Consider the following 144,179-nt stretch of genomic DNA (forward strand, 5'->3'; position numbering starts at 1 on the left):
TCCACCCGGTAGAGGGGAATGTGTCAATGAAATACAGTTCTAAATAACAACATTTTAGAGTCATTGGTGGCCCTCGGCGGTCTTGCTGTCAGGGTCAGGCGTGTCACTAAAAAATTGAACTGCTGAAATTTAAAAGCTGGGTTGTTCTTTGGGCTTGCTCAGTTGTTGTTTTGTTTAAAAAAAAAAAAAAGAGGGGTATTTTGTGTCTGTGGCCCATTTGTTTGGCAGGTTATCCGGAAGAAAAGCATTCCTGGTAGGTGACCTGGTTGATCCTTGTCTTTGACGCTGTTGTGTTTGCATTCTTTTCAGGTTCATCAAAAAAAAAAAAAAGAGACAGGGGTTATACTAGCGTTTAAGCGGTTATACTAGCGGTTAATCAGCCTTAGCAGCTTCACTCAGGTTAGAACCCCCGCCCCTGTAGTCCAGCATGCCACCAACAAAGGCGAGCACTCAGAAATTGATTCTTCTCTCCTCTCCCCAGTCAGTTTAGAAGCGGTACGCCCTTGGTTGAAGGCTTACCCTTCTTTGGACGCAGCTTCAGTACTTCTTAACGGTTTTTACTTTGGCTTCAGGATTCCCGCCCCTAACGTTTCTCCAGTAAATCACTGTAAGAACTTAATATCTGCCTTACAGAACACTTCGGTGGTTGCCAAGAAAATAGAGAAAGAGAGGTCCCTGGGCAGGATGGCCGGTCCTTATAGGCGCCCTCCACTAGCTGGTTTTGTGTGTTCCCCGTTGGGGGTGGTTCCAAAAAAGGAAGCAGGTCAGTTCAGATTGATCCACAATCTTTCAGCCCCTCGGGGGTCATCAGTTAACGATGCCATCGATCCGCAGCTATGTTCAGTTCGTTACGCGTCAGTGGACAATGCGGTAGAGAAAGTTAGGGTGCTGGGCCGGGGGTCTATGTTAGCAAAAACCGACATTGAGTCTGCCTTCCGTCTGCTTCCCGTGCACCCCGAGGACTACCATTTGCTGGGTTTTCAATTCAGGTGGGTGTATTACTTCGACCAATGCATGCCCATGGGTTGCAGCATATCTTGCAGTTATTTCAAGAAATTCAGCTCCTTTCTTCAGTGGATTTTCTCACAACGTACAGGACACCGGGAGGTCATACATTACCTAGACGACTTCTTGATTCTGGGACCCCCTAATTCTGATAGATGCAGGTGGGCCCTTCAAGCTTTAATCGCATTGTTCAAAGAATTTGGGGTTTCTTTGGCCCCCGAAAAAACGGTCGGCCCTTCTACTTGCATCACTTTCCTGGGGATTGAAATCGACTCCATGGCCGGGGAGTGCCGCTTGCCGTTGGAAAAACTGTTGGCTTTCAAGGAGTCCATTAAGGCTATATTGTCTCAAGAAAAGGTGACCCTGCACCAGCTTCAGGTACTGGTGGGTCAGCTGAACTTTGCACTAAGAATCATTCCCATGGGTCGCCCCTTTTCTAGGTCAATAGCTCACTCAATGGCAGGGCTAAAAAAAAAACACCACCACACTCGGCTGTCTAGAGAGGTTAAGGACGATCTGAGGTTGTGGGATCTGTTCCTCAGGACATTCAACAGGTCGGTCATTTGGCCGCATAAAGCAATATCCAGCCCTACGCTGGGTCTTTTCACTGACTCCGCGGATAGCATAGGTTTTGGTGCAATTTTGGGCCCTTTATGGTGTAGGGCAGACTGGCCTAGAGATTGGGTCAGGCAGGGCTGGACTAAGAATATAGCGTTCTTAGAATTATTTCCGATTGTGGTCGCTGTGAAAATCTGGGCAAAGGAGTTCAGGAACAGGGTGGTAATTTTCTGGTCAGATAACATGGCGGTGGTAGAAGTTATCATCCGTCAAGGGGCTTCCTGCCCCTTGGTTTTGCGCCTTTTGAAGCACCTGATTCTGGCTTGTCTTCAGCACAACATCACGTTCAAGGCAAAGCACGTACCTGGGGTGCATAACAACGCAGCTGACACATTGTCTCGTTCATTAATGTAGGATTTTTTGTGGTATCACCCCCAGGCGAAGGAGAAGATGACGGAGTTCCCAGAATCTCTGTGGAAGATTGGTGCCCCTCCCTCCCAGACTTAGTAGCTTCATCCTTGGCCCCACGCACAAAAACAGCTTACGAGAACAGTTTTTTACTTTACAGGCGATTCTTGCATGCCCGGCATATTGCAGACACATTTTCTGAACCAGCAATGGGGGCGCTTCTTCAACATCTGCGTAGCCTAGATCGACCTGTGTCATGCGCCAAGGCCCACTTGGCAGCGATACGTTTCTTCGCGAATATAGTTAATTTGAAGAGGCCTCTGAATACTTTCATCGTAAAACAGGCTTTGCGGGATTGGGCCAAGGGATCCCCGGGTTGCTCTGATGCCAGACGTCCCGTCACCCCTCCTTTGCTAGAAAGTATTTTAAGGGCGCTCCACACCATCTACTCTTCACCCGCTGAGGCAGCGCTTTTCGCCGCAGCCTTCACTTTGGCCTTTTATGGGGCTTTCCGCATCAGCGAGTTAGTAGGCTCTTCCAAGGGTGACCACTTGGGGGGCCTAAAGCAGAAAGACGTAACGGTTTGCAATGGGGCTCTATACATTATGTTGCGTAAATCAAAGACCGACCAGCTGAAGAAAGGAACACACATCACACTCTGTGAGGCGCCTGGTTCCCCCTTATTCCCTGTGTTAATCACAAACAATTATATGGCAGTACGCCCTATGGCGGAGTCTCCGGCCTTCTTTATTCACCCCTGGGGAGACTGCCTGTCACGCTACCAATTCACGGAAGTCTTTAAATTGGCCCTGAAGTCAATCGGAGTGGATCAGCAAGGATACTCATCCCATTCCTTTAGAATTGGCGCAGCCACGGTAGCGGCGGCACCAGGCCTTCCAGCGTCCGCTGTAAAAAATATAGGTCGTTGGTCTTCGGAATGTTACAAACGTTACATCAGGCCAGAGTTGGTGTAACAGGGACTGGGTTGCTCAGTGGTGATGTCTCACGCGCATGTTTCTTTTCTTTCAGTCAGATGCCTCAGCGAGTAGTCTGGGTATTGGGGCATTCATTTGTCCGTCGGGCGGCATACCGGTTGCAACTGCTCCGTGGGTCGAAACCGGCAGACTTGCACAACGTGGCTTTTCGTTGGTGCGGCATCGGCAGAGGAGGCATCACCCAGCTGCAACATTTGGTCAAATTGGCGAGTAGTCGAGGGGGGCTGCAGTCTCCGGACCTAATCATCATTCACTTGGGGAGCAATGATCTTGTGCGTTTAGGCTGGAAGACCCTTAGGGAGACGGTATTCCTTGAAATCACAAGAGTGGCAAAGCAATTCCCGGGGGCAGCATTCACCTGGTCACACATGGTTCCACGTCGTAAGTGGGGGGCAGGGATAGGATCTCGAACCATCAATGTGTCAGTTCGCCGGCTGAATGCCGAGATGGCAAAACTCTGCCCAGGCCCTGGGCGCCTATGGAATATCCCCCACAAACTGCTGAAAGGCATGCACATGTTTCACAACGACCAGGTGCATTTGTCTGACGAGGGAACCGATCAATTTATCCGTGACATGTGGGGTTTTGCCCGCAGCCTCTTTTTGGGTGGGGAGGGCGAAGGACCTTTGGGGCCCTGGTCGCCCTTGTGGCGGAAATTGAGATAAAAATGTGACTAGAAACAATAGGAGGGGGTCCCCAAGGTGGGGCCCCCAAGAGGACATCTGGGATAGGATCCGGAAGTTCTGAGCCAACCAGCGGATGTACACACCAGATCAGGGGGTAAGAGACCTCAGATCGCTGGGGGAGAACATGGGGCTCCAGCTCTTGGCTCCCCCCATTACACCCCAGGGATGATTGGTGTTTGGAGGGGGGCAGAACCCTAAACTGGAGGACAAGGCACCGGGTTGTCAGGGTAACCGTCCCTCCTACGGATATAGGTGAGACACGGGTCACCTGTGTGGCCCAAATGGTGGTTCAGGACAGGAAGGGATCCTGTCAGATTGGTTATGGTCACAAGTAATTTCTCAGTAACATGTAAATAAAAATGTTTTCTTTATTGACTAACCTTGCTATACTTGCTATTTGATGTTTGGCTTGTTGAAGTTATGAGTTATTTCATATGATGTCTTTAAAAAAAATAAAAGATACTTCTTCCAACGAATAAAGCTTGTCGTCTCGTGCATTCCTGGTGGGGGGAGTGTGGGCCGACTGGAGGCCTCCGGATCCTAGGGTAGAGCGCCCACCCCGCAGTGGGGGGGCGCGGCCCGTTAGTGGATGGGGCCTCCGAGGCCCTGGGGCACTCCACCCCCTTTTTCCCCTCTGCCGGGGGTGCGGGAGTCGGACGGATTTCCGCCCTGACGCCTCGCGAGGCGTTGGGGCGGAAGCCATGCCACAGGGGGCATGTCGTGGGGCCGACGTTGGCCGCCCGCCGGTTCCGGCCGCCGCGCACTGGTGGGGGGCTATTTAAAGGCCCCCCCAAGAAGGGAAACCCCTTCTTTACCTGTGCGCGGCGGCGGGACCTGGCATGCGGCCCGCGTTTATCCCACCCACCCTCTCCTTTATGTTAGTAGTTTGGAAGGAAGTTGGGAAATTAAGATAAAAATGTGACTAGAAACAATAGGAGGGGGTCCCCAAGGTGGGGCCCCCAGGAGGACATCTGGGATAGGATCCTGAAGTTCTGAGCCAACCAGCGGATGTACACACCAGATCAGGGGGTAAGAGACCTCAGATCGCTGGTGGAGAACATGGGGCTCCAGCTCTTGGCTCCCCCCATTACACCCCAGGGCTGATTGGTGTTTGGATCGGGGGCGGAACCCTAAACTGGAGGACAAGGCACCGGGTAGTCAGGGTAACTGTCCCTCCTACGGATACAGGTGAGACACGGGTCACCTGTGTGGTCCAAATGGTGGTTCAGGACAGGAAGGGATCCTGTCAGATTGGTTATGGTCACAAGTAATTTCTCAGTAACATGTAAATAAAAATGTCTTTATTGACTAACCTTGCTATACTTGCTATTTGATGTTTGGCTTGTTGAAGTTATGAGTTATTTCATATGATGTCTTTTTAAAAAATAAAAGATACTTCTTCCAACGAATAAAGCTTGTCGTCTCGTGCATTCCTGGTGGGGGGAGTGTGGGCCGACTGGAGGCCTCTGGATCCTAATGACAGCAGCTATGTCCGCCAGAGGCTGCTGGACTCCATGTAGCTGAGAGTGGGTGCCTCTGATGGCAGCTGAGTTGTCCTTATTTTGACTGAGGCTCATCCACACTCCCTCTAGGCTGCCTGCCATGGTCTCCATCCGCACCCGACTATGCTTTGTCAGTTCCCGATGGACTCCTAATACTGTCCTCTGAAAGCTGATCTCTGGGTCCTCGGAGTTCAGGGCTGTGTGAGTACTGGTTGGGTGGTTAATGAGAAGACCCCGCAACACTGTGTATCCTCTCTGCAACTGGAGGTGATGTATGGAGTGCTCCTAGGACATCCTGGAGGGTCTGTTCATTAAGGCTTGGCAGCTGGTCATCCATTTCATCAGGGAAATCCAGGACAGGCATGTTGGCAGGAAGTCCGCCATCATACTCTGCAATGAGATAGTGTAAAATCAATATTGGATTGCATCGGCTGTTGACATGGGACATCATGTATTTACCACTGGAGGCTCACTGACATATCACTGACCCAAAGTTGTGGTTGTACTTATATGTAGCATTGGCATTGTGCATCACACATGGGTCAAGCTCACTAGCAATGGAATATGACGGAGCACAACGCTGCACTAAGAGTGGCAGCACACCTCTGCATCAACTTCACAATGCTGGGATGCGCTGTATTCGTTTGCATATGGCGCACCCCTCTGATGTCCCCTGGGCTGGCACTACATTGAGCTGCCTAGTGCCAATGCAAGCATCCTTGCACCATTGCACAAGGATGTCTGCATTGAAGGTTTGATTGTTGATGTGTGGGAAGGTGCCCATTCCTGCACATACACAATCACTTGTGGCGATTTGGCTCTTCTGTGTGTGCTGCAGAATGCAGCACACATAGAAACAAACATACAAGGGGGAATACATGTATGCCTTCTCAATGAGCCTTGATGACACCACCCCTGGAATGACCTTAGATTTTTGTGCTGCCACAGGTTCACTGATACTCGTAAATCTGAGGCAGCATCAAATGCAATGGGTGTTGCTCTGGCACACCCACGCCAACACCCATTGCACGCCCCTTCCACACAAAGTGATGGGTGTGAAAGGGCCATTTTTACAGGGTGGCATTAATGCATAAAATGTGGCCTAACACCACCTTATAATTACGGCACAGGGCATTGTGCCACCGGAGCATCACAAAAAGTGATGCTCTGGTGGCACTTGGGGCTCATGAATATGCCCCTGGGTATTTTTTGCCATAGGTATGTGCCCCAAATGCCACCTGACTGTAACTTTTGGTGAGGCTCAGGTGGCATAATGCCCTGCCCCATATGTACTAGGTGGCATGAAGCCACTTTATGTGCTTTGATGCCATCTTGTACATATATACCCTTCCCACCCAACACTTTGCATGGAAGGTGTGTGCAATGGGTGTTGCAGTGGGCGTACCACCAATCCATCAATTGATTGTTAAAGGAAGCTGAGAAGGGAATTCTGCTCCTTTTGAACGATATTTGAGGCTGAGAGCCAGTAAGGTGGCACAGTACTCATTTTAATAATCTTATTAACCTGATGAGCTATCAGAATAAACAAAATACAAAATATTATATGGAAACAAGACAAGTAAGAAACTCTTTGGATGTGGATAGGATTTGACTATAATTGCACTAAGGTGTTGTATGACTCATTATGGATGCAGACATGAACTAATGGAGATTATATTATCGTCTTGAGGAAGGTGGCGCAAAAATTGTGAAAGACCACTGACATGCGTCGCTGCAAGTTGGAAAACTGGACCCATTGGAATTGGCCAATAATAGACTATGAACTTTGTGTATCAGTCAATTGGCTCGTGGATACCTTAGACGGGACAGTGACTAATTGTAGACTAGGGAGGGTGTCTTGTGTACTGTCTCCCACTGGTGTTATTGATCTGTTTATAAACCGTACAGAGGTCCTTTGTGGATACCATTGGATTTCCTTTAATGTGGTCTTACATGTTTTTTTATTTTTTGTATGGGATTATTTACTAAAAAAAATATTTTGATATTCCTTTATTATTAGGATCATTGGGGTATATGAGTGAATGATGAAAGAATAGTGTTTTGTGTAGTATGAATTCTCCTTCCAAGGGGAAATATTTGTAATATCATAGTTCTTGTTTTATGCAAGGAGTAGAGGGAAGCAGAATTAAGGCGCATGATACCTTTCTGTTTTTTTAATTTATTCCGTTACACAAGAGGCAATTCTGCCACACTCTTACCTTTCCGGGATGTGTAATATCACCTCTCAGTTTCAGAAATTCGTAATAGGTGTATACTTGAAAGAGAGAGGTCCGTTTCCAACTGCTGAGAGAAATAACATCGCTCATAGTGAGAAAGCAGCCCCCACGCCTTATCAGCAGCTGAGGCAATCTGGCTGCACTGACATGGGCCATCCATCATGCCATCAGTCCCAGTGACGGGTACACCCTACACCTCATCTCCGTATGACTACAGAGAGGCCTGTGTACCCAGCCAGGAGGCAGATAACACTTAACCCTTGCAAGCGGCCTCTTCCTGCTGGGCTTTAGACAATCTCTGTTATGTAGGAAAGGCCCAGAGAGTGACAGCAAATCTATACAAACCTGCAAATTCCGTCAGGACAACTACCCACCGTTTAGCCTTATAACTCTATCAAACTGCATCAAGACAGGCAGAAACACAAACTCCCCTCACCACCCACCCGCCTTTTTCTGCGCGCCTGCGCGACTCAAACATCTAGGAACATACCTTTTATTCGTAATACAACGGCTTTTCTACTGATTTCAACAGCACGAACACTGCTACAGGCTTTCCTTCTCTAGATTTAAAAAAATCTAGTATCGTTGAATATGCAGTGCAATACAACACCACTGTTTAGAGTACACTAACATTTCAAAATTGTTCTGTATTTCAGTAATATGTTTGGAACCATAAAAAATGCCGAAAGGTTTTCCCTTTAGATGATCTAAGACTCTTTAAAGTTAAAATACACTGCAAAAATAGTAGTTTACACGGATTTGATAAATGAGCGACCCAGGCAGTGACTTTATACAGTGCTCTTTTGAATAGAGAAGGCCATTTCAAAATGTAAAACTTCGAAGGAAAACAAATTAAAAGATAAATAATGCCAACCTCTCTTGCCTGCTTATGCAGTTATGCGCAGCTTTAATCAAAAACCATTTTCTTAAGGTTAGCATTTGTTTCTAGTAAACCTGGAAACGAAGGTTCCAGTCCTGTGCTTTAAGAATTCGGTGCATTCTGGTAGCTGTAGTCATGATCGGTTACCGAGGAATGAAACAAATAATAATAATTTATATTTTTGCACAGAAGTTCACAGAAGTTCGCAACATCATTTTTTCGGTTGAAATAGCTACAAAAAGACGGTGTTCGAGTGTCAGAGCCTAATGACTCCATGAAATAGCTCCGGTTAAATGAAAGGCCGGATTGGCGTAGGCAGATTCACACCAGGGGTTAACAAAGACTGCTTACCTTGCTGAGCAGCATTGACCATTAATACATTTCAAACGGGACACCTGGGCAGTATACTCTGCCCGTCTGACATGGATATGCTTTGCTTGATTCTGGGGTATCTGCAATATTATCAATTTTAGGATTAATTTGAGGCAGCGAATAACACCTATACCTGCAGGCCTCCTCTGTTAAACACGTTCCCAGTATGACTTCCGAAGCCCTCACGCATGGCTGATAACCGTGTGGTGCGTTTACTGCACAACACCAATTATGACAATGGATTTAACGCAACAAAACACTTACTGAAAGGCTGTGCTCTGAGTCTGTGGGTGACTGCCCGCCATTATATCCAACTGAGGCGCAGTAGTGTTTACATACTACCCTTTTCCATATCAAGTTGAAAACTATTAAAGGAACAGAGCTAAGATAGGAAGCAGCCATCGCAGTCGCCAAGCATATTGCTTGTTTATGTAAATGTTGTGTAAAGGGCTAAATTAAGGCGGTAGACATTTCGATGCGCTAAAATAAATGGGTGGACAGCCAATACTGTCATGAATTGCATTTAGCTTAACCGAAGTCTCATTGTAAACGAACAACACCTTGCAATGCATTTAATGAGGTTTTCTAAATGGTGACTTTTTGTAAGCAGCTGCAGCCTTTAATTGTCATTCAATGCAAATGATTACAAAGTAACCTGTGCAGAGATAAAGGGTGCTATATTGTTTTGTGGTGTTTTCTTCTCTGCACCATTACGGTTCTTGCAGTGGTGTGTACTGCTCGGCCTGAAAACACTTGTTGGGTAAACGGCATAGCTTTTCTGATGCATGCATTTACATGCTGCAAGAAATAGGGCAGTGGCCATTGGAACTTTAAATGTCTTCACTCAGTCGACCCACGAGGGGGTAACAACTCAATACAAAAGAAAATGATGGACTTGTGTCTAATGACTTTACAACACCCCTCCTCTTTTTTCGGACATACACTCCAGTAGTGTTTTTCTCCTCCCCTTATTGACATGCAATCAGCTACTGGAGAGATACTAAGCTAGTTAAATGGTAATGCAATTAGCTCATGTATATGCAAGAAAATATCTTTTCACACCTTGATCTCATTAACATACATTTCAATGCTAATGGCTTGCCGTCCAGCTGCATTGAGGCCCTGCTTCTTCCCAGGGGGAAGCGATTTAAATTCCAAGACAAATGCCAATCCTATGAAATGGATGCCCTTCACACCCCAATTTTTATTTTTAAAGAATCACCAGTATCTGAAACGTATTTGCCAATAGCCTGACAGGGATGTCTAAAGCATGGCATACCCCCTCAAATATAACATTTAGAAATATGTACAGGGAGTGCAGAATTATTAGGCAAATGAGTATTTTGACCACATCATCCTCTTTATGCATGTTGTCTTACTCCAAGCTGTATAGGCTCGAAAGCCTACTACCAATTAAGCATATTAGGTGATGTGCATCTCTGTAATGAGAAGGGGTGTGGTCTAATGACATCAACACCCTATATCAGGTGTGCATAATTATTAGGCAACTTAACAAAAAACAAATATATACCCATTTCAATTATTTATTAATACCAGTGAAACCAATATAACATCTCAACATTCACAAATATACATTTCTGACATTCAAAAACAAAACAAAAACAAATCAGTGACCAATATAGCCACCTTTCTTTGCAAGGACACTCAAAAGCCTGCCATCCATGGATTCTATCAGTGTTTTGATCTGTTCACCATCAACATTGCGTGCAGCAGCAACCACAGCCTCCCAGACACTGTTCAGAGAGGTGTACTGTTTTCCCTCCTTGTAAATCTCACATTTGATGATGGACCACAGGTTCTCAATGGGGTTCAGATCAGGTGAACAAGGAGGCCATGTCATTAGATTTCCTTCTTTTATACCCTTTCTTGCCAGCCACGCTGTGGAGTACTTGGACGCGTGTGATGGAGCATTGTCCTGCATGAAAATCATGTTTTTCTTGAAGGATGCAGACTTCTTCCTGTACCACTGCTTGAAGAAGGTGTCTTCCAGGAACTGGCAGTAGGACTGGGAGTTGAGCTTGACTCCATCCTCAACCCGAAAAGGCCCCACAAGCTCATCTTTGATGATACCAGCCCAAACCAGTACTCCACCTCCACCTTGCTGGCGTCTGAGTCGGACTGGAGCTCTCTGCCCTTTACCAATCCAGCCACGGGCCCATCCATCTGGCCCATCAAGACTCACTCTCATTTCATCAGTCCATAAAACCTTAGAAAAATCAGTCTTGAGATATTTCTTGGCCCAGTCTTGACGTTTCAGCTTGTGTGTCTTGTTCAGTGGTGGTCGTCTTTCAGCCTTTCTTACCTTGGCCATGTCTCTGAGTATTGCACACCTTGTGCTTTTGGGCACTCCAGTGATGTTGCAGCTCTGAAATATGGCCAAACTGGTGGCAAGTGGCATCGTGGCAGCTGCACGCTTGACTTTTCTCAGTTCATGGGCAGTTATTTTGCGCCTTGGTTTTTCCACACGCTTCTTGCGACCCTGTTGACTATTTTGAATGAAACGCTTGATTGTTCGATGATCACGATTCAGAAGTTTTGCAATTTTAAGAGTGCTGCATCCCTCTGCAAGATATCTCACTATTTTTGACTTTTCTGAGCCTGTCAAGTCCTTCTTTTGACCCATTTTGCCAAAGGAAAGGAAGTTGCCTAATAATTATGCACACCTGATATAGGGTGTTGATGTCATTAGACCACACCCCTTCTCATTACAGAGATGCACATCACCTAATATGCTTAATTGGTAGTAGGCTTTCGAGCCTATACAGCTTGGAGTAAGACAACATGCATAAAGAGGATGATGTGGTCAAAATACTCATTTGCCTAATAATTCTGCACTCCCTGTATGTCCAACCCTTTGAAACAGTGTCTCTTGGAATCTCCAGACCTGACTTCTAATCCCAGCTTCGGCAATTGACCAAACGTTGTGCGATTTAGGCAAATCACTGCATTACGTTGTGCCTACAATTGTAAAAACGCATGCATTAAGAAACAATGAGAATAAAATATGCGTAATGCAATCTGTTCGTTTTCCCCAAATGAGTGATGCGAAAATTATTGCATCATTACACAGATAAAGCAAAAGTGTTTTGCTTCTTTTTGTGGCATGCATAATAAGGAATGTGGCAAATGTGTGTCCTCTTCCAATCAATATTATGACACAAGAGCAAGTAAACGGAGCAAACTATTTGACACTGTATTTGTCAAGTTTATACGTAAAAGTTGGATCGAAATCGTTTTCTCAATTTTGTGATACCGTTGAGACAAAATCAGTTTGTTACATTTCATATTTTAGCAAGGAGCAAACATGATGACCAACTAGTTTGCCTTATTTAAAAAAAAAGTTTATTGAGGCATTACGATTTGTGGAAAGTGTGGAACCTGCTTTACAGATGTAATAAGATCCATAAACAATAGACACATCACATTTTGTTTGAATTGCTCTGCAATATGTTTCCTCTGATAAAAGTATCTTTATGTAATGTGTACCGCAGCAAAGGTTTCTCTTTACACAAGAAGAAGATATTTAACACTTTTAATTTGAGAAGGGTGAAATGTTGTTTAGGCCACACTTACTTTACCTTCTGGGTTTTAAGAGGAAATATAGTGTAATACAGTGTACTTCGAAAAAAAAGTTACAAAATACTTTTTAAAAAACGCTGTATTACTGTATATTTACCATTAAAACCCAGAATGCAGACTAAGTGCAGTTCAAAAATATGGTAGGACCAAGGTACTCTGCAAATTAAAAAAAATATATACTTTCCTTTTCACACTTGTCTACACTGACTTATCTCTTCCTATACACTTATAAAACAGTAGAACGCTATACTTACACTTAAAAGCCAGAACACGACCAATGTGTGGTTTACACAATATGGCACCTAAATACCCCTTTGTGGATGTGGCGTCGGTGGGCAGAAGTGACACGCCTCTTGCGCGACTCTCGGCTTCCTTCTGCTCCCTCATCTCACAAGGCGAGAGGGTGGAAGGAACACAGCCGGCCAACTCTAGAATGGTGCACAGGGCCTGGGCCCAGGTCCTAAGCGCCATGCCACCCCAATTGGGGTGGCGCTCTGTCATTGTCGTCAGCATGTGCCATGGTATACAGATAAATTGCTGCGGTATACAGCAGCCTAATACATCACTAAAGTTCTTGTGCCTCAAGGGCCTGATTCTCAATGGTAAACTTACACCTTTTTGTAAATTTACCATCGTTTGCTATTCACCAAGTCATTTTAATAGTAGTATATTTACACCAGCAGAGTCTCAACACATAAAAAGACAGGACTACCCTGTCTTACTTTCTTAAGGGACCCGGGGGGGTTATTACGTTTAGAATACCTTGGTGAATAGCAAACAATCAGAAACTTTCACAAAATGTAAGTTTACCTTTGTGAATCATGTCCTATAACTTTAAAACTACACAAACAACTTAGATCTACTACCAAAAAGGACCCTTTACACCACATAAGCTATATTTCTGAAACATTTTGTCTACATCCACTCAGCCATTTTCACACTCTGGCCCTGATTAATAGATCTCGGAGACCACCCCAACACCGGTCATACTCAGACCAACACTTTATTTTGTTGGAAGAAGTTTTTATTTTATTTTCCTTGGTAATAACAAAACACACATATTTATCATAATTCACTTCAAGAAACTTTTCACAGCAAATCTAACATAGTATCACTGAATTTGTACATTTTCATCTGTAACCATAAATCAATTGTGACAGGATCCCTCCCTGTCCTGAACCTCCATTGGACCACACAGGTGAACTGAACCTCACCTGTAGCCATAGGGGGTGGTACCCCTGCTTTCACCGTTCCTTGCCCACATGCTCAGGGTTCTGCCCCCTCTCCAAACACCAATCTGCCAAGGGGTGTAACGGGGTGGCCAGGAGCAGGAGCCCCGTGGCCAACCCAGTGATCTGGGCTCCCTACCCCCAATCTGGTGTGTACATCCGCAGGTTGGTCCAGGACTTCAGGATCCTATCTCTGGTGTTATACCGGAGCCCCAGCCTTGGGTACCCCTCTGTTGCTTCAGGTTACTTTAGTACTTCTTCTCCCGCCATGAGGGTGACCAGGGCCCCAAAGGTCCTTCGCCCTCCCAACCTGCAAACAAACTGCGAGAGAAGAACCACATATCAGACATAAATTGGTCTGTACCCGCATCTGACAAGTGTACCATGTCCTTATGGAATATCTCGGGACCCTTCAAAAATTTATGAGGAATGTTCCATAATCGACCAGGACCTGGGCAGAGTTTGGCCATATCCGCGTTGAGTCTCCTAACTGACACGTTGATTGTCCGTGATTTAATGCCTGGACCCCAATTTCGGCGGGGCACCAAATGAGACCAAGCGATGGCTGCATTCGGGAATTGCTTAGCTAGTTTAGTAATTTCCAGAAAGATAGTTTCCCTGAGTGCCTTCTGTCCCATGAGCAACAGGTCATTGCCACCAAGGTGAATAATGATGAGATCCGGGAACTGGAGTTCCACGTATCCTCGAGCCAATGTGAGGACTTGCTGCAGCTGTGCGATTCCCTTTCTGCCAATCCCGCACCAACGAAAGGCCACGTCTTGGCTTGCTGCCGGATTAGGTTTATGGAGCTGATGCAATCTGTAGGCCGCCCGCCGAACAAACGAATGCCCCAGGACCCAAACCACATGAGGTGCCATCGACTGTAATGAAAGAAAATTGCGTGAGAAATCAATACTGAAATTGCAGATGTAGCAAAAGGACCACTGATCATGCCAATTGCGGTCTAATGTACCGCTTGTAACAGTTAGATTCCCATCTCCCAATGGATTTTACATCCGCCACAGGCAACCCCACACCGGCTGCTAATGTAGCTGCATCAATCCTAAATGAATGGGGGGAGTAACTCAGTGGGTCAACTCCCGCTGCCCTTAGTGTAACTTTCAGCACCTCTGCGAATTGGTAGCGCAATAGGCAGTCCCCATTTGCATGTACGAAAAGCACAGGGGACCTAGCAAGCGGGCGAACAGACAAGTAAGTTGTTAAGTGACCCACTGGACATAAAGGGGATCCACGAGCCGCACGGAGTGCAATGCGTGTCCCCCTACCTAACTGATCAATTTTTTACTTACGCAGCTGTATTGTTACAAAATCTGAACCGAGTTGCACATCGGCCCGCTGGAGTCCGCCTAAATGGTCACCCTTGGAAGCTCCTGTGCAAGGGGGCAAGGCAGTAGCTCGCAGACCCCGGAGACAGGTGTGGGCCGGATCGGGCCGGCCAGGGGCAGTAAGTTAACGGCGGCCTTTGTTGGAGTTTGGGCGGTCACCCAGGGTCAGCAGCCATTGGCTGCTAGGTGATGGGCGGGGGCGTCCGGACAGGCATCAGGGGCAGCCACACCTGTTAAATAATGAGCAGGGCTGCCTGTTCGCCCTCTTTTTGCTGCTGGCTGCCCCTGGTGACTGCGGACGCAACACCCACCCCTTTTTCCAGACCAGCGCCATCCTGCATCACACAGAAAGCACAAGTGCCGTAGTGCAGCTGCCCTGCAGGGCTACATTAAAGCCATCGCTAGAGGTGCCGTTATCCTTTCCTGGGATTTCTTTTGCCAGCCAACTGCTTCTCCAGAATTTGGGAAGGAGCTAAATTTCCAGCAAATCACTATGCCATAGACCATTTGAAGCAACGGAGATTGTCAGTAGACTTTGGGTGTGCAGATAAGATTCTTATAATGAGGAGATTGGTCTCTTACTACATTCAGGCTTTAAAAGTGTCAACTACATTTCCAGATTTCAGCCTTGGGCCAATTGGCAATGGGGAAGGTTGAGGTTTGCAGGAATAACCCGTGAGGCTCCCTAAGAGTGTAGGCAGGAGAAGGAAGGGATGTCTGCTTATTATGGGCATCTTTAACGGATGACCGGGAGAGTCTCTGGTAACTTCTGTCTTGAAAAAGGGTCTCAGGCATGTACCTATGTAACACTCCCTGGCTCAACCTGAGCAAGGGCATAGTCACTGGAATGGAGTTTACAGCCTTATACAAATTGGCCTAGAAGAATGTTGAGGTTCACAGGTTAATGTCCCTTGAGGGCCCCCGAAAATGTAGGAAGGAGAGAGGAAGGGACGCCAGCTTATTATGGACCTCCTTAATGGATGATCAATAGGGAGCCTAGCAGTATCAATCAGCAGAAGGCTCTCAAGAAGTGAGCGCATGGGCACTCTGGAATGTACAGTGGACTATTTTATATATTACAAGTGTTGGTTTATGAATGTTTGTATATATATATATATATATGTGTGTGTATATGTATGTATATATGAATGTGGGTATGTATATATGGGTATGTATTTTTATGTGTGTGTATGTATATGTATATATATATATATATATATGTGTGTGCTATATCAGGCACACTTTGGAAGAAGGTTTGTAATAATGAAGGATTCCATCACTGTTCTTTTTTTTTTTTGCAGTGGGTCAAGTCGGATACCTTTCTTAACTCTGTGTTTGTTGACTTCAAGTGTTGTCAATGACTTTGAATAGGTGTGTGGTAAACGTTTGCAACACAGCAAGTGTAATTTGGTAACTACAGTGTCATGCTCCTACCATGTGACAGACTTTCCTTCCAAAACATTGTCCGGTCAGAGTGACCAGTTGCTCAAAGTACTTCAGTGGGATGTTGGTTCCCTGTCTCATTTATTCTGTTCATGACAACATGTTATCCTTTAACCCGCCCTTCGATGGGCTTTATGGTATGAAGGAATTCAAAACAATATTGCTATCCTATTAATTAGAGGGAATGGGGGGGACACGCCAAAAGGAGGCTATTATAAATGGTGAGTTCCATGGGTGTCACATTGCAAAACCCTGCAGATATGTCGGGCAGCATCCCCCCTGACCCCATATAAGTCAACACCACAGGCAGGCTGCTCACCAAATAACTTTCCACCTTTCCTTAATATTGGCTGGCAATAACCCAGATAGACAGAGAGGAGGGTCAGTAAAGGAAAAAATGGCTTTGAAGGGCACTAGGTGCGCCTTAACATAAAGTGGATACAATCGATGCACATCAGTAATGACTTGTATTCTGTCTCTATCAGTTTTTTCCATGAGGTCACATGGCTTACACCAGTGCTTGGATCCTCGGTCTTTCCTTCGTTGGGAGTGCAAGGTCAACATGCTCAGCACCAGTTTACCACACAGGCATGTTATCAGGAGAATATTAGTTGAAGCTTCAAGGAGAATGCCACTGTGGGCTGAAAGGTGTCTGGGTTTGGTTTTGTTTGTGGGTACCCGTGTCAGCCTGAAGGATAGTCTGGAAGCGGGACTGATTGTAATCAAGCATCTTGACCAAGCAACAGTTGCTAAAACACAGGTTGTAAAAGTTGGTTTAGTGTGGTGCCTCCAGGTGAGTTGTCCTTCAGATACATAGGGCGACAAGCGGTCCATGAAGAAATCGGTGTCACTGGTTATGTTTGACATTGTTTTACAATATGCAGCAACATACAGGACTTTGGGGGAGGCCTGGCTGGTCGGGAAACCATCTAGGCCTGTGGCGGAGGAGGAGTCATGTTTGGCCACAAAAACAGGTAGACAACCTTGGCATCAAGGATATAAGTGCAGGCGAATTCAGGATGGAATCAGTTTTTAAGCCTTTAACTGAAGCCGGGGCAGGGGTACTGCGGTCTCTATTGAAAGGCTGAGGACGTCCGCTACTGCGATTGTCCATAGCTGGCCAGGGTACTCCATTACACGGCCCTGGGAGTACTGGGGGATGATGGGCTGCGTCAGGGGACCGAGGTATAGCCCGGTTGACAAGGCCCATCTCCCAATGGGTGCCAGGGGGAGTCCCATTTATTGGGTTGCTCTGGCATGATTGTTTGGGGGACCAGCTGTCATGCTGGCCCAAGCTCCCTCTGTCTTGTCTTGAGGGGACACGTGAGTTTGCCTTGTAAAGGACAACTTATTGAGGGACCAGCAGGGTTTCATCCCGGGTCCAAGTCAATGCAATCAGTCAATGCCACAAGGGGCCTGGGGAGTGGTCAACCATGATTCCTCATGTATTTGGTATTCGCTAAAATTGTTCATTTATTAGTATTGAATATTTGTTAGGAATTTCATGTATTAGTTATGTACATGTGATAATTATGATGCTATTCTATACATACTGTACCTTAACATGAGAAAAGAAAATTTGTCGTGTTTATGGGATGTAATAAATACGGCCGGAGAATGATATATTCTCTAACGCAATAATGGCATCTTGTATTGTGTCCTTACAGAATTAGTCATGGGTGTGTAGATGTATAATGTTTGAATGGTTGAGATATGACCGGTCTCGGTGTGGTCCCCCACCTGTGGGCAAGGGGGCAAGGCAGTAGCTCGCAGGCCCCGGAGACAGGTGTGGGCCAGATCGGGCCGGTCAGGGGCAGTAAGTTAACGGTGGCCTTTGTTGGAGTTTGGGCGGTCACCCAGGGTCAGCAGCCATTGGCTGCTAGGTGATGGGCGGGGGCGTCCAGACAGGCATCAGGGGCAGCCACACCTGTTAAATAATGAGCAGGGCTGCCTGTTTGCCCTCTTTTTGCTGCTGGCTGCCCCTGGTGACTGCGGACGCAACCCCCACCCCTTTTTCCAGACCAGATTTCTTCTTTTCCCACCCTCCCATCCCTGTATTAAGTCCACTGGTGGAGGCGGAGGAGGAGTCATGTTTGGCCACAAAAACAGGTAGACAACCTTGGCATCAAGGATATAAGTGCAGGCGAATTCAGGATGGAATCAGTTTTTAAGCCTTTAACTGAAGCCGGGGCAGGGGTACTGCGGTCTTTATTGAAAGGCTGAGGACGTCCGCTACCGCGATTGTCCATAGCTGGCCAGGGTACTCCATTACACAGCCCTGAGGATACTGGGGGATGATGGGCTGCGTCAGGGGACCGAGGTATAGCCGGTTGACAAAGCCCATCTCCCAATGGGTGCCAGGGGGAGTCCCATTTATTGGGTTGCTCTGTCATGGTTGTTTGGGGGACCAGCTGTCATGCTGGCCCAAGCTCCCTCTGTCTTGAGGGGACAAGTGAGTTTTCCTTGTAAAGGACAACTTATTGAGGGACCAGCAGGGTTTCATCCCGGGTCCAAGTCAATGCAATCAGTCAATGCCACAAGGGGCCTGGGGAGTGGTCAACCATGATTCCTCATGTATTTGGTATTTGCTAAAATTGTTCATTTATTAGTATTAAATATTTGTTAGGAATTTCATGTATTAGTTATGTACATGTGATAATTATGATGCTATTCTATACATACTGTACCTTAACATGAGAAAAGAAAATTTGTCGTGTTTATGGGATGTAATAAATACGGCCGGATAATGATTTATTCTCTAACGCAAAAATGGCATCTTGTATTGTGTCCTTACAGAATTAGTCATGGGTGTGTAGATGTATAATGTTTGAATGGTTGAGATATGACCGGTCTCGGTGTGGTCCCCCACCTGTATTAGTTTGCGAATGCGAAAGGCCCCATAAAAGGCCAAAGAGAAAGCAGCTGCGAATAATGTAGCCTCAAAAGGCGAGGACGTCACCGCAGTGACTGTGTTCAATAACTTCTCCAGTAAGGTGGCTGTTATGGGATGCCTAGTGTCTGACTTAGGACTGTCTGTTCTAGAAAGCCACCAACTGCTTAATGACAAATTTGTTTAGCTGGGAATCTTGATTCCTGAGTTTGGCGAAAAAATGAATGGCGGACAGGTTAGCTTTGGCGCAAGAAACTGGTTTACCCCGTCCCTAAATGTTGTAAGAATGCGCAGATTGCTTCAGCAGAAAAACAATCTGAATTATTCTGAGACTTCAAGTAATGTCTGTAATGCTGGAAAGCCTTCTCGTATGCCCCCCCTTGTGGGGGAGGCTAAGGATGTCGCTGCAAGAGCTGAGAGAGCGGGACACCAATCTTCCAGAGAGATGCTGGGAACTCCGTCCTCTTCTCCGCCGCCTGTGGGTGGAACCTCAGAAAATCCTGCATCAATGATCGAGATAAAGCGTCAGCAGCATTGTTATTCACCCCCGGCACATGTTTCGCACAAAAGGTAATGTTCAGCTTTAAGCACAACAACACCAGGTCTTTAAGGAGACAGAGTACCATTCTACAAGTAGCCTTCTGTCCATTGATCGCCTCTACCACAGCCATGTTATCTGACCAAAAGACCACTGGCCTGTCCTTCAATTTTTGGTCCCAGACAGAGACAGCGACAATGATGGGGAATAGTTCCAGGAAAGCTATATTTTTGGTTACTCTCATGTTCACCCACTCAGCTGGCCAATCAGCTCTGCACCAGGAGGGTCCCAGAATGGAACCAAAACCTATGCTACCTGCTGCGTCTGTGAATAATCCCAAGGTGGGGCTAGAAACCGGAGGATGAGGCCAAATAACTGCCCCATTAAAGCTCTGTAAAAATACATCCCAAACCCTTAAGTCCTCTCTCACCTCTAGGGACAGCCTAGTGTGATGGTGTTTCTCGGTCAAACCCGCCATGGCCCTAGCAATGGATCTGGAGAAAGGGCGAGCCATGGGAATAATCCACAGAGCGAAATTCAGCTGACCCACCATGGCCTAAATCTGGTGAAGGGTGACTTTATTTTGAGACAACAAAGATCTGATGGACTCTTTAAAAGCCTGTAGTTTGTCTATGGGTAAGCGACACTCCCCAGCCACAGAATCAATCGCAATCCCTAGGAATGTAATGCAAGTGGAAGGGCCCTCAGTCTTGTCAGGGGCCAGAGGGACCCAAAATTCCCTGAAATAGCTATCAGGGCTTGAAGAGCCTATAAGCACTTTGCAGACCGCGGGGGCCTAGTACTAGAAAATCGTCTAGGTAATGAATCACATCCTTGTGGCCGGTGATAGCCTCATTCACAGAGGAACCCAGAGGAGCAGACAGATTATGAATTAACCTGAACTGTCATGGTTCCTTCTTGGGGACCACCCCTAAGGGAGAACAGACAAAGGCCCTCATTACGGCTTCAGCCGCCCGCCAAGATCGGACCGCCGGGCGGTCGCCAATGAAGCCGCACTCCCGCCGCGGCCATCAGGAGATCCCCGCTGGGCCGGCGGGCGGAAACCTGGTTTTTCTCGGCTGCAACACAGGAGCCGGCTCCAAATGGAGCCGGCGGTGTTTTGCGGCTGTGCGACGGGTATAGCAGACAGTGAAAAGCTGCACGGGGCCGTGTCAGGGGGCCCCTGCAATGCCCATGCCAGTGGCATGGGCAGTGCAGGGGCCCCCAGGGGCCCCACAACTCCACATACCGCCAGCCTTTTCCTGGCGGTTTGAAGGCTGGCAGTAGGGGGACTCGTAATCCCCTGGGCAGCGCTGCTAGCAGCGCTGACCGCCGGGACCAATGTGACGGGAAACTGCCATTCCCGGCAGTGCGACCGCAGCGATTTCGCTGCGGTCGTACTACTGTGGATTTCACCGCCAGCTTGCTGGTGGTGAAATCCACCACAACAACCCTGGCGGTCCAAGACCGCCAGGGTTGTAATGAGGGCCAAAATCTTTTGTGGGGGGGAAAGGGAAAGGGCCCGCCAATCTACCCAGAGCTCACTCTTTGACAATCTTTTTTGCTACCACTCCAGGGTTCCTTAAAGCCGATACAAGGTTCTTGCAATGTTCTAAAGGGGGAATGCTGGCTGCAGGAATCCTAAAACCCTGCAAGAAACCCTTTACTAGTAATTCTGCCAATTCTTTTACTGGATAATCCTGCAACCATGGGAATAGTGTGTCAATTTTTATGGGGGAAGGCAAAGTTAAATTAGTTACTGGGCTTACTCCCATCCTTAACTTTTTCCCTTGATTTCTTAAGGCACTTGATTTCGGGGTGTGAGGGATGTCCGCAAAAGGAGCAGGTGTGCCTGAATTTGCAAGACCCCAGGGGGCGCGAGTATAATTTTCTATTAAATGCCCAGCATGATCCTTTTTTGTCACTAGATATTGCGAACGAAAGGGCTGCTTCCCAGGTAACTTGTTATTCACACATTCCAACCAAACATTCACTTCAGTCTGATCCCCTCCAATTGCTGGGCCTCCACCTTAGCCCACCTGAAATCCCTATCATACTCCAACCAGGTGTTCTCACCATACATGTGGTGCTCTCTTAATGTTTTGTTTGCATAACATATCATAGAAATACCTAATTCTGGTTTCTTCTCATGCATGACAGACATAAATACATTGAAACCAAACAACCAATTAGTAATACTCTCTTCTACCTTGGGTTTTTTGTCACCAGATGAAGAAGCCTTTGCCTCTTTATCTTTGATTTCTACCTCCCTTCTCTTTGCCCTGATCAGAGGGAAAATATCCACGAATTCCCCCTTCCAAATTTTTTCCTTAACGTCAGCAGCCAAATGTGCAACAAGCTTACCCGGTCTTGACAATAGTGTGTCCAGCCCCGCCCTTTCTGCTGATGAGCTATTTTTAGAAGAATCGTTGCACAGTTCAGTGACCTTACCCTCTTCTTTTTCCAAAGGAGCAGCAGAAGTCAGAGAACCCGGTGCCAGAGTGACACTAGGGCCCACAGCCGTCACTTGTAATGGGGAAACACTACGCTCCGCTGCTAATGCCGCCACCTGGCACTTAAGTTCTAACACGGAATTCTGCAGCGAATCGTTAGACCAAGGAGTCGTGGGGGGGGAGTTGCTGAGGTATTAAAATTAGATAACAACTGGTACACCGCCATCAGTGCTTGCGCAGTTGGGTCTTGTGAGGTTACCTGCTGGGAGGGGTGGCCTGCACCCACTCAGCGGATGAAAAAGTTGATGGCGCTACAACCTGAGTCTGGGGTGATGGTTGAACTGCTGGCACCACAGAATGTGCTGACAGATTTGACAATGACCTCCGCATGTCGGATAACAAAGATTCTACCCCTTAGCGTCGATGCGGGCACTGCATCATCTCCCCCTGAGAGAGGCACGGCATAGGTGCTCTCAGTTGTTGGTGCAGTGACATGAACAGGGGCCTGTTCTGGTAGTATAATGGCCGACGTGGATGATAATGGTTGCTGAGCGACTGCAACCTGTCTTTTATTTCTCTGCTTCACTGGGGGAAAGGCTGTGTGCAGAGCTACAGGTGTTCGCCGCGGGTGGGTAAGACCCACGTCATTGTCCTCAACCTCAGATGCTGCGTCCCCGCTATCTGAATCCCCTACGCCTAGCTTTGCCAAAACCATTTTCAATAGCTGAGTCAATTCTGGGTCGCTCCCTTTCCGCTTACCCACCCTTACGCGGTTGGATGCCATTACGTAAAGATTCTTACAAAATTCAATAAATTTTACTTGGTAAATTTTATTACTCCCCACAACCAAGTTTCCTGCGTCAAGAATTCCTGCATTAAATATAAAAGGCTCTGGGCAACAATTCGAATTAATCAATAATCAAACTATTATCTCAACAGTGCCTCCACACTGCATGCAAGAGTTCATATACACATTAAAAAACAATATGACCGTATCCTCGACGTTGGTGCTAAAACACAGGGGAAATTGTACACAAATGCATAAATTAATATTGCCACGCTACTTGCTTTCACACAACCGTCCTGTTAAGAAAAACATATAACATGACAAAAAGTGAGTACATCAATTGACCAAGCAGACCCAACAAACAAGCTGCCTTCGTGTGTAGCAATGAAACCGGTGCGCAATGCTCCGGTTACTTATTTTAACAATGTGTGTGCGCGCTAATGGATTTTAACTGCAGGAGTGCGGAGCAAAAAGCCTGATTAAATCCTCTGCTTTACTGAAGACGTGGAGGACGCTGTGTTACACCACGAAAAAAGGATTTAAAGTGCCCGAGCGCGGAGATAGTGCGGGTGCAATTTGTTTACTATCAAATAAATCCTCCGCTATGCGGAGTACGAGGAGCGTGCCGGGTTACCTCCCTGAAAACATGGAATCGCCCGCCGACCCACGTGCACACACTCACCTCGGGCACTTTAAATTGGTGACACGCCCAACTGCGGCCGAAGCGCAAGCAGAGAAGGCGTCAAAAGGAAACCCTGCACCCTTCCCTCCGCGCGCTACGCCTAGGCCAGCCGGCACGAGCGGGTGGGCTAAAAAACCTGTTCCTTGCCGCGAAGTAAACGGGTCTCGCGCACCCGGGCCGACAGCTATTCCTGGAACAAGGATCCCTCCTGCGCAGCCTGGAGATAGCTTCTTCCTGGAACAAGGATCCCTCTGTCAACACGCAGCCGTCCGGTCAAACACTCCGTCTCACCACAAAGAAGGCCGAGCCTTTCTGGGGGGCGCTTATGTAGCCCATCACTGGGGCGCGGCGGTTCTGACCGGATCGGCTAATGTAGCCCCAACTGTTTATTCCTCATGAGCTACTTCCGCCCCCAGGAAGTACCTGGCCAGCCCGACGCACAACTAGTGCAGAGGGTCCGGCCCACTGCGGCCCTTACCTCTAAGGGGCCGCACTCCCCCCATATTGGGGGGGTGCCTTTCCAGAGTTTACCGGACAGGAACACCCGTCCACCAAATTTCCAACAGTGTGGCTGCCACTGTAGTGGCGACCTCCCCCCTGGCCCCACAATGACTTTCCCACTGGGCTGACTGGCGGAAACCAAGGTTTCCGCTGGTCAGCCCAGCAGGAAAGTGGTGGTAGCATTGTCGCTGGCTCATAGTAAGAGCCAGCGGCAATGCTGCCACCTGCAAGGGGCACCAGCACCCTCGCAATGCACACTGTCAACACAGGAGAAAGTGCCCATTACAAGGGTCCTGGGCATGGGCCCCCATGTTGCCCCTTCACTTGTTCTCCACCTGCCTTTTTATGGCAGTAAAACTGCCATGAAAAGTCTGTCAGAGAACCAGGTTGTAATCAGCAGGGCGAAGCTGGGGTCAGTGCTGCCCTGGCTGATTGCAACCTGCACTGCCGTCAGCTCGTCAAGATCCGAAGATCCTTGGCAGGAAGAGCAGTAGGTTGGCGGGCTGCCCGCCAACCTCTTAATGTGGCAGTCGGACCACCACAACTGCAGCCGTCAAACAACCACCACGAGGACTGCCACACTCATAATCAGGCCCTATGTCTCTTTAAACAATGCTCTACTACACGACACAATGTGCAACTCCACTTCAGTCCACTGTATGACAACCCTCTCCAGTTCACTCTTTGACACATCACTTCACTTTATGACACCTCTTGGCACTCTACAACAGTCCAGTCCACTCTATGACACACAACTCCACTGTATGATACGTCACTCAAGCCTACCACATGCCACTCCATTTGATGAATTGCAACTTCACTTTATAACACTCCACTCCACTTCCAAACACACCAATCAACTCTACGATACACCACTCCACTCTACCACACTCTACTCTACGACATGCCAGTCCACTCTATGCCACTCCATTCTATGACATCCCAGTTCACTCTATGCCACTCCACTCTGCGCCTCTCCATTCTAAGCCACTGTACCACCCGGCCCTCTATGACATGCCACTCTACTCTGCCAATCCACTGTACAACATGCCACTCCACTCTATGACAGTCCACTTTACTGTATCACACTCCATGCCACTCCACCCTATGACACACCACTCCACTCTATGACATGCCACTTCATGCCACTCCATGCCACTACACTCTATGTCATACCACTCCATTCCACTCTGCTGTATGCTATTCTACTCTATAGAACTCCACTCTATGCCACTGCACACTATGCGTCTGCACTCTATGGCACTGCACTCTACACCACTCCACTCTACTCCACTCCTCTCCTCTCTGTCACATCTCTGCCCCAGGAAGAACACAAGGAGCCAGGTAGGCCTGGGCAACTCTTTTATTCTCTTTTCCGACAGCCAGCTCGAGTATGAGATGGCCCCGTCCATCCCCATGCGTGTTGTGTGTGTGTGTTTCCTTTTCCTCCCTCCCACTGACTGGAAGTGGTGTCCAGCTGTCCAGTGTTCAGGGCCCTATGGCCCTGCCACCCTGCCACCTCTGTAACACACTGTACCCTATTCCACTATATGCAACTCCACTCAATGCCACTCTACTGTATGACACTCCACTCTACAACACTCCACTCTATGCAGCTCAAATCTGTGCCACTCCACTCTATGCCACTCCACTTTTCACCATTCCACTCTACTCTATTCCACTCAATGCCACTCCACTACGCAAGTCCACTCTACATCACTACCCTGTATGCTACTCTACTGTATGTCACTGCACTATACAGCACTCCACTCTATGACATTCCACTCTACTCTATTCCCTTTTATGCCACTCAACTCTGTCACTATATGCCACTCCACTCTATGCCATTCCACTCTACATCACTCCACTCTACCCCACACCACTGAATGCTATTCCACTTTACACAAAGCCACTCTACACCCCTCCATTCTATGATATTCAATAGGTCTCGGAAGGCGCCAGCAGGCCTTTACCCCAACACAGGTCATACACCACCGACAAGACAATTAATTTGTTGGAAGAAGTATTTATTTATATACTTTGTTTATGATCAAAATACCATTAATCAAAATTATGCAAATCATCTTATGCAAATTACTCTATTAAACAGTTCCCTGCAAATCCTCAATATACCCGGATATATGTAAATTTTTACATTTTTGTAACCATACATTTTGACAGGATCCCTTCCTGTCCTGAACCTCCTTTGGACCACACATGGACTGGTCGTCACCTGTATTCCTAGGGGGGGCGGTACCCCTGCTTCCTCTGTTCCTTGCGCCCATGCTCAGGGTTCCGCCCCCTCTCCAAACACCAATCAGCCAACGGGTGTACCGGGGCGGCCCAGGGCATGAGCCCCATGACCACCCCAGTGATCTGGGCTCCCTACCCCCAATCTGGTGTGTCCATCCGCAGGTTGGTCCAGGACTTCAGGATCCTATCTCTGTTGTTATACCGGAGCCCCACCATTGGGGTCCCCTCTGTTGCTTCAGGTTACTTTAGTCTCCCTTCTTCCGCCTAATATAAGGAGAGGGTGGGTGGGTCGAGATGAAGCCCGAACGTCCGGGCTGCCGCGCCAAAGAGAAGAAGGCCGAGCCTTCTGTGGGGGCGCTTTTAAGCCCCCCACTGGCTTGGGGGAGGCTCAGACCGGTTCGGCCCGCACGTCGCCCGATGTTACCCTCACTGGAGGTACTTCCGCTCCCACGCCTCGCGAGGCGTGCAAGCGGAAGCCTCGGCCAGCCCGCGCACAACTAGTGCGAGGGTTCGGCCCCGGCGTCCCCGACCTCTAAGTGGCCGTGCTCCCCCCATGTTGGGGGGGTGCTTTTCCATAGGATTCAGAAGGCGTCAACAAGCCTTTACCCCAACACAGGTCATACACCACCGACAAGACAATTAATTAGTTGGAAGAAGTATTTATTTATATACTTTTGTTTAAGATCAAAATACCATTAATCAAAATTATGCAAATCATCTTATGCAAATTACTCTATTAAACAGTTCACTGCAAATCCTCAATATACACGGATATATGTACATTTTTACATTTTTGTAACCATACATTTTGACAGGATCCTATCTCTTTTGTTATACTGGGGCCCCACCCTTGGGGTCCCCTCTGTTGCTTCAGGTTTCTTAGTCTCTCTTCTTCCGCCACAAGGGCAACCAGGGCCCCAAAGGTCCTTCGCCCTCCCCGCCAGAAAAGAAACACCTAGCAAAGAACCACATATCAGCTATGAATTGGTCAGTACCAGCATCGGACAAATGAACCAGGTCCCTGTGAAACATTTCCGGTCCTTTTAATTGTCTATGAGGAATGTTCCACAAACGGCCTGGACCAGGGCAGAGTTTTGTCATCTCGGCATTGAGTCTCCTAACTGACACATTGATGGTCCTTGGCTTTATTCCTGGGCCCCATTTCTTCCGTGGCACCATGTGGGACCAAGCGATGGCTGCGTGTGGGAATTGTTTAGCTAACTGTGTAATTTCTAGAAATATGGCCTCCCTGAGGGCCTTTCGTCCTAAGCGTACCAGGTCGTTGCCCCCGAGGTGAATGATGATGAGGTTCGGGGACTGGAGCCCTGCACATCCACGAGCCAGGTCTACCAACTGCTGCAGCTGTTTAATTCTTGTGCCGCCAAACCCGCACCACCTGAAGGCCATGTCTAAGCTTGCCGCCGGATTCGGTTTACGGAGCTGCTGCAACCGGTATGCCGCCCGACGAACGAATGAATGCCCCAATACCCAAACCACAAGAGGAGCCATCTACTGTAATAAAGGAAAAATTGCGTGAGAAAAAAGAATAACTGCGAAGACATGACAAATAACCACTGCTTATGCCAATTCTGGCCTAACGTAACGTTTATAGCAACTGGATGACCATCTTCCATTGGCTTTCACCTCTGAGATGGGCATGACTGCCCCTGCTGCCAAGGTGGCCGCGCCAATCCTGAATGAATGGGGGGAGTAACCCCCAGGTTCCACGCCTGCTGCCAGTAGTGTAATCTTCAACACCTCTGCAAATTGGTAACGTGACAGGTAAGCCCCATTAGCATGTATGAATAGGGCAGTGGAGTTCTCTATGGGGCGTACCTTCAAGTAAGCAGCTAGATTGGCTACAGGACAGATTGTTGACCCATGCGCTGCCCGTAGTATAATCCTCGCACCCTTGCCTAACTGATCAGTTTTGGACTTACGCAGCTGTATAGTGGTAGAGTTGCTATCGATTATTACATAGTGCCAATGAAAACCCCCGCGTGGTCATTCGTGGAAGCACCTATCAATTCCCCTATGCGAAAGGCCCCGTAAAAGGCCACAGTAAAGGCCGCTGTGAATAAGTTAGCCTCAAACTGTGAGAACGTAACTAGGGTGACTGAGCTCACCACTTTTTCCAATAATTGCAGGGTTATGGGCCGCCAGGAGTCTGTTCTGGGACCGTCTGCTCTAGACCACCCCACTAGTGCCTGCTTAATAACAAAGGCATAGAGTTTAGAGTCTTGCCCCCTAAGTTTGGCAAGAAACCGGATGGCTGACAAGTTGGCTTTCGCGCAAGACACCGGTTTACCTTGGGTCTTTAAATGCTGCCAAAAGGCACAGATTGCTTCTGATGAAAACCAATCTGAAATGTTCACGGATGTCAAGAACCGTCTATAATGCAAGTAAGCCATTTCATATGCCCCCCTAGTGCGCTTTGTCAATGATGACACTACTAAGGCTGCTAATGCGGGACACCAATCCTCCACAGTGATGTTGGGAACTCCGTCATCTTTTCCGACGCCTGTGGGTGGAACCTCTGAAAATCCTCCATCAATGATCGAGACAAGGCATCAGCTGCATTGTTATTTACCCCTGGAACATGTTTTTCCCGGAATGTGACGTTGAGTTTCAAACACTGCAGCACCAAATGTTTAAGTAGTCCAAGTACCCATCTGCAACTAGCTTTCTGTCTATTGATAGACTCCACGACAGCCATGTTGTCTGACCAAAATACTACAGATTTGTCTCTTAATATGTCGCCCCAGACTGATACCGTGACGATGATGGGAAATAATTCTAAAAATGCAATATTTTTAGTGAGTCCTAGGTTAGCCCATTCTCTTGGCCAATCCGCCCTGCACCAGGCAGATCCAAGAATAGCCCCAAACCCCATGCTGCCTGCAGCATCTGTGAATAGTCCGAAGGAGGGGCTATCTACTGCTTGGTGAGGCCAAATTACTGCCCCATTGAAGTCTTGCAGGAAAGCATCCCAGACTCTTAAGTCTTCTTTTACTTCAGCAGACAGTCTGGTGTGGTGGCGTTTCTCCGACAATGCCACCATGGACCATAGCTATGGATCTGGAAAAAGGGCGGGCCATGGGATGATTCTCAGGGCGAAATTCAATTGTCCGACCAGGACCTGCAGTTGGTGAAGTGTGACTTTATTATGGGACAGGACGGGACGGATGGACCCCTTAAAAGCCTGAAGCTTATCTAAAGGGAGGAAACACTCACCTGCCTGAGTCAATTTCAATGCCCAGAAAAGTGATGCAAGTGGAGAGGCCCTCCGTTTTGTCCTGCGCAATTGGGACCCCAAATTCCTTGAACATGGTAGTTAGTGACTGCAGGGCCCATAAGCATTTTTTAGACCTAGGGGGGCCCAAGACTAGAAAATCATCCAAGTAATGGATCACGTTTTCATGACTGGTACGCCTGGTGAATATCCACTGTAAGGCAGAACTGAACTGTTCGAAATAACTGCAGGACACACTGCACCCCATAGGCATACATTTGTCATAAAAATAGACCCCATTAAACTGAAATCCCAGGAAATGGTAATCTTCAGGGTGGACTGGCAGGAGCCGGAAAGCTGCCTCAATATCTGTTTTTGCTAGCAGTGTACAGTGCCCCAGAACCCTCAGCTTCTCCAGTGCCTGGTCGACGGTAGCATAGCGAACTGAGCAGAGGACCGGGTCAATAGCTTCATTTACCGAAGCACCCCTAGGGGCTGACAGGTTGTGAATCAACCTGAACTGACTAGGATCTTTTTTGGGTACTACCCCTAAGGGGGAACAGACAAAGTCATTAGTAGGGGGGACGTGAAAGGACCTGTCAGTCTTCCTAATGTACATTCCCTAGCAATTTTTCTAGCAAGCACTTCAGGGTTCCTCAAGGCAGACAACAGATTCCTGCAATGCTTTGGGGGGGACCCTGGTGGCTGGAATTCTAAAGCCCTGGGAGAAACCTTTAATCAATAGTTCAGCTGAAGCTTTAACTGGGTAAGCCTTCAACCAGGGGATAAGAGCATCTAAGTCAATGGGCGAGGGCAGGGAGGAACTATACATTGGGCTTACTCCCCTCCTTAACTTTATCCCTTGATCTCTTAAGGCATTTGGACTCGGGTGGGAAGGATGCCCACAAAATGAACAGGAGTGCCTGAATTTGCACGTCCCGGAGGGGCGTGAACATATCTTTCTGTTGAACGCCCAACATGAGCCTTTTTTGTCATTCGCAAACTGTGCTCGAAAGGGCTGCTTGCTAGGTAACTTGTTATTCACACACTCTAACCAAATGTTTACTTCCGTCTGATCCCACCCGATCGCTGGGTCCTCCACCTTTGCCTACCTGAAGTCTCTGTCATATTTTAGCCAAGCGTTCCCTCCATACACATGGTGGGCCTTTAATATTTTGTTCGCATAGCATATCATAGCGATACCAGTTTCTGGCTTCTTCTCTAGCATGACTGACATAAACACATTATAACCGAACAACCAATTCGTAATGTTTTCCTCAATCTTCTGTTTTTTCTTGCTAAATGAAGAGACTTTTGCATCTTTTTCTTTTGTTTCTACCTCCCTTCTCTTAGCCCTGACCAGGCTAAAAATATCTACAAATTCCCTTTCCATATTTTCTCTTTAATTTCGGGAGCCAAATGCGCGGCTAACTTCCCTGGCCTGGACAGCAAAGTGTCAACTCCTGTCCCCTCAGCAGAAGCAAGTGTTTTTGTGGCACTAACGCCTTGTTCCCTACCCTTACCATGCTCTTTTTCCACCTGCGAATTCTGAGGGAGCGAGCCCGGTGCCAGGCTGACACAGTGGCTGGAGGTCGTCACCTGTAAAGAAGAAACAGCACGCGCCGTCGCCAATGCTTCAACCTGGCGCTTAAGATCTTGCACTGAACTCTGAAAGGAATCGCTAGCCTATGGAGTTGTAGGGGGGGAGGGGCGTGAGGCGCACTCAGCTTGCCTAACATCTGTGATACCTCCAATAGGGCTTGGGTTGTTGGGTCTTGAGATGCTCCTGGGGGGTTCATCGCACTCCACCCCTGCTCTGACGTTGTGCCCCCCACTGGTGTCACCCCCTGGGTACTGTGGGATGCTTGGACAGGTAACTCCTTGGTTGGTGCTGCCAGTACTGCTAAAGATTGCCGTATGTCGGCCAGCATGGAATCCACCCCTAATGCCGGTCCTGGGTTATCCGTCACCTCCCTTGGGTGAGGCACTGGATTAACCACCGTGTGTGATGTAGGCATAGGGGCTCCCAAGGGGACCGGATCAACTGTAGGAGATGGTGGGGGGGCTGCATGTGTTGAACTTGGTTGTTGGACCGCTGCAACCTGCTTTATACTCCTACGCTTGACTGGAGGAAAAGCTGCACGCGTGACCACATGTGTTTGACGAGGACGTGAAGGCCCTTCCCCACAGTCATCTCCCTCTGAAGGGACATCCCCCCCATCTGAGTCACCGTCACCCAATTTTGCTAGAACTAATTTCAATAGCTGGGCCAACTCTGGATCAGGTCCCTTCCTCTTGCCCAACCTCACCCTAGTGAATGCCATAATTTAAAAGTAAGGTGAGAAACAAGGTGATAAACAAGGGCGCAGCAGCCGCAATACACTTGTAACGGAAAAATACCCTGCAAGCAAATCCTTTGTTAAAAACAATCACCCAAAAGCTAAATTGAAAACTTAGACAAGTTTGTAATTATTAACAGTCCTGTAAAACCTGAAATAACATTGTGTTAATTAACACCAGCAGAAATTAACAAACTGGCTGTTAACACTTTTTAAACATCCATTGGCGAAATCTTTGCTTTAAATAACATTCAGATTTAAAAGCATAAACAATTTATTACAAATCAGTGAAACAGCCGTATTGTAACATTGATGGCGCATTCAATCATTAACTCCAATTCGAGAAAAGACAATTGCGCTGTGCAGCAGGTAAATTGTAATGCTATAACAAAGGCATGCTGTAATAATCGCGTTAATCACTTCTTATTGCTGACTCACGACCTCGGCATGGCTCAATGCAATTACTGCTGTATAAGTAACACGCACTACTAGATTGAGCCACTGGGGCTCACACACCTCACAACACGCTTATGCGCACCGCAACCAGCGTGTTACTGGCACCCGAAATTGCCAAAGTAAAGTTTTGGGGGAACCCCTAACAGCTGAGCGCGCGCACAGTTAAACCCCACTCCTAAGCCCGGAGCCCAGTCACCGTGCGCTCACTCACCTCTTGTCCAAACCTCTAATCGAGCCCCCGAGACCTGCCGCCTGCTCTTCCCGAAGCCTGACTCCTGGATCTCCAGTTCACCCTCTGCGACGCCTGGACTGCTGGATTGCACCGCTCCTGGAACTAGATGAAGAACCGATGAAGAACAAGAAGGTCAAGCTGAACCCCGAACGTCCGGGCCGCCGCGCCAAAGAGAAGAAGGCCGAGCCTTCTGTGGGGGCGCTTTTAAGCCCCCCACTGGCTTGCGGCGGCCCAGACCGGTTCGGCCCGCACGTCGGCCTGACATTACCCTTACTGGAGGTACTTCCATCCCCACGCCTTGCGAGGCGAGCGAGCGGAAGCCTAAGTCAGCCCGTGCACAACTAGTGCGAGGGTTCGGCCCCGGCATCCCCGACCCCTAAGGGGCCGCGCTCCCCCCATGTTGGGGGGGCACTTTTCCACCTAATGCAGCTCCACTCTATTCCACTTTACTGTATGCCACTCCACTCAATGCTACTAATCTCTACTCCACTGTACCCCACTACACTCCAAGTCTCACTACTGAATGTATACTGTGTTACTATAAATTACTATGTATATTACCATATATATATTATATATATTACTATATATATCTATATATATATCTTTATCTATATATATATATTACCTCGTGGCAGTCACCAGTAGGTAGTTATGGTTAGGGCCTAGTTTCTATATAAAAATAATTTTTTGTTTTGCTACTAACTTTGACACCATTTCATGAATCTTCATGAAATTTTCCAAAAAACACAGCGCTCACTTCAGCTGCTGTCTGGAAAGCTTCGGGGTGATCTGTCAAGTGGGGGCCAAGAAAAAGGGGAGTCCCAAAACATGTTTTCCCCATTAATTTTTCCATATGGATTTAGAACAGCAATAGCGCCCAAACTGCCGGACGGAATTACACCAGATTTGGCAGAAAGGTACCTCTTGGAAAGAGGCCTTTATATGATTTGGTTTAAATCTGTTCAGTAGTTTTTGAGAAAATTTAGAAAAATTTAATTTGTTTATATAGGGACACGATGGATTTGCAAACCCTCCCGATCTCGTGCTAATATCTTATTGGCTGCCAACACCTCAACAGGGAAGTGATGGCAGCCATGTTGGGCCTCGGCTTCACCCGAGTCCCAGAAAAAAAAATGTAAAAAAAACAAAAGGGGTCAGGGTAGGTAGTCCCTGACTCATTAGATCTGATGCTGGGGTCCCAGAGCCACCTCCACAAGAGCTAAAAAGCATTTATTTTTACGTTTTCACCATGAGCCTCAGTGGGTCCGCACTGCTAACAGGCTGGGAACTATGCCTAGGCTTGGGTTCCTAGAGAATGAAATCTGTGATACCCCTCCCTTGCCATCCCTATGGCACCACCTCCACCAGTTGGTGAAAAGTTTCTGACAGAAATTGACCTGAGATAGATAGGTTTGCGCTTAAGAAATAATTTTCAGGCTGTATTTATTACAAAATAAATATTGGGATTTTAGTATACCACACTTTTAAGTTCGACAAACACTGAAAATCACAAAACAGAAAGGGTTTGCACAAAACTAGACTCAACTAACAGAATATTCTTGGTCAAGTTTGGCCACCCCCTGGTCCGGAGAGCACTGAAAGACTAGTGAGGCTGAGCGCTAGCCACTGGGCTCTCCCATTAATATATATGGACAGTGTACAAAATGAACTCCCCCAGGTCCCTCACAGAAAGAGGACCCACAGGCTAGCAAGTCTGCTGAGCCTGTAATCACCCATGCCAGTGCAACCCCTTGGCAGCCTTTGGGAGATAGGCCTGATCATGGTCCCCTGGCACAAGTTCCCACTCCCGTCAAAGTCAGGGCAGTGTGATAAAGCACCCGTAGAGCCAAGAACAATCACTGTAGCGGATGCCTCTGGTCCTGCCTTACAATCCGTAGTACTTCTGCCCCTAGTTGAAAACCAAATGTATCAGGAATTTGCCTGCCTAATTATCCATCACTGCCAAGGTGCATATGAGATATGTGGCCAAAACTCACTCCCTCACTGCCACAGACTCATTTGGTAAACTCTGGGTCTCCCCCACAGTTGGGCTGTCCTGAGATTTGGACAAGATGTGTACCACAAAGGCCAACAAAGTTTTGATGAACAACTCATTGCCCTGAGCAGAAAGTTGAATCCACTTTTGTGGAAGAATGGCTTCCCCCCAAGGCAGAAATGTGGAATTGTCTTCAAAATGGCTGTGTTGAGGAGTCTTCTCAACCTACTATTGAGGTGCCTCACTGACTCATTCAGCCCCTAGGAAGGCAAACCTACACCCCACACTCTACAGGGAATAATATGAGACCAAGCAATGGCAGTCCCTGGAAATCTCCTAGCTAACCATAAGACCTCCTCCAACAACTTCTCGAAGACACCTTGCCTCCTGATCAATGCAAAGTCTTTACCACCTATGTGAAGAATGATAAGTGTCGGTGGCTGAGCCCCCCTGCCCTCAACCTCCTCCACTAGCTGACGCAGTCCATTGAACCTAAGACCCACTTTGCTGACCCAAATGAATCACAGACCAGCCTTAGCTGCTGTGTGGAAAAAACGGCTCTGCATGAAGACTGTGTTGACCCTTTGAACAAAGGAATGACCAAAAATCCACACACTGGCTGTAGCCATGTGCCCTAAACTTACAGAACAGGGGAACAAAATAAAAAATGTTAGTGGGTTGCCTTTAGCGAACAAGCCAACTTTAAACCATACCCAGGCACACATAGCTTTTGTAGCAATTAGACTGCCACCTTCTGATTCTCTTAACCGTTTCTGTATCGAGAACGGCCCCCACCACTGCACCTATCCTAAACAAATGGTAGCTATAACTGGTGTTATCCGCCTGACCTCTTGCAGTGCTGCACGCATGACATAAGTGAACTGGTATCTTGTGAGAGGCAGACCTGAGTCATGCGCTAACAATGAAGTAGACAATTTACTTGGGCAAATACGTAGGAAGGCTGCCACCATGGCTACCAGGCATCCCCTGGTGCCCTCGGCCCTTCTCAAAATCACCTGGTCCCCCTTCCCCAATTGGTCAGTTTTTGAATGGGTAAGGGTGATAATTAGGTCACCCCCAAGCCAAGATAAGTGATCTAGTAACAGACCCCCATGAATGTCCTCTTTAGCTCTGGCTACTAGATCTGATACCCTGAGTGCCCCCATAGAAGGCAAGAGAGAAAGCAGCTGAAAACATTGCTGCATTGTTGGATGACCTGCAGACCGCTGGAAGGGCCCCCAGTATGTTGCCCAGTTTGTCAATGTCTATAGGGTGTCTGCTGTTGGCGGGGGCTCACTCCAATCTTTCCCAGCCCAAGGGAGCCTTCTTGACTAAAGAGGAGTATGAATGGTCAGATGCCCCCATAAGCTTGGCAATGAAAGCTATCCAAGAAATGTGTTGCCTGGCAGAAGCGGCCGACCAGCACTGTGTTCGCATGTGTTTGATTAAGCGCAACCAATTGTTCAAAGAAAAACGCATGCATAACTTTGCACCCAATATAGCACAAAATCCAACGTTCCCAGCCACGTTTGTACATAGGCCAAAATCCTGGTTGGACTGCGCAGGTGGTGGCCAAACCATGCACCCTTTGAACTGTTCTAGGAATGTTAACCAGATTCTCATGTCCTGTTTCTGATCTGCGGAAAGGCGGGTTCTATAATGCTTGTGCCTTAAACCTGACGAGGTGTGCATAATGAAGCAAGAAAAAGGGACTGCTCCTGGGGATAATGCGCAATGCAAAATTAAGCTGATCCACTAGTTTCTTCAACTGCTGCAAGGTCTGGCCCTGGAGGCAAGATTTGAGTGAATTTCAGAATGTCTGAACTTTCTCTTGTGGTAACCTGCATCCCCTCTTTACTGAGTCAGTTTCAATGTCGAGGAATACCAAAATCGTAGTTGGGCCAGCTATCTTAAAACATGCTCTCCCAATGTGAAAGGTTGTGTCAGCAGTTGGCACTCGGCGGGGGCACAGCACTTACCACAGCTAAGTGGGTGCATAGGTTCTTGCTGAGGCTTAAATGCCTCTACCTATGCCCCTGCCGGCCGCCCAAGCTACCCTACTGACCCTTGGCGGCCAATGGGCGCTGAACGCTGTTGGCGCTCAAGGCCGCAAAATTTGAAAATTGGTGCCAATGGCAAAAATGCCATTGGTATTAACCTCCCCCCAGACCAAGCATCACCCTCACCTGTGGCCAGGGCCCGCCATTACGGCTTGCCTCTGAAATTCACTACCACACAAATTACTGCACTCTTGACATCTTTGATAACATCATTGATAATGTCACTGTAACATCTACAGTAAAATTATTGCTCAGATAACTGTGCTGTGCATGGTGGGAATGGGAGTTATAGTTACCTTACGGCACACGTTGTAGTTACTTGAAATAACTATAGCCATAACTGGTGAATTTCTATGGTTTGGTGCATTTAAAATGTGAGCATAACTATAACATCTCTGTAACCTTTGGTCTTTTTAAGTTTTTTTAAGTGAATATAAATATATATATATATATATATATATATATTTTTTTTTCTCCAAATGGCCCCTATCAAAGCGCACCCCATTAAGTCAGTGGTTGTGTCAGGGACGGGCCAGCCCTGTAAATATTTTCTCCACCAAGTGACACAAGATCAAGCATGCCACACAGGAAACCTTGTGTTTGAAAATGTATTCTCACAAAAGAGATGAATAACCCAAACTACACCAACGAGTTTCAACCACCAAAGGTCTTGATCACGGTGAATGAGTGATCGATTAACCACTCCATTTATAGTTTCTCCTATTATCTGCCATTAAGGGGCATTCTGGGAAATGTAGTTATAACACATTTTATCATTATATACATATCACCCTGTAGCAATCCCTATAAAAATCTTCTTTACATCCCAACACACCACAATAATAAATCAAAACAGATGTGAAATTTGCAAATATTAAAACCAATTAGCTATTATTGTTAACTGTTGACCTTTTCATTTTTTGCATACGAAAAATCTGACTTTTTGGGGGATTATAGAAGTTTTCTCTAAAATTCTTACATATCTCAGTATTTGGAAAAAGGGAGGAACAGTATCCTATCAGAAACACATTTTACCAACAAAAACAAAAACACACTTTACGCCAGCAAAAAATAGGAGAAAATTGAAAATAATATATATATGTATTTACCATATTCTCAATTCAATGTATTGCCCACTTTTGGGGTTTAATTTTATATTGTTTAGAATTCTTGAATTCTATTTCAGGGCGACGAGTCCCTTGTTTTACTACTCAGCTGGTATTGAGTGGATTTCCCCTCTTTACGCTATCCTTATCTAGCTATTTTTTCCCTCTGAACAGCTCTTTGCATTTCCTGTGATGTAAGACATGTTTATCTCAAAACATATCAATATTTATATATTCATGTATTTGATAGTTGTAGGAGGCTGGCCTGGCTTGTGGTGGGTACCAAAGGTATTTACACCTTGTGCCAGGTCCAGCTATCCCTTATTAGTAGAATAGAGGTGTTTTTAGCAGCTTAGGCTGATAGAAGGTAGCTATGGCAAAGCAGCTTAGGCTGAACTAGGAGACATGCAAAGCTCCTACTATACCACTTATATCATGTGCACAATATCATAAGAAAACACAATACACAGAGTTACTAAAAATAAAGGTACTTTATTTTTATGACAATATGCCAAAAGTATCTCAGTGAGTACCCTCAGTAAAAAGGTAACAAAGAGTCAGAAAAGTAATGCAAACAGTGTAGAATTACAATAGGTTGCAATAGGAGAACATAGGTACAGGGGCAACACAAACCATATACTCCAAAAGTGGAATGCGAATCACGAATGGACCCCAGACCTATGTGAGCTTGTAGAGGGTCACTGGGACTGTAAGAAAACAGTCAGGGTGTCCAAGATTACCCCACCCCAAGACCCTGAAAAGTAGGAGTAAAGTACACCTACTACCCCAAAAGAGCACAATAGTCGTGATAGGGGGATTCTGCAAGAACCACCAACACCAGCAGTGCACTGACAATGGATTTCCAGAGCTGAGGACCTGCAAGGCAAGGGGACCAAGTCCAATAGTCACAACAGTGTCCAGGGGGGGCAGGAGCCCAGGAAACGCCGGATGAAGGTGCAAGAAACTGCCTCTGGATGGAAGAAGCTTGGAATTCAGCAAGAAATGAGAGGACTAGGAACTTTTCCTTTGGAAGATAGATGTCCCACGCCGCGATGAAGGTTGCATAAGTGTTTCTACACAGAAATACTGCAAACAAGCCTTGCTAGCTGCAAGGGTTGTGGTAGAGGTTTTTGGGTGCTGCTGAGGACCAGGAAAGACCAGGATGTCACCACTTGGAGGAGGAGAAATAGGGGGCGCTCAGCAACTCAGGGAGCCCTCACAGAAGCAGGCAGCACCTGCAGAAGTACCCCAACAGGCACTTTGAAGATTAATGAACCGGAGTCCATGCAAAATTACAAAAGGGGGTCCCACGATGTCGGAGGCCAACTCAGATTGTTGTGCACTGCAGGACAGAGTGCTGGAGACCCAGGCTAGGTTGTGCATGAAGGAAATCCTGAAAGAGTGCACAGGAGCCAGAGCAGCTGCAAATCACACAGCACACAACTTTGCAGTCTAGCGTGGGGAGGCAAGGACTTACCTCCACCAAACTTGGACTGAAGAGTCACTGGACTGTAGGAGTCACTTGGACAGAGTTGCTGTGTTCCAGGGATCATGCTCATCAGGATGAGAGGGGACCCAGAGGACCAGTGATGCAGTCTTTTGGTGCCTGCGTTAGCAGGGGGAAGATTCCGTCGACCCACAGGAGATTTCTTTGGAGCTTCTGGTGTAGGGTGAAGGCAAGCTACCCCCAGAGAATGTACCACCTGGAAACAGTCAAGAAAGCCAGCAGGATTAGGCGCTACAATGTTGCTGGTAGTCGTCTTGCTACTTTGTTGCGATTTTGCAAGCGTCCTGGAGCAGTCAGCGGTCGATCCTTGGTAGAAGGCGAAGAGGGAGATACAGAGGAACTCTGGTGAGCTCTTGCATTCGTTATCTGAAGAATTCCCCAAAGCAGAGACCCTAAATAGCCAGAAAAGGAGGTTTGGCTACCAAGGAAGGAGGATTGGCTACCAAGAGAGGTAAGAGCCTATCAGAAGGAGCCTCTAATGTCACCTGCTGGCACTGGCCACTCAGAGCAGTCCAGTGTGCCCCCAACACCTCTGTTTCCAAGATGGCAGAGGTCTGGGACACACTGGAAGAGCTCTGGGCACCTCCCCTAGGAGGTACTGGTCAGGGGAGTGGTCACTCCCCTTTCCTTTGTCCAGTTTCGCCCCAGAGCTGGGCTGGGGGATCCCTGAACCAGTGTAGACTGGCTTATGCAGAGATGGGAACCATCTGTGCCCATCAAAGCATTTCCAGAGGCTGGGGGAGGCTACTCCTCCCCAGCCCCTCACACCTATTTCCAAAGGGAGAGGGTGTAACACCCTCTCTCAGAGGAAATCCTTTGTTCTGCCTCCCTGGGCCAGGGCTGCCTGGACCCCAGGAGGGCAAAAACCTGTCTGAGGGGTTGGCAGCAGCAGCAGCTGCAGTGGAGACCCCGGAAAGGCAGTTTGGCAGTACCCGGGTTCTGTGCTAGAGACCCGGGGGATCATGGAATTGTCCCCCCAATACCAGAATGGTGTTGGGGTGACAATTCCATGATCTTAGACATGTTACATGGCCATGTTCGGAGTTACCATTGTGACGCTATACATAGGTAGTGACCTATGTATAGTGCACACGTGTAATGGTGTCCCCGCACTCACAAAGTCTGGGGAATTTGCCCTGAATGATGTGGGGGTACCTTGGCTAGTGCTTGGGTGCCCACACACTAAGTAACTTGGCACCCAACCTTCACTAGGTGAAGGTTAGACATATAGGTGACTTATAAGTTTCTTATGTGCAGTGGTAAAATTGCTGTGAAATAACATGGATGTTATTTCACGCAGGCTGCAGTGGCAGGCCTGTGTAAGAATTGTCAGAGCTCCCTATGGGTGGCAAAAGGAATGCTGCAGCCCATAGGGATCTCCTGGAACCCCAATACTTGGGTACCATATACAAGGGAATTATATGGGTGTACCAGTATGCCAATTTGAATTGGTAACTTTAGTCACTAGCCTGTAGTGACAAATTTGAAAAGCAGAGAGAGCATAAACACTGAGGTTCTGGTTAGCAGAACCTCAGTGATACAGTTAGGCACCACACAGGGAACACATACAGGGCACATACTATGAGCACTGGGGCCCTGCCTGGCAGGATCCCAGTGACACAAAGACTAAAACAACATACATACAGTGAAATATGGGGGTAACATGCCAGGCAAGATGGTACTTTCCTACACAACCCCCCCAAACGAAGGACAATAAGACTAGCATGACCTGATGAGTCTTCATTGTATATGTGGAAATATCTGGAGAGTCCATCTGCATTGGAGTGGGTATTCCCAGGTCTATATTCCACTGTATAGTCCATTACCTGTAGAGATATGGACCACCTCAACAATTTAGGGTTTTCACCTTTCATTTGTTTTAGCCAAAGTAGAGGTTTGTGGTCTGTCTGAACAATAAAGTGAGTGCCAAACAGGTATGGTCTCAACTTTTTTAGTGCCCAGACCACAGCAAAGGCCTCCCTCTCTATGGCAGACCAACGCTTTTCTCTAGGGGTCAACCTTCTGCTGATAAAAGCAACTGGTTGATCCTGGCCCTCAGAATTCAGTTGTGATAAGACTGCCCCTACCCCTAATTCAGATGCATCAGTTTGAACAATGAATTTCTTAGAGTAACATGGGCTTTTTAGGAAAGGTGCAGAGCACATGGCCTGTTTGAGCTCCTCAAAAGCTTTCTGACAGCTAGCTGCCCATAACACCTTCTTAGGCATTTTCTTACTTGTGAGATCATTAAGAGGGGCTGCTATGGAGCCATAATTTGTACTGAATCTCCTGTAATACCCTGTGAGGCCTAAAAAGGCTCTCACCTGGGTCTGAGTTGTAGGGGGAACCCAATCCATGATTGTCTGGATTTTCCCCTGTAGTGGTCAATTTGTTCCCCACCTACCAGGTGGCCCAGATAAACCACTTTCCCCTGCCCTATCTGGCACTTTGAGGCCTTGATAGTGAGGCCTGCCTTTTGCAGGGCCTCCAAAACTTTCCAAAGGTGGACCAGGTGCTCATCCCAGGTTGAGCTAAAGACAGCAATATCATCAAGATATGCTGCACTGAAAGCTTGCAACCCTTGCAGGACTGTGTTCACCAACCTCTGAAAAGTGGCAGGTGAATTTTTAAAACCAAAGGGCATAACTGTAAATTGGTAGTGCCCTCCTATAGTTGAAAATGCAGTCTTTAGTTTAGCATCTTCTGCCAATTTGATCTGCCAATACCCTGCAGTCAAATCAAAAGTGCTAAGATACTTGGCAGAAGCCAGTGTATCAATGAGCTCATCTGCCCTGGGTATAGGGTGAGCATCAGTTTTTGTTACCTGATTGAGACCTCTGTAGTCTACACAAAACCTCATCTCCCTCTTTCCATCTTTGGTGAGAGGTTTTGGTACAAGCACCATTGGGCTAGCCCATTGGCTTTTAGAAGGTTCAATCACTCCCAGATCCAGCATTTTCTGCACCTCTTGTTTAATGCAGTCTCTGACATGGTTAGGCTGCCTATAAATCTTACTTTTGACAGGCAGGCTGTCTCCAGTATCAATTGTGTGTTCACACCAGGATGCTTGTACCTGGCACAATTGAAAAGAGGTCAGAAAATTGTCCTAGGAGATTGATGAAGTTGTCTTTCTGTTCTGCAGTCAGACAATCTGCTAAAACTACCCCCTCCACTAAGGCATTTGATTCAGTGGTGGAAAAGAGATCAGGGAGAGGGTCACTCTCTGCTTCCTGTCCCTCATCTGTTGCCATGAGCAGGGTGAGATCAGCCCTGTCATAGTAGGGTTTCAGGCGGTTGACATGAATCGCCCTAAGGGGACTCCTGGCAGTGCCCAGGTCTACCAAATAGGTAATCTCACCCGTTTTACTCAACAATTAGATGGGGTCCACTCGATTTGTCTTGGAGTGCTCTTGGGGCCACAGGCTCCAATACCCACACCTTCTGTCCTGGTTGGTACTGAATCAGAACAGCCTTCTGGTCATGCCGTTGCTTTTGCAGCTCCTGGCTGGCCTGAAGGTTTTTACTGGCCTTTTTCATGTACTCAGCCCTTCTGGATCTTAGGCCAAGTACATAATCCACTATGTCCTGTTTAGGAGCTTTTAAAGGTTGTTCCCAACCCTCCTTCACAAGAGTGAGTGGACCTCTTACAGGGTGTCCAAAGAGGAGTTCAAAGGTGCTGAAGCCCACTCCTTTCTGGGGTACCTCCCTGTAAGCAAAAAGGAGGCAAGGTAACAGGACATCCCATCCCCCCCTGAGTTTTTCAGGGAGTCCCATTATCATACCTTTGAGAGTTGTATTAAACCTCTCTACCAGTCCATTAGTCTGTGGATGGTAAGGAGGGGTGAACTTGTAGGTAACACCACACTCCTTCCACATTGCTTTCAAGTATGCAGATATGAAGTTGCTACCTCTGTCCAATACTACCTCTTTAGGGAAACCCACCCTGGAAAAGATTCCCAGGAGGGCTTCTGCCACTTCAGGAGTTGTAGTGGTCCTTAGAGGAATTGCTTTAGGATATCTTGTGGCATGGTCCACAACCACCAAGATAAACCCATTGCCTGAAGCAATAGGAGGGACAAGGGGGCCAACAATGTCAACCCCTACCCTTTCAAAGGGCACCCCAACCACTAGAAGTGGGATTAGAGGGGCCTTTGGAGTGCCACAAGTCTTACCACTGGTTTGGCTGGTCACACAAGATTTGCAACAATCTTTGGTGTCCTCTGACATCCTAGGCCAGTGAAACAAGGGGACAAGACTTTCCCATGTTTTGATCTGGCCCAAATCCCCAGCCAAAGGAATGTCATGTGCAAGAGTTAGGAGAAACTCTGTACTGCAGGGGAATGACCAATCTCCTGGCTGCTCCAGGTTTTGGGTCCCTTGCCTCTGTGTACAAGAGGTTATCCTCCCAGTAAACGCTATGGCTGTCACTGACATCCCCATTTTGCTGTTTGACAGCTTGCTGTCTGAGACCCTCTAATGTGGGACAGGTTTGCTGTGCCACACTCAGCTCTTCCCTGGCAGGCCCCCCTCCACCCAAAAGCTCAGCAGTGTCTGCTGCCAGCTCATCTGGTGAAGGTTCTGCACAGGGAGGAAATTCCTCTTCCTCAGAAGGGGAATCATCTGTAGAGAGAGGGATAGTGGGTAGGGATTTACCCTTTCTACCCCTAACTTTAGGGAGCATTTGGTCCATTTTTCCAGGATCCAAGTTACCCTGTCCTTTTTGCTTTTTGGCCTGAGCCTTCGTTAAAGCAACAATATGCCCAGGAATGCCCAGCATTGCTGCATGAGCCTCCAACTCCACTTCTGCCCAAGCTGATGTCTCTAAATCATTCCCTAGTAGACAGTCTACAGGTAAATCAGAGGCAACCACAACTTTCTTTGGACCAGTAAACCCCCCCCCCCCCAAGTTGAGATTCCCAACAGCCATGGGGTGGCTAAGAGTGTTGTTATGAGAGTCTGTCACTTGGTACTGCTGAACAAGTAGGTGTTTTTCAGGGTGGATCAGTTTCTCTATCACCACAGTTACACTGGCTCCTGTGTCCCTGTAGGCCTGGACCTCAACACCATTTATTAGGGGAAGTTGCTTGTACTTATCCATATTAAGGGGACAAGCAACCAAGGTGGCCAAATCAATGGCACCTTCAGAGACTAAAACAGCCTCCTGTGGTCTCCCTAACAAGACCACCCCCAACTACATTGCCAATAGTGAGCCCAGCTACACCCTTGGATTGGCTATTAGTAGGTTTCCCACTACCACTGCTATTACTAGGGGCACTAGAATTTGCAGCAGGGGTTGTGGTGGTGGGATGTTTGGTGTTTTTCTTTGGACAGCTGGAATCAGTTGCCCAATGGCCTTTGACTTTACACAAATAACACCATGGCTTCTTAGGTTGATTGTTTTAAGAGGATTTGGAGCCACCACCCCCAGAGGATTTCTCTGGGCCTGATGAAGACTCAGAGTGTTTACTTTTGTCCCCACCCTTGTCAGAAGACTTACCATCCTTCTTCTTGCCATCCTTGTCACCCCCTGTATTAACTTTTCTGTTCACCCTTGTTCTGACCCACTTGTCTGCCTTCTTTCCCAAATCTTGGGGAGAGGTCAGATCGGAGTCTACTAGGTATTGGTGCAACAAGTCAGACACACAGTTGTTCAGAATATGCTCTCTCAGAATACGATTAAACAGGCTTTCATAGTCAGATACCTTACTGCCATGTAACCACCCTTCCAAGGCCTTCACTGAACAGTCCACAATATCTGTTCAGCCTTGAGAGGACTCTTTTTTAGTATCTCTGAACTTAATCCTGTATTGTTCAGTGGTTAAGTCAAACCCATCCAAGAGTGCATCCTTTAATATTGTGTAGTTGTTAGCTTCACTTTCTCTAACAGTAAGGAGCCTATCCCTACCCTTTCCAGTGAAAGATAGCCACAAAATAGCAGCCCACTGCCTTTGAAGGACCAACTGCACCATACAGGCCCTCTCAAGTGCAGCAAACCACTTGTTGATGTCATCCCCCTCCTTGTAAAGGGGGACTATCTTGTGCAGATTCCTGGAATCTTGCTCTCTAACAGGATTGCTATCAGAAATACTGCTGTTGCCACCATGGGGTCCTAACCCCATCCTCTGTCTTTCCTTCTCAATGTCTAGGGATTCCCTATCTAAGGCCAGCTGTTGCTGTTTAAGCTTCAGTCTGGTCTCTTCGACCCTCATCTTTTTGAGTTTCCTTTCTAACAAGTTATCCTCAGGGTGGGTGGGTTGGGAATGCTTTGACACAGATGACAAATGGGAAACTTCAAAGGGGGACCTGTCCCTAACTGTCTGGACCCTGGTAACCTGGCCTCTAAGAATAAAGGATGCCCTACTGTCATGGGAACCTCTATCACTACCAGCATTACTGGGTGTCCTTCTAGGGGACAGACCCTTGTCAGAACCCTCCCCAGCTTCCTCAGAGGGTTCCTCTGAATCAGACTGGGAAGCTTCTACTAACCTCACATTGGATGGGCCAGACTGGTTCTGGTCATCCACCATAAGCATGTTAAACAGAAACTCTTTAGAAGGGTTCTTTCCTATAACTAAACCTCTATCTAAGGAGAGACTCCTTAAGCTCTTGTAGTTCAAAATGTCATAAGTAGCATTGAAAGTTTTGAGAGTAGAATCTACCACAGACATGATAGTAAAAGGTTTTATAGATAGGGAGAAGAGAAAAAAAACTTTTTCTAACTTTTAGAAGTTTTAAGAAACTTTTCAGAACTTTGTAAAATGTTTTAGAACAGAAAAGCAAACTTTTTTGTTATGTGTACATACACTGAACTGTTTGGTATATGATTCTCTTATGAAAAGTACAAAATGACAAAGTGGTAAAGCAGTTACAAGTACCTATCCCACCGCTGACACCAATGTAGGAGGCTGGCCTGGCTTGTAGTGAGTACCAAAGGTACTTACACCTTGTGCCAGATCCAGTTATACCTTATTAGTAGAATAGAGGTGTTTCTAGCAGCTTAGGCTGATAGAAGGTAGCTATGGCAAAGCAGCGTAGGCTGAACTAGGAGACATGCAAAGTTCCTACTATACCACTTATATCATATGCACAATATCATAAGAAAACACAATACACAGAGTTACTAAAAATAAAGGTACTTTATTTTTATGACAATATGCCAAAAGTATCTCAGTGAGTGCCCTCAGTAAGAAGGTAAGTAATATAACAAGTTATATGTACACAAACCCAAAACAGGTAACAAAGAGTCAGAAAAGTAATGCAAACAGTGTAGAATTACAATAGGTTGCAATAGGAGAACATAGGTACAGGGGCAACACAAACCATATACTCCAAAAGTGGAATGCGAATCACAAATAGACCCCAGACCTATGTGAGCTTGTAGAGGGTCGCAGGGACTGTAAGAAAACATTCAGGGTGTCCAAGATACCCCACCCCAAGACCCTGAAAACTAGGAGTAAAGTACACCTACTACCCCAAAAGAGCACAATAGTTGTAGCTCCTCATGTGTTTCAGCAGGGCAGACAACACTTTGGACAACAGGTTGGAAAACATAGGCTGGGACATCCCTGATGCTATGGCCACTGTTGTTTGAAATGACCCACTTGCAAGGAAATGGAGTACTGACAGCACCTGCACTTGAGGGGGGATTCCTGTGGGATGGCGGATAGCTGACATAAGGTCTGGCTCCAACTGGGCACACAGTTCCATATATGTCACCCCAATACCACATGTTACATGGCCATGTTCGGAGTTACCAATGTGACGCTATACATAGGTAGTGACCTATGTATAGTGCACACGTGTAATGGTATCCCCGCACTCACAAAGTCCAAGGAATTTGCCCTGAATGATGTGGGGGTACCTTGGCTAGTGCCAGGGTGCCCACACACTAAGTAACTTGGCACCCAACCTTCACTAGGTGAAGGTTAGACATATAGGTGACTTATAAGTGACTTATGTGCAGTGGTAAATGGGTGTGAAATAACGTGGACGTCATTTCACGCAGGCTGCAGTGGCAGGCCTGTGTAAGAATCGTCAGAGTTCCCTATGGGTGGCAAAAGAAATGCTTCAGCCCATAGGGATCTCGTGGAACCCCAATACCCTGGGTACCTCAGTACCATATACAAGGGAATTGCATGGGTGTACATTTTGTATGTAAATTGGAGTCCTATGTCGTTACTATTTAATTTATCAAAGAACTCCACAAACAAATCTTCCGGACCGCTCAAAATTAAGAATAGGTAATCTATATACCTCAACCAGACTGGGACATGTTCCATGTAACATTTGTTTTCTTCTCCCCAAGCTATGGACTTTTCCCACCATCCCATGGTTAAGTTTGCATAACTTGGAGAGAATGACACCCCCATAGCTGTCCCACAAATCTGTTGGTAAATGTCATGATTAAAAATGTAAACATTATAATACAGACATATTTCTATCATTTCTGCTAGCATTTCCGAATGTTTCAAAAAGTTAATATTTCTCTGTTGTAAAAAATATTTCACTGCCTTCATACCTACATCATGTGATATTGAGGTGTATAGAGACACAACATCAATGGTGATTTATATATAATTCTCCTGCCATGTTATACCTTTCAAACATCTTATGAAATCACCTGAGTTTTTAATATATGAGTTGAGGTCCATTACCATTGGGGACAGGAAATAATCTACATATCAGATATTTTATCATATAATGAACCACAGCTAGAGATAATCGGTCTCCCTGGAGGTTTGTTCAAGGTCTTGTGAATTTTTGGTAGGAAATACAAAGTAGGCAACATTGGATTATCATTCCTCATAAAGTTTAGTTCATCTCTACTGATCAGACCCTCTGCACACCACTTCTCCAACCTTTTATTCAGTTCAAAAAACTAAAGTGTTCATGGGATTAATTGTCAATTTTCGATAGTTGACTTATTTCCCAAGTTGTTTATAAGCCTCCTCTAAATAGTCATTTTTATCCCAAATCACAATATTTCCTCCTTTATCCGCCTGTTTTATCACTATATCCTGATTTGCCATCAAATCCTTCAAAGCTTCTCGTTGTTCTTTTGTTACGTTTTCTTGTGCTTTTTTGTTTCCATCATGTTGTATTTTCTCTAAATCCATCACAACCAAATCATGAAAAATGTCAATCTTATTTCCTGGTCCTAGAACCGGACAATATTTGGATCTGGGTTTAAAATTTGTATTCTCCCGTTGTTCATACTTATTCCCAATGTAGAAAGTACCTGTGTTTCCGACATCATATCATCCTCCAAATTGTGCAGTAACTCATAGGCCGTTTTCAAATCAGATTTTTGCTCAATTATCATATTTGATTTCCAACTCTTTTCCATTGTTACATTCCTTTCATCATTCTCTTCCACTTGTCCTGTTAAGTTAATATTATTCATTTTCGTGAAATATTTGGCAAATTTTAATCTACGCACAAATTTGTATAAATCAATCCTTGTTTGTACACAATCATAATGTTTTTCTGGGCAGAAACTTAGACCTTTCTGCAGTACACTTTCCTCGATGTTCCTTAGTTGATAACTTGACAAATTTACAATCAAATTTTCTTCTTTTCCTTCCTTCATTTCCTCATACTGCGTAGCGTATAATCTTATCCTCTTTCTTGTACTCCTTCTCATTTTTCGGTATCTTTTGTTGCTCTTGTTTTTACTCCTCCTCGGCCTCTGCCACTCCCTCTGGTCCTTGGTGTTTTCTGGTCCAGATACACCAATTTAATTTCTTCTAAAAAAGTGGTCTTTTTTACACTCGTGCTTGGGCCTTCCTCTTCACTCTGGTCAGTCTCAGATCCACTGTTTTCCATACCTTCCACTTCCTCTAGGTTAATTGCACCTATATGTACCTGTTGCTTCAAAATATCAAACCTTTTAGCGAAAGTCAAAATGCGACCTGTTGCATAGTCTCTTTCATCTCTCAAAAATTTGTTCCTCTTTTGCTCTTCTATTTGGTTTTCATACTTATCCAGAGTCGTAATAAGCGTTTTTATGAGCTTTTCTTGTTCTTCATCCTGATCAAATGCTTGTAATCTCAACTCCAGTTCTTTAATATTATCTCTTAAGTTCGAAATATTCTTTTTTGCATATTTGATGATAATTTCCATCATATGTTTCGAACATTGCATGCTGTTTGCACCCCATTCTTCCAGCATCTCCGGACTAGTATCTGGATGGTTTGGAAGCGTAAAGATTCATAACCCCCTTGGTACTCTTTCCATTTGTATATATTTTTCTAAATTAATGATTTCCCAACTTTTTGAAATCTCTTTTTTTATCAGTCGTTCCAACTGTGTGTAAAGTTGTTTAATATTTTGCTTTGATGATGGCACTTCTTCTCCTCGAGGCATTGTGGCCATATTTGATCCATTTGGTCTGCTAAAAGTGAGTTCAGCACGTTGTATTCTTTTAGCTGCCCTTTCTTCCATAATTTCTTACAATTGCCTTTCCAAAGCCAAAATATCTCAAAATGCAAAATAAGTAAGAAGTCACAGAAGCTCACTACTTGAGTATATTCTCTCTAATGTTTTTTGTAGATTCATGTATTTTATTACCTAACACAAGCACACCTGGGTTCTATTGGAGCAACCCCATTCGGTTGCATCTATGAACCACTGTGAAGGATAGATTTGAAAATCAAACAAATGTGTTGGATGCACGGCTACAAATCCCACCAAAATTATACTGTGGTGATCCCCAAATCACCAATCCATTCAGTTGTCAAGAGGCGGATTTGGCCATATTCGTGGTTTTCTTTGATATTTACTCTCCCTAGGACATCCACATAGGTATGTCCTCTATCGTCATGAGGCGTTTACTATACAAAGTGCTCTTCATTTGTTCTATTTATCCTATTTGATACCGTCTCTCCAAAGTCAAATATGTTGATATAATTCTTTCAAGATTTATTAGTTACATAGAATCTAAAAAGATATATATGCCCGTGCTTAAACACAGTTCGTAAGGTACACAGTCAGAGAGCCCAATCATTATACGTTGCTTTTATGCATACAGAAGCATTCACTGTCATTCCATTTAACTCTTCTGCGATAATTGTAAATAGAACAAAACTTTTTGGGCCGTATTTATACTTTTTGGCGCACAACTGCGCCAACGCAGTTGTGCGTCAAAAAATTTAACGCCGGCTAACGCCATTCCAAAGCACCATGCGGGCGCCGTATTTATGGAATGACGTTAGCCGGCGGACCAGACTGGTGTGCGTCAAAAAAAATGACCCACACCAGGCAGCGCCGGCGTAGGGGAAAATGGAGCTTGGGCGTCAAAGAATGGGGCAAGTCGGTCTGAGGCAAAAAATCTGCCTCAACCCGATTAGCGCCATTTTATTTGACTTCCACCCTCCATTGACATGACTCCTGTCTTAGCAAAGACAGGAGTCATGCCCCCTTGCCCAATGGCCATGCCCAGGAGACTTCTGTCCCCTGGGCATGGTCATTGGGCATAGTGGCATGTAGGGGGGCACAAATCAGGCCCCCCTATGCCACAAAATAAAAAATAAAAAATACTTACCTGAACTTACCTTAAGTTCCCTGAGATGAGTCCCTCCATCCTTGGGCGTCCTCCTTGGGTGGGCAAGGGTGGCAGGGGGTGTCCCTGGGGGCATGGGAGGGCACCTCTGGGCTCCTTCCGAGCCCACAGGTCCCTTAACGCCTGCCCTGACCAGGCGTTAAGAAATGACGCAAAAGCGGCTGGACGTCATTTTTTTTGACCCGCCCACTCCCGGGCGTCATTTTTGCCCGGGAGTATAAATCCGGCGCACATGCCTCAGAGTCATTTTTTAGAAGGGAACGCCTACCTTGCATGTCATTAACGCAAGGAAGGTGTCCACGCTAAAAAATGATGCAAACTCCAAGATCTTTGGCGCTAGACGGGTCTAACGCCAAAGTATAAATATGGAGTTAGTTTTGCGTCGGATTTGCGTAAAAAAAAACGACGCAAATCCGGCGCAAACAGAGTATAAATATGCCCCTTTATTTCCATAACAAAGCTGTTGCGCTAAGTTTGCGGAGAGTCATTTATTCTATTTTTTTGTGTGTGTGTGTTTGTATGTTCTTTTTGTTTTGCCCACGGTAGCTGGATTCCTCTGGTGATAACAAATGAGAGAGAAGTCAGAACAAAACTGAAACCGGGCTCCTCGGGAGGATGCGGCTAATATTACAAGGCATCAGCGTCTCCAAATCAAGTCAAAGGAGTTCCCTTCGTTGCCAAGATTCAATGTAATAAACGAGTTCACATTTTCGACTTAGGCTGTTTTTAAAGCATACTGTTTTGTACTTTACTGTCCACTCGCAACTGTTGCAGGCTGTGGTCAAACAGTTGCTGTGCCTCATAATGGACACTCCGACATCGACTTTGTTTTCCGATGTCACAGATACCGAAAAACCAGTTTGCCGACAGCAAAGCGTATGTTGAACTTTCTAGACAAATTGTTTTGTACACTGGCATCAATTTTATGACTTCACAATTCCACAATTACTTAAGTGGTATTTAGAACGTTATAGAAATTCATCTTAACTCTTCTAGAGACGGCACAGACAGTAATTTCCAAACCTCTCCGAAAAAGGATGTCCTTAGGTTCTGAATTTACCCATACAAAATTATAGAAATTCAGCAGTTATAGTTAGAGTTCTTTCATGTAACTATAACTTGCAGCCTAAGGTAACTATAACGCTTTCACAATGTACAGCTGAATATTCCACATATTATATAATTAATGAGATATTGTATGGCATCTTTGATATTATCACTGTAACATTTGCAATAAAATTAGTGATAAGAAAACTGTGCATGGCAAGGACGTAAGCTACAGTTACCCCGAGTTATAGTTACTTGAAAGAACTATAACTGCTGAATTTGTATGGTTTTGTACAATTAAATTAGTAATATACCATGTCCTGTGTATTTTGCTTGAGCTAGTTGGGATCCATCATGTGTAAACCATGAGATATTATTAGAAGCATTCACGCCCATGTAGATATAATATTTTACTGTTTCTAGTTTTTCCCTTTATTGAACCAATTAAAAGTAGCTTTCATACCCTCTGCACCCACTTCATTAACAAATGGGTTATGTAGTTTAGCAAGAATGCAAGGGTATCAATTTGCCTCAGCAGTCCTACAGGAGTTGTCCATTAATACTAAGTCATCTGCATATATTAGGGGCAGATATTTCTGTATTTTCTACTTTTGGAAGATGGGAAATAACCTTTTCTATTAAATTGGGAATATCTGATAAAAAAGAAAATAGCTTTAGCACTAATTTGTTGCACTGTTTTAAACTATTATTCTCTTTGCTTTTTCCAAAGTACTCATTTGCAATCCCCAATAGTACTGTTATCCAACTTTCTGGATTTTAAATCATCATTGGTCCTAATAGCTGCATTGGGATACCCAATTTGATTAATTTGTGAATTCAGGTGGCACAGATCACACAGCAAAACGCAGCACTAACGTCCACAAAAGCAACATAGAGCTTAATTTTGCGTGTCCAAACATATTTCTCATCTATCATACTTAAGCATAGGATGTTATCATTCATAAATCATACTGCCTAAATGCCAGATTGTTTAATAGGCAAAAGCTGATATGTTTTAACCAATGCTGTTAATTGGTTTAAAAGAGTTTAATCAACCTAGTTACATCAAGTATGGCTATCTGATGTTAATGTTTAGACGTATTACAGTCTCCTTTCTAATAAAGAGGAAAGACATTACCGCCCTTCCATGACTGAGGCATCAAATTGTTAATTAAACTATACAAGAACAGAGATTTAGCTATTTCTGCCCACTAGATTGGAATAATGTTTAATATATTGGCTTGTAAAAATTAGAGACTTGTGCTCCGGAGTTATTTCATCCAAAAGTTATGTTTTTTATTATCTCAGTTGTCAAACCATCCCAGGAAGAACTAGAAGCAATTGAAACTGAATTAATATCAAAAAGGATTTTTTGTCAAATCATAAAGGTTTTTTGAAGTGGTTACACTTTTACTCTTCATTTTATGTGCAGGAAGGTGTCCCTTCCTGCACATAAACAATCAATATTGTTGATTTATTACTCCTATATGTGCATCACACATAGAAGTGGCAAATCCTCATTTATTAATATTTGTTTATGTGCAAGAAAGGACGCCTTCCTGCACATAGACAATCATTAATGGCCATTTGCTCTTTCTATGTGTGCTGCAGAATACAGCACACACTGAAAAAGTAAAAACTGGGAGAAATAAAAGTAATTTCCTTTGCTACACCATGCCCCAGGGGTGGTGTTAGTTTTTGGTGCTTCCCAGTGCTTAATTTGTAAATAAAAGTGTGCCAGTGCCCAAAGCTCGCTTTTGAAATATGCGGCTGCTGCATTTAAACATGCAAGCCATCTAGGGACTCCAATTACAGCTGCCATTCCTTGCCCCTTCAGCTCATTCTTGCAGCTTTCTGCTTTCTCCCTTTGTGACACTTTTTCGTTTGCCTCTTCTTCCACCTTTCCCATATGTGTTTTTTGCCTGCAGTAAATGCCTGATGCAGAGTACTAAGTGCTGGCTATCAAAAATAAGTGGACCATTATAGCAACTCTCAGCCCCTGTCCTGGAATTCCCCAGAGGGCTCAGGAGCCACAATAGGTTTCAGTAGCCTGAGTCACCTGCAAGTATTGAGGGACAAACATTAGCCACACAATGGTATGGGGTTAACACCAGAAGGCACACACTGACATACATTGGGTGGGCAGTCAGGCTCACCTACTAGCCACACTCTGTGCCTCTGTAGTTGTGGCTTCATCTTTGGGATGCTGCTATTCCTCAGAACAAAGGCATCATGAACTGACCCAGGATACTTGGCAGTGACGTGGGAGATGTACTTATCCACCAGGCACACCATTGCACACTGAGTGAGTACAAATTCTTTTGATTCCTGAACACCTGTTCATTCTGGCGGGGAGGGGAAAAACGCAATATGTGTTCCGTCAATCGCCCCAATAATATTGGGTATATGTTCCATTTCCTAGAGTCCTGCCTTCACAGTAGCCAAATCATACACTTGGGGGAAAGCAATGTAGCTGCACATGCGTTTAACCAAGGTAGACAGAACCCTTGCCAGCACAATTGAGAACATTGGCTGTGACGTTCCTGCTGCCAAGCCCATTGTCACTTGGAAAGAACCAGTTGCCAGGAAATGGAGCACGGATAGAACTTGCACAAGAGGGGGGATCCCGGTGGGGTGACGGATAGCTGATATCAGATCAGGCTCCAATTGGGCACACAGCTCTGTGATTGTGGCCCTGTCCAGTCTATAGGTGAGTATTATGTCCCTGTCCTCCAGTGTAGCCAAGTCCACAAGGGGTCTGTACACGGGGGCTTGCCTCCTCCTACTATTCATCCACAGTGGTAGGTATCTAAGGGACACAGAAGTGAGTAGGCTGTCACAATTTGAACAATGGAACCACCAACTCAGTGTACATAGAGCATTAATGTGATGGGACAGTGGGAATGGCAATATACATGCAATCTTCAGCAATGACGCAGTTATGGATTATCTGAATGTTGCCCAATCCCATTAAATGGTGACTGTCTGTCCTGTATCTAGGGACAGGTGGAAGTGAGGTAACTCTGCTGACGTTGGGTGTCGTGGAGGAAGGCGGTCTCTTATTGCCGTGCAATTCCTCATTGGCTAACATGGGGCTCTATGGAGTACCGTGGCCAATGGGGATCAGCGGCTGTGGTGACTGTGTACACTGCCACAGACGTGACCGTCATCTTCTATCTAAATCCTCACTTGATTCCTGACTTTCCACAGGACAACACCTACAAAGGTGTGCTGCTGTGACCTACCATGGCCCGTGTGACTGGGGAAAGAGCCCCTGCCTTCACTTTGGAATAGTTGGAGCATTTGGTGGAGGGGGTCCTACCCCAGTATGGTCTACTCTATGGGCCTCCAGACCAACAGGTGAGTACACCTTGGGCACGATGCATGTGGCAAGGTTGCATGGAGATGTGTGTGCAAGCATCATGACATTTGGGGGGTGGAATGTCTGTTGGTAGTGTACATGGTGGGTGCCGGGTGATGAGTGTGCCAATGGAGATGGAAATGGGATTTGTGGGCCATATGTGTGACAGGCTGGATTGTATGTGTAATGGTGTCCTCTTGTTTGTATTACCTCTGCAGGTCAGCACCCATCAGAAGAAGGGATTGTGGTGTGCTTTCACCAAGGATGTGCAGAACCTGGTGGTCTACAGCAGGCGGAGCACCCACTGTAGGAAAAGGTGGCAGGACCTGAGACACTGGACATGGAAGACCGCGGAGTCCCAGCTGGGGATGGCCTCCCAATAAGGAGGGGGTGCCCGTCAGAACCTGACCCCCCTGATGGCTCACATGCTGGCGGTGGCCTACCCAGATCTGGATGGGCTGTGAGGGCATCAGAGCAGCTACAAGGGGGTGAGTACAGTGGGCATAACTACAATCATTGGTAGGTGGCATGGGATCCGAGTGGTGGGTGTGAGTCAGTGGGTGCCCCTTAATGCCAGATCAGACATTGCAGCGTGACCCAGCTCCAGGGTAATGGGTGTATAACAAAATCAGCTAACCTAGCTAGGTTGTATTCCATGTATTCCATGTCAAACAGGGCTTAGTGGGTCCCAGGAGGGCTGCAGTTGGCTGTGTTTGGCCATTATCTTGCTGTGACACCTAGCCAATTGATTGCTAGTGTGGGGCATAGTGCTCAATCCTGAACTCTGTGTGTGATGGTAATGTGTACGTCAACTGTGGTGCTGGTGCTGTAATTGACCCAGTGTTCCCTTTCTCTTTCTCCCCCTTTTTTCTTCTGTCATCCTGTCCATGTGTGCATTGGTATCATCTGGTGGACGAGCAGGGGCTCAGGTGACAGAGGGAGCTACAGCCCACAGGACCCAGGAGGCAGAGTCCACCAGCACCGAGGGAACCAGTGGGATGGAGGGCAAGGGGAGCACCACAGCAGAGACAGGAGGTGACAACACTGACTCTGATTCCTCCTCCAATGGGAGCTCCCGGGTGGTGACGGACACCTCTGGGACCACCCCAGCTCCAGGTATAGCTGCCACACCTGTACCAGCACTGCCCTCCCAGTTACCTCTCGCTGAGTTGCCCATACCCGTTCACCCAGGAGGGGCGGCATCTCCTTTGCCCCAGGAACCGTAGGCCCTGTTCCAGTGATCCCTTCTGCCATGAGTGAGGAGGGTATTGACCTCCTGAGAACCATCTCTGTAGGGCAGTCAACCATAGTGAGTGCCATCCAGGGGCTGACATCCCAGATGCTGCAATGAAATGCATTCCTAGAGGGCATCCATGGTGGATTGCCGCCCCAACAGATATCATTTCAGGCTCTGGCCTCCTCTCTGATGGCAGCCATTGTCCCTGGTCCTACTGTCCTCCCTCCAACTACCACTTCCCAGTCCCAGTCTCCTCAATCCCAACCCATCTCATGTACACATGCAGACAAGCATGCACAGAAAACATCACACAAGAGTAGCACAGTCAAACACAGACAGCACACTTCAGGCCACAAGCACTCACACAAACAACAGACAGTTGTACACACAACAACATCCACTGCCTCCACTGTCTCCCCCTTCTCCTCCTCCCTCACGGTCACATCTGCTCTTACACCTGCATGCACTGCTTCAACAGCCAGCACCACCATCACCACACCAAGCAGCACACACACCTCACTTGCAGAAACCTCCACAACATCCATTCACATGTCCCCTGTGTCCTCTCCCACCCTGTCTGTCCCCCCCTCCTAAGGGACTCAAACGTAGACACTCAGACACCCAGCAGCCATCCACCTCACATCAGTACACTGCCCATGCACCTGCACCCAAGTCCAGCAGAAGACTCCTCCAACAACCACTCCCTCAACCTCCACTCCCATCGCTCATCCCTCCCCACTGTCCCTAAAAAGCTTTTCCTTGCCCAACTTGACCTCTTCCCTCCTCCTCCCTCCCCCGTCCTGCCGTAAGAGCAGGGTCCCAATGACCCATCCCAGCACCTCAGCCAAACAGTCCACGGGGACAGTGGAGTCACCTCCTAGTAGTTGAGGCAAGAAAGTGAAGGATCCTACTCCACCAGCCAGGAAAGTGAAGGATCCCATTCCACCAGCCAGGAAAGGGAAATATCCCACTCCACCAGCCAGGAAAATGAAGGATCCCACTCCACCAGCCAGGAAGGGAAAGGTTCCCACTCAACCACCAAAGACAGGAATGGTTCCCACTCAACCACCAATGACAGGAGAGGTTCCCACTCAACCACCAATGACAGGAGCAGTATTCTCAACTACCAATGACAGAAGAGGTTCCCACTCAATGACAAATGAAAGGCAAGAAGCCCTCACCTCCACCTGAGACCAAGCAGCCCTCACCTCCAGCAGAGGCTGCCTAGGGGAAACCTCACCCAGCAGAGACAATGCAGCCCTCACCTCCAGCAGAGGCTGCCCAGGGGACACCTCACTCAGCAGAGACAATGCAGCCCTCACCTCCAGCAGAGGCTTCCCAGTGGACACCTCCCCCAGTAGAGACAATGCAGCCCTCACCTCCAGCAGAGGGCATGTAGGCCACCCTCCAGGGACTGTTGTACAAGGATCCCCCTCCAAAAGCAGTGGGCGAGTTCCCCACCTCAGAGACTGTGACTTTACACTCCCCAGCATTGGGAAATGGGCATAGAGCCCCCTCCAGAACCAGCGGGTAAGTTCCCCACTTCAGCTGAGGTGCCCTCTACCCTCCTTCCCCCGAGGTGCCTGCCCACTTCCAACATGTTGCCCCTGCACAGTTTGGTGCAGATAATGTCAGGATCAAGTTGGGGCTTGGACGGTGCCCTGTGGCCATGTGGGCCTTTTTTACTATGAACTGGGCATTGGCCCTTTCTGGACAATTGTTCATGTATATTTTTTGTCACTTCTGTACTTATGGTGGTTGTCAGCGTGCAAATACATTTTCAATTCTGCCTTACTGTTGTCCTTGCATTTTTATGAGGTGTGTCCTATAACATTGTTTTTTCGTCTGCAGCTGTTTATGTGTATGGTGTGTGTGTGAATGGTGTGTGTTGAGCATTGGTGTGTCACTTTCCTTTTCCTCCCTCCCTCCCTTGTGTGCTAGGTGGCTGTACTCACCATCGTCATCTTCGTCTGTGTTGGTGTTCCAGGTGGAGCATGACGTAGAAAAGCATTGGGAAGACTTACAGTTCAGGTTCCATAGCGGCATTGCTCTTCTCTGTGTCTCTGATGGTGAGTCTTTGGCCTTCTGTGTTGTGTTTCCACTAGGCTTTTGATGGCATTGGTACCGCCCCGGAAATCGTGGCGGTTTGCTGTGTCATGATATGGGGTTGGTACCTTGTCTTCCGCCTGGCTGTTGATGGCTACCGCCGTGGTGAGTGGTGTTAACACCCTGGCGGATGGTGTGGTACATTGGCTGTCTATGGGAGTTATCACAGCCATGGTCTTAATTTGGGGGTAATTACCACCAGCCTGTGGTGGTATTACCGGAACTTTAACAGTCACCGCCAATGTCATAATGACCCCCTAAGTAATGAGTATTCAAAATTACTTGGAAGAAAGAAAGAAATGTTACAAATAAGAAATCCAGAAAAAATACGATTTGAACCAAAAAGATAATAATCAGAGCTGATTATTAAGAAGCAGCTAGTTGTGTGGCTTTCCAACACAAATTTGATTTCAGAAAAGTACAACTGCACTAATTTGGTCAGTAATGTCTCTTGTAAGAATATTGCTAGAACGTCATTAAAGACTGGACCAATGTCCTGCAGGGCAAGAAAACTCTAAAAGCAAGCAACACTACAACCGCATGCTTTTGTGGGCATGATGAGCATTCCTGCTCAAGTTAATGTGTAAGCTTGTTCCCAAATGCATGTGTATTTCTCTAACTTCAGAGAGAAAAAAATGACTTTTTAGGGTCAAAGGCTATTCCATCTATTCATTTTGCAATGATTAACGCAAAAGAGTTACATGAGAGAATCAATTGATGCTTACACTTTAGTACATCTATTTGTGTTCATGGATGCTGTGGTACTTCATTATGCTCCTTGAAGTCTTTTGTTTAAATAAACATTGAACCTTTGAGGAAGTCTTACAAAAATATAAGGATGTTAAGGTAAAACATACAAGTAAATTCAGAAAGTACAAAGGATGGCCATGAAAGCATATTTACACATTTTGCATTGAATGCTCAAAAGTAATTATTCATTTAGTACACATAAATGCCCTTTGCCTAGCAAGCTATAATCCAGCACAGCAGATATAAAAATAATGTTGGTAAAAATATTTGTATTCATTTACAATTTATAGATTATAGAAAAAGAAAATTTGAAACAGAATTAATACAGTGATCACGGTTCTCTTCAAGAAATACAAGCAGGCTAACCAATTATTTATAAATAAACAAATCAATTTTAAGCATGTGTTAAACTGTTGCCAGTGCCAGGGCACTAATTTGCAGACACATCCGGGCAATTGTGAAATATTACAATCTGGCCCAGACGCGTGCACTACTAGTTGGAGCTGAGGGGTTGCTATGCGAAAATTAGTGGGAAAATGCATGAACCATTCAACCAAGCTGATACTTGTGTTACAAACATTCTACTATTCATGTTCATTTATCACAAATGTAATTATCAGATCTGTATCACTCCTGACCCAGTTCAAATGATCTAAATCATTGTGCAACCTGTACAGTGATAACAACTGAGTATTGAATGAACATCTGTCCTGGTATCCTCTGGCCTAAACTATGATTGACATTACATATAAACACCTCTATCAGGAGAATCTGCCCAAGAGATCTTCTTGACACCTATTCTGCAGATTTTTCTAACTGGCCTGGGTGGTAATATAAAAACTCCAGGAGGTGCAAAATCCCAAAGAGAACTCTCCAGTCGGCTTTCTTACCTACCAAGGTTACTATGATGGAGGATTTTCAAACAGTAAATTCTGATTAAGATTTAACACTTTGAACACAAAGTAGATTATTTCCCATTACAACCCAACTCCAAATCAGGCTAAAATTTGTAGCCTCAAAACGAATAATAGACAGAAGAGGATTGGAAAACAAAAGAACCAAAAATGTTCAGCCCAGCTCCTGGTAAAATATTCAATCTACTCGATTCCTCATCTCTTTTCTTTCCAATCTCTTCCTTTCAATTATCTCAGTCTCTCTCTGTCACTCTTTCTATGCCTACCGTGCCCACAACCATAAAACTTGGTGAACTGGAGATAGAGAGAGCAGTCTTTGACGTTCAAAAATCAGACTTCAATACCTCCAGTCCCCCAGCGACATGCCCGATGTAATAAACGATAATAAACATACCTGAAGATGAGAGCTCTTCAGGATTTAATAAAGCAAGACCTGCTCACCACAGTAGGGATATTCAAATGCTATTTCTTTTTATGGAAGAATTTTTAACGGAAGCGAGGTAGGCCCAACAGACGTTCATCCTATTATTCTCAGAGGCTGCACTGTAATCATTCAATTAAGAACAAAGTAGCGGGATTATGTTTGTAGGTCACAAAATAATGATCCAAATACCAGCCTGCAGATGCATCAGGGCCACAATATGTACAACGAAAATATTTTTCAAGCGAGGTGTAGCTTTATTTATTATTAACTCTGCCTTGATGACATTTTGGGAGTCAATATTATTGTCACAGTAGGTAGGTTGATAAGACCTAGATATTATAGTACAACGTCTGATTTACAATAAAACTAACAAACACTGGCAGAGTCAAATCAAATCAAATCAAAATTAGCTTCATTTGGTTTCAAGAAGAAAAACCATGAATGCACATACAGATTATAATGCATCAAATAAAATACTATGTCAATAAATATGAATAAAATAAAACATAAAATGTTGAACAGACCTTTTAAAACTCTTGTAATTGTACAGCTAATACAATGCATATTAATGGGTATAATCATCTCAAGTCTCATAAACTGCCTAGTCCAAGCTGTTCCGCAACCTTAGAGCAACTTTAAAAAAAGAGTCCATTAAAAATGATGTCCCCGAGAGCATGTGTTAATGCAAAAGGGCAGAATTGACTTGAAAGAAATTTGTTTTTGTTTTTAAATGGGTACAGTATACGCCTTCGCAAGGCATTTCATAAAAACTGCAAAACATAGTAAAATGTAGGTTATCCTGTAGGGAGCGATTGTCACATTCAGAAGGTGTGAGTTTAAAGCTCCTGTTTCTGCTCTCAGGATAGGCTAACAAAAAAGGCAATAAATCAAATTGGAACCTGGTTAGCAAGAACTATTCAGATCTACTTCTGACAACAAGAAGGTACGGTTCTGTCATTAAAATTACGACGTGCCCAGGTCATTGCTAATGCAAGCCCTTCTCCTTCCAGGAGCCTCGGCCTGAGAAAGTGTTCTTTCACCCATTTAAAATCCACTTTACATATCCCCTCTAGCATGATAAATAGGTCTCCCCTCCCCAAGTTCTGAAAGGAGACCCAGAGGTACTTAAGCCAAGGTATGTGTAGAGCATGATCAAGGGTTAAAAAATCTTTTAAAATCTCTTTGCTAAGTTTGATGCCAGGCCTTACCAAAATATTTAGCCAAGGAGCAAGATGATAGAAGGCCAGAATGTCCATTAAGTATCATACTCTTAATTCCTTGTGTACTGAGAAGATCGGGTGCTTTGTGGATCACACAGGAGCTGCCTGAAAAACTTGTTTTCCACTGTCTGCAGCTCAGCTTGGTTAACATATCCTCAAACTTTGTTCCCGTAGGTCACATTAGAGATGTATTTGGCACCGTAAACTTGCAGAAAGGCAACAGTTGTCTACTGCCCAATCTAGAGGCAAAACTAACATCCTCAGCATTTGCATGTATAAAGTCTTCCTTTTTTTTATTAATTAAGGGGGGCCAACTTAAATCTGAATCAAACAACATCCCCAAGTAAGAAAACATCTTAGACTTCGGAAGGCTACAAGGTCCTAAGTTAAACTTTGTTGCCTTGGTGTAGTGAAGGACAACAACCATCACAAAAGATTTCTACTCATCGACTGATAAGTCTAACTTCTTCATGAATTAGCGAAGGAGTTCAGCAGGGACTGCAGTCCTTTAGCGATTTTGCCATAAGAACCTCATTGTCCACATATAGTAGCACCAGTAGGCTACAAGACCTCACTTGCGGACAATCAGCTTTTACATCAGCCAGGGCCTTCTCTAGACTATTAACATACAAATTAAACAGAAAAAGATGCCAAAGTCCAACCCTGCCGTACTTCTCTTTTAATACTAAAGCAACATGAACTTAGCAGATCTTTAGAAAATTGGACTGAAGCCTTGGTATCTCTGTGAAGGTCTCTTAGAAACAAAACAATATTCTGATCCACCCCCATATTCAGCATAATCTGCCAAAATTTTGACCGATTCACCTGGTCAAATACGTCTGAGAGGTCCCTAAATCCTAATTGTACATAGCTGGGACTTGCAACTGTGTATTTACCTAAGACCAGGTACAGGTTCAAACACTGATCTACAGTTGACCTGCCTGCCCGGAAACCATACTGAAGTTCGGATAACACATTGTTTTTCTCAGCCCATGCAGAAAGTCTGTCCAAAAGAATAAGTCTCAAGAACCTTTACTGCTGAGTCAAGCAGGGAGATAGGCCTCTAGTAATGAGGACTATCTCTATCCCCTTTCTAAAACTGGACAATGTCCATGACTGTGGGGGATCTGCCCTTACTGCAGCATTAATCAGAGCTTTCAAGATAGGGGCACAAACCCCAACACCATTAACGTAAAGGTCTGGTGGAATTCTGTCCGGTCCTGGGCTTTATTTTTTGATTTACCTGTAATGTCCTTTTCTATTTCCTCACAAGAAAATGTCAGAGTAGTGGTTCATTCAGGCTTTACTCCCTTTCCTCAGATTACGCAGGGACTAAGTTGTAGATTTCCTCAAAACAAACCACCCAAAAATCTTCAGTGATATGTGCCTGTATGGATGCAGCCACCTCCTGGCCATAATGAGGACCATTAATACTGTCACAGAATTTTGAGTTACATTTCAGGATACTTGCTTTGGTCAAGTCAATCCAGGCCTCGTTTCTTGAGATGTCTTTACACCTGGCCTGCTTCTGTTTATATGAGTAATGAGAGGTCCTGACTAGAGCTGGATCCCCCTAAGCTCTAGAACAACCAGAGTCAAATCATCTAGATGACTTATTGTGCATATGGGATGCAGATACTTACAATAAGCTAGATACAGCATTAGAAATCGTTGTGTAGCCCCCCAAAATATCACATGAATTACTTTTGCTCAATGTGAAGTTAGCCAACCCCTTTTTACAACTGGAGTACAGGGACTTATAGAAGTCATCAGGTATAACTGGAGGCCACCTAAGCCTCCTGCACTCACTAATCACCTTTATTGCCCCGATGGAAGAAGTCCTAGAGTTTTGGGTCAATGTAGACCAATGAATCGAGATGCACACTGGGTTGTGATCACTGAAAATGCTTCTCCCTATAACGAAGTTGGAAATGTAGGAAAGAAATGATGCAGAAACAAAAATAAAATCTATGAAAGGTTCACAACCTCTCCGTTCAAAAGTCGGGTTGATGGCTTTTCTGACCATGCACATCTTGTCAATGCATGAACTAAATTAAATTAGTTTAACAATGAGTTTACGCTTATGCATTGATTGCTGTGTTGATAGGGCAATCAACATTTTGATCCCCATTTAACCTTTACAAATTGTAAAGACATGTCTTAAAAGCTTTTTTAATCACATTTATATTCAATCTGATCTAGGCCGTATGCTTTTAACACATTAACAGAGAGTGGGCTTTGGGTCAGCCCTGTTCAGCAATTGACAAGTTTTAATCATCACTCTTCAGCCATTGCTTCTTTGAAGTGTCATTCACATTTTGGGTCACTCTCCAGCATTTTGCACATTTTTAAATTTTTTATGTTTACAGTTTTCTTTCATATTGAGCAACAAAGTAGTATCTTTCAGAGACTGCAATTGCTGTTAGTTGCAATGAACTCCTTGTAAAATAAAACTAAGTTATAAATACATTACTGTGCAGTTGCCAGAACTGCAGCTGATTAAAAGTAACACTTTCACCAAAATCATTGATCCTTGCTTTGAATCATTGGAGGTGGTGCGGGCAGCAGCAGCTGGACACACATGCCTGTTGCTCTTTGTAAAGGAACTGCTACAGCAAGCTGGCTCATTCCTGTTTCTGCAACATTTATCTTTCAAATATAGCAGACTCACAAAGTATAGCATGTTGTGTCATGCTGGTCTGGCAATTCTGAGGTAAGTTGATGACTCCAATTGTACAGCTGAAAGAAAATGAGGCATCCACATCAGGATATTTTAATTCCTTAGATATTTTAATTCTTGTGAGTGTCTCATGACATAAAGACATGCAGAAACACATGCACCAAATCAGAAGGAGCATACATTGGGAGAGGTTGATATGGATGCAACAGAAGGGAAGAAGCTCTTGTTGGAAGAGGGAGACAGACACCTCAGCAAACCATAAATAAACTGATTAAACAGGGGCATATTTGTAAATGAGACAGCAAGGCATGAAGGATGGGCTGGGAAAGATGTATAAAAGAAAACAGAGGCATGTAAAATGGGAAGGATTACATAAAGCATTGGATAGAAACACACATATGCCGGATGAGGGAGACACTGAAATACAAAATTCATGGACATTGGAAAAGTGAATTCTTTGGCAAAGATACAGGATTGACACTAAGGCAAAGAAAACACTGACACTGCAACATTGACAATGGAACTGGTAAAAAATCTGAGACAAGAAATCCTCTGACACTGAGACAGAGATTGTATATTATTGTCAGAAAATCTCAAAAAGGGGACATGCAGGGGATACTTAGCCCAACCGTGGAGGGTAAGGCCTTTTACTCTTGCTATCCCTAGCAGTTGTCAGACAATTCCTGGGCCCACCCTCCTCGTGTAAGGTGTTTGGGGTTATTCCCCATCCGATGGTGACCGCATGCAGGGAATGCATATTATTAGGCCATACTCAAGCATACTCAAGCGTTCCCTTTGACTTCTCCGGATTGTGGTGTTGGAACACCTTCAATAGTGAATCTACTGGGGACCACAGGACCTAAATCAAGTCTTACCCGCTATTGCAGACCAGAAGCATTCAGCATTACAGCAGATGCCTGCAGTGTGAGATCATATCCTGCTCTGAGTAGTCAGGCTGCTAGCAGTACACATGGCAGCATCTAGTGGTTGCAGGCTCACTCTCCAGAGTGGCATGGCTGGAGCTTCCCAGTGATCGGAACAACTTCCATCTCACAGAGATGTGTTTTTTGTTGTTTTTTTCAAGTTATTTATTCAGTTTAATAACCATATAACAGCAATCCCAGGAGCAGGGCATAGACAAACAAAGCCAATCCCAGCAGTGCCCAGGCATCAACTTATAGCCAGCCAATAATAAATGTAATAAGGGACAAAGTCCTATTAGACTCAATAGAACAGGGTCCGGTCATCATATCACATACTGGCCGTAGGGCTTAACATTAGAAACATGCCTCAAAGAAGGGGCTAGCTGTTACCACACTCCCAGGGGGAAAAAAGAACAGGAAATGGACCAACAAAAGAAGCGAAGTGCGGCAGGGAGGAACACGGGCAGCACAGTCATCCATCCCAGCAAACTAACATGACATAGACAAGCGGTAACGCAGAGCGGATTTTCCATGTGCATGGCCAACCAAGAATGCACATGACATTTCATTTATGAGACTCCAGATAGGAGCGCAAGAGTGCCCAAATATCCCTCAGGCGGGAGCCCTCAGGAACCAGTTCCCAAAAAAACATTAACTGCTCCTGACAAACCGCCGCATCTTGCAGCCAGTCGGCCCAGTGAGGAGCCTGGCCCCTCCCCAAGCACATCGCCACTCTTCGCTTAGCCAACAGCAGCAATAGTCCCACCAGCCTCCCCGAATCCGTCGGCACCCCATCCACTAGTGCAAGCAGCGCCAACACAGGGGAAAGAGGCAGATCCAGACCAGTCATTTCCTCAATTACATGCATCACTTCCAGCCAAAAGGCGCGCACCTCCCCACAATTCCACGCCAAATGTAGAAAATCAGCGTCAGGGGCGCAACACCTTTCACAAGCAGAATCCGTGAGCAGCCCCATAGCATAGAGTCTTCGAGGGGTGTACTATAAACAGTGCAGACATTTAAAATGGATAAGCCGCAGCCGATAGTTCGGAGACAGCACTCTCATATGCGCACAGCATTTCTTCCACGCTTCTTCAGAAAAGCACTCCCCAATGTCCAGTTCCCATATGGCTTTAGCAGACCTAGCAATATCACTCTGCTGTTCCTGCAAACAACCATACAGCCTAGTAATGAGTTTGCACGGCGACTGCACATACCACAACATCTCCAGGGCCCGACAGGTCCTCGGAATCGCCGGGAGAGCCGCAAAGTGCGTGTAGAGCATCGCATAGGCTTGCAAGACATATAATCGATGCTTAGCGTTATCGGCTCCCTCTCCAAGTGCAGCCTCCGAGGAAATCAGCCGCCCCCCTCAAACCAATCTCCCAAAGTAGGTAGACCCAAGCCATCAAGGAAGTCCCTCAGCCCCACATCCTGAGACATCCTCTCGTCAGCAACATCCAGCACCGGCATCGCAGGAGCAATGGGCTCACATGTCTCAGAGCGTCGGAACAAAGCCTCTCAAGCCCTGGAGGTGCACGCCACTGTATCCACTCCACGGGACCGGGGTCGAGACAAACATCCAAGGACCCGTGGTAACCTATCCGGCCACACCGCTTCGCTCTCAGGCGCAAGATGTGGTAGGTAGCGCACAGGCGTATCCAATAGTACGCAAAGTGGGCCTGCGCACAATAATAATAGAGCTCCAAATCAGGAGCAGCCAGACCGCCCAGTTAAAAGGGCAATGTCAGCTTCTCCCAAGCAATCCTGGGTTGCCTACCTGCCCAGGCCAGACGTATCAGGGCAGAATGAAGTTGCCGCAGAAAACCAGCAGTAAGTACCAGTGGGAGGTTCACGAATAAGTACAGAAATTTTGGCAGCACGACCATTTTAGCAATAGCTATGTCCCCTATGAACGACAACGGCAGCGAGCGCCACACCTCGATCCTGTCTTCCAGCCAAGCTACCAACCTGCCGTAATTAGCCAACCAAAGCGTTTCAACATCACAGCTCAGCCAGATTACCAAGTATCTGACTGGACCGCTCGCTCACTCAATAGGATACCCGGAGAGGAAACACGCCGTCCCCGCAGTAAGAGGCAGCACAACCGACTTAGACCAGTTGATTGTTATGCCAGAAAAGACACCGAATCGAACAATCTCATGAAGCAGAACATCTAGGTTCTTACTCGGATCACGAACATACAGCGCAATATCATCCGCGTACATCGAGATTAATATAGGCCGCTGCCGGTACGGCATCCCTCTGTTATTATGGTGTTGTCGCAAAAAGGCTGCAAGTGGCTCCATTGCCATTGCAAAAAGGAGCGGGAGAGGGGGCAACCCTGGCGGGTCCCCCGGGCCACCAGGAAGGGGTCCTCGATATTGCCATTAAGCCCCAATCGAGCCACAGGGTCCATGTACAACAACAGAATCAATGTAAGGAATCGCGCACCCAAGCCCACTCTGCCAAGCAGCGCAAATAAATACTTCCATGCCAGCGAGTCAAATGCCTTCGTGGCGTCTAAAAACACTGCCGCAGCCTCTTCCTCTGCCTCAAGTGTGCCCACCACCGCAAAGAACATTTGTAGATTATGCGTCGTCGACCGCCCCGGAAAAAACCCAGACTGGCCAGGTAGCACCAGCCGCGACATCAACGGCTGCAGCCGTGCCGCTATCATCTTGGCCAGGATTGTATTATCCACATTAATCATAGAGAGTGGGCGGTACGTATCACAACTATGTGGGTCCTTACCAGGCTTGAGAATCGTAACAATCAAGGCCTCCCGAAGGGAGACGGGAAGAGCTCCAGTCTCCATTGCTTCGGCGTAAACCTCCAACAATTAAGGAGCCAGTATATCAGAAAACTCTTTATAGAAAGCAGGGGTCAGGCCATCTAATCCAGGGTACTTATCACTGGGTGAGCTGCTAATCGCCGCCTTCACATACTCCACAGAGAAGGGCGCATCAAAATAAGCTCTATGTGCATCATCAAACCAGAGCAAGCTGATCTCAGAGAAATATTCCAGCGCAGCCTCTCTATTCAGCTCATTAGGAACAGAATACAGATCCATAAAATATCTAGTAAAAACTTCCATAACTCCCTCCATCCCAGCCACTCGCTCACCCTCCAACCCATCTATTTCAGTAACATAGCTGCTAGCCCAGGGCTTGCGTAGCATGTTCGCCAGCGTGCGTCCTGCTCTATCACTCTCACCATATTTCCTGGCCCTGACATACTTCCCCAAAAAACAAACTTCCCTCAAAGAGGCCTCCTCATAGAAAGACACCGCGCCCTGCAGTACCGCAAGCGTTTCACCAGGCCAATCTACTACCAGTTTGGCCTCCAGATCAGCAATTCGAGCCTCCAAATCGGCCAGCTCCCTCTGCAGTGATCTTAACATCCCATGCTACTTCGACAGGCACACTCCACGGATAACCACCTTAAAGGCCTTCCAAAGCATCCCAGCAGAGTCCACCGATCCACTATTCTCGTCAAAATATTGAGTGATAGCCTTCCAACCCTCCTTGCAAAATGCCACATCTCAAAGCGCCCCGTGTGGCGGATGACAGGCAAAGATGACGCCCGCCCCCCCGGCATCTCCAGCTCCAACTTGACCGGAGAGTGATCCGACAGAGTCCGGGCCAGATGCTCCACCGATCGTGTCCAGAGTTCCACATCGCGTGTGCCCAGCCAACGATCCAGGCGGGACCAACTATTGTGCACATAATTGACACATGTGCCCTCCCTCTTATCCCCATGCCTCGCCCTACATATGTCAATCAAGGCACCATCACTCATAACTGTCGACAAAGCATTAGCAGCGGTAGAGTGTCGCACTCTGGCTGAGCTTTCCCTATCCCTCTCCGAGTCAAGAACTACGTTGAAGTCTCCTCCCCAAATCACAGCACCACCCCACCAACGATTCAACCAGGCGCCAGACCTCGCAGAAAAATTCAGTGTCGTCGACATTAGGGCCATAGATTGAGACAAGCCTACAAGGCCTGTCTAGTAGCGTTCCACTCATCAAAATATAGCGCCCATTCAGATCCACTATTACCCTTTGCGTGCGCCATTGTAGCTCCTGACGCAGCAAAATCACTACACCCCTGGCATAACACGAGAACACCGCACTGTGACATTCACCGATCCATCCAGCTTTCAAACGATGCTGCTTAGCCGTAACCAAATGCGTTTCCTGCAGCATTCATATGTCGATATTCTGGTGCTTAACATAGGCAGACATGAGCCGCACCTTACGTCCATCATTCAGGCCACGCACATTCCAGGTGAGGCAACGAAGAAGCACCACCCTAACCAGCGTCACCAAAGCAACAATACCAAAATTCCATGCCACCTCGCCACTCCTCCAGCCCGCCAGCCGCACATAGGAAAAGGAAGCAGAGATAAAAGACCAAAGAACAGAAAGGGAACAAATTACAAACCGACCCATCCCCCACCCACGCAGACCCCCTAACCGGGTCAATACCAAAACACACCCTCCCCAAGCACGAAGGAACGAAATCAAAAACCCACAGCATAGAGACAGGATTCATCCAAGGGCCGTAGGCTAGCCACCCAACCCGCCAACCATGCCAGGGTGGGGAGAGGAGGGCAGAGGGCCCAAATACTGGTATAGCATCAGAGCGGCAAATGTAAAAAAACAAAGACACTGCAACAGCACTCCCAGATAATCATCAAGATCTACTGGTTCTCCAGCACTCAGAGGCAGTTAATCATTATCACTTAGATCTATACACTCAGCTCCAGCATCAGCCGCCCCCACAGCTGCGGGCTTCCGGGGAATCATCTTAACAAACTTAGCCACCAGATTCGGGTCTGTAAAGAAATATAATGTACCCCCATATTGTATTCGGAGCTTCGCAGGGTAAATAAGAGGAAATCTCTCATCAGTCAAATTTAACAAGCATTTAATTGGCAGGAAGGTTCTTCGCACCGCCTACACACTCAGGGTGTAATCCGGGAAGAAACTCAGCTCAGAGTTCTTATAAATCACCGGGCGCCTCTCTCTGGCCAGCCGCAGCACTGCATCCCTATCGCAGTAGTTCAGTAGGCGGATAATAATGGGCCGCGGCAGAGTCCCAGGAGGAGGTCGAGGGTAAAGCGATTTGTGAGCTCTCTCCACCACGAACATCTTAGAGAGCTCTCCAGGAAATAGGTCTGCAAACATTTTCTCCACAAAGTCCTCCATCCTGCCCAAGTCCATGGATTCCAGAAGACCAATCATTCTAATGTTGTTACGGCGCGACCGAGCCTCCAAGTCTTCATTTTTATTTCGAATAACCTCCAGCACCCATTCCATTCGCAGCAGTTGCCCGCGTTCTCCGTGTCGTGATCCTCCAGCTCTGAGATGCGCATCTCTAACTGGTCAAAGCAAGCATCATGATCATCATCCACTCTGGCCTTGATGTAGTCCATCTGTTCAGTTAGGTGATCTAATTTAGCATCTATTCCTGCCGAACTGTTTTTAAGATCCAAAAACATGGCTTTGACCGATGTGTCCAAAGGTCCATCCTCCACCGGAAGATCTCCCGACTGAGAAGTAGAAACAACCCCCTTCCTCCTACCCCTGTCAAAGGAGATCTTCGCCTGCCTCTGCTCCGCCTTTCCCATGCCGGCAGCTGCCGCGAGCCCACCAAGGGAATGCTCCCCTCCAATTGCTGAAAAGAGGAAACCAGTGCACCAGGTACACGCAGGAGGGCAGTACCACAAATATGAGGCTCCAGTAATAGCGCAACTACTCCCAGGCAGCTGGCCTCCCTTTCCTTTACTGCCAGTCTCTATCCACCACTCAGATAGGGAGCCCACTACCAATCAGCCAAAGTAGCCAAGGCCATCCCCAGATCAGGCCTCCGCAGGGCGCAAGTCAGCTCCACCTGCCTCCAAAGGGTCACAAAAGACCCCCAAAAGACCCCCTGTCCGATCTGACCAGCGATGGGGCCGCCCAGAGGCCCTTCACTAAACACCCTCGCAAGATAGGTCAAAGAAAGTTACCGTTCCTGGGTAAGGCCGTGTCCTGACACCCAGTAGAACAAAAGAAATCACTCATATAGGGAGCCTGCCACCAATTAGCCAGCGTGGCCACAGGTCATCCCCGGACCAGGGCTCCGCAGGGCACAAGCTGGCTCCTCCTGCCTCCACAGAGCCAAAAACGACCCCCGGTCCGATCTGACCGGAGATTGGGCCGCCCAAAGATCCTTCAGTGCGCACCTTCGCCAGATATACCAGTAAGAGTTCCAGTTCCAGCAGGCCATGTCTGGGCACCTAGTAGTACGAAAAAGGGGCCCCGCCTGTCCCATATCTTCAGGGCAGACGCCCCAGATGAAATCTCTGAGACCTGCCGGTCCTCGCCAGTAGTCAAGGCGCCCGGGCACGGCAGCACCGCACCAGCCGCCGGCACCAAATGCGGAGAAGCGCCGTCCCCCGCAGGGCCGCAGGTCCACCAGGCCAACACCTACGAAGGTGCAAGGCCACAGGGCTGCAGGTCCGCCAGGCCAACGCCCGTGAAGGTGCAAGGCCGCAGGGCCGCAGTCCGAAGCGACCGCCGAACCGGCCCCACAAATGTGCACTTCAGCCCCGGCCGGCCCAAGCACACAGCCGGCGGCAGCTCCCCTTCTGCGGACCCAGCCGGCAACCAGCTGGCATCAATGTACTTGCGCATCTTGGGCCCCACAGGCCGCGTGCAAGAACGAGCCCGCCGCATAGTCACACACGGCTGCCCGCACGGATCCCCCTCCAGCCCCAGACCGGGGAAAAATGGAAGCACCACTGCCAGCGAGAACTCGCCCCATCAACGGAGCTCCACTGCTGTCGCTCCAACAGGAGAAATGTAGGATTTATGCCCGAAGCCCGGCAGAGCCTCACAAAGTGATGGCCATCTTGCCGGCAGGCTAGCCATGCCCTCTCACAGAGATGTGGTTAATTACATTCTCCTCATCGGGGAGTTCAATCCTTAGGCTAGAGCCCCCCAAGGATGCATAATCCTCCTTGGCATTCTCCTGGTCCTCGGGGTTCAGTCAGGGCAGATCTCTTGGTACGACTAGGCCCGCTAGTCACAGCCTTACTTCTGTACCAGGCAACTGCCTGAAGTCTTGGACGATTTATTCCCAGCAGCCCCTCCTGGCACACAGGTTTGCAAAAGTACCTTCCTGGGCACAATGTAAACTCCTCCGGTGCAACCACACACACACCACATAAGCCACTCCTAGCATATGGTGTCATAGCTCAGACATTCACGAGCACTGGCATGCTGGCCACACCACTACTTCAACAGTGGCTCCCTCAAGCACACAGGGTTGCCACAATGAGGCTGTGGGGGCTCGGCACCCTCCAAAAGGAGTCCAATATCATCATCATTAAAGTTTATTTTGGATCCGGGAAATCCTTAAAAACAACATACAGTACAGTTTCATGACTAATTAAAACATAAGAATATTTTTTTATTCAATGTCATTGTAAACAAAAGCAGGAAATTGTAGTGTCTACAGTGCCTTAGTGAATGATGCAAGCAAAAGAATATTTGATGAGATGGACAATATTCCCAAAAAAGTGTCTAGAAAATTCACGACATAGCAATAGGGAACACACTGACAGCAGTATATAATAAAGAGCAAGTGACAATCAACAAATTTTAAAATAAGATAGTCTTTACCAGAGCTGGTCACATGTTCAAGAATGTGCAAAAAGCAGGATTAAAATACATACAGAAGCATTTTGTAATCAAATGCAAAGAGCCGAGAAATCTATAGCATGAAACGCTCAAAATGGCCATGCCTAGAGCCTGTCACCTGAGGAACTCTATAAAATCTATTGCATTATGGCCTTTTTGCAATTTAGTCAGGCAGAGGCCAAAAATGTGGACACGCTGATGTAGATTTTCTCCTCAGTGCCCGACCTCATTATTCTCGAGGCTTGCTCAATTTTGCATACACCCAGTATATGGCATATTGGTCTTATCCATTTCTTGTCAACCAGGTAATAAACTTGGCAGTAGAAAAAAGAAATGGTATAGTGATTCTTCTTCACGTTTATATGACAGGCTTAAAGTGCTGGTGGAATAAATTGGGCCCCATCCAATCCAAAAACTATTAATAGGTAATGTGCCATATCTAAACTGTAAAAGTAGCTGCTTTGCTAAAGGAGAAGATAGCTTGTCTGAAAAAGGTTCATGCAATGGAATAGACTTAAAATCCAGAAATCTATCAATACTTCTCCAAAGGCTTTTTTTTGCTAGTCTCCTCATCCCAAAGCAATGATTTAAGTCTTTCTTTTAATATAGACATCGGAAAGGCAGATGCGGTCTCTAGGGTATCCCAAAACACGGCAAATTTAGTTTGACAAGCATATCCTTTTTGTGCCTAAGCCATGGAATCTTTCTTTATAAGCCAGGATGCATAACATCTGAAACCAAAGTTCTGTGAGAGGGAGCCAGTTCTTTCTTGGATCAGAGTCTGTGCCAATAAAGCAAGGGCGCATTTTGTATACAAGGGCTGTTTGGCAATATGACTACATCTATAATTTGCAGGAGGCAGGAAGTGCTTTGGGGTAGATACAGTAAATCTCTAACAAATTTATTTTCAGCTAAAGTGAGGTATTTGGCTGATTCCTAGCCCCAGAGCTCTGTGCAATAAAAGGCCAAGCTCTTGGCCTTGACATTATAAACCTCTACTGTTGCAGAAAGTGGGCTAGACTTTGACTTATAAATAATTGAAAGGATCAACCTTGACTCCTGATGCAACTTGAGTGTGTTCTTGTCAATGTGTAAATGCCATATTAACTTATTAGAGCATTTAACCCCCAGATATTCAAAGTCCTGTACTTGTTCACGCAGATCGTTCCCAGCCTTTAAAATGCACCTCCAGGAACTATAATGGTTAAAAGACATGGGCCCTCATTACAACCCTGGCGGTTGGCAGAGAAGTGGCGGTCCAGCAGCCAATCAGTCTGGCAGTAAAAAAATTTGAATTATGACCGCCACTTCTCCGAACCGACCGCCAGGGCGGAGATGACCGCAGGGCTGGAGACTCGGGTCTCCAGCCCGGCAGCCGTCACAAGACCGCCGGCGGTATAATGACCCGGCTGACCACCATGGATTTCATAGGGTTGGGCATCACCATGAAATCCATGGTGGTAAGCACTATCAGTGCCAGGGAATCCCTTCCCTGACACTGATAGGGGTCTCCCCCACCCCCACCCCGAACCTTCTCTGACACCCCCATCCCCTGCCACCCCCCAAAGGTGGCACGATCCCCCTCACCACCCCTACCCCCAACATCACTACACAGACACACACCTGACACGCATGCAGACACTGCCAACACACGTACCCGCACACACACAAACATGCCAACAGACACACACACAGTCATACAAGCACACCCACATTCAGATATACATGCACACATCCATACAGACATACATACAGGCAGACACGCACACATTTCCAAACACACTACACCCCCGCATGTATACACGCACTCACACACCCCCTCTTCATACTCACACGCACACACCCCCATGCACGCACACAACACCCCCTCACCCCCTCCCCTAATGGACGATCAACTTACCTGGTCTGTTGAACCTCCAGGAGGGGACGAGATCCATGGGGGCGGCTCCGCTGCAAGCACCCCGTCAACAGAACACCGCCACGACCAAATCACGTAACGTGATTCGGTGGGCGGTGTTCTGTTGACAGGGCGGTGGAGGTGGACCAACCTCCACTTCCCCGCCGACCGCCAGTATGGCTGCTGGCGGCTCTCCATCCGGAAAAGGACAGAGGGCTGCCAGCAGTCATAATTCACTGGCGGTCTTCAGCACGGCGGTCCCTCAGCGGTCTTGTGAAAAGACAGCCAAGGTTGAAATGACCCCCATAAACTTAGTATTTGGATGTTAAATTCTAGCCCCCTTTCTCCTACGATTTGCAGCCCAGCGGGCGTCTTAGAAATTAGTAAAGTATTGTCTGCAAACAACAAGGAACATCATTACCTGGGACATCCAAATGCTTCACTGGGTTCCTGATATGCAGCAAAAAGAGAGTTTGAGTTAAGACACAGCCCTGCTGAACACCCTTCTGGATAAGGATAGGGCTTTTCAATTCTCCTTTCCTGCCAAATTTGACCTAGGCAAAGTTCACCTCATGTAGTCTTACAATAATAGGTAATATCTCTTTTGGGACCCCGACATTGCTCGAAACCGACCACAGTTTGCATCTAGGAATTGAATCATCAGCTAATTTCAGGTCCACAAGGACTACATATAAGTGACCCTTCTCTTTGAACACTGTCTTCGAGTCGAGTGGGCAGAACCTAAATATTTGGTCAATGGTACTTACATTCTGTCGAAACCAGGCTTGTAAATTGGGGGCAATGTTGTTTTCTGCAACCCAATCAGTTAGTTTCCCCAAGGGTTGATAGCAAAAATGTTTTTGTAGCCCATCTATCCAACTAATTGGTCTATAATTGTGTGGATCTTTCTGGCTGCCTTTTTCACTCTCAGCTGATTGCGAAGGCTTGGGTATAGGGCCACTTCTCAAAATAAAGTTAGAAATAAGATTTAAATAAGGCCTCCAGACAAGAGGCTCTGAAGGAAATAAGTTGCATGGGATGCCATCTGGTCCTGGAACTTTGTCTGGTGCAATGGCTGCCAACATCTCAAGAGATTCTCCAACTGAGAATTTAAGAGCATTATGCAGTTCCAGGGGAACTGATATACCCGAATTGGAGGTCTCTATTATAGATGTTTCTTTGTCAGAGTAGAGCTTTTTAAGATGATCAGCCCACACTTTGGGCTGTACAAAATAATTAACATGGCATACTCCTGTTTTGTAGCCATTAGCTACTATAGTTTAGAATGCTTTGGTATCCGTAGTTCTTGCTGTGGTTATAAGACCATCCCACATACCAGACTACTAAGCATAGCTCATGTTTTTTAGTTGTTGCTTACCTTCTCGTCTTGCTTTTACAATGAGGTCTCTGCAATTTGATTTTTTAGCATCAATTACTGCTGACTTGACTTATCTACAATGCTTATTGAAGCAGGGGTGCTTCTTCCCTACATTGGGTGTGGGGGGTTAAACTCTTTATAAAAGAAAGTGCCTACATGTTCAAATAGGTCATCATGGAGTGTTACATAGTTCTCTGGATTAGTTGAAGCAGGGGTCTGCCTTATTTTCAATAGAGTCTGCAACTTTCTCATATGTCTGCAATATAATTGCTGGATTATAGGAGACTAAAGGCCACGTTAGAGCCCGTTTGTTTTTTAGTAAAAGCTATTTCTCCCGGGTGCCTGGATGAGGGAACATCTGCTTTGGTAAAAAGTGAATTCTTCATTGTCAAGTGCAAAACATTGTGGTCACTGTTGGTTCTAAATATAATCCTCATGTCTTTCACCAGTGGCCATAAATTCAGGGAGATTATAATATAATTGATTCTTCTGGTATAATTATAGTGGTTAAAGATATGCCAGATCAGAGGGCGTCCTGCCATTGCGTGCTCTTAGCCAATGTGTCAAAATTAGCCCTAAGAGTTGAGTCACCAAGACAGAGCACCTCTTCTGTGGCTCTAAGTCTAGTTGTGGGATGACCATCTCCTTGTCCCCCTCCTCTGTAATATCAAAATATGCACTATATATTGACTTGTAGATTACATTGAAGTCTCCTGCTACAATAGACAATCCCGCTGGCAAGGAATTGTTGAGACACTCCGCTAAGTATTTCAAAGGGCATGATTCCCTGTGGTGGCTAGGGGGCCTATTATGAACATTAAAGATGTATTAGGGCTTCCTTGCAGTAATAATAAACTTTAGCCCTAAAATATCAGGAGAATTCAGGGGTAACCTTAATTAAGTTTAACGTTTAACGTTACTTTAACCCAAACGGTCAGTCCGCCAGCTGGACACCCTTTCCCCAAAGATAAGACCATGAAGAAAAAATGAGTGAACCCTGTCCTATGTGAAGAGTCTGTGCATCATGTCTCTTGAAAAATACAAATATCAAAATGATCTACAAGTTCTCTCCAGTTCAGATCAGTGAGTTTGATATAAACCCTGTGCTGTTCCATGATAAAATATTTAAATCATCAGGGGATATGCAATCAGGAGGACACTCCCCAAGTCATTTCCCTTTATCAATGACATCAGTAGTATGTTGAGATGGGGCTGAGGGAGTGCAATCAGCATTTTTGTTTCCCAGCAGACCGTCTCCGGGTAGTAGAAGTCTTAATTTGATAGCTGATGTGGACGTGCTGGCCAGGCACACTTTCCAGGTTATAAGTTCTTCAGCCAAAACCTGGGAATTTAAACATTTACACAGATTTCAACATAGTCATGGATGCCACCAGGGACAAAGTGGGGCATAGCCCTAACAATTTCCGAACAGACAATGGGGTGACAAATATGTACACCTCGCAACCAATGGGTCACTTTATTGGTCAAAGAGTCAATGGTTGCCATGATCCCTTTGGTAGTTTCAGGACGATTTGCATGAATACAGGTTTTGCCATTGCCCTGTCTCTAGTGCCTTGTTCAACGGGGAAAGTGGGACCATGTGCAAATGGTGCAACACCCAAGTTGTACACAGGGGATGGCAGAGGCACAATGGATGAAGGAATCAATTGAATTGGTCTGGTGAATGCTCTAGTAGCCCTCATTCCTGCAAGAGGTGGGCCAGTGAGAGAAGCTTGTGTTTGACAGTGTGAGCCACGTAGTGCCAGGCCGAAGTTCTTCCCCGTGTAACCCTGTTGCCAATATTTTGTATTGAGATAACATGGAATGGGCATACTGTTAACATGTCTCTGTTGCAAGTCCTCAGAATCTAGGGCCACCAAAATTACCATGACTCTTGAGTGTTTTTGCTAGCAAGAAGAATGTAAAGAAGTGGTGATTGATGTAAAAGGTTGATGCAACTTGTGCCACTAGTAATTTCACCTGCTCTTTAAGGTCGCTCACCTCTGTTGTAAGGGGAACTATCAATGTTGCCACTGGTACATTATTTAGCAGCCCTTGGACTTGTTCACAGGTAACAGGGCAATGCACTGTGATGTCAGCATTCTGAGTGGCTAAGGGGGCAAAGCAGTTTCAACAATTTATTTGATTGCTACCAGAGACACTGAAGGGAAATTGCTTCACAACTATTTCCTTCTGGTTAGTTGCCTTTTTGGCAGTCTTATTTCTTGAACTTTGCTTAGAAACTGAATTTGTATGAATTGTTTTTACTGCGGATGCCAATCTTTTCTCCTTCCCTTTAAGATCAAATATTTTTGCCAAAGGTTTCCCTTCATTCACCATAGCAGACATGGTTGCATGATCGAAAATAGATTCCACCTCTTCAATAAGGTCATCTATTTCCCTAAGTGTTTAGGTATTGGGTGTGTTCTCAGACAGCCTGTTTTTGAAGAGCCTCAGAGGCTTTCCTCTTCCCCATTAGAACCCTAGAGCTTGAGGTAATGGATTAAACTTTTGGAAAACCCCAGATGACAATTTGCACTTTACCTTAAGAAGGGTCGGCTTCTTTTTTGGGACCAAGAGGAGTGGCCCATCCCAGCCTTGTCCAGCTGCCCAGGAGCATGTACAGTTGCACCCTATGCATGTTGCATGCTGCGGGAGATAAGAAATGGTTTTAGTGTGATGATCAGCTGTTGCCCCTCCTTCATGAGTCAAGGTGCCCAGCGTTCTGTAGGATGTAGTGCTACTCTAGACAGCTCTTGGTGCAATTCTGGTAAACTGCTGCTGCTAAGTGGGCATCCTACACACCAGGAGACAAGAAGTGCTTTTAGTGTGATAATCATCTAGTGTCTCTCCTTCACGAGTCACAGCACCCAGCATTCTGGGGGATGTAGTCCCACCCCAGACAGGTCTTGGAGCAGTGCCTGTAAACTGCTGCTGCTATGCGGGCATCTGCTCTCTGAGAGAAAAGGAGCACTTTTAACGTGATGATCAGGTCGAGCGCTGCCTTCACGAGTCACAGCGCCCAGCGTTTGGGGGGATGTAGTCCCACCCCAGACAGGACTTGGACCAATGGGGATAAACTGCTGCTGCTACGCAGACATTCAGTACTTAGCATATTCTATAGTGGCACTCTTCTTCCCAACAGGGGTTGCCAAAAATAGTCCTGCACAAATGCTATGACTTGATCGGTGCACAGATGAATCCTCACACCTCACTCAGGAAGTCCTTGTGGCAGGGTTCCCCATTGGACCTCACTCCCTCCAATGCTCTCCTCTTCCTCACAGGGCACACTGTCTTTATAAGCAGGCAGGTGCTGGTGCTCAAGGCTCCAAGGAAGGTGGTCTTGATTTCCCTGGGTGATGTCCGCTTATCCGGGGGTAGACAAGCAGGCCTTGGCCCCCAGCCCTGGTGGCAGGTAGGTGTTTCACAGAGCCCATTGAGTTGCTTGGCAGATTAAAACATTTTGCGGACTCAGCCTCCCCTTCTTATTGTCCTTTTTCAGATAGCAAATGTGAAATGGGTCTCAGTCTTTGAAGTTTTATGTTGGGGTTCTGCCTCTTTTAAAGTGGGCTCTTTCTTCTTTCCTCATGAAAGATGTCTGTCACTGCAGGCACAACTCTGTAGCTGATTAATCCACAACATAATTCATGGTAGTGACCAGAGTTCACACCAGGATGTCCGCCACAGTGATTTGTGCATCGAAAGGTTAACCCCAGCCTCTCAGCCATACACTTTATGATCCTGCGATGTGTCCAGGCTTCTTCCTTTTGATCTGTGACTGAAACAAAGAGAAACTTCTTGAAGTGCAAAGGAAGTATCTCCCTTCCCTCCAGTGTGTGTCCCTACCAGCGTGCTCACAGAAATGCAGCAATTCACAAATCTGTCTGGGGGATTCCTCTCCTCTACATTTCTTCACCAGGCAGGCCTGAACTTCCCAAAATGCACCCCAGAATTCTCCAAGCAATGTACCACTGCAGGCACACTCACTCAGTGTGCATTCATAACACATTTTTGGTCCAGGATTGTTACCTCTATGCATTGTACCATCACATGGACACATGCATTTAGCACACACCTGCACAGTCTGCAAGCACTGTTGAGCACTGAAACCTTTCTATGTTTAACTAGAGTGTGTTATTTACAAATACAAACACTGCCAGCCAACACACACACCATGTGCACACTCAACAACACTTCACCCTTAATGTATTTAACTTCATGTAGGTACACATACACCCAGCCCATCCTCTCACTTTGCACGTACTACATCTCTCATGTCATGTATTTCTCACAGACACACATGCACTCAATACATGCATTTTACACACATGCACTACACCGTACTGCTCTGTCTCTGAAATGTACCCTTCCCAGACGCATCAAGGACAGAGTCACTACTCCTATCCTGTGCTATGCAGTACCACACATCTACTGATGTATGCCAAGGATAATTTACACAGCAGCTGAACCTTTAAAAAGATGACTAAGCCTCTAGGCCTCACTCTAGTGACAGGGTAAAAACGTCCTGCTTACTATTACTGATCACTACATTAAACGCAGCCATCGTTATGCTTCTGCTGCTTAACTCTTGGTAAAGGTGGGTCCCCCTTCACCCGTGCTTGGTTAAGAGTCATATTTCCCCCCCAGGGGCGTGGTCTGGCCACGATTCAGGATGGCCGCCTAGGAGCCGAGCTCCGCGAGGCGACGGGCTGCGGGACGAGGGTGGCGGCGCCAGGGGCGCATCGGAGCCCTCCTGTGCAGCACCAGAGCATTTGTGAAGGACCAGAGGCGGTGGTGGGCCGATGCCCGGGACGAAGCAGAAGCGCTCTCCCCTGCTGCACAGTGGGGAGAGCGGAGCACGGACCTGAGGCCTGTGGCAGGAGTACGAGCCGCGGCCTCGAGTGGTGGAACGGCCCGCGACGGAGGGACATGCCTCCCGGAAACTCACGGTAAGAGGCGCGCCCCCCCCTTTACCTTTACCGCGACCATCGGAAAAGGCACCGAGCGGCCGGCGCCTCACCCGCCTACCCCCGCTTGCGGCGACCGCTCTCCCCTGGGCTTGGGGAGAGCAGAGAAGAACGGGGCACAAATCAGCGACTAGGGACAAAGGGGAGCCACGCCTCCTTCCCTCTTGGACCCCGAGGGTGGCAGGCGACACCAAGCTCCCCCGACGGCACCCCCCCCCCCTTAACCTGGCTGGAAATTGAAGGCCTTGCACCTACGGCCACGGCGGAGACCTGCATGGGAGGGGGGGAAACAGAGAAACAGAAAACAAAAAACGAAACACAACCAGACGAAGGAAAATGAATTAAAACAGGAAGCAAACAGGAGATCAGGATACAGAGCGGGGTAGGGGGAGAAGGAAAAAGGAAGAAACAAAGAAAAAGGGACAAAGAGACCGGGGGGCAACAGGGACACCCACAGCCCACCAACAGGAAGGAAAGCACAATACTAACGGGGGAGCAATAAAATAAAGGGATACAGAAGGAAAAAAAAAATGAGGAGAGAACTAATGAACAAGGGGGAGAGCAACACGGAGCAGCATAAGACAAGCACAATAAAAGGACAATAATAAATAAAAACCAAAAAGTAAGACCCAACTAACCACAATTAGCGCACAAAACAGTCCAAGGAAAACAACACGCACGAGGAGAGGGGAAACAATACACGGCAAGAACGACAAAACAAGAGACTACAGAAGTACAGTACAGCAAAGGAGGAGGGGAGACGGACGGTGGAGGAAGGGGAGGGGGGGAAGCCAGGAACATCTGAAGTGAAAGTACCTCCAGGCAGCCAGGAGGCCCAACCTAAGAGACGCACCCCATCCTCACTCCTACTCCTTCTTCTTCACCGCGACCCCCCCAAGCCAACGCAGGGTGTGGTGGACGGCAAGAGGCCTCTCTCTCTCCTCCCCCCAGAATGACGAGGCACTGTCTACACTCGAACCAGTACCCAGACTAATATTCTGTCCAAGCAACTGGATGTCGACTCTCTGAGGTCATCTAGAGGGACCAGCTACTGCTTATTCGAACCTGCTGCCTAAGCAGGGCTTCCTCTCTCCTCACCCCCCCCTCCCCCCCTCTCACATCACATCACTTTCTGCGCTCCCAGCTAGTGCTAAGACAAGTATCCTCCAGATCCCTATTAGCACTGGGAAATCTGCAATGCCTAGGGGCAAGACGATGGACAAAGCACAGGTTAAACCAGCTCGTCAACTGCTTTTCTCTGAAGCCCTGCCACAACAGAAACACTCCCCCGTAGTGGACCCCCTAACCCCCCCGCACACCAACATCAACATGACAGAGGACCCGCAAGGCGCGTCAATGGATTGAATACTGCAGGAGATATTAGCGGTGGGCCGCAAACTGGAAGGAATGGACAATGCCATGGTGGCACTGACGGCAGAGACAAGATCTATGAGCCTAGACCAGGAACTCCGGAACCTCCGTAGCAGGCTAACCGATCTAGAGGACAGGGGCCATAGAAACAACATCCGCCTTCTCGGAGTTCTGGAGGGGACGGAGGGCGTGGACATCCCCTCCTACCTGCGAGATATGCTCCCCAAACTAACCGACATAACATTTGACCCACCGTACCCCTCTCCACATTACGAGGCATAGTTGCGCTCATTAGATCAATTGTATGGGGCCAAATGCGACCGGAACTATCACCTGCCAAGCTCCTAGCCCGCCGTGCACACGGGGGCATGGGGCTCCCGTCGGTGGAGCATTACTCCCTAGCTTTGCAACTGTCCCAACTGTCCCAAACATTGTCAAAAGCACCAGACCTGCCCCTATGGACCATAGTGGATAGATAGCGAACCACCCGGAAACTACACCCACCAGTGACTGTGTGTACAAAATTTAGTGAATCAAGAATGTGCCTCAAGGGTTGGCAGTGTTTGTGATGGCAGTTAGGAGAACAATGAGAGCAGCAAGATTTTGAGGGTGCTGAGAGAGTTTAGCATGGCACTACAGTGAATATTTGCCATTCATAGGAGTATGGGTAAAACAACTCAAACTGCTAAACAGGGAAACGAGAACTATTAGTGCTGACAATGCCAGACAACAAGCAAGATTAGACTTTCTATGGAGGTTGAGCCATCATCGCCCCTAAACCAGTCCTCTAAGTAAATAAGACATTCAAAGTGCATCGTGACTATGAGGGCATGGATTGGATCTATCTTGATTTTATATGGGCAAAGGTGGATGACCTCAATATAAGGTGGTGTCCCCAGAGGTAATTGCAGCTCCGATATAAAAAGGAATTATTGTTAAAACAGATTACGATCCTTGTCAAAAATTCCCCACTGCAAGAGTTTGAGTTCTTATCCTTGATCTTAATCCAAAAGAAAGGTCTGGACAGATCTGATTGATACATAACCTTTCAACTCCAGAGGGTACGCCACTTACTGACACTATTGACCCTCAGATATTCTTAGTACATTATGCTTCCTTAGATCAAGCATTTCTTAAGCATAGGGCATTAGGTCAAGAGGCACTGTAAGCAAACCATTAAAGCTGCTACCAGTCTAACCAGAGCATTATTGTTTGTTGGATTGTTGATTCAATGTATCATACTGTTACATGAGATAGATGCCCATTGACTGCACAATATTTTGAGTGTATTTTGAGTAAATATGCTCATCTATTGAATGATTTTCCACAAGTGTCAGGGTCCACTAATGCCATCCATTACTTTGATAATTTTTCATCAAGTGAATGTTACAAGATCTTAAAAAGCTTTATTACTCTTTTAGGAAAATTGTGTTTCTCCCTGGCACAAGATGAGACAACTGGTCCCTCTAAATGCATCACCTTCTTGAGGATTGATATCAATTCCCTTCCAGGGGCTATTAGAGGAAATAATGAAGGCTTTCATTCAGTCAATTTATTTATTACTGACATTCAAACCTGGCCCTTTTTGCAGCGTTATCCACAAACCTTTTGCCTCCTTCCTCCTATTTTTTGCTGACCTGTTTTTGTTGGCTTTAGGACTCCGAACACCTTACCACTGTTAACCAGTGCTAAAGAGTATATGCTCTTTGCCTAAAATGTATTGGTGATTGGTTTATCCATGATTGGCATATTTGTTTTGCTAGTAAGTCCCTAGTAAAGTGTACTATGTATGCCCAAGGCCTGTAAGCCAAATGCTACTAGTGGGCCTGCAGCACTGATTGAGCAACCCACAAGAGTAGCTCTGTAAACATGGCTCAGACCTGCCACTGCAGTGTCTGTGTGTGCAGTTATAAACTGATGTTTCAAGCTGGCAAGCACATCCACTTTCCAGGCCGAAACCTTCTCTTTTACTACATGTAAGTCACCCCTAAATTAGGCCCATGGCAGCCCCATAGGCAGGGAGCAGTGTATTTAAAAGGTAAGATAAATACTGGTGTATTTTACATGCCCTGATAGTGAAATACTGCTGTATGTGTTTATCACTATGGCAAGGAATATCTCTCACATAGGGTAACATGGAGATTGCCTTGAAATATCTTTTAAGTGTAATTTCACATTGGGATGGAGTAGATGGAGATATGGAGTTTGGGTCTCTGAACTTACAATTTAAAAATATATCTTTTGGTGAAGTTGATTTTTAAATTGTATGTTTGAAAATATCACTTTTATAAAGTGGGCATTCTCTTGCTTACTCATTCTATGTCCTTGCCTGTCTGTGGAATACACGTCTGGGTCAGGATGACAATTGTGCTATTTGTGCATTCACTCTAGAGTCACACAAAGGGAGCCCTGCATATTCTGATGGTTCCTCATCAGGCTGATGGGTTTTCCTGAGCAAGAGTGGTGGGAGGAGCTGACCCTTGCACCTGAATAGGGCTGTGCCAGTCCTCACACAAAGCAATGTTCAACCTCCAGGAGTGTGTATAAGGCCAGGGCAGGGAAAGGGAGGGTATTTTGCACTACAAAGACTTTGCTTTGAAGTTTGCCTACTTCAAAGGCAGGAATTGGTATTAGTATTGAACCTCTGACAGCACAGAGTTAGAACACTTTTGGACAGAGGTAATTACTGGGGGTGCGAGGACTCGACTTTGCTTTCTATATCCTGCTTCCAAAGGTTCTCCAAGGGCTTGGACTGAGCTTGCCTTCAGTTAAGAAATCTTAGGGACATCAAACTTCATCTGCCAGCATCTGGGCTCTCTTAATGAGAGTCCTGAGTTGCCAACTGGTGCCAAATCTAGTTCCTGGGCTCTTGGGAGTGAGTTCTGGTGCAATCAATAAGAAGCTAAGCACATTGACTACAGAGCAACTCCTAAACCAGTGCTGCTGACCAACTTGATGCCGCTGCCTGCACCAGAGCCATGGTCCCTGCTGAGTGCAATGACTGTGGCCTGCAACCGAGGCCAAATGCTGCCTCAGCACCTCCGAAGTCCTGCCACACCATGAGTCCCGAGTTGTGTCTCACCGAGGCCTGTGAAACCCAACTCTGACTCTGCCACAGCACCTGTGGCCATGTGGTGTGATTGCAACACTGCAAAGTCGACCCCTCGCATCTTGACCTGCTGGATTCATCGCCCCTTCCGGGTCATCAGAAACTGTTGCCTCACCACGGATGCCTCATCACCTCCCCTGCAACCGTAAGGAACCAACACCTCACCTCATCTGCCTACCAGTAAGTAACCAATGCCTCATCTCCCAGGTGGCAGTTAGGAACTGACGCCACACTAGCCTCACCTCCTCAACTCCTTGCAGCACCTTTGTTTCTTCATCATTTTCTAAGGTAATGTATCTGGATTCTGTACAACTTCGTAACCAGTCAACATTCCCTTGCAGGTGGCATCGGACTGTTGGAAATTACCCTATCAAGACACTGTGATAGCCCCAGTTGGAGCTATTTAGTTTCAAGGCTCTTTACTAAGATTTATTCTTTTGAAAAATCCCTATCTATATTTGTGTATGCTGGATTTTTGCCGTTTTGGTCTTGCTTTACTTTTTTTAATTTCTCACAGGCTTCCCATGGCAGCAACCATTAGATGCTAGGGGGGAGGTCAGTGGGGTTGTGTGGACCCTGTAAGTTCCTGCTTCCGGCCCAGAGGAATTCTTTCCTTGCACCAATGTTGACTGTAGCCCCTTGTGGAACCTCCTTTACCCATTTGTCCGTAGACCTCTCTCTGGGGCTATAGTGGAAGCAGTGATGTGAAGAAATCCTGTTTTGGGTCTGGGTGAATCCAGCTGATTTCCCATTGTTGCTTGCCTGGGACAAGAGACCTGCCTCTAGACATTAGGTAAGGTGTGGCAGTCTAGACAGTGGGTGCTGTTTAAGTGGGTGCAGTGTGCTCTGAAAGGAGTTAAAATATTCACTCAAAAAGAATAGAAAATCAAAACTTTACTGGTAGTAACAAGAGACTCCTCAAAGTCCACCTCACAGCTGTCTCTCAACCAAATCCCCTCAACATTCTAACTCAAGCTTCAGAACATTCATTCCATCCTGTGGGAGAGGAGTAAAGGAAAGAGGGAAGGATATACCATTATGCCATTATTGACAATACTAACATTCCTATATTGGTTATGGAAACTAGTTAGTGGACATTTGTACATGACAACATGTATTCTTTTTTCTTTTGACTGAATCCTTCATGCAGCATTATTAATGAGTAATTACAACACATCTCCCTTCCACAATTAATTAAATATGTGGTCCTTGTGCCAGGGTAGCACGTCTTATTCTTCGTGAACGAGAAACCTTTCCCTGCTTTTATGATGCCTGTGGTCTTTCTGTGAGACCAATAATTTAAGTGAGGTGAATGATTCACATTTAGAAAGCCTAACCATACTCTGCCATTTTCTAGCGTCACCACATTCGTATGAAGTTTTACTATTGTCAGCAATTTGGAAAACATGCTGCCTTCCTTTTGACATGAACCAGGAAGTTTCACAACCGCCCATTGACCCACTTCCACAGTCAACTTTTGGTTCCCTGTTTCCAATCATTCCTGTTCTATTTCATTTGATGACGATGTACCTTCTCATATGCTTCCTCACTCTGTACCCATCTGGGTTTGCTTCCCCACTTAACCAACTAGGGTTTAATTTGGTCCTAGGAAGTGTCCCTTTCAAAGAAAAGAAAAGAGAAATCCCTGAAACCGAGTTGAGAGTTGTATTTTACAACCACAGCATATTCTTAAGAGCTTTGTCCCTTGATTTGTTAGAAATGGAGATGAGTTGTAAATATTCCTTAATCATCCTATTCACTCTTTTCACCAAACCACTAGCCCTGGGACAGTATAGGGCTGTCCTATAAAGTTGAATAGACCTTCATGGTGTCTAAAGTGAACTGCACCCTGTTATGTTATCTCTTACCAAGGTGCTTGGAACACCTTCTGTCATGAAGATGTTTGATAAAACTCAATAAGGTACGGTGTGGGCATATGATTCACTACTTTGGCAACTACCCAGTGGGAATGATAAACAGCTAATACCAACATGTATTTCCCTGCAGAGGTAGAGTGGCCTAAAGTACCCAGGATGTCTATGCCCAATTTGTCCAATGGTTTGAGTGGTACCTCCACTGGAGACAATGAAGTTTTGTGTGTATACTTAGTTTTGTCCCGCACAGCACATTTAACACATTATTTTGCATTGTTTTCCACTATTCTTTCCATTGTAGGAAATCAGTAAGTGACTCTGAGTCTATACTTGGTGACACTCCTTCCCAGGTGACCCTCGTGAGCTAAGTCTGCTAGGTTGCCCCATAAGTCTTTAGGGGTATAATTCTGTTCCCCCTCATTACCATGGGGGTCATTCTGACCCCGGCGGTCTCTGACCGCTGGGGCCAGGGTCGGCGGGAGCACCGCCGACAGACCGGCGGTGCCCCGCAGGGCATTCTGACCGCGGCGGTTCGGTCGCGGTCAGATGCGGGAAACCGGCGGTCTCCCGCCGGTTTCCCGCTGCCCTGCAGAATCCTCCATGGCGGAGGAGCGCGCTCCGCCGCCATGGGGATTCTGACACCCCCTACCGCCATCCTGTTCCTGGCGGGTCTCCCGCCAGGAACAGGATGGCGGTATGGGGTGCCGCGGGGCCCCTGGGGGCCCCTGCAGTGCCCATGCCAATGGCATGGGCACTGCAGGGGCCCCCGTAAGAGGGCCCCACAAAGTATTTCGGTGTCTGCTATGCAGACACTGAAATACGCGACGGGTGCAACAGCACCCGTCGCACCTTCCCACTCCGCCGGCTCAATTCTGAGCCGGCATCCTCGTGGGAAGGTTGATTTGCCCTGGGCTGGCGGGCGGCCTTTTGGCGGCCACCCGCCAGCCCAGGGCAAATCCCAAAATACCCTCAGCGGTCTTTCGACCGCGGAGCGGTATTTTGGTGGGGGAACTTTGGCAGGCGGCCTCCGCCGCCCGCCGAAGTAAGAATCACCCCCCATGTCTTTAGAACTATGTACATCTATCCGTACCTCCCAGTAACACTTGAGTTCCTCATGTAAATCTTCTATCTGGTTCGTTTTAAAATGTAGATCATCCCGAACCTCTTTCTCCCACTTGTCCTTCAATAGACCTGGAATATTAAAACATAGTACCGGATCTAGGGAATTGCAAACTTGTTCTTGTCCATCCTTTCTATGTAGCCTGGACAGACTATCAGCAACCTAGTTATTCTTACAAGGCAGATATTCCACCCGCAAATTAAAGTCTTCTAGCCCCAACATACATTTGGCTATTTGAGGAGTGATATTGCTTCTTCTCTTATTTGAAAAGATGAAGGTAAGGGGTTTGTGATCCATTGTCAAAGTAAATGGGAACCCTCCATAGAAAGAAGTTGAAATGGTTTATAGCCCAAAAACAAGCAAATGCTTCCTGGTTTACGGTGGAGTAGTTGTGTTCTGCTTCCCGGAGAGCTCTTGAAGCTAAAGCTGTATCAAACAATGTTTGGCAGACTTGGTCCTGAATGAAAGATATGCATTTTTTAAGTAAAGCTCTCATCAGTGCAGTAACTTCAGAATAGTTTTAAACAAATTTGGTCATATATTCTGCCAAACCCAAAAATGATTTCAACTCTCCCTTATGAGACTGTGAGGGTGCTTCTCTCACTGCGACTACTAAGTCCAATTTGGGTTTAACACCATCCTTGCCAATAGTGTGACCCAGGTACTGTACCAATCCTACACATGTTTAACACTTATCCATTTTGAGTGTAAATTCTGCTTTATCCAGAGCTTTGAATACTCTCCTCAGTGTGTGATTGGTGCACTCTCCGTCTAACCATACACCAGGATATCAACTAGGAAACATAACACATGCTCAATATACTCTAAAATGTTTTGCATTAATCTCTGTGACACAGCTGATGCCAAGGCTAGACAAAAGGGCAATCTGCAACATCTATATGCACCCTGTGCTATTATGAATGAGGTAACCAGTTTGGAGCCAGGATGTGGCTCTAATTGATGCTATGCCAACGATAAGTCAATTACACTAAAACAACTTGCTTCTCCTAACAGGCTTATTGTAGGAAGTTGGCTCTGTATGTGCTATTTCAAAGTAAGGAATAGCATGCACAGAGTCCAAGGTTTCCCCTTAGAGGTAAAATAGTGGTAAAAAGAGATAATAATAATGCTCTATTTTGTGGTAGTGTGGTCGAGCAGTAGGCTTATCCAAGGAGTAGTGTTAAGCATTTGTTGTACATACACATAGACAATAAATGAGGTACACACACTCAGAGACAAATCCAGCCAATAGGTTTTGTTATAGAAAAATATCTTTTCTTAGTTTATTTTAAGAACCACAGGTTCAAATTTAACATGTAATATCTTGTTGGAAAGGTATTGCAGGTAAGTACATTAGGAACTTTGAATCATTTCAATTGCATGTATACTTTTCAAGTTATTCACAAATAGCTATTTCAAAAGTGGACACAGTGCAATTTTAACAGTTCCTGGGGGAGGTAAGTTTTTGTTAGTTTTACCAGGTAAGTAAGACACTTACAGGGTTCAGTTCTTGGTCCAAGGTAGCCCACCGTTGGGGGTTCAGAGCAACCCCAAAGTCACCACACCAGCAGCTCAGGGCCGGTCAGGTGCAGAGTTCAAAGTGGTGCCCAAAACGCATAGGCTAGAATGGAGAGAAGGGGGTGCCCCGGTTCCGGTCTGCTTGCAGGTAAGTACCCGCGTCTTCGGAGGGCAGACCAGGGGGGTTTTGTAGGGCACCGGGGGGGACACAAGCCCACACAGAAATTTCACCCTCAGCAGCGCGGGGGCGGCCGGGTGCAGTGTAGAAACAAGCGTCGGGTTTGCAATGTTAGTCTATGAGAGATCAACGGATCTCTTCAGCGCTGCAGGCAGGCAAGGGGGGGCTTCCTCGGGGAAACCTCCCCTTGGGCAAGGGAGAGGGACTCCTGGGGGTCACTTCTCCAGTGAAAGTCCGGTCCTTCAGGTCCTGGGGGCTGCGGGTGCAGGGTCTTTTCCAGGCGTCGGGACTTAGGTTTCAGAGAGTCGCGGTCAGGGGAAGCCTCGGGATTCCCTCTGCAGGCGGCGCTGTGGGGGCTCAGGGGGGACAGGTTTTGGTACTCACAGTCGGAGAGTAGTCCGGGGGTCCTCCCTGAGGTGTTGGTTCTCCACCAGCCGAGTCGGGGTCGCCGGGTGCAGTGTTGCAAGTCTCACGCTTCTTGCGGGGAGTTGCAGGGTTCTTTAAAGCTGCTTCTTGAAACAAAGTTGCAGTCTTTTTGGAGCAGGTCCGCTGTCCTCGGGAGTTTCTTGTCTTTTTCGAAGCAGGGCAGTCCTCAGAGGATTCAGAGGTCGCTGGTCCCTTGGAAGGCGTCGCTGGAGCAGAGTTTTTTGGAAGGCAGGAGACAGGCCGGTGAGTTTCTGGAGCCAAGGCAGTTGTCGTCTTCTGGTCTTCCTCTGCAGGGGTTTTCAGCTAGGCAGTCCTTCTTCTTATAGTTTGCAGGAATCTAATTTTCTAGGGTTCAGGGTAGCCCTTAAATACTAAATTTAAGGGCGTGTTTAGGTCTGGGGGGTTAGTAGCCAATGGCTACTAGCCCTGAGGGTGGGTACACCCTCTTTGTGCCTCCTCCCAAGGGGAGGGGGTCACAATCCTAACCCTATTGGGGGAATCCTCCATCTGCAAGATGGAGGATTTCTAAAAGTTAGAGTCACTTCAGCTCAGGACACCTTAGGGGCTGTCCTGACTGGCCAGTGACTCCTCCTTGTTGCTTTCTTTGTTCCCTCCAGCCTTGCCGCCAAAAGTGGGGGCCGTGGCCGGAGGGGGCGGGCAACTCCACTAAGCTGGAGTGCCCTGCTGGGCTGTGACAAAGGGGTGAGCCTTTGAGGCTCACCGCCAGGTGTTACAGCTCCTGCCTGGGGGAGGTGTTAGCATCTCCACCCAGTGCAGGCTTTGTTACTGGCCTCAGAGTGACAAAGGCACTCTCCCCATGGGGCCAGCAACATGTCTCTAGTGTGGCAGGCTGCTGGAACTAGTCAGCCTACACAGACAGTCGGTTAAGTTTCAGGGGGCACCTCTAAGGTGCCCTCTGGTGTGTATTTTGCAATAAAATGTACACTGGCATCAGTGTGCATTTATTGTGCTGAGAAGTTTGATACCAAACTTCCCAGTTTTCAGTGTAGCCATTATGGTGCTGTGGAGTTCGTGTTTGACAGACTCCCAGACCATATACTTTTATGGCTACCCTGCACTTACAATGTCTAAGGTTTTGTTTAGACACTGTAGGGGTACCATGCTCATGCACTGGTACCCTCACCTATGGTATAGTGCACCCTGCCTTAGGGCTGTAAGGTCTGCTAGAGGGGTGTCTTACCTATACTGCATAGGCAGTGAGAGGCTGGCATGGCACCCTGAGGGGAGTGCCATGTCGACTTACTCGTTTTGTCCTCACTAGCACACACAAGCTGGCAAGCAGTGTGTCTGTGCTGAGTGAGAGGTCTCCAGGGTGGCATAAGACATGCTGCAGCCCTTAGAGACCTTCCTTGGCATCAGGGCCCTTGGTACTAGAAGTACCAGTTACAAGGGACTTATCTGGATGCCAGGGTCTGCCAATTGTGGATACAAAAGTACAGGTTAGGGAAAGAACACTGGTGCTGGGGCCTGGTTAGCAGGCCTCAGCACACTTTCAATTGTAAACATAGCATCAGCAAAGGCAAAAAGTCAGGGGGCAACCATGCCAAGGAGGCATTTCCTTACACAACCCCCCCCCCCAAACGAAAGAGGATGAGACTAACCTTTCCCAAGAGAGTCTTCATTTTCTAAGTGGAAGAACCTGGAAAGGCCATCTGCATTGGCATGGGCAGTCCCAGGTCTGTGTTCCACTATAAAGTCCATTCCCTGTAGGGAGATGGACCACCTCAACAGTTTAGGATTTTCACCTTTCATTTGCATCCGCCATTTGAGAGGTCTGTGGTCAGTTTGAACTAGGAAGTGAGTCCCAAAGAGGTATGGTCTCAGCTTCTTCAGGGACCAAACCACAGCAAAGGCCTCCCTCTCAATGGCACTCCAACGCTGCTCCCTGGGGAGTAACCTCCTGCTAATGAAAGCAACAGGCTGGTCAAGGCCATCATCATTTGTTTGGGACAAAACTGCCCCTATCCCATGTTCAGAGGCATCTGTCTGCACAATGAACTGCTTAGAATAATCTGGAGCTTTTAGAACTGGTGCTGAGCACATTGCTTGTTTCAGGGTGTCAAAGGCCTGTTGGCATTCCACAGTCCAGTTCACTTTCTTGGGCATTTTCTTGGAGGTGAGTTCAGTGAGGGCTGTCACAATGGATCCATATCCCTTCACAAACCTCCTGTAATACCCAGTCAAGCCAAGGAATGCCCTGACTTGAGTCTGGGTTTTTGGAGCTACCCAGTCCAGAATAGTCTGGATCTTGGGTTGGAGTGGCTGAACTTGGCCTCCACCTACAAGGTGGCCCAAGTAAACCACAGTTCCCTGCCCTATCTGGCATTTGGATGCCTTGATAGAGAGGCCTGCAGATTGCAGAGCCTTCAAAACCTTCTTCAGGTGGACCAGGTGATCCTGCCAGGTGGAGCTAAAGATAGCAATATCATCAAGATAAGCTGTGCTAAAGGACTCCAAGCCAGCAAGGACTTGATTCACCAACCTTTGGAAGGTGGCAGGGGCATTCTTTAAACCAAAGGGCATAACAGTAAACTGATAATGCCCATCAGGTGTGGAGAATGCTGTTTTCTCTTTTGCTCCAGGTGCCATTTTTATTTGCCAGTACCCTGCTGTCAAGTCAAAGGTACTTAAGAATTTGGCAGCACCTAATTTATCTATGAGCTCATCAGCTCTTGGAATTGGATGAGCATCTGTCTTGGTGACAGAATTGAGCCCTCTGTAGTCCACACAAAACCTCATCTCTTTCTTTCCATCTTTGGTGTGAGGTTTGGGGACTAAGACCACTGGGCTAGCCCAGGGGCTGTCAGAGCGCTCAATTGCTCCCAATTCCAGCATCTTGTGGACTTCCACCTTAATGCTTTCCTAAACATGGTCAGACTGTCTAAAGATTTTGTTTTTGACAGGCATGCTGTCTCCTGTGTCCACATCATGGGTACACAGGTGTGTCTGACCAGGGGTTAAGGAGAAGAGTTCAGGAAACTGTTGTAGGACTATCCTACAATCAGCTTGCTGTTGGCCAGAGAGGGTGTCTGAGTAGATCACTCCATCTACTGAGCCATCTTTTGGGTCTGATGACAGAAGATCAGGGAGAGGTTCACTCTCTGCCTCCTGATCCTCATCTGTTACCATTAACAGATTTACATCAGCCCTGTCATGGAAGAGCTTAAGGCGGTTCACATGGATCACCCTCTTGGGGCTCCTGCTTGTGCCCAGGTCCACCAGGTAGGTGACCTGACTCTTCCTTTCTAGCACTGGGTAAGGGCCACTCCATTTGTCCTGGAGTGCCCTGGGAGCCACAGGCTCCAGAACCCAGACTTTCTGCCCTGGTTGGAACTCAACCAGTGCAGCCTTTTGGTCATACCAAAACTTCTGGAGCTGTTGGCTGGCCTCAAGGTTTTTGGTTGCCTTTTCCATGTACTCTGCCATTCTAGAGCGAAGGCCAAGTACATAGTCCACTATGTCTTGTTTAGGCTCATGAAGAGGTCTCTCCCAGCCTTCTTTAACAAGAGCAAGTGGTCCCCTTACAGGATGACCAAACAGAAGTTCAAAGGGTGAGAATCCTACTCCCTTCTGTGGCACCTCTCTGTAAGCGAAAAGCAGACATGGCAAGAGGACATCCCATCTCCTTTTGAGTTTTTCTGGGAGCCCCATGATCATGCCCTTTAATGTCTTGTTGAATCTCTCAACTAAGCCATTAGTTTGTGGATGGTATGGTGTAGTGAATTTGTAAGTCACTCCACACTCATTCCACATGTGTTTTAGGTATGCTGACATGAAGTTGGTACCTCTGTCAGACACCACCTCCTTAGGGAAACCCACTCTGGTAAAGATACCAATGAGGGCCTTGGCTACTGCAGGGGCAGTAGTCGACCTAAGGGGAATAGCTTCAGGATACCTAGTAGCATGATCCACTACTACTAGGATGTACATATTTCCTGAGGCTGTGGGAGGTTCCAGTGGACCAACTATGTCCACACCCACTCTTTCAAAGGGTACCCCCACCACTGGAAGTGGAATGAGGGGGGCCTTTGGGTGCCCACCTGTCTTACCACTGGATTGACAGGTGGGGCAGGAGAGGCAAAACTCCTTAACCTTCTGGGACATATTGGGCCAGTAGAAGTGGTTGACTAACCTCTCCTACGTCTTGGTTTGTCCCAAATGCCCAGCAAGGGGAATATCATGGGCTAAGGTCAGGATAAACTCTCTGAACGACTGAGGCACTACCACTCTCCTAGTGGCACCAGGTTTGGGGTCTCTGGCCTCAGTGTACAGGAGTCCATCTTCCCAATAGACCCTATGTGTTCCATTTTTCTTGCCCTTGGACTCTTCAGCAGCTTGCTGCCTAAGGCCTTCAAGAGAGGGACAGGTTTCTTGTCCCTTACACAGCTCCTCCCTTGAGGGTCCCCCTGGGCCTAAGAGCTCAACCTGATAAGGTTCAAGCTCCAAAGGCTCAGTTCCCTCAGAGGGCAGAACTTCTTCCTGAGAAGAGAGGTTCTCTTTTTCTGACTGTGTTGCAGTTGGTTTCCCAACTGACTTTCCTTTTCTCTTGGTAGGCTGGGCCAGTTTTCCAGACTCCAGCTCTACTTTTTCACCCTGTGCCTTGCATTGTGCTCTTGTTTTTACACACACCAGTTCAGGGATACCCAGCATGGCTGCATGGGTTTTTAGTTCTACCTCAGCCCATGCTGAGGACTCCAGGTCATTTCCAAGCAGACAGTCTACTGGGATGTTTGAGGAGACCACCACCTGTTTCAGGCCATTGACCCCTCCCCATTCTAAAGTTACCATTGCCATGGGATGTGCTTTAGTTTGATTGTCAGCATTGGTGACTGTATAAGTTTTTCCAGTCAGGTATTGGCCAGGGGAAACCAGTTTCTCTGTCACCATGGTGACACTGGCACCTGTATCCCTCAGGCCCTCTACACTTGTCCCATTAATAAAGAGCTGCTGCCTGTATTTTTGCATGTTAGGGGGCCAGGCAGCTAGTGGGGCTAAATCCACCCCACCCTCAGAGACTAGAGTAGCTTCAGTGTGGACCCTGATTTGCTCTGGGCACACTGTTGATCCCACTTGGAGACTAGCCATTCCAGTGTTACCTGGATTGGAGTTTGGAGTGGAACCTTTCTTGGGACAGGCCTTGTCTCCAGTTTGGTGTCCAGACTGACTACAGTTTCGACACCAGGCCTTTTTGGGATCAAAGTTTTTACCCTTGTACCCAGGATTGTTTTGTGAAGAGGCTCTGGGCCCACCCTCCTGTGCAGGTTTTTGGGGGCCTTTAGAAGACTCTTGACTATTTTTATTTTTGGCTGTCTCACCACCTTTCCCCCGGGGAGGTTTTGTGACCCCTTTCTTTTGGTCACCCCCTGTGGAAGTTTTGGACACCCTAGTCTTGACCCAATGGTCCGCCTTCTTTCCCAATTCTTGGGGAGAAATTGGTCCTAGGTCTACCAGATGCTGATGCAGTTTATCATTGAAACAATTACTTAACAGGTGTTCTTTCACAAATAAATTGTACAGCCCACCATAATTACTTACACCACTGCCTTGAATCTAACCATCTAGTGTTTTTACTGAGTAGTCTACAAAGTCAACCCAGGTCTGGCTCGAGGATTTTTGAGCCCCCCTGAATCTAATCCTATACTCCTCAGTGGAGAATCCAAAGCCCTCAATCAGGGTACCCTTCATGAGGTCATAAGATTCTGCATCTTGTCCAGAGAGTGTGAGGAGTCTATCCCTACACTTTCCTGTGAACATTTCCCAAAGGAGAGCACCCCAGTGAGATTTGTTCACTTTTCTGGTTACACAAGCCCTCTCAAAAGCTGTGAACCATTTGGTGATGGCATCACCATCTTCATATTTAGTTACAATCCCTTTAGGGATTTTCAACATGTCAGGAGAATCTCTGACCCTATTTATGTTGCTGCCACCATTGATGGGTCCTAGGCCCATCTCTTGTCTTTCCCTCTCTATGGCTAGGATCTGTCTTTCCAAAGCCAATCTTTTGGCCATCCTGGCTAACTGGATGTCCTCTTCACTGGAGTTATCCTCAGTGATTTCAGAGGTGTTGGTCTCTCCTGTGAGGGAACCAGCATCTCTGACTATTATTTTTGGAGTCAGGGTTTGAGAGACCCTGTTCTCCCTAGATAGGACTGGTAGGGGGGAATTTTCCTCCAAGTCACTATCCTCTTCCTCTGAGTTGCCACCCTCAGAGGGGTTGGCCTTTTCAAACTCTGCCAAAAGCTCCTGGAGCTGTATTTTGGTAGGTTTGGGGCCCATTGTTATTTTCTTTATTTTACAGAGTGACCTTAGCTCCCTCATCTTAAGATGGAGGTAAGGTGTGGTGTCGAGTTCCACCACAGTCACATCTGTGCTAGACATTTTGCTTCTAAAAGTTGGAATACTTTTTAAGAATCTACAACTGGTTCTAGAATCTAATTCAAACTTTTACAAACTTTTAAATTCTAAAAGAAATGCTAAACAGGATCTAACACAAGGCCCTAGCAGGTCTTTTAAGAATTTAGAAAACTTTTCAAATTGCAAAAATCAATTTCTAATGACAATTTTGGAATTTGTCGTGTGATCAGGTATTGGCTGAGTAGTCCAGCAAATGCAAAGTCTTGTACCCCACCGCTGATCCACCAATGTAGGAAGTTGGCACTGTATGTGCTATTTCAAAGTAAGGAATAGCATGCACAGAGTCCAAGGTTTCCCCTTAGAGGTAAAATAGTGGTAAAAAGAGATAATACTAATGCTCTATTTTGTGGTAGTGTGGTCGAGCAGTAGGCTTATCCAAGGAGTAGTGTTAAGCATTTGTTGTACATACACATAGACAATAAATGAGGTACACACACTCAGAGACAAATCCAGCCAATAGGTTTTGTTATAGAAAAATATATTTTCTTAGTTTATTTTAAGAACCACAGGTTCAAATTTAACATGTAATATCTTGTTGGAAAGGTATTGCAGGTAAGTACATTAGGAACTTTGAATCATTTCAATTGCATGTATACTTTTCAAGTTATTCACAAATAGCTATTTCAAAAGTGGACACTGCAATTTTCACAGTTCCTGGGGGAGGTAAGTTTTTGTTAGTTTTACCAGGTAAGTAAGACACTTACAGGGTTCAGTTCTTGGTCCAAGGTAGCCCACAGTTGGGGGTTCAGAGCAACCCCAAAGTCACCACACCAGCAGCTCAGGGCCGGTCAGGTGCAGAGTTCAAAGTGGTGCCCAAAACGCATAGGCTAGAATGGAGAGAAGGGGGTGCCCCGGTTCCGGTCTGCTTGCAGGTAAGTACCCGCGTCTTCGGAGGGCAGACCAGGGGGGTTTTGTAGGGCACCGGGGGGGACACAAGCCCACACAGAAATTTCACCCTCAGCAGCGCGGGGGCGGCCGGGTGCAGTGTAGAAACAAGCGTCGGGTTTGCAATGTTAGTCTATGAGAGATCAACGGATCTCTTCAGTGCTGCAGGCAGGCAAGGGGGGGCTTCCTCGGGAAAACCTCCCCTTGGGCAAGGGAGAGGGACTCCTGGGGGTCACTTCTCCAGTGAAAGTCCGGTCCTTCAGGTCCTGGGGGCTGCGGGTGCAGGGTCTTTTCCAGGCGTCGGGACTTAGGTTTCAGAGAGTCGCGGTCAGGGGAAGCCTCGGGATTCCCTCTGCAGGCGGCGCTGTGGGGGCTCAGGGGGGACAGGTTTTGGTACTCACAGTCGGAGAGTAGTCCGGGGGTCCTCCCTGAGGTGTTGGTTCTCCACCAGCCGAGTCGGGGTCGCCGGGTGCAGTGTTGCAAGTCTCACGCTTCTTGCGGGGAGTTGCAGGGTTCTTTAAAGCTGCTTCTTGAAACAAAGTTGCAGTCTTTTTGGAGCAGGTCCGCTGTCCTCGGGAGTTTCTTGTCTTTTTCGAAGCAGGGCAGTCCTCAGAGGATTCAGAGGTCGCTGGTCCCTTGGAAGGCGTCGCTGGAGCAGAGTTTTTTGGAAGGCAAGAGACAGGCCGGTGAGTTTCTGGAGCCAAGGCAGTTGTCGTCTTCTGGTCTTCCTCTGCAGGGGTTTTCAGCTAGGCAGTCCTTCTTCTTGTAGTTTGCAGGAATCTAATTTTCTAGGGTTCAGGGTAGCCCTTAAATACTAAATTTAAGGGCGTGTTTAGGTCTGGGGGGTTAGTAGCCAATGGCTACTAGCCCTGAGGGTGGGTACACCCTCTTTGTGCCTCCTCCCAAGGGGAGGGGGTCACAATCCTAACCCTATTGGGGGAATCCTCCATCTGCAAGATGGAGGATTTCTAAAAGTTAGAGTCACTTCAGCTCAGGACACCTTAGGGGCTGTCCTGACTGGCCAGTGACTCCTCCTTGTTGCTTTCTTTGTTCCCTCCAGCCTTGCCGCCAAAAGTGGGGGCCGTGGCCGGAGGGGGCGGGCAACTCCACTAAGCTGGAGTGCCCTGCTGGGCTGTGACAAAGGGGTGAGCCTTTGAGGCTCACCGCCAGGTGTTACAGCTCCTGCCTGGGGGAGGTGTTAGCATCTCCACCCAGTGCAGGCTTTGTTACTGGCCTCAGAGTGACAAAGGCACTCTCCCCATGGGGCCAGCAACATGTCTCTAGTGTGGCAGGCTGCTGGAACTAGTCAGCCTACACAGACAGTTGGTTAAGTTTCAGGGGGCACCTCTAAGGTGCCCTCTGGTGTGTATTTTGCAATAAAATGTACACTGGCATCAGTGTGCATTTATTGTGCTGAGAAGTTTGATACCAAACTTCCCAGTTTTCAGTGTAGCCATTATGGTGCTGTGGAGTTCGTGTTTGACAGACTCCCAGACCATATACTTTTATGGCTACCCTGCACTTACAATGTCTAAGGTTTTGTTTAGACACTGTAGGGGTACCATGCTCATGCACTGGTACCCTCACCTATGGTATAGTGCACCCTGCCTTAGGGCTGTAAGGCCTGCTAGAGGGGTGTCTTACCTATACTGCATAGGCAGTGAGAGGCTGGCATGGCACCCTGAGGGGAGTGCCATGTCGACTTACTCGTTTTGTCCTCACTAGCACACACAAGCTGGCAAGCAGTGTGTCTGTGCTGAGTGAGAGGTCTCCAGGGTGGCATAAGACATGCTGCAGCCCTTAGAGACCTTCCTTGGCATCAGGGCCCTTGGTACTAGAAGTACCAGTTACAAGGGACTTATCTGGATGCCAGGGTCTGCCAATTGTGGATACAAAAGTACAGGTTAGGGAAAGAACACTGGTGCTGGGGCCTGGTTAGCAGGCCTCAGCACACTTTCAATTGTAAACATAGCATCAGCAAAGGCAAAAAGTCAGGGGGCAACCATGCCAAGGAGGCATTTCCTTACACTTATGATTTCATTTATCATAGGTACTGGGAAACGATTGACCCAGATATTGACATTCAAGTCTCTCCATTAGGTTTCTTGGTGCCAGCAATGGGAACCAACCATAATGAGCTTTCAATAGGTTCTATGAATCCTTGCTCAACCAATTTATGTAATTCTTGTTTCAGGGGTTCCTGCATAAGATGAGGAATAGGCCTTGGCATTGCATTTTCTTTCACTTTGATACAATGATGGATGTTCTGTAAATGCCCCTAGCTATCCTCTTCTTCTTGGCTCTCTGTGGGTTCCGTTTGCTTATAGTGTTCCCTCACCTCCTTTATGGTGTTGAAATCAGTGGTTTGTTTAATCTCTTTAATGTATTCCGCTGTGTGCTCCAAAGAATTAGCTATGTCCATGGCTGCCTTTAGACTTGGGTTATGAGCTAATATTTTTGGGATTGCTAGTGCACCTAACTGGCCTCTTATCAATGAATCCCCTAAAGATCCAAATTCACAAGTGTTTGCCAAGCCTCTAAGGCAATGTACATAGCTGGATACCTTTTAATGTTTTCCTTGAATCCTACTAAAGAATGTATGTATTTCTAATACAATATAAACCTTATGACCAAAGTGGCTCTCTAGTCTACGAAAAGATATATGGTAATCATCTAGGGTATCATCCTTCTCTTCCTCATTTACATCCAAATGTTCATATATTTTCCTCCCTTGTATGCTTAAATTGTGCAATGAAGTGGGCTGTTTCCTTAAGGGTGTAACCTTTTCCCCTCCAATTGCTATTAAATAGGATTCAAATAATTTTACCCATTCCTTCCACAGTAGAATTGGTCCCCCACATGACTGAATAAAGGAGGTGTTGAGACATGCTCTCAGCTGCCACAGGGAGTGAAATACAGATGTAAGTGCAATTTATATGACCTACTGAATGATAATGTACGAGTTTCCTTGACAAGCACAGGAAGACAATAACATAGGAGAGAGATAACCACCCAATCACTCAAAAGGTGGTACACAGTTATAATTATGTATATATGCAACAATTTACAATTATAGTATATTAAGTTTGCTTGTATACTATAATATTTCACTTTTACTTTGAAGGCACTCTTATATTTCCATAATAACCACACTTCCTATAGACTGCATGTAAGATACTTAAAATGCATACATTTGTATAATGTTACAATACGATTCAGAACCTTTATTGGAGCACTCAAGACCATAAAAGTACAAGGAAACAAAAATATACACACTATCATACATTCATAAAACCAAAAATGTAAACCACTCTCTAAAAAAATATATTTTTTATAGCAGCAGTTGTTTAAAAACTGACATCAACATGTGAGTTGCCTAGAGAAAAGTTGGTCCATAACCTATTTCCTTTGGTACCAGCTCCTGAATAAATAACTGGACACATTATCTCCTGAATAAATAACTAGACACATTATCTAAGCACAGAGGGACAAAAAGGAATCGGATATCCTTCTTGCTTAGAACCCTGTATAACATTTCATATTTCATGAACTTGAGTGCATTAATAAAAGCAAATTAGATTTTAGACTAGACACTATTGGGAAAATATTGAACATATTGCTAAAATCATCAAAATAAAAAAAAAGGCAAAGGTTTGTACCCATCATGAACATGGGGGGATGGCGAAAACAAACTATCCCATCACCCGTTTCCTTAGGTGCCAAATCCTGAATAAGTATCTCGAAACAGCAAATACATTAGGCTGCCGGGAGTCCATCCTCAAGATTTTTAATGCTTCAACACAACGTGTTAAGCCAATGTTTTGGCACGCTGGAACTATCCAAAAAGATCTGGACATCCTACATGCAGAACAAAAAAGACGACATGAGCCTCTGTTTCATCAGCTTGGCCACAACAAAGGCCATACCTTGTCCAAGGTCTGATACCTTTTGCACCACATGCTTGTAAATGAGCGAACAGGGAGGTTACAATGCCTGAACTGAAGACAGAACCGGCTGAATTTCATCAAGGAAGCATTACAAATTGTAAGAATCCTTAAATCATAAAAATCTTATAGTCAGGTCACTTAAAGAGGAATCCATTTGTAAGATTCATAACTTGTGATCCCTATAGTATTTGGTGAGTTCAGCTCTAGAGATGGTCTAACAGGCATTTGCAGGATTATCCCACAAGCTAGGTTTAGCCTTGCTTCTCAGAGCATCCTTAACGTACCTCAGCTAGGATAGTCTACCCAACCCAGACACCCCTAAAACCTCCTCTAGGGCAGATCTATAGGAAGTCAGTTCCGGTGTAGACCAACTACCCTGCCAATGGAGTAGGGCCTTAGGCCAATATACTCTATTATGGGCCTCATTCCCAAAGCTAATCATAGAGATATCAAGGGGGGGTAGTAGCAGCTGTCTCATGAAGCTATTCTCTACATAAATAAGCTTTGTCAGAGGCTTATGTCCCCATAGCTCAGCCTCATTCATGCCCCCCTACTGCTTGCATTTTATAAATCTCTATGGTGGGGCCAACTGGCTTGAAAAAAGATTCTCTGTACACTTTCCAAAGCCCACCCACAGTCTATCCCAGTCTAAGGGGGACATTCTGAACATCGCAGTCGAGACCGCCATGCCGCCGCCGGCGGAAATTACTGCCACCGGCATGGCGGTCCTGACCGCCCCATAATGAACATATGGGGGACCGCCACTGGTGGCCTTCCACCACCGCCAGGCTACCGCTGCCAGGCAGCCTGACGTTGGCGGAATTCTTCATCCATCTTAACATGGGCAGTGCAAGGGCCCCTACGCACAGCCCCGTCACGCACGTAACTGCCCGATTTACGGGCAGTGATTTGCGCGACGGGTGCTGCTGCACCCTCCACACTGCGGCATTGACGATGGCTCCATGTGGCACCGTCGCCAATGTCCAGGCCCAGCATTCCGCTGGGCCAGCTGGCGTAAACACTGTTTCCGTCTGCGGGCCCGCGGAATGTTGATTATATGTCCAGCGGGGTCTCAAGGGGGCTGGCCGTCTGTGTTCAAACCTCCAGCATGAACACGGTGGAGATTCCCGCCGTGTTCATAATGAGCCCCTAAGTCTTTACCTTTCTATGTGTCAAAAATTGTGACCTTCTCTAATGGTGTCCTGTTAAAAGTGGGATTAGGGCGCATAGTCCTTGAGGGGTTGAATATACAATTTAACCTTATGACCAAAGTGGCTCTCTAGTCTACGAAAAGATTTTTGATAATCATCTGGGGTATCACCCTCCTCTTCCTCATTTACATCCAGAATGCTTTGATGTTCTTATTCCTAATTGCACACTACAGAGACTTCCACTTATCTTTTTCTCACTCTCTTTTGGACAATTACCAATGATTTTATATTTAAATGTGAATCAAACTGCCATCCTTGGATTTCAAAGCCTTTAAAAGAGATCATTCAGCTAATAGACACTGTCTACCAAACCAAGACAAGATATTTTCCCTACCAGCCTTAGACCCTGATTTATACTCTTTGATGCAAACCTGTTGTAGCGCAAGTTTATGTCAAAATGTTTACTGCTGGCTACCGCCATTCCTAGATGCCAGCCGGGTGTTATATTTAAGGAATGGCGCTAGCCAGCACTAAGGCCCGGTTAGCATCAAAATAAATTTCGCTAACCGGGCAGGGGAGGAGTAGGGAAGACTGGGGGTTGTACGTCAAAGAATGGCGCTAGTCAGATTAATGACATATTGACTCTAACCTGCCTAGCGTCAATTTTTTGATGCACAACCCCCATGGACATGACTCCTTTCTCAGCAAAGAAAGGAGTCATGACCCCCTGCCCAGTGGCCATGCCCAGGGGACTTATCATTGGGCACAATGCCATGTAGGGGGGCCCAAGTTAGGCATCCCTATAGTACTTAGTGAACAAAAATAGCAATACTTACCTTGGATGGGTCCCTCCATCCTTGGGCCTCCTCCAGGGGTAGGTGAAGGTGGCAGAGGGTGTCCCTGGATGCAGGGAAGGGCACCTGTGGACTGCTTCCCTGGTCTCTGACCATGGAAATGAGCCCACAGGTCCCCTAATGCCTGCCCTGACCCAGCCGTAGAATAATGGAGCTAAACAGGCTTAGCACCATTATTAAAGGCCCTCCTCCTCCCGTGCATCATTTTTGCACAGGAATATAAATAAGGCACAAATGCCTTAGAGTCATTTTTTGCCAGGGAATGCCTAACTTGCATCTCATTGATGCAAGGTAGGTTTACACAGTAAAAAATTGACGTTAACTCCTATATTTTGACGCTATACGGGTCTAAAGTCAAAATATAAATATGGAGTTAGGTATGCGCCGGATGTGCGTAAAAATAAATTACATAAATCCGGTGCAAATAGAGTATATGCCCCTGAGTTCAAACCCCTAATCGAAATACAACTTTAAATGGGCGAGTTAGTGTCTGATGAATGGCTGCCACTTTTGCCCTTTGCCTAGGGTCATCCTCGATTCTGGTAACCTTGCTCAACTCTTTAATGGCTGCTCCTATGGTCCTATACAGAACTTTATTTGAACCAGGGGTCTGCTCCATCTCATTTTCTGCTCCACTTAATTCTCTATTTTATTTCCTGCCACAGTGAGTCTGCTATCCAAAGGATCAAGTTGAATATCCAAGGCCTTTTTAAGTGAAAGCATTAACTCTAAGGAAAGGACATTATGGTTGCTATCATATCTACTTAGAACCTCCATATCTACTACGAAGGTCAATAACCTTCTGTCAGCCAAAATATACCCTATCAATGAGGTCTGGCCCACAGGGTTAAATGTGTGTGCTCCTGAGTGTCTGAATTGGTGTGTCCATTACAAGCATATAAGGCAAAATGTAAAGTAAGCGCATTTAGTTGCAGAGCCCATGGGTCAATTTTTTGTTTGGAGGGATTGCCAATCCAGGAATGGCCCACATCCTAGGTTATGAACCAATTTCACCTCACTTTACCTACAGAGGCTCAAATTGGCAATTTAAATCACTGGCCACCACCTTGTAGGCACTTTCTGGTAGAGAAGATAAAAGTATATCTACCTGCTCCACCACACTAGACCTAAGACTCACTATGACGGGTCTAAAATAAACATGAATCACATAGAGATTCATACAGGGAGAAAAGGTGAGCAGGTGGCAAGAAATGTTATCAGAATGAGCCTCCACTGTTTTAACCCTACATCCCAGATGTGATGCAACCAAAGTTGAAAATCTCCCTGATTGCCTTCCTCACCGACCCCTGACTGCTGCTCTACAATATGCTGCATACCCAGCTCGCTGAAACTCCTGTGTCAGCCAAGTTTCTTATAAAAGGCAAATGTCAAACTGGTCTATCAAAGAACCCCAATCTGGCAGACCAGTTTGCTCTTCAGACCAGCAACATTCCATGAGACCATTTTAAATGGCTTTGCATTTTTACTTGTAACCAACTGTTCTACCTCACCAGCTGAATCATATAATGGGCCCTGTTGTGCTACCTCCTGGACCATCTCTTCTACCTCAACAGTCCAAGCACTATTATTGTATACCCCAGGAGAAGACTTAGAGCCTCATTACGAGTTTGGTGGGCGGTGGAGGCTGCCTGTCAAACTCGTTCCTCCAACAGGCTGCCTGTGCAGCCTGAACACTACCGACCCCATTAAGAGTTCACCGCAGGGCCGGCAGACGGTAACAGCATTTCCATGCATATGGGCTGTACCAAGTGCATGGGCACTGCAGGGGCCCCCCAAGACCCCCATCCCATCAGCCTTTCCATGGCGGTGTAACCGCATCCACAACTCCCTCATAAGAATAACCATCAAATCTTTCTCCAAATCATATAATGACCAAGAAACCTTTATGATTATGATGCACGTATATTGGTAAACCAATGCCACAGTGTTGAGAGGATGCCAACCAGCAGGTGGTATGTTGTGCTTTGCCTACCACAGGAGTAGTTTGTAGATCATGAAGTGAGGTGAGTTTCCAGATTTAAACAACTAGGGAGATAGCTTTGTTTGGTTTATTGCTATATTATTTTCTTTCACTGCCATTTTTCAGAATTGGCAGTAGTGCAAAACATTTTTGTAAGGGGGACAGACAATCTTGTTTCTTCATTTTGGGCTTATCATGGGCTTCGGATACTTTTTTCATCGTGGCTTAAATAAGGCATATCATCAATCTGTTGCATCAGGCCTCTCTCTTTACTCACAAGACTCATATCTATTTCAGTTCACACCAGGCATTGTGGTATTTGATTATACTAGTATTATTTGTAACTGACGTATTCCATCTGTATATGTCCACAGCCTTGAAAAAGTCAATTCTGACGAAACACGTGTCGGCTGTTGTTTTTCCGAATATGAGAATTGTATTGGCCTTTTGACACCGTGCCCATTGTGTCTTATTGGCTCAGGTGATGTTTTTCCTGAGACACCACAGAGGAATAACTTGAAATCTCTACGTATCTGTGATGTGCCATGGTTTTTCTTCTTCTTACAAATCAACTGTGATCCTTTCAAGGCAACAGCTCATGCACCCTGTGGCTGGGTGCCAAACCACTTGGGCACTCCTTCCTTCCATATAGACTTTACTACTATAGACTTTGCACGTATACGTTAGCTTACTTTCTGGAAGTGCGCACCATCTTTACACAGCCACAATTTCTGTTGTTATTTGTGTATATATACTTTGTGTACGGAGACACACTCCGAGCTTTATGTTATTTGTTACATATATTTGATAATTTGGTTGTATGTTTCCATTTGTTTAATGACTTTCGATTTGATTGAAATTGCAAGATGTCGACTTTCAATGACAATAGAGAGGCCCTACTAGAAGAACTTTTCAATACTAATACAAATGTAGCTACTCTCGATAATAACACCAGTAATAAGAAAGAGGGGTTTAAAATGAAATTTGTAAGACTGGAACGGATGAAAAAACAGGAGCTCTCGAGGTGGTGGGATTTCACTATCCTGGAAAGATATATACAGATCAAACAAATTCAGAGGGGGCTCCAAGTTATACTTTTCCCGTCATTTGGGGATCTTAACCCCACATTGTTACAAGAATGGGAACAGTTATTGGTAACTTCCTCTTTCGGAATTATGGATATACTTATCAGAGACGCTAGAGAAAAGAGAGAATGATTTCTTGCAGACATTGAGGTCCTAGAAAAAGAGATTCAGGACACAAATCTCAAGGAAGCAATAGGCAAAAACTATAACATCTTAAGAGATGTACTTCAGAAACACCAAGAATATATCAAGGAGAAGAAAATGCGCAAACTAAGACGCAATGCTAATGATTATGTCACAGGCAGGGTTTTTTACATATGCCCATTAGTTTGATAATATGAACATGGAGAGATAGGACAACTGGGCATCATTACCAGCAGTATCGACTTTGTCTAATATTGCAGCTAGCAACACAGATCTGTCCAGCTGCTCCAGCATTGCTAGCGAGGAAGCCAGTAGCTCCCTACAAGAACAAAGAACCACCACCAACAACAAATCAACTTTTTTGTTGGAAATGGAAAGGTTCCGCAGAGGCCAAAAGTACAACAGAATGGCACAGGCTACACACTCAAGAGAACCAGAGGGGGAAGAGAAAAGGTATCAGAACCGGTAGCAAACAAGACTGGAATGACTACAAGATCAGTCGCATGCAATATGAAGGACTAGGGAACTATACAATTCGCAGGGATGATGTATGTGTCATGAATCTATCTGATAAAATACTTGATGATGAACAACTGAGTGTTCTTAGGAAGGGTTTGGGTTTGGGTTTTGTACCCATGCCATTTCAGGACTTCACAGGGATGAACATTGATCTCTTCAAATTCATACGCAAATGTAAATTACTGAAACATTTAAACTATAAACAGCAATCCAACCTAGATAACAGGGAGGATATAGTCCCATGTGTACTTTCTATTTGCGACCTAAGAGATATACAGACCCTACTCTCTCTGGAGGAAATTGATAACAGCATTAATGTACCCACTTGTGATGACATTCTATCAGACTTGGGTATCATGACCTCAGCAACATGTAACAGTGGCCTTAAACCTCGTTCTAGGTACACACCAATTCTATCACCAGATAATTCAATTGATGTCTTCTACAAACTAGTAACCAAAGATCTTTATCAATTGGAAAACCAATATGCACTTGGACGCAAAACATGGTCAAACAATATGAGTCCACAGGAGCACAAGGCTTTGCGTTCCTTTGATCATATTAGAGACATAGTAATAAAAGAGGCGGACAAAAGGGGAAACATCGTCATCATGAACAGAGAAGACTACATTGGAGAAATAGATAGGCAACTTCAAGATCAGGAGGCCTACTGTAAGCTTTACAGTTATCCCATAGGCAGAATCACTAAGGAGATAGAGATCAAACTGGGCTTTTGTAGAGACAGATGTCTCTTAACAGATCTGGAATACAAATATCTTTTCAACCCTACGCCCAGTTTTCCAGGCATTTACACTCTCCCCAAAGAACACAAACCGGCAGCCTTTCCACCTGGCAGACCTATAATTTCTGGCATTAATTCCCCCACTGAAAAACTTTCCGAATTCATTGATCTCCATTTACAACCCTTTGTTTGCAACCTACCGTCTTATATCAAAGATACTACACATCTCCTTAGTCTCATTGCTGACTATGAATGGACTGAAGGGCATATTTTAGCAACACTGATGTCACTTCTCTGTATACCTGCATACCTAAGGAAAAGGGTATGGTTGCTATTCAGCATTTCTTGGACAAAAGAGAAGCAAGACTTTTTCAACACTCCATGTTAATGGATTGGATTGATCTTGTCATGGACAATAATGTCTTTCTACATGAGGGGGTTTGGTACAGACAAATCAAGGGGTTGCCATGGGGGCCAAACTTTCACCCTCTTTTGCCAACTTATATATGGGATATTATGAACATCACCATACGTTGACTAAAGGCCCTCCAAAGCTCACGCAGTACATCATGTATTGGGGCCGGTACATCGACGATGTTCTCTTTTTTTGGTCAGGCAACTCCATTACACTAGATTTGTTCACTCAATATTTGAACACTAACTGTTACAATATACACTTTACCAGCCATTCCAGCACAGTTAGTGTAGATTTTCTAGACCTGACACTTTACATTAAGGGGAACCATATTTGCTCTAAGCTATTCAGAAAGTCAACGGATTCCAACTCGATTCTACATGCAAGTAGTGGGCACCCACATTCTCAAATCAAAGCCATCCCCTTTGGCAAAGCTGTCAGAATCAATTGCCAGACGCAATTGCCAAGAAGACCAAGAATTCTCTAAACAGCTGGAATCACTAGAACATCGCTTCTTGAATTGAGGCTACTCCAAGAAATTGTTGAGCAACACACATGAATGGATAGTGAAAGTCAATAGAGCATCCCTTCTTGCCAAAAAATCACATAGACAGGTTGACAAAAAGAAAGCCTTATCATTCATAACCACGTATAGTTGTGCCAGTTCAGATGTGTTTCAGATCCTCAAGAGCAACTGGCATATACTATTATCAGATGAGTCTCTTAAGAAAGGTCTAAAAAATAAACCGGATATGTTTCACCGCAGGGGACGTACTCCGAGGGACCAATTGTGTCACAGTTTTTTACCAACAGCTGCAAACGGCAATTGGTTTCCCTCACCACCTTTGGGTTTTCACAAATGTGGCCACTGCAATGTATGCGAATTTGCTTTGGACAAAACAAAGAAATTCTGTTATAATACAAGTATGACACATACCGTTAAACAATTCATGAATTGCAACACCAAGTTTATTGTATACTGCATTATTTGTACCTGTAAAAACATTTATGTTGGTAGCACCATCAGACCGTTTAAAGAAAGACTACAGAAACACATTAGGGCAAATAAAAACAAGAACAATGATTATCCCTTTGCGGTGCATTATAACTTGGAACATCCGTTGCAAGAAAGACTGGGCATACATACACATGGCATTGCCACCTTGGGCAGATGCCCAAGAGGTGGTAATAAGACTCTCAGTCTTAGGCAACTTGAGAGCAGATGGATCATTAGATTACGGGCAGTTGAGGAGGGTCTTAACTCTGACAAGGACCTATATGTTTTTCTGTAGCCCATCTACCCTTAACAATATAACCCCTTTAGAATTGTTACCATCATCATGACATTTGTCTCTTATATGTACCATTCTGGACTTCTTTGTTGCAAATGGCCACATATTGTATTGCAATCTTTGTGGCATTCAAACTATGTTGTCTATGACATAATCATGTCTCACTTTTCATATATGATCGCATCTGTTTTTTATTGATCATGGAAATGACTGCTAATTTACATATCTTAATTTGCGATTTTGTATATATTTTTTATGCTGTGATGTTTCTCATTTATTTGCATGGCACTGTCTGTTTAATTGTGGGCACACGCACCATTTCTCTCCCTTATGTTTTTCACATTGGGTTTCCTTCTTAAGATGGCGGACACTGGGATCGGCTTTGTTTGAGTCCATTTTCTCTTTTCACCTATAGCTATACATAAATAGCAGCTGTTTATCGGTGCGCAATGTAGATGCGACGCTGTTAACAGATTGAGCAAACATTCTCCGTTGTCTTCGGAGGTAAGATGTGTTCATTCGTATCTCACCCAGAGCTTTGGAGACACGCTTTATTTACGTAGCGGTCTCCTTCGGTATTTTGACACGGCGTACTCGCTTACGAGCAGCCGTGTGTTTGCTTTTTCTCTCCCTGCCAGTTTCATGGTACTATTTTCTGTAGATCACTATCCTCCGTGTTCAAGTAATTGTATTACTTTGTTGCAATATATGCCATTTCTTGAAACTGTCCACGCTTCTCTGTGCGGGTCATGTTTTGTCTATTTTACCAAAAATCCTCCTCTAATAGCTCTCTAACTTCTAATAGCTATGTGCCTAAATGCATATTTATGGTCTTTCGCATTAATATAACTCCTACCATATGTCGGTTGGAGTTTCCAGATTTAAACAACTAGGGAGATAGCTTTGTTTGGTTTATTGCTATATTATTTTCGTTCACTGCCATTTTTCAGAATTGGCAGTAGTGAAAAAAAAAATTGTAAGGGGGACAGACAATCTGTCATTGGTTTTGAAAAAGTATAAACACTTTTTTGGATACAGTTCTATTCAATCGCCCTTGTTTCCAATAATCTGTGTGTTTTAGAGCTTAGCTCACAAATTACATCTTATAATTTTTTATTTTTTTATTTTTTTGGTGTATGGTTCTTTTTTGTTTCTTCATTTTAGGCTTATCATGGTTTCAGATACTTTTTTCATTTCATGTTACTTCACTTTCTAAAACATTAGTGGCCATTGGAGCTTAACAGTATAACTTGATACTTCCACAAGTTGGAGGTATGTCTGTTTCCTTTTTTTGCATGCGTATGTGCCTTTCTTGATTTCATAATCTTTCCATCTGTTACTACAACTCGACACAGAACGCGGTTGGAATCCTCAACACGGTGTATACATCATGGCTTCCTTTTTCCTTTGAGTATGGATCTTTCACTGTTTTCTGCCTGTCATCACACATTCTACTTGTTGGCACTTGCACTTTGTTGCCAAGAAAATTTATATATCAATCAGTGGAATGTTTTTATGTTCACGGGTGTAGTACAAGTATTATGCTTTTACTTGTGGCATAAATAAGGCATAGCATCAATCTGTTGCATTGGGCCTCTCTCTTTACTCACAAGATTCATATCTATTTCAGTTCACACCAGGCATTGTGGTATTTGATTATACTAGCAATATTTGTGACTGACGTATTCCATCTGTATATGTCCACAGCCTTGAAAAAGTCAATTCTGACGAAACACGTGTCGGCTGTTGCTTTTCCGAATATGAGAATTGTATTGGCCTTTTGACACCGTGCCCATTGTGTCTTACTGGCTCAGGTGATGTTTTTCCTAAGACACCACAGAGGAATACATTGAAATCTCTACGTATTTGCGATGTGCTGTGGTTTTTCTTCTTGTTACAAACCTGTTGTATTATGTGTAAGTTTCTCCCCCATTGACCTTGAATATTGAACATCAAGAATCAGAGATTGGGAAAACAAGACAGACACCATTGTTTTACTAAATCTCTTCCATAAGAAATGTTGGAACTATTGTGTGCCATGGGCAGATGTTGGAATGTATCAAGTGATGTACAGAGTTACCAGTTATTGCCAATGTCTCACGGAAAGAGGTATGACTTCACCCAGACCTGGGAATGTTCATTGTCGTTTCAAATTGAATTCATGTTCTTATTTTCAGTAGATATTTCCTTTTTTTTGTAATATGGACTCATCGAATAGACCAATAAAACTGTTCATAGTAATTTTAAGTAGGGAACAGATTCTTAATTGTGACGTCAGAGCCACTTTGAATCTTGAACTGTTAACTTGTCCCCTGGATATGTCCTGATTGCCATGAGCAGCTCGTGTTCTGCACTTTTCCCCGATGATGCTTTTGATGAAGTTTACTGCTTTGCCAACAAATCTGATTTGTATACTGATCCCAGTAGAGATATATTCAAATGCAATCCTAACTGTCTCCTTGTCTTGTTTCTCTAGTTGGAGTTAACTTTTACAAATTATTCTTGTCTTTCCTTTCTTTTGCTTTTTGACCACATGTATTAACCCCTCCCCCCACTTTCTTGTCCTAATTTTCAACAGTAGTAGGTATAAACTTGCCCACCTCAATTGATATAATGACCTGTGAATTTAACTTGACTAATGTCATCATCAATTGATGTGAAATCTATTTTTGGTGCGCAAATTATTTCTTTGCTAATAGGTGTAGTTCTTTTGGAACGTTTAATGGTGTTGATATTGAGTAGATTAGCTTGTTTTGTAGATTTAGTCAACCTATGTTTTTTCTTTATCTTTATAATTTGATCCTGTGCACAATTTATGTTACTTTAGCTCTGTAATTATAATAAAGCTTTGAAACTTTTCACAGATTGGAGTTTTGTTTCTATGGCCACATTGGTCATGGTGTTTAAATTTATTGTTGTAGGGATTGAGATTGGAATGATTGTTTATGGTTAACCACACTCCTCACTGGATCTAAAGATATCATTGATCTTGGGGAAAGCATTTTCGAATCCTGACCAGGAGGAGAAAATACATTAGCAAAATCTGGCAACAGAGTGACGCTATGTCCCTTGGGAGTGGTAACCGTAATTTTGTTCGGTATTAGGACTGACAAATCTGTTATTGGATTGATGATTGGTTATGTTTCAAAAGATTGACCATACTTTGAGTTGTTCTATAATTAGTTGAGAGGTCGATGACACTCCAGTATTGTGTTACAAGTGTACTATATATTTATGAGTAGGGTTTTGTGCTTGAGGTGAAGTGTGATGTTGTGAGGTGTTTGTGATGTTATTCTACTCAAAGTGATTGTGGTGCCTTGTCTGTGGTTATTGTTGTTGTTGATGAGTCCATCATGACCCAAGTCCCCAGGGTGATGCACAAGTGTATGGAGAAACTTGGTTAATTTATTGTATGCAGTGAAGTATGTGTCATGCAATGCCTTTGAAAATACCAGTAGTTTTCTTTGAGTGAGTGTGAGTAATCGGTTGGTATTAGGTGAATCCTGAGCGCACGTGGACAATCCGTATCAACCAGGGTGAGATTTGCTGGTCAAGTTTCACTTGTGTAAGTGTGAAAGTCACAGTTGGGAGTGGAAGCTGAACAGCTTTCAAAGTATTTGAGTCCTACCCTTAGTGAGGTGACATGTTTTTGATTTTAGTGCTTGCAATATTTTTGCATTTAGAGAGTGTGTGCGTAGTAGCGTAAGAGACATTTGCGAAGTGACTTGCAGCTGCTTAGGGAAGTAAGTGTGACGATATTTGGTCTGTGTGGTGATTGGCTGGTTAGTGAGAAAGCCACACACATATTAGTTGACAGTAATGCATTATTATTAGTTGAGGACAGGAAGCAAAAATGACTGTGGGATTGAAAAAACTTCTTGGTTTCTTTAGAATTTGTATTTCTGGAATTAGATTGTGTAAAAATTACATTTTTCAAAGCTTTAAGAAGTGCGCGGAGAAGAGATGTGTTTATTTCAGTTTATTTCACCGCAGTGGGAATACCAGCTTATGAGGTGATTGAAGCAAGGGGAGTTTCAGCATGCATTTTAAATAAACCATGGTGTACAATTCCACAGGAGGGTTTATTAGGTGGCCCAGGTAACGGAACCTTTAATTTGAGAATTTTAGAAAATTTGTGAAGCGTATTATACGAACTAAAGCCTCCTCCGAGACCCGCACAATTCGAAGCACTTGCTATTTGGAAACTAGTTACAAGACAAAAGGAAGCACTGTGAAGCACTTGCTATTTGGGAACTAGTTACAAGACAAAAGGAAGCACTGAGATTTGAGAATAGAATGAGAAGGGCAGAAAAGACATTGGCAGAAGCTAGATGGGATGAGGAACAGAGAATTTGAAGATCAGATATGCTGGAGGGAGTAAACATTTTTCCAGCTATGACAGAAGAAGGTGATGGGAGTACAAAGCCTAAAATGAAAGAGAAGCAGACAGGCAAGACAGAGCACAAAGCAGATGACAGTAAAAAGACAGCTGCACAAGAAAGTGATTCAGAAGACGAGTTTCTGAGTCAGCTTTTAATTAATTGTCCCCTGCCATATCATATAGATGAGAGAGTAGCACAGAATGTATCCCCAAAATTGTCATCACAAAATTGTTGAAGCTCCTCGAAGACAGTGAGACGTACAATTATGTCAAAAAGTGTATCTGATGCCACCATTCCAGAATCATCTAAATCTGGGACATACATAGGTATCCCGAAGAGGACTTCATAAGGATTGTGTCCTCTTAAGGACCATCTTGGCAGATTAATCAGTGCTGTCTGAACCCCATATAGGTGATGAAGCCAACTGTGACCTGAACCTAATACTCTAGCTGTTAAGGACTGCTTTCAATCTCGATTCCGCCTCTCCACAATTAAATTATCCTTGGGATGGTAGGGTGAGGAGTAATGGAGTTCAACACCCATTGTCCTCAAGGTGTTCCTGCCTTAGAGGCAAAGGAAGGGCCCTGGTCTGAATGGAATGCTGCAACCACATTTGTACCAAACAAAATCAGTAAGTCTTTTATAACAGTTCGAGAATCAGTTGACCGCTGTGGCCATACCCACAGGAATCTAGAACAAGAATCAACAGTGACTAAGATTTATTTGTATGCACCATCAGGTTGTAAGGGACCACAACAGTCTAGGTACACACATATAGTGACCTATTGAACACTAAGAGGGATGTCTGTGGTGGGTATTTGATGTTTGAGCCCTTTAATTACTGGCAAATGTCACAGCAAAGAACATATTGCTTGGTCTGTTTGTATAGACCTGGCCATCAGAAGCAATTCTGCAAGAGTGATATTGTGACCGCGACACCAGCATGAGCAGATGCGATGCCCTCATGTGCTGCCTTAATGAGATGTAGTCTCTGGTCCTGGTTGAGAATCACTCAATCTCCCACTCCAGGAATTGTTGCAAAAGCAACATTCTGTGCACTGATATGATAGGAATATCTTGGTGGTTATGCTTTTGGAAGAGTTATGCCCTCAGCCGAAGTCTCCATGGCAGCCTGAATTTCATTATCCAATCTCATGTGAGATTGAGTCACTGCACCAACAGAAGCCGTAGCTAATGTGGATTTGGCTGCTTCATCAGCCAAGGTGTTCCAATAATGAGTACTCCTACACGCTGATGGCCCAGTGGATGGTCTACATGAGCCAATGGTGGCTAACCCTTAAGATCAGCCACCCTCCCCCACAGAGTTCTGTGTTTTAAGGTGTGCCCCTTTAAATCTCTGAACCCGTTCAGCGCCATTGATTGAGATAATCATTGTAGGACTGGACACAATAATATGAATCACACACAATCAATGTGAGCTGTCCTTCATCCATATGCTCTAGCGCTAAGATAAGAGCCTTAAGTTCAGCCAGCTGAGCTGTGCAATCCCCCAGGGTCTGCGTATAGGTATGTTGAGGGTGGAATACACCATCCTTCATCACTCCACTCATGGTTGCACAAACAGCTGAGTACTAATGTTTTATACCTACTGCTGGTTGTGCTCAACCATCAGTGTAAATTACAGCGTGGTGTCTGCCAAGTGGCAAGACTTTGAGAGGTGCGGGGTACTCCTGTCCGTATTAGAGAAATTCTTGTCTTTGACTTTTTGGTTTAAAGATGTAATCAACATCAGTTGCAGTCAGGGAATTCGCCCATTGACTTCAATGGGGATGTAATGCTTTAGTGTTAGGAACGCTTGCTTTGGTGACGGCCTCTAAAGCTGTCACCTGGGTAACAAGAATAATGCGTTTCCCTTGGTCAAATGGCCTCTCCTTGATGACAGCCATCTGTACAGCAGTCAGAATGTTTTCAATGGGTGCAAAGCATTGTTCTGCATTGGAATATAAATCTGATTTATATTCTATGGGCACCATGTTGTCCTCATTAAAAGTGACATAGGTGAACCCAACAGCACCAGCAATTATTCTGATGACCAAATTTGTTTTGTTGTCATGTGAGTGTAAGTGCTTTGATTTGAGCATGTCTTCCCACAGTCCTCTAAGGATGAATATGTGTTCATCTGTCCAATGTCTGCTTGAGAAATCTGGGTGAATCAAATCATAGAGTGTCTTGATGCGTTGTGCATAGTGTGGAATGTGAGTTCTGCCAAAGTTAAAGAAGCCAAGTAATGACTGCAGTTTCTTGATGGCGTTTGGTGGTTGAAGGTGAGCACATTTTTCTCAAAAGTGTGGGGCCAGGCTCTTGCCCCCCGTTTGATAGCTTGTATCCCATGAACACTACACTGAGAAGAATATTTTAGTTTTACTAAAATTACATTTATAGCCAAGGCCTGCGAACCCTAAATAATCCGATCGACTGTGGAAAGATTAATGTTGAGATTATCATCTGTGAGAGATATGTCATCCACATTGGACAACTCCTCGGGATCAATATCATGCAATATTGATGTTACAGGGGCTGAGAGCAATGCTGGGCTGTTCTTATAGCCTTGGGGCAAAAGACAGAAGTGTTTTTGCAAGCCAGATGAGAGTGCACTCAGGTCCTGACTTTCATGTGCTAAGTTTTGGCAGAAAAAGACATCGGACATATCCAAGGTTGTTTTATATTTTTTGCGCATAATGTTGTTAATTAGTGTGGTGCTGTGTGCATTTTGTATCGCATATGTGAGTGTATAGTAGGTTAAGTGTCTGTAGTCTAAGACTATTCTATATGAATGGTCTGATTTTGAAACATGGAATAATGGGATATTCATTGCAGTGACACAGGGCTCTATTATTCCCTGGTATGCGAACTGAGTGAGGATCTCTCTCACTGAAGCTTTAGCATCGAGTTTAACAGGATATTGGGGCTGAGGCTGAGGTGTACAATTAATAGGTATTACATGGTAGGGGGAATCTCTATCCCACCCTAAGTGGTTGTGGGTATGTCCCATTTGACAGTGTAGGTTTCTTTTACTGCTTCTGGAACAAGATCTGAGAAAGAAGGCAAAATGACATCTTCCCCGTGGGGAAGCTCGCAAACAAATGCAGATGGCCAATCTTTCTCTGCTAAGAGAATATCACAATTTAGCTCTTCTCAAAATATTACTTCTCTTGTGCACTTTATGTCTCCCTCAATATGAATCTTTCGTTCATACATCCTGCCACTTGGGGAAACTCGTCAGTCCGCAGTTTTAACTACAATGAAATTGTTAGTTGCTGTGACATCTAGAAGATCTATCAGATTCTGGTGACATACCATAACTTCTGCTGCACTGTCAAGGGTGGTCACTGCCCACGTCTTGTTCCTCAGCAATGTTCTCAAGAATGCCAGCATGTTTTGTTGAAATTGCTGCCACCTTTTTCTTTTCAAATTGTGACTTTGTTGTGGAGATTTATCCTCTTTCTTCTTTGAGGATCTCTGAAAGTTTTTCTTCTGCTTCACATAGTCAGGACGTTGCTCTGACTGGCCTGCTCTCTCACCATGTCTTTCCGGCATGTCCTGAAAGGAACGAGAGGGACATGAATCAATATATCTGTCAGGAGCTTTTATATTTTCTCTATTTCTGAGATTATATATCCTTTCGGAGCTCTCTGGGTGTGGAGAGTTTGCTCTCTGACTCAGTCTGTCTTTATTTTGCTTTTGTTTACCCCAGAGATTTTTGGAATACCCCTGTGCTTGTTTAGTACTGTCCTTAGGGATAGCACTTTGAACATCAGGCTTTTTCGGTTTGACTCCCAGACTATCCTGTTCTATACTAGTATAGATGTTGGAAATAGGTTTCAGAAGTTGATGCTCCTATTCCAACTGTGGAATCTTCCAGAGCCGCTGGCGTGTAGCCAGCGCTGCCCCTCCCCATTTAATGTTGCTGAGTATTATTGAGGAGACTGTGTAAAAATTATCCATCCGTTTCATTCCCACATCTAGGGCTGGAGCAGCCCCGTGCTCATTTTGTATTTGTTTTAACACTTACTGCAAGTGTTGGGGTACCATGTGTGGTAGTGAATATTGCAGCAAAGACTGTACACCATGTGGTGCAGTCATCCACTGAGGGAAACATTCCAAATGGCAAGCACATAATGAGAAATTTATGTTTTTCTTGGGCTCCCATATGTGGAAACACTGCTTCAAGCTGGTTAGTTTTTTGTGCCATCCAGAACAGAATCTTTTCATGTTGTGCAGGCCCTTTTCCCCTGATAGAATGTATTGTTTGTGGGTTAATTCCAGTTACAGCCAATTGGTGACCAGCTGGTACAGCCCATGCATGGGCAGTGTTCAAGATCAGCATAGCAAATTGTACTAATCATCTGTAAAGTTGTACTAGCTCATTATAAAGTGTGCATACGTCAGCTACTTGCAGAGCCTGTATGCCATTAGGTGATGTGTATGTGGCAAACATAGGCCACATTGGTCAGCCATTACTTTAAGCACCTAATCTCACAGGTTGTTTTACATGTGGCAGGGTGCCATTTAACCAATGTTGATGTTCTTGATAGGAAAGGGATATCTCTAGATATTTATATGCTCTGTACCCCTGCGGTACATTTGTAATTTGGTATGTGTAAAATGTGTATGTTGATGTGTCTTCCTCAGGAAAGATAACCCAGGAATAGAATGTTCTGTTTGGTAAGCCTCATGAGGTTCCACTATAAATGTGACATCCCCACGCTCATCTGTTATGCCATGGGCTACTAAGTGTTGTGTTAATGAGTGTCTGACATTTTCTAAATTGTCATTGGCATTAGCCATAGTGAATAATGGGTGCAGAGAAGGAACACCAAAATGAGAAGAAGTCCTTTTAAGGGTTCAAGCTTGAACAACTTACAGCCTAGTTAGGTGCTCCCTATTCAGCCGAGGAGGATTATCCCCAAGACCATGGACATCCCAGTATATTGGTAGCCAGGATATCTGTTGTGTGTGAGACAAAGATGCTTGGGATATCCATAAATTAGTGCCAAAACACCATTGTTGGTGGCGCAATGCCGTAGTTTGACACTCACTCCTAGGCGAGACTGCTTTGGGGATGACAGCACTTTTGTCTGTAGGTGACTAGGGCAACCCTACAACAAGTCACAACTGTCAGCCCAACCCTCATGGCTCACAATCAGTACCTCACCAAAACTCCAAACAGTAAAAGGCGATTTCTGGCAGCCTTATGCATGGACTCTAAAGTGCGACATCTCAGGGGAGTCGTGGTGGAACACAAGTTACCTTTTATCTCGTTAGCAATAAGTCTCAGTCACACACAGGCAATGAAGGAGAGTTTTCAATATATTTCTTGAAAGGACTGCAATCTACAGTAAAATGCATGAGCTGCAATGGTTAGAATAATGCATAATATAAGATGCATGATTGTACAGATGAGAGTTGTGAATACAAAGGCCCCCACCATATTGCACTAAGAATGAATTGTAAACTCCTTAGCATGGAGAACCTAATTTCTAACCTAAAGAGAGCTAGGTGTGATAAACCTAATCTGCCAGTACTACGTCCATGAGAAGTGCCCCAACCCTTGATACCTTGGAATGAGGTCTAAAGGTCAGACTCTGTGGTGACACAAAGCTGAATTCTGCAGCAAAATGACGTGCAGCATAGATAGCAGCGATTACATCTGGAAGGAACCCCTCTAATGACCTTGTCAGCGTGAGCATATTTATACTGATTTTGTACTACCCCTGACGGAGGTATGTTCCAAAACAATTGATAAGAAGGCAGACTTATGGCAGCAAATATGTAAATAATTCCCAACAAGTGTACGTTGTATTCCTATCAAACATGGGTGGTAAAGGCTAATGATGATAGTACCTATGTACATCATTGATTATGACGCTGATAGTGACGCCTTCACAGAGTAGCACTGATAATGTAAATCAAAAGATTTCTATAACCATAAACAATGGCGGCCATCTTAAAAGAAATAATAAAATAAATGGCATAGAACAGAGCAAGATAAGTACGTTAAAAGTCACTAGGTTGACCAGGGCACAGGCCTGCAAGCCAAAGGCTAAGATAACTCCTTAATCGCAATAAAAACTAACATGGATTCACCTCTCCCGTAGAATGGTATAAACATACAGAGAGCTTGGTAAACTTTCAAAATGTGGGAAGATTTGAATACACTGTTTGAAACTGTGGTTCCGGTTTATTTGTACTTGAATGTAAACGGAGAGTTGATTGGACAACTCGTGAGCCGCCGAGAGACCGGGTAACAGGTGCGCCACCTGAAAACATGATAGAGGGTACTGCAAAGTGACTGAATTTCTGAAGAACAAAGTTTCATCAAAAGACGTTGATTGGCAGAAGATTGACAGGACAGCACAGGAGACACAGGAGTCAATCATATGCATCAATTAATCCATATGATGAGAGATTGTTGCAGGCATTTAAACAGCACAGTGGTTCTGATGTTATTGAGCTGAAACACAAGTCATTTTGTGTTCAGATTTGTTCAAGGATTGAAACAAGAGTTTAGCAGAATGATTCAGCAGTATCTGATTTATTGGCAGAATAAACCGATTGATGAAGAACTGCAGTATGCTAGGTACTGCAGCAGCAAAATTGAATTGAAGCAGAAAAAGATGAAGGAGAAGCTGACGGTGATGAAAATCAAGTCAGCGTAGACAGAAATGCAGAATCCACAGATGATGGTGAACAAAAGTGGGATGCAATGTGTGCAACAGCAGATCACCAGCATGCTTCACTTCAGAGGTAGAGGACGTGGTGTTCAGATAGATCAGAGTGGTAATGTGGTTGCCATTCAGTCGATGAGGAAAATGCTTCCATGTCATGCTTGCAGTAATCTCGGACATTGGAGATGGGAATGTCCGACAGTAATGTAAATAATTTGGGGCAAAATGATGGTGTTTCTCAGACTGTGGACAATAGTCATGTTCAAATGCAGAGAGTCCAAAGACCCCAAACTCAAAATGTGACTGTTCCTACAGTATTGCAACAAATGCAGGTTCCCCAGAAGGATTTAAGTTCCTCAGCAGATGCAGGTTCCTCAAACCCAAATTCAACAGCAGTACGTGATGACCCAACAGCAAAACAATAATCAGAGAGCAAACATAAATTTTAATCAGTCAGTCACACAATACCCATTAATTGATTTAATTTATGTTAAGGTCCCTGAAACATATAACAGTGACAGTTCACATGAGGAAGAATGTGTACTGGCTGCGTCCTTAATGGTGAATCAGAGTGGTCCCTATGTAAATGCCAGCATTATGGGACATGATATTTCATTACTGGTCAACACTGAAGCAACGTGTTCCACTAACAGAACCGAAGAAGTGCCAAATGTACCCTTGTCAAGAAGGAGAGCACAGGTGTTGGAATAGCAAATCAGCACTTAACAAAGTGAATATGAGAGGTTTACAGAGGAGATTCCAGTTGAAATAGGGTAATTTGAGAATTTGCACCAATTTGTGGTTTGTGATTCAAGTCCTGTGGGTTTATTAGGGCATGACCTTTTGTGCAAATTAAATTGTTCCATTAGTTGCAGCCACAATGGAATAGCCATTCGGACAAATAGTGAATATGAGATGTCCAGCAGAATTGATTAAATGTATCCTTTCATTTCATTATTTCCAAGGATGACAGTGACTGATCTGCCCAAAGAGCTAGAAGGGACAGTGGTGGTGAAGGTTTGGGATTTTCAGGGAAAGTTATAGAATAAGAGGTGTTGAGCCAGGCAAATAACAATAAAGCCAAATGCAGTGTTTCCCAGGATACCCCAGTATGACTTAACCCCAGAAGTCATTGCAGGGATTATGCCTGTGATTTAAATGTTTCTTGATCAGGGAGTCCTCAAAGAGGTAATGGGAAGCCTGTGTGATTTTTCTACTACGGGACTGCAGAAGACCATTGAAAAATACTGCATAGTCAAAGATTTGAGAAAGGTGAACAAAACGGTCAATACCTGTTGGCTTGTGGTACCGATTCCTGTTGTGATTTTGTTTCAGATCCTTTGTGAAGCAAAATGGTTCTCTGTCATTGATTGTGTCAGGCATTCTTTACTGTTCCACTCAATGATGAAAGTCAGTTGCTATTTACATTTAAATTCGGAAGCAATGTATATGCCTGGTATCATACTCCTCAGGGGTATACTGAGTCACCATCTAGTTTCAATCGGATCCTGAAAACAAATTTAGAGTTCCTGTGCATGCCATTTGTAGGAAGGTAGCCTCTTTCTTGCCTTGTTCCCCCACTTTTGACCTGTTTGTGAGTATATGTCAGGGTGTTTTTACTGTCTCACTAGGGTCCTGCTAGCCAGGGCCCCAGTGCTCATAGTGGAAACTCCATGTTGTCAGTATGTTTGACATGTGTCACTGGGAACCTGCTAGCCAGGACCCCAGTACTCATAAATTTGAGGCCTATATGTGTTCACTGTGTGGTGCCTAACTGTATCGCTGAGGCTCTGCTAACCAGGACTTCAGTGTTTATGCTCTTTCTGCTTTTAAAATTGTCACTGCAGGCTAGTGACTAATTTGACAAATTCTGATTGGCACACTGAAACACCCTTATAATTCCCTCGTATATGGTACCTAGGTACCCAGGGTATTGGGGTTCCAGGAGATCCCTATGGGCTGCAGCATTTCTTTTACCACCCATAGGGATCTCAGACAATTCTTACACAGAACTGCCACTGCAGCCTGACTGAAATAACGTCCACGTTATTTCACAGCCATTTTACACTGCACTTAAGTAACTTATAAGTTACCTATATGTCTAACCCTCACTTAGTGATGGTTAGGTGCAAAGTTACTCAGTGTGAGGGCACCCTGGCACTATCCAAGGTACCCCCACTTGTTCAGGGAAATTTCCCCGGCAGCCCAGTCCCAGGAAGGCAGAACAAAGGATTTCCTCTGAGAGAGGATGCTTCACCCTCTCCCTTTGGAAATGGGTGTGAAGGGCCTGGGAGGAGTAGCTTCTCCTGGCCTCTGGAAATGCTTTGAAGGGCACAGATGGTGCCCTTCTTGCATAAGCCAGTATACACCGGTTCAGGGATCCCCCCAGCCCTGCTCTGGTGCGAAACTGGACAAAGGAAAGGGGAGTGACCACTCCCCTGACCAGCACCTCCAGGGGAGGTGCCCAGAGCTCCTCCAGTATGCCCCAGACCTCTGCCATCTTGGATGCAGAGGTGTGAGGGCACAATGGACACCTCTGAATGGCCGGTGCCAGCAGGTGACGTCAGAGACCCCTCCTTATAGGTGCTTACCTTTCTCTGAAGCCAATCCTCCTCTGAGGGCTATTTAGGGTCTCTCCTGTGGGTATCTCACCAGATAACGAATGCAAGAGCTCACCAGAGTTCCTCTGCACTTCCCTTTTTCACTTCTGCCAAGGATCGACCACTGACTGCTCCAGGATGCCTGCATAACTGCAACAAAGTAGCAATAAGACAACCAGCAACATTGTAGCACCTCATCCTGCAGGCTTTCTTGACTGTTTCCTGGTGGTGCATGCTCTGAGGGCTGTCTGCCTTCACCCTGCACTGGAAGCCAAGAAGAACTCTCCCTTGGGTCGACGGAATCTTCCCCTTGCCAACGCAGGCACCAAACTTCTGCATCACCGGTCCTCTGGGTCCCCTCTCATCCTGATGAGCGTGGTCCCTGGAACCACAGTCCAGTAGTTTTTCTGTCCAAATTTGGTGGAGGTAAGTCCTTGCCTCCCCACGCCAGACAGTAATCCTGTGTACTGCATGAACTGCAGCTGCTTGGGCTTCTGTGTGCTTTTGCAAGACTTCCTTTGTGCACAACCTAGCCCAGGTCCCCAGCACTCCTTCCTGCATTGCCCAACTCGCTGAGTTGGACTCCGACGTCGTGGGACCTCCTTTGTGGCTCTGAGTCGACCGTTATCCTCAGATCTTCTAAGTGCCTGTTCAGGTGCTTCTGCGGGTGCTGCCTGCTTCTGCATGAGCTCTCTGTGTTGCTGAGCGCCCCCTCTGTCTCCTCCTCCAAGGGGAGACCTCCTGGTCCTTCCTGGGCCCTGGCAGCACCCAAAATCCTTAACCACGACTCTTGCAGCTAGCAGGGCTTGTTTGCATTCTTTCTGCGTGGAAACAACTCTGCATCCTCCAGAACATCATGGGACATCTTCTGACCAAAGGAGAAGTTCCTGGCACCTTCCGTTGTTACAGAATCTTCGGCTTCTTCCACCCAGAGGCAGCCCTTTTGCACCTTCATCCGGGGTTTAGTGGGCTCCTGCCCCCCCTGGACACTTGCGTGACTCTTGGATTTGGTCCCCTTCCTTTACAGGTCCTCAGGTCCAGTAATCCGTCTTCAATGCTTTGCAGTCAGTTGTTGTCCTTGCAGACTCCCCTATCTCGACTTTACTGTCTTTCTGGGGTAGTAGGGTAACTTTACTCCTACTTTTCAGGGTCTTGGGGTGGGGTATCTTGGACACCCTTAGTGTTTTCTTACACTCCCAGCAACCCTCTACACACTACACTAGGCCTGGGGTCCATTCGTGGTTCGCATTCCACTTTTGGAGTATATGGTTTGTGTTGGCCCAGGCCTATCTCTCCATATTGCATTCTATTGTGTTCTACAGTGTTTGCACTACTTTTCTGACTGTTTACTTACCTGATTTGGTTTGTGTGTGTATATTTGTGTATATTCCTTACCTCCTAAGGGAGTATATCCTCTGAGATACTTTGGGCATATTGTCACTAAAATAAAGTACCTTTATTTTTAGTAACTCTGAGTACTGTGTTTTCTTATGATATAGTGCTAAGTGATATAAGTGGTATATAAGGAGCTTTGCATGTCTCCTAGTTCAGCCTAAGCTGCTCTGCTATAGCTACCTCTATCAGTCTAGGCTGCTAGAACACCTCTAACCTACTAATAAGGGATAACTGGACCTGGCACAAGGTGTAAGTACCACAAGGTACCCACTATAAGCCAGACCAGCCTCCTACACCATTACATTCAGTTTTACTTCAGTACATAGATGATTTGATGGTTGCATCAAATTCCCGTGAAATCTGTAAGAGAGATATAATTGCCCTGCTGAACCATTTGGGTGAAAAAGGGCAGAAAGGTTCCTCTGCAAAATTACAGTTTGTTAGAGAGGTGAAATATGTGGGTCAATATGTAGAGAAAGGAGCAAGGAAGGTGTTCCAAGAGACAATTGCAGCAGTTATGCAAATGAATCCACCTGTGACACAGAGAGATGTCAGAATGTTCCTAGGAGTGGTTGGTTACTACTGCCAGTGGATCCTGAATTTTTCAATGATTTCAATCCATTGCAAAAATTGACACACAGGGACGTGTCTGATCCAGTACCACTTGAGAAAACATGCATGAAAGCCTTCTCCGAGCTGAGAGAAAGCCTGTGCTGAGCCCCAGGTTTGGGAATACCTGATTACAATAAATGGTTTTCATTGTTTGGCCATGATCATGATGGTTGTTCACTTTCCGTTTTGACACAGTTACATGGGAGGGGGGCAACAGACCAGTAGCCTATTTTTTGCTACACTAGACCCTGTAGCTGCTGATTTGCCTGACTTTTTAAAGTCAGTAACACTGCAAGTGTTAGCATTGGACATTGCGAAGGCAAGGCATTGTCATGAGTAATCCCATGAAAGTTTATGTACCCCACTCCATCATGGCCCTTTTGATCCAAACTAATACCCAACAATTGACCAATACACATTTAACCGGTTATGAGTTGGTGATCCTTGGCTCGCCGAATGTTAATATCAAACGATGTGCATTAAACCCTGCAATGCTCTTGCCTGTGAATGTTGAAAATACAATTGATTATGAAGATGAAGTGGAACATGACTGTCTCGATGTGACTGAACTATGCACCAAACCTAGACCCAATGTCCAAGATACCCCGTTAAACGAAACTGACTATGTCATGTTCATTGATGGCTCCTGGTTGACAGATGATGAAGGAACTCTGAGATCTTGTTATACAGTTTGCACAGTCTCACGAGTAATAGAATCTTCATGGCTTCAAGGAGTCGTGTCAGTCCAAGTAACCAAATTGGTGGTTCTTAATAGAGCATGCTGTGCTTCTGAACAGCTCAAAGTGACAATGTTCACTGATAGTCAGTACGGGTTTGGTGTGGTTCACTTCAGACAGTTGTGGTTCCAGAGAGGTTTCATGACCTCTTCAGGATCACCAATCCGAAATGGTGATAGAATATATCAGTTACTGAAAGCATTGCAATTACCAGTAAAAATTGCAGTTGTGAAATGTGCAGCACATCAAAAATCAAGTGATTATATCTCGATGGGCAATGCCTATGCTGATCAAGTGCCCAGCTACTATGCACTCCATTGCACATCCTTTAAGGAGGAATGGAGTGATGGACGTGGCACCAATGAGACAAACCAAAGTTTCTTGATGACAGCAATTGATACCTGGGAAGAGGTTAAGAGATTGCAGGAAGAGGTGACTGAAGAGGAACACAGTGGATGGCGTAGAGCAGGTTGTGTTCAGAGAGATGAAGATGATGTTTGGGTTTCAAAGGAAGGTAAAAAAGGGTTGCCAAACAGTTTGTTGCCTTCAACAGCGAGGTATTATCATGATCAGGTACACATTAACTGGGACGCTATGATCAGAACATTCAAACAGACATGGTACAACCCCAGATTCAGTCTAGTTGCAGAAGCAGTGTGTCACAGATGTGTAACATGTTAGAAGATGAATGTCGGGAAATGCACTGTGGTTAATCTAAGTTAAATAGTCAGATCAGGAGGACCCTTTAACAGGACGCAACTTGATTCATTGAGATGCCTGTATGCAATGGACTGAAGTACGTGTTGGTGATAGTGTGCGTGTTCTCACACTGGATAGAAGCCTATCCAACTCCCAGAAATGATAGTCTCACCATTAGAAAGGTGTTGCTAAGGGAGCTTGTTCCGAGGTTTGGATTTCCGACCTCTTTGGAATCAGACCAAGGATCTCATTTTAGTAATGAGATCATAGAATTGTTGTGTGCAGCATTACAAATTGAGCAAAGATTGCACTGCAGTAACAGACCAGAGGCATCTGGGTTGCTTGAGCAGATGAATGGAACATTAAAGTCTTGATTGGTAAAGGTGTGTGCTTCTACAATATTGAAATGGCATGATGCATTGCCACTTGCTCTGATATACATGCATAGCACTCCTGACAGGAAGACACAACTGTCCCCACATGAGATTTTCATGGGACGTGCTATGAGACTACCAGCCCTGCCTCAAATGCACTTGTGACCACTACAGATAACTTAGTGCTGTATTATTGCTAAGGAGTAGCTGATGTGGTTCACACTTTGTCTCATCAGGTTGAAGAAGCAACAGCTCAACCGTCATAGGAAAAGTGTCATGACCTGAGTCCTGGTGACTGGGTTCTGCTGAAGAAGCATTTTAGAAAGACATATTTGGAGCTGCAGTGGAAAGAGTTTTATCAGATTGTTGCAGTAACTACAACAACTGTGAAGTGTGCTGCTCTTCTGAATTGGGTTCATGCAAGCCACACACGCAAAGTCCCATGTCCTCTTGAAGATACAGTGCCTGTTCCTCAAGGCACTGTAGGGGAGTGAAGGGGTCTAGGTCAGCCAAACTGTGAGGACTGGACAAGTGGCTGATGCATAGCCTGCACAAACTGGTGAGAGTCTGAGCGCATGAAAAACTGTTGGAGGTGCAGGAGAGTCAAGTCAAAGTCAGTCGACTCTTGCTAGCCCAGCTAATGTTGCAACATCAGTTTTGCCTGAAATGCAAACTGTGAGAGGTGATCAGTGGCCCTCAAAAATTCCAGACCTAGTTGCAGATGTGCTATCAACAATTGCTGAAGTAACAGAAGATCTCATACAAATAATATCACTATTTAGTCCTACTGATGTTAACAAGGAAAGACTGTCTCCAGGATATGGCAATGGTGCCTTAATGATTAACCGTGCAACCAATAATATACCTCTGTCCCTAAAATCACAGTGCACACTCGGGACTTAATTGTTTTTGCTTTTAAATGTATGGATTTGAGTGGCAACAGTGATTTTACACATGCATATGTGGCGTTAGATAGTTGGAATAGTATGTATTGCTGTGTTTTCCTCCATATTGCAAGGAGTGATTTTTGGCCAAGTGGGTACTGTCAAAAACTCTCACTCTGAAGGTTAGGTGTCCAATTCCCAGTGTCCAGCTCATTGCATACAATTCCTATATAGCATGATTTAAGTTAAAGGCAATTGTCATTTAACATGTGTGTAATATTTTTGGTGAGGCATTTATTTTGCAGCATAGAATTCAAAACTGTGTTTCCAAAAAGCTTGGTCAACTTCACCTTGTCTCCTGGTCTCTATACAAAAGTAGCAAAGTAACTGGAAGCTCAGAATGCCCACAAAACAGATGAAAAGGAAATCAGATATGGCAGTCATATTGAGGCGGGTTATATACCATTGACAAGATCTTTGACCTTACGTCAACCCACATGGACCTCCCTAGCACAAAAGGGCAAAGGTTCACAACTAGCTAAAAGTTCAGAAGTGAAAAAATTAAACCAAATTCTTTCACTCAACTATTTAGTCTTCTCACATTGGATTTGAAAAATCTAAATTTTCTTTATGCTTGTACCTCCTGACTTAGCATGGGGTTTGATAAATGTAAAAAAAATTACTACAACTGGTACTTTTCCATAGATGATCACACCAATATTCACTAACACCAATATTTGTGCACCTTCTCTGGAACACGGAGTAATTGACATATACATTCCTTTCACAATTCCTTTAACAAGGAAGGAAATGTTAGCGATTCAATAGGATGTAGAGGTGGGTGACCCAACGAATGAACAGGGCGAGCTGAGCCACAGTCGAGCCAAGCGTCTGGTTTGGCTCTAAGCACCTGTGCACCAGCTGAGGCCTGAAAATGTTTCCATGTAAATCACGCCACAAACTTCATGTAAAATATGAAGTCTCTTCAAAATTCTAAAAAGTGCATAACTTTGACATAAATATGTTAAAGTAAATACAACACCTGTTTTTCACAGCTCGTAATCTGAACTCAAGTGTTTGAAGGTGCTTTCACATGCGTTAATGAAGAAAAAGAAGGATCAGAGATATAAATGATGTGCCTAAAATCACACTATTTGGTTATGCTTGGAAGCCAGAAATAATCCCTTGTTTTCTGGTTTCACTTCATATAAATTGGTCTCCAAATGCGTATTTATTTGTATCTCCTTTTTCATTTCAAATTTAAAATGTTAATGCTTTGCTTTCAACTCTGTGTACGAGGCTAGAGTGACGGAGCAATGAAGGCAGAAGCCACATGAAAGTGAGGCTCGTTTTGGGCTCACTGTTACAGGATGACCTTGAGCCGAACCAGAGCCAGACATCTGTCTCAAGCCTGGCTCACCCACTCCTATGTCTAGGTTGTGAGTATACTGTATTATACTCAGACCAGCCATCATTCAGAAAATGGCTAGCTACATACTCAAGTTAGTTAGCTTTTGATACCAGGATGTAACAGATTTTCAGATGATTGTCGGGGAATAAAAACTATAAATTCCACCGGTCTAACTGTGTCAAGCAGAATTACTGAGTCTTTGAAGAAGGCCTGGGTGAAATTTAAATTACTCTGATGTAAATAGCATAATTTTAGTAATTCAACAATATGCCTGTGATGACACACCATTTTGCATAATTACATGTGATTTGCACAATTAACTGTAAAGAGTTACTATGAACACACAGCAAAAACAGAATGTTAGTGGCAGTTGATCACTGTGCTTTCGTTGATATGACCCGGATCCCCCCAGTCTGCCCTGCGCACCTCCTCAACCCAAACGAGGTACTGACAGAAGACACAGATTGTTTGGAGAGTCATATTTATTACAAGCAAGTGTAACATAATCAGATAGCATAACAGCAACACATCATGAAGAGGCGATGTGACAAAACATCACCCAATAAGCAGTGCAATGCATTTTAATAAATCAGGAATTGTTCTGAATCATAACACATAATGGGCCTAGGATCCAACTGCAGTGAACATTCACACACCAGGGCATTCGGCAACCCCATACACCACTGGACCACACAGGTGTAACCACCTGCATCAGTGAGGGGCGGCCCGGCTCACTGTACCTTTGTCCACATCCCCGGGAACTGCTACCGAAACACCAAGCTGTTTGAGGGGCTGTGATTAAGATTAGGTGACCAGGAGCTATAGGGCAACTCATCTCTTCCTGTCACCCCAACCACATCTTGTGATGCAAGTCGACAGGAAGTCCAATTAGGATGGCATATTCCAAGAGCTGGAAGAGGTCCAGGCCACGGTGGTCTTGAGTCCTAATGGTGGGTCCCCCTACCGGCGTGGCATTCTTTATAAATGCGTCAATGTGCCAAAAATTGACACGAGGGCACATTTTGCACTAAAAAACAGCATGAAAGAACAGATTTGCATGCCAAGTTGTTTCATGTAACTTCACTTAATTTGGCTGTAATTCCACATAATTATGCAAAAGCAAAGTATACCAAAGTATTCAAATTTCATACTCCCCTACTTTGAACCCAGAGAAACAACCACAAGCTCAAATTCAACACTGCCCACTGAAACAAGAGCTAATTTTCAAATAGAAATATACCAATTCAATCACAAATATCAAAAAATGAGGAGAAATACGACACAAAACGTTGTTTGCACACACACACACATTACTTAGTAGCTCAATGCAGCCTAAATGTGACCATAATAAAATTAATAATTGAAGTTAAGAATACAAAATATTTTGTGGGATAGGGTGACATACTCGCTGAAATTGATTTGAAAGTGTGTTTAATTTAAAAATGATCACCAAAGTCTTTATGTGTGTTTACCCTAAAATGTCCCTGAAATGATATGAAGATTCCGAATTAGGAAATAAATGTCATATTTCATATATTTCAAACACAAGGCTGAGTTTAGCCATTTAATATTCAATACTCCATCGATGTCAGCTTCCCAGACTCGAGTTGCACCAACTTATGCCACAACATTTGCACTTACTGAACGGCTCAAAAATGATGTCCTGTACTAAAAAGTGCTAAAATACAACTGTTGCACTGGTCGGTGGGTGCTATGTCACTTAGCACCAGCTATTAAAGGCAAATATTATTTTTTCCCATTGGCCATTTGGTGCATATCTTAATTCAGAAGTGTAACATACATACACCAAACATTTTTGTTGTATTCTCTGTGCGGTAACAGGGCACAGCTCGACCATAAATTGTCTAAAATACAATAAATAAAACCTGAGGGTGATTAGACTGAGGCCTACGGGGAAGGATCGAGCACAGCACTGATTTTGTTTTATTTGAACTAGATTGATATAAAAAGTAGGACATGGGTTCAATATTTCATGTCGTCAGCATCCAGTAATCGATCCGAATGGTCACTGTAGTAAGAATGCTTTCGCAGCAAGGAGAGAACAGGCTAGTGTTCGAAAGCAGAGACAGATTAATGACTTCGAGTGTAGTTCCTCTTAGTGGCACATTTGGGTGATACACATCAGTGACAAGAACGCTAAATTGCCCGGCAGGTTTAAAGACAGATTCGAGATAGGGGAGGAACTAAGTCGTTGGTGCATCTCATGTTTTTGCCAAACACTTCGGCCTCATCATTGATGACGCTGATGCACGAAGCGGCCAGTAGATATCCGGGACCCAGTACCAGTCTTTTGTCACCTTTCTTGCCTCCTATCAAGCCCTTCAGGAAACAAAACCTCTGAAAGCAGCCAATCAATAACGAGATCAGTCGATATTATCTGTGAGAGAAACGGGGCTTGCAGGCTCTGTTTGGAGAAGGCTGTTTCGTTGAATGCTGTAACCTGGGCATCTTGTCAGTAAGTGACCGTGATGCCACGAGGGTGATTGAACGAGTGTAGATAACGTCAGAGTAAATCGGGACCCTGCAGAGACACACGTACCCTGAAGGGCAAAAACGCAGTTCGTAAATGCGTGTGGCCCTGCCCAGCCCCCAAGGCCTTCAAAACAAACACAGGAGTGGGCCCGTTCTGCCCGTTTGCTGTCAGTTCGACCGCATCTGAACGCGGATGCAATACCTAGTCCTGGCTAGATATTGTTAGTGCAGTGACGCAGCGGCCCTTGAGTGTGAGGAGCCTAATTACGGCAAATGTATTACCCAAGAGAACGCTAGGAGGACGTGATCCTTGCTTGTATGGAGGACCAAGGCACTCTTGCTGCTCCATTGTCTGCCTAGACCGAGCTGCTCCTAGAGCGCGCGCAGTGGTTTCCTTTCAGGCTTAGGCCATCAGGAATGAGGCCGAACAGTGCTCGTATAAAGTTGCATGGAGCACCTCCTGGATTATTGTCCAATGATTTCGAACCTTTTCTCCCTGTTGAAAACCCTCTTGTCTTTTCCTTCCAGACCGAACTTTTATTTCAAGGCGAAAATCCGCAGTGCCAGCACTAAATATGTAAACGTGTCCCAATCAAAGAAGGTACTTATGCCCAGGGCAAAGACCTTGATGGCCAGCTTTTACATTAAAATTCCAAAGGAAATCACAAAAGATGACGGTTTTACTGCAGTTAATGAGATTCGCCACCTAAAACACACTCATCTGGGCTAAAACTAAAAGAATCCTGATAAGGATATCAGCCCTCACACCGGGATGAAGAAAAAGGTGCGCTGCTAAAATCAATTGTTGTCACCGGGATGTCGCCTTTAATGGATTTAGCAAAAGACTATCTTTTGAAATGCATGTCTGAGGGCAAAAATGAACCTCTCAGAGGGCACAGGGCCTAAAAATAGAATGAAAGAAGTGGCAATCACCCGATATTAGCTGAAGTTTAACAGCACTTTAAAAAGAAAGCGATTGACGTACGGAGAATGTACACGAGTAAACGTGTAGCAATACACTGATTATTACTGTCTCCCCTCAGGCAAATACCTCTCGTTTAGGCGCGTGCACTGGAACATTTTGTTTTATTACCTAGTGAGATAAGTGGGGAAAAAAGCCTTCAGTGCCGGGGGAATTAAAATGTTCAGGCTTGTCATATCAGTGTCTGTTTTCAATTTCATGCAGAGCGAATAATTATAACCGTGTTTAAATTGAGCGCAGAAGAAAGATGGGCTCAAGTGCAAATTAATTTCAGATTATCACAACAAAGACTATCAAACCTCAACATGCCTGCCAGGGAGAGAATTTAGGACGGTCCCTCTGGTCCCTTCCCACCCCCAACATATAACAAAGGAATTTCAGCTCAAATTAAGCTAATGATCCAAATGAGACACTTCTGTCTACCTTTTTCCGACCCGCCTCCCTCCTCCACCCCGAAAACATTATTATTTACAACAGAAGAAATGCACCACACGTTTTTCTTAAAAAAAAAGAAAACAAAATGGAAAAAAAAGAAAAGAATAAAAAAAGAAAAAAGAGGAAGACAAGGTGCCAGGGAGAGGTCAGCGTTTAGTATCAGTGAGGTGACAAAATAAACAGTCAGCAGACCTGACAAGGCATGCACATCGTCAAAGTGCCTTTATTTTGTGGAAACTATCTTGAGTGAATTGACAGTGCTGAAAGAAGCTGGAAAGCGTCCGCGGCCCCGCTCACAGAAGGCCGAATCCAAAACCAAATAGCATGGCTCGCCTCCTCCACCTGTCCATCAGCACAGCTTTTATAGATATCCAACGTCTTACTCCATCCTATGGGAACCTTCTGTGGAATGAAGGGAATCAAGCGCTGAAAAAATTCACGTCAAGCCTCATTACCTCCTCATTACCTTTGCAAAAGTGGAGGGAGAGAAATTTTTTATCTAGGGAGAAGCTTGGGAATCTCATCGAGAGCTCTGTCTGGTTATTGCACAGCCAAGCATGCAGCGCCGCCTCTGCGGAATTAAAGTTTTCCTTCCATTTCACTACAGTAATGATCTACTCATTAAGGGTTTTAGGGTAAATTACCATCACTTATCATTATGCCAGTAGCTAAGCAGCACTAAAAAAGTCAGTTACATGATTTTCCCTCTTCGGTTATAATGACATAATAATCAGAATTGCGTGTCGCAGATCTGTGTTGCCATCTTGATGTTTTAGCCTGTAATCAACTTCTAATATGAAAAGAAACAAACCATTTTGAAGAGGCAAATGCATGTTGTTTGTCCGGCTTCACAAAATACATTTGTAATCTGAAGTGAGGACGGATATATGTGTAGAGATTTTTGGTTTATTTTGGGGTCATACAGCGTGTTTTTCACCAGTGCTTGGCAATTATAGAACAACACAGGGAAAGGGTGTAAAATAACATTCAGGTCAGGTCGATCACGAAAAGTGTCAGATCAACACTGGTGCAAATATGACCCAAGAGAGCAAATATTAATGTCACCACTTTAAAACCCGAGCCTCCCTGGTCCAGTCAGCCTGCGTGATCCGCCCCTCTGGTGATTTTTTTAAATGTATTATTGATTTATTTTACTAATACGATTATTTTTCCTTTGTGGCAAATATGTAAAGGGTTCAAATACATTTCCCAAAAAGAAAGTGTCCAACTTCCAGCTATCAATGCCTCTCTCATGGTCTACGCGACATTCCATTTTATTACTTTTGTTCCGAAAACAGGAGGTTTTGTTTTAGCATGTTTTCTAACAAATGACGTTCCTGGTTCACCCCTTTTTTTAGGCCAAGTTGTTGCCACATTGAATGTGGACGCAGCTTCACACACTACCTATTGTTCCAGCACGGACACAGAAAAGTCAGAGCAGTTTTCAAGGACTTTTCACACACATTTGTACCTCAGGGGAAAGTCAAAACTATAAGTATAATAAAACAATGGGCCGTGTTTTATATGCAGTCATGGTTTGCTGAATACTTATGTGTGACTCCCACCTAATAAAATACTCTATTACGCAGTTGAAATGAAAATGCGCCTAGGCACGATTCATCACTTTTTGCCGTAGACAGAAAATGGGAACACATTTCATGAATTTAATTTCATAAATCAGACCCAATATTCAGTATTTCAAAGTGTTCGAATGGCATTGTGCACTTGGCTGTAGTGTTTTGTGGACAAGATGCAATAAAGCTACCATATTGATGCGATTGGCCTAGGCGAATATTTTCACTAGACCCAGGCATTAGGCCGAGATAGAATGAGAGATTCAGATGAAGCATGAAAAAAAATCTCTTTTTTGTCAACTCACATGACATACCAATGAAGGAAGACTACCATTTAAGCAGTGAGGCCTGACTTTAAGCTCTCTGTATTCCAGGTAGGATTATAAGTGGAGTTTTTTTGCCCAACACAAAGTCTGCAAAGCTGACTCTCAAATTCTGGTCTGGTTTGGGATGTGTACATGCTTGTCAGTACTTTAGAACATTATATATCTTATTTGTCCCAATTTTGTGGATAATTATAATGGTTACTCTGACTTTTGAAAGTAAGAACTACTCTGGTTCTTTAGACCCGCAAGAAGCTTTTTTTATGTTACAGATTGTGACTTCTTGTGTTCAAACCAAAGCATCTATCTCGGGTGCCATTTTAGGTCTAGTTACATCAATGCTTCAGACACATTTATTGACTTCTGATTGGTGGATCAGTATGTGACATCGTGTGTGCATGCACCTCAAAAATAAAGTCAGTTGCTTGAATGCCTACTAAGATTCTTACAAAATGACGCAAGAAGACTACTCACAAAACTATCTGTAGGCTTGAGCGAACTTTTAATTTTTCTGCCAACAATAGATAAGCATTTCTCATTACACGATTCTGTATAATTTTTCTCCTTGTCTGTTGTGCAGAAAACGTCTCACAAAAATAAGTTTTCTTGTTAAAACCGCTGGTATCTTGTGAGTTTTTTTGTGTTTTATTTGAGTCATGTGCTTCGGTTAAAAATAGGTCATACCAGTTATCACCCAAACAAACTTCATGCTTAACGTATAATTTCATGAGATACAATTATGTAATTCTGCACACCCATAATTAATGGTCAAATAGCACCAAGGCATTCTGTAATCAAGTTAGAAGCTGTTTTTTTAAATATTGCCTAATTTCATGGGCAGATAAACAGCTCTAAAAGGCACGTCCATGTTTAAGGTTCTATTCATTTGATAAATGTCTTTTTTTAGAATTTGTTTATTGAGCGAAGAATGCATATTTCTTTCAGTCATACACAGAATTATTTTACCTGGATGCCCAATCTTCATTGCAGCCCTTACAGATGTATTTAAAACAGCCTTTGTCTAGTAATTTAGGAATATAACTCTCAGTTTTCTGATTTGTACATATAGCAGCGAAAGATTTTTTTTTTTTTTTTTGCTACGCTTATTATTTAAAACGAAAAACAGAAATGACACTTTATTTTGCGTGTCTGTCGATGCAGAGTTGCAGGGAACCAGGTTACATTTTGACCTCATAAAGAGTTAAAGAGATGCAGTTTCTTAACACATCTTAAAAAACCCCATACGTGCACATTTTCTTATACTACAGTGCTAATGTTTTCAGTTCAGGTACTTTTATTGTGTATGACGCCTTATGACGCTAAAATCATACACATGTCAAAATATGAACATATATTTAATAGTGGTATACACGTTACGATATTCTAGTAGTAAAATCGTTTTCTCCCACGGTCTCAAATATAAATATACATAAATAACAGTAAGATAATAAATATGAGATATATAGTTTGGTTTATTAAAACAAATAATATGAAAAAACAGGAAGCCCTAGTTGTAATACATGGCATTGAGAGCTTAAATACAACAGCAGTTATTTTTTCATAATGTTTCCTCGCTTCCTAACAATAAAAGGTATGACGCCTCCTTGATGTCCCCGAATCATTAGACCCTCCAGTTTTAGGTGTGTAAAGATGAAGATTTTTTGTGCATTATCAGTAAAACAACCGAGGTCCAGGCAACTTGAGAACCTCTTGCAACTGCCCTGTGGAACCCCCTCTCCCATAAGTTCTTTATGAAATATTAATGTTCTATACAGCAAAGGTAGAACACAGTCCACAACATATCCATCCCTGCTCACACTTAATCAGCCATTGGCATGAAGACAAAATAAGTGGGGATGACAAAAGAAAGAAAGTTTTCTGAAAAAAAGGAATATATGGTACAACATATAGATACAGCAAACACTTAACGCATTAAGGGCCATATTTATACTTTTTGACGCAAAACTGCGCTAACGCAGTTTTGCGTCAAAAAAATTAGCGCCGGCTAACGCCATTCTGAAGCGCCATGTGGGCGCCGTATTCAATCAATGACGTTAGCCGGCGTTAGCCGCCGGCGCAGCCTGGTGTGCGTGGAAAAAAACGACGTCAACCAGGCAGCACCGGCGTAGGGGGATATGGAGCTTGGGCGCCAAAAAATGGGGCAAGTCAGGTTGAGGCAAATTTTTCACCTCAACCCGATTTGCGCCATTTTTTTCGACTCCCAACCCCCACAGAAATGACTCCTGTCTTAGCAAAGACAGGAGTCATGCCCCCTTGCCCAATGGCCATGCCCAGGGGACTTCTGTCCCCTGGGCATGGCCATTGGGCATAGTGGCATGTAGGGGGGCACAAATCAGGCCCCCCTATGCCACATTTTTTTTTTTTTAAATGACTTACCTGAACTTACCTTAATGTCCCTGGGATGGGTCCCTCCAGCCTTGGGTGTCCTCCTGGGGTGGGCAAGGGTGACAGGGGGTGTCCCTGGGGGCATGGGAGGGCACCTCTGGGCTCCTTCCGAGCCCACAGGTCCCTTAACGCCTGCCTTTTCCAGGCGCTAAAAAACGGCGCAAAAGCGGCCGTACGTCATTTTTTTTGACCCGCCCACTCCCGGGCGTGAATTTTGCCCGGGAGTGTAAATACGGTGCACATGCCTCGGAGTCAATTTTTTAGACGGGAACGCCTACCTTGCATATCATTAACACAAAGTAGGTGTCCATGCTAAAAAATGACGCAAACTCCATGGACTTTGGCGCTAGACGCGTCTAACGCCAAAGTATAAATATGGAGTTAGTTTTGCGTCGGAATTGCGTAAAAAAAAATGACGCAATTCCGGCGCAAACGGAGTATAAATATGCCCCTAACTGTTTACACAAAGACAGATTTGCCTTCCCAATAGGGCTTTACCTTCACTTTCCCCTATAATCATATTCATTTAACTACATTGGCTTCCCCCTCAATCTGTGGACTCACACATTCTCTCGAGGTCATATCTGACAATGCAGTGACCGATCCCTAACGCCCTAAGGACACTTCAACCATTACACACTTCATGCCATAGCCAACCTCAACATATTCCGCCCCTCACTACACTCTAAAGTCACATATTCATAGTTATGTCCAAGGTTTTAAACAGACTCAGGAAAACTCAAACAACGTCCCAGGAAACATTCCTCTCCAACCTCTCACAATCTCCTTTTCGACCCCAGTTTAAAAGCATATAATTTCTTTCACTTCTCCCAATTCCTCTTTACTTTAGTAATTCACACGGTACATATCTCTTCCTCGTCCTGCATTGTAACCACAACAGGGTGAGTTGTAGCCTTGTCTGTCATCATGTTGAATAGACCTGGCCAAAAGTGAAAATGCACTGGTGTAATTCACGTAGTTTCGGCAATTTATGTGTCATGTTTGCTCAGTTAAATTCCTGAAATTAGGCCATTTCAATTAATTATGTGCTATTTGTGGTAATAATCTACTATGAGTGGTGCACTCACCAGAACAACAGTATGCAAGTGGCTGTTGTTTGTGATGCTATTTTTTTAAATTGACCTCATGCAACAAATGTACTTATAAATGTAAGTGCAGCATGAAATGACGGATTTCTATTTCACATAATTATACGTAATTTCACATAATAATGTGAAAGGAAATTACTGGAATTAAACATTCCCCTACTTTTAAACACACCAGTTGTGAAATCTGGGTTATGCTATTGGGAGTGTTACAATGCACCCAAATCATTTCCTCCTACACACCTTTAAGTGGCACTCACATCTCAACTGCCACCTGCACACAAGACTACACCAATCTGTTCATTTAGTCCACTAATCTGTTAGCTTGTGGTCCTTAAAAAGCAGACTTGTGATGAACAATTTGCAAGCTTTTAAGAAATCACTACAATCCAAAGGACACAAACTAGACGTCATCCTCTATGAACACTGTCTTTGATATGCCCTCTTATTCAAAATCATCTTTTAGAAATTCCAAGACCAATCTAGTATTAATTGTGTACACACACTTCAAAGTATTTGATGTGTAGTCCACGAATAGCAAAACATATCTCTTAGATGGCTGAAGTACCACAAACCGGGGTATTCTCCAACACCTGGGGTGCAGGGGGGCAACCTTTCAGGGGCCCATAAACCATCATTCAGAGGAGCCATAGTCCACCTAAGGCCAATAAATATCTGTGAGATATATGAAACTTAGGAGCCCCTCTTCACATTCTGCAGAGAGGCCCTATCTTTTTACATTAGGCCACTGACCATAGATGTCCAAGCCTAGTAACCCTAGCATTCTTCAGGAACCTTCAGAAGTGATAGGGGAGCTTCGCTTATCACTCTAGTCTTGTCATTTCCTGCACACTCTTCACACTGAATACACTGTCTAACAACTTCTTCTACCAGTCTATCATCTTTTAGCCAACAATATTGATTCTCCCTGTGGCCTCTAGTGGCATCAAAGACACCATTCATTGACCAAATAAATGATCTTGTGCCTCATCCCAAATTTCTCTTCTATGCTCACCATCAGGGATACACAATTCATCTATCACATTCAACGACTCTCCCCCTTTTGTGATAACTCACAATTATTTTCCCACCATTTGACTACACATTCCTTCACCCTATCTATTAACACACCTTGGATACTGACCTTCTGCGATTCTCCAATATCCATAGAATTCTCATAAACCCACACCACAGGCATCGGTTCTTCCACAACGTCAATATCATCCAATGGCATCTACACTATACTTTCACTATGGATCTTGCAAGTTCCATCTTTTGGCCTATTTCATCATTTGATAATGTATGCAGCATGTATTACACAGCTACCACACAGTACCTGACATTCTCCCTCTTCAGTGTAAGTCCAATTCTCCCCAGCCTTGCCCCATCCTCCATCAATATCCTGCTGTGGTCCTTCTAATTCCTCCCAGACACAAGAATGTTGCACAAGAAAAGCATGACATGAAACTCTCCCTCTAACACAGTTTTCATCATTCCTTGAAAGCATGCTGCAGGTGATGCCAGCCCAACTTACATTGTTAAAAGATTATATGCCTCCAAAAGAGTCACAGGTGAGGTTAAGAGTATTGATTCTTTCTGCATCATGACCTGATGCGTAGCAGAAAATAAGTCCATCAAACTGAAAATCTACACCCCCTTCAGGACTGACAAAGATTCTTAATGTCCTTAGCTGCGAAAACTACCAGTGTCAATGACTCTGAGGCCTCAGGCTTCTCTAGACCCCAATTGCTTGAAGGTGTTGATCCTTTTCGATTGGCTCAGTTACCAGATTCAGAATGTTCTCACATTGTGAATGATAGATCATACACCTTTCTTCAGCATAATACTGTGTCCAAAGCCTTTTAATGACTTCAATTTTACAGTAAGCACTTCTCAATAGCCTTCATCATCAGTATGTCTGCTGACTAACATTAATTGTGAGGTAAAATGGGAATCAATATGGTTTCTTCTGATGCTTCTGATCTAGCAAGTTATCACTACTTTTTGCCACATATAGGCCCGTATTTATACTTTTTTTGCGCCGCATTTGCGTCGTTTTTTGACGCAAAAACGGCGCAAACTTGCAAAATGCCATTGTATTTTGTAGGTTTGCGCCGTTTTGCATCAAAAAGCGGCGCAAATGCGGCGCTAAAAAAAGTATAAATACGGGCCATACTTCCCCAATGTTTCCCTTCCTCTGAATTTTATTCTCATTATCATGAAGCCAAACAAATCAATGCTATTATTGCCTTAGCCAGCAGCTTTACATCTGGAGTTGGTAAATGTCTATTCTCACGACTGTACACTTTCTCCCAAGTTTTGTGGTGAATCAGTGCACAAGGTGATCTGAGTCTGCTAAAACAACTCCTTTACAGATAACTCATCACGGGTATTACATATTGTTACCATCCCCTAAATCAACAGACACTGTGGTTTCAGATGCATTTAGATGCACTTCGTCATGCAATCCACTCACCCTTAGTTCTTAGTGTTCCATACAGCAAAGATAGAAAACTGACAACAACTAAGTGTCCACATGCTAACATTGACTCACATTAGATCTCCTTATAGCCTTTATTTTTAGTAGAGGTGGGCGAGCCATTGAAAACTCAACCCAAACTTGAGCTTCGAGCCTAGCTGTGGCACAGCTCCAGGTCTTATTAGACCCTCAAGCCCATAACAAACTAAGCTTTCATGTGGCTTCTCATACCATGCTCTGTTGTATGCAGGACGTGGCATTATGGAAAGAGCTGCCTACTGCGAAACTGGGGAACCAAGTTTGAGTTTCAGTGTTGGATCAACATCCTGTGAATCTGGGAAAATCACTTAATCTTCTTGTGCTTAAAACAATGAATGTGATCTTGGGCCAGATGTACAAAGCCCTTTTACATTGCTTAATGGTCACAATCAGTTTTTCAGGCCATTAAGAATAGCAAAATGGCCTTTTCTTATGTACAAAGGCCTTTAAGAATTCGCAAATAGGGATTTCCTATTTGCGATTATTATTCTGATGTACAAAGCATTTCCTAAATGCGACTTGGGCATTGAGGAGATACAATTACCACTGACTTGAAGTTGGTGGTAACCAGGTGCAATTTAAAAAAACACCCCAAGGTGCTTTTTTAAATTGCAATAGAGCACACATACGCCCCTTAGGCATATGTGTGCTCCACAGGTGCACCCCTATTTTTGGTGTTTACCAACGTGGTCTTTTTGCCGTACTTGGTTTTGCATTTCCTAAATAGCGATTTCTTAATAAGAAGTTACTATTTAGGAAATATAAAACCAGCCCATTGACTAAAATGCAATAGGATTTCTCAATACTGATTTTCTAATAGGAATCACTATCAGGATATCAGTATCTCTGTACATAGTGTTTTGCATTTCTTAATTAGCCATTTCTATGACGTCGCTATTTAAAAAATGCAAAATTGCATTTTTTTTGCATCTGGCCCCTAGTGCAATGTAACTGGTGCTCATGTAAAGGTGTCCGGTAGCTTTGGGTTGAGTTTGTGCTTATCAAAACTGCAGAAAAAATGAACAAAGCGATAAAAACAAAGTATTAACATAAAAGAGAGCTAATAGATACTTATTTAGTGACTGATTTTTGCAAACTGAAACTAGAAAACCTGGAGATATTATGGCTTATTCTCTTAAATTGTGCAATCGTAGGTGCATATTTTATTTCACTGAAACTCCTTTTTCTTCATAATTGAGAATGAAAGCACTATGGTGAGTGCCGAATACCAACTGCTCAAATACCTATTGTGTTTGATTTAAGAAACTATAATGTTGCTCAATAATGATCTGGGCCACCTACAAGGTTCATATGACTATTACTTTGCCTCTTAGTTCACTAATGACACTGTCACCAGCATGAGGGAGGAATGTTTCTATGTCCAATATTTAAAAAAACATCACTTTTAAAATGCATTTCTCAGTGCAGTGCAGTAATGCACCATATCAGTTTCAAAACTTCCATGTTATGAAGAAATAGAATGTTTGGAATTCTGAAGAGATTTTATCATATTTTACTCAATGTTTGTTCTATGATTTACATAGCAAAGCTTTTGAGGTCTCGGCTCATGCACAGGCTCTAAGATCCAACCAGACCCTTGGCTTGACTCGGCTTTCCCTGTTAATTAGTTGGCTCACCCACTTCTAATTTTTAGTAAAGCAAAGTCATGCATCTTGCCTCTTGCCACAGCAGAGTGTTAAATTCTTTCCTCCACTCACCTCATCCCGATTTCTCATGCGTACATGAAGCATTCTTTGCAAAACAATTTGCACTAATAGACAGGTGACTCGTGATTTTGACACACCTTCAAAACTTGAATTTTCTATCTTTAAACATCCTTTTCCTCTCGATCTCTCTGCTAATGTTTTGTATTTTATCCTCATCTTCCACTTCCATATTGTTAGACCCGTCAGCCTTAGGGTGGTCATCCCCCATATTGTTGCCTGCCTCCCATCATTTTCTGACCATATTTATGCTGGTTTTAGGACTCTGCACACTCTACCACTGCCTATCAGTGCTAAAGTGCATGTGTCTCTCCCCTAAACACAGTAACATTGGCCCAT

The sequence above is a fragment of the Pleurodeles waltl genome, chromosome 2_2 (genome assembly GCF_031143425.1).
Source record: "Pleurodeles waltl isolate 20211129_DDA chromosome 2_2, aPleWal1.hap1.20221129, whole genome shotgun sequence".
In the NCBI taxonomy this organism is placed as follows: domain Eukaryota; kingdom Metazoa; phylum Chordata; class Amphibia; order Caudata; family Salamandridae; genus Pleurodeles; species Pleurodeles waltl.